The sequence below is a fragment of the Lithobates pipiens genome, unplaced genomic scaffold, assembly GCF_037356315.1.
Source record: "Lithobates pipiens isolate NorthernLeopardFrog02 unplaced genomic scaffold, aLitPip1_a1.2 Scaffold_18, whole genome shotgun sequence".
Lineage (NCBI taxonomy): Eukaryota > Metazoa > Chordata > Amphibia > Anura > Ranidae > Lithobates > Lithobates pipiens.
This window is the reverse complement of record NW_027507758.1, coordinates 258,762,524-258,906,702: the sequence shown is the minus strand read 5'-3', so window position 1 is coordinate 258,906,702 and position 144,179 is coordinate 258,762,524. Positions and strand designations below refer to the sequence as shown.

General features: G+C 43.7%; 1 long non-coding RNA gene across 1 annotated transcript; it reads right to left on the bottom strand.

Moving 5' to 3' along the window:
• Positions 1-56,932: 56,932 nt before the first annotated feature.
• LOC143987813 (uncharacterized) lies at positions 56,933-103,651 on the bottom strand. The gene is made up of 2 exons (XR_013276707.1): positions 103,372-103,651; positions 56,933-57,416 (listed from the first exon to the last, which is right to left on the bottom strand). It is a non-coding gene; the product is annotated as an uncharacterized LOC143987813 (long non-coding RNA).
• Between the last annotated feature and the right edge of the window lie 40,528 nt (positions 103,652-144,179).

The following is a 144,179-nucleotide window of genomic DNA, read 5'->3' as shown; positions in this document are numbered from 1 at the left end:
TTACATTTTTATTTTTACTGATGGCTCCATGTCAGCACAGCTGGGAACTAACTAGCCAAAACAAGGGCGGGATAATGCTACACACTCCTCAGTACTGACTAAAAAAACTGGAGCCAGGATGCCTCTGCCAAACTCAACTGTCATAAAGCCATGAATATGAATATTTTGGTGCCCATGTAGCTGCCTTGCAGATAGTTTCAGACACTCGACCTGCTACCACTCTCAAGGTCGAGAACCCTTTCAACTTGTAGGCCAAGGAGCTTTACCAACAAATAGGCAATAATCTTGCCGGAAGTCGTAAAATCATCTAGAATGACAAACAGATGCTCCAACTTCCTGATGGCAGAAGTCGCCTTGAATAAACATTTTAACCACTTAAGCCCCGGACCATTTTGCTGGCCAAAGACCAGAGCACTTTTTGCGAATCGGCACTGCTTCGCTTTAACTGACAATTGCGTGGTCATGCGACGTGGCTCCCAAACAAAATTGACGTCCTTTTTTCCCCACAGATATAGCTTTCTTTTGGTGGTATTTGATCACCCGTGTGGTTTTTATTTTTTGCGCTATAAATAAAAAAATAGCGTAAATTTTGAAACAAAAATAACACTTTTTTTTACATTTTGCTAATATAAATATCCCCCCAAAATATATAGAAAAAAACATTTTTTTTAATCAGTTTAGGCTGATACATATTTTTCTACATATTTTTGATAAAAAATCGCAATAAGCGTTTATTGGTTTGCGCAAAAGTTATAGCGTTTACAAAATAGGGGGTCGTTTTATATAGTTTTATGGCATTTTTATTAATATTTTTTTTTTTTTACTAGTAATGGCGGCGATCAGTGATTTTTATCATGACTGCGACATTATGGTGGACACATCAGACATTTTTGACACATTTTTGGGATCATTGTCATTTATACAGCAATCAATGCTATACAAATGCACTGATTCCTGTGTAAATGATACTGGCAGTGAAGGGGTTAACCACTAGGGGGCAGTGTAGGGGTTAAGTATGTCCTGGGGAGTGATTCTAACTGTGGGGGGCCTGGCTACGTGTGACATGTCACTGCTCTCTGCTCCCGATCAAAGGGAGCAGAGATCAGTGACACTGTCACTAGGCAGAACGGGGAGAAGCCTGTTTATATTAGCATCTCCCTGTTCTTCCTCTCCGTGAGACAATCGTGGGTATCCATGCGGACATCGAGTCCGCAGGACCCGCAACCCGACTTACGCAGCTTGCTACCGGCACGCGCCCACAGGATGCCTCTTGAAGGGCAATGTACAGGTAAGTTAATTTGCCTATATGAGCCCTTGTGCCGACGTATATCGGCGTGAGGCGGCCGGCAAGCGGTTAAAGCTTGGCCCACATCCAATGGGCAAATTTCTTGAGTGTTCCCCAAAAGGAACGTAGGAGAATTACCTCTTGTGTGATATGGACGCTGAAGGTCAGTTCAGGCACAAAATTTGAGCATTGGCATGAGTACCACCATGTCTGGAAGTACCCAAGTATGGGTTCTTTAAACCCTAAGGCCGCCAATGCTGACTCTTCTGTCTGATGTTATTGCCACCAGTAAAGCAGTTTTCAGTGAGAGGTACCACAGAGTGATTGAAGGCATCTGATGCAATATCATAGCAATGGGAGATCCCATTTATCACAGCAATGGGAGATCCCATTTCGGAAACAACAATTTGAGGTTTCAACCAAATTGCATCTTGAAAAACAGTATAATTAAGTGTTGGAGGCCCACTGTATGCCGGTGAAGGCAGAGATAGCCAAAATGTGTGCCTATAGCATACTTACGCATAGACCTTAATCAAGCCATGCCTGCAGGCATTTCAGAACAGACTTCTGAAGAGTCCAGCGTAAAATCTTGATAAGCAATAATACTAGGAATTTATGCCATATTCTACTATAGGCACGGTTAGCGATGTCCTTTCTTGTTTTCGTAAGAGTATATTCAATCTTCGCAGTGCATTCAAAATCCATTAGCCTCTGCCTCTCTAGACCCAGGCCATTAGCCTGAGCCTGTCATATGCTGGATGAATGGGACTTTGGAGAGGATTTGATCTTACAGAGGGAGTCAACCCTTGACATTTATCAGGATCAGCAAAGGGTACCAAGGATCCAGGATCATCACCAGAACTGCCACCTTCCCCTGCCACAGCCTCAGCTGGAAGCTGAGAATCAAAGGGAGCAGCAGAATGGCACAAGCTGTCTTGGAGATCCACTCTGCAGTCAGCACCTCCACCCCGATTGCTTGTGGATTCTGGGCCCTGGAATGGAACTTCAGCAACTTGGTGTTGACTGGGGATGTGAGCGGTCTACCTTTGGAAGAAAAGTACCAAGCTCTGTTAGTTCTCGAAAGATTTGCAGTAGTCTGAACCATTCATTGTAGTCCAGATTTGTCCTGAACAAATAGTTTGCCTAAAGTTTCTTCTGACCAGGCATATAGTCCGCAGATGGCTGCAGAAGATTGACTTGGGCAGATTCTAGAATTAGAGAAACCTCCTTCAGAAGCGAGAGACTGAGCATTGTTTCCAGATGTAGGTCATCATTGTGCTGCCAAACTTTACCAGGACAGGCTTACCCCGGAACATTGCAGACAATTTAGTTTCTTCAACCACAAGTTCAGGCCACTGGTCCAGAAACCCGACTTGAACAGGAGCGAGAGTTAAACTGAGCCTACCTGAGCTGCTGGAGCGAGGAAATTTTATGGCTCAATCTAAGACGTGAAGGAGGAAAGATCTCCAAATATGGCCTAAAATGCTTGTCTTAATGGACCAATGGACCACGTGTCAATCACCAAAGCCGTACCTATGTCAACAGAGGAGCCACATAGTGCCCCTAAGGCATGTATTTGGGAGGCACAATCCCAAAATAACAGAAAGCATCCTGACATGGAACTTTTTAATGACTTACTGCGTTAGCTTCCCTGTTTTTCCGGGACTCCAAGCCAGAAATGCAGATGCTAACCTCTCTGAAGTGAGTGTGGAAACTGACTCTTGAGTTTTTCTGTCTCCTTTAACTCAGCAGACATTCATCTTGAGGCAGAAAGCCAAACTGACAACTATTAAATTTAGGCTTGACCTTCTACAATCAAGAAAAATGCAGTGATAGCGTTTGTCCTTGAAGGCCACAACATCTTCTGATGGTAAGGACATGTATATGGCCAATCCGACAAGGGACACACACTGACCAGAGGGGTGATCCCAACCCCTGGACATCTTTAAGTTCAAAAGGGCATAACTTTCACATCCTGCTGTGACAACATACTCCAATCTTGTAGAATGAGCACTTGATCCATCCAACATAAGAGAATTGTCAAGCTGTCCTCTGGAGGTACTTCAAATACTTCCAAAGCGTCACTTCTATTTAAAGGCATTTCACCAACCTTACCAATCTGGACAAAGGTCGTCCTCATGTTCCTGTTCAGAAAAGACTGAAGAGGATTGATTGGCTTGCGAAGGCCCTGAATAGAAGACTGGACATTGCCAGAATAGATGGAGCTTGCAGAAGATGAATTCAGTCAGAGTGTGTTGACCAGATGCTTAATTTTGAGAACTTGGTCACCATCATCTTAATCACAGCCTGCCTGAACAAAGTAGGAATCACATATTCATTCACCTCTACTTGGGAAGAAGTGGACAAGGGTTAATTTACCTGAGGAGGTTCTGAGACTACTCATTGGCACCATATACGACTAATTTAGAGTGTATTGACCACATGCTTAATGAATGTGACAACCAGTTAGGTGTTGTCGTCATCTTTATTCTTGATTGCTTGAACAAGGCAACATTCTTGCAGCCATGCTTGTCTGTCTTCTCTTTGGAAGAATCTGAAGCAGATTGCTTGCCTGGGAAGGCTTGAGATTGCTCGGTAACCCTTTCACAGGGTGAGTGGAAACACTCCTTTAGAGTGTATTAACCACATGCTTAATGAATGTGACAGCCTGTTAGGTGTCATCATCCTTATTCTTGGTTGCTTGAACAAGGCAGAATTATGCAGTCATGTCCATTCGGGAATTTGTAAAATGGGCTGTTTCACCTGCTATGGCTAGGCAGATTCTCATTGCCAGAGCAGATAACCCTTTCACAGGGTGAGCAGAAACCAAACGGTAATCACCATCATACCAAAAGAAGGAAAAGGTGCCTCATTGTGTTCAAGTTATAGACCCATCTTACTGCTAAATGCGGACATGAAGTTATTTGCGAACATTTTGGCAAGGACAATGAAAACAGTAATGAACGACCTGGTACATGCAGACCAGGTGGGTTTTACACCAGGAAGAGAAGGTAGGGATAACGCTCCTGGTGGTACAGAAAATAAAAGAAAGTAGATTCCCAGGACTGCTACTGTCAATTGACGCCGAAAAAGCAATTGACAGGGTAGACTGGGGGTTTATACTGAACACATTAGAGGCAATAGGATTAGGCCCAAAAATTACCTACTAGATTAAAGCACTATAAAACCAGCCTACAGCAAGGGTGAAGGAAAATGTAACAGTCTCAGGATTCTTTGAGATGCACAATTGCATGAGAGAGGGGTACCCCCTGTCCCCCCTGTTGTTTGTTCTGTCATTAGAACCACTGTTGGTGGGGATTAGATGGAATTCAGACACCAGGGGGATTAAGATAGGGGAAGAGGAACCCAAAATTGCGGCCTACGCCAATGATATTCTGTTTTATATAACAAATCCCAAGATAACTCTCCCCAATTTAATAAAACACTTAAACGTATATGGAGAGATATCAAATTTTAAAATTAATTCATCCAAATCAGAAATCAGAGATCCTAAATATTAATGTGCAAAAACAAGAGGAGCAGATATATCAAAATTAGTTCCCATTCATCTTGAGGAAAAAAGAGCTAAAATATTTAGGAGTTAAGATAACATCTTCCATTGAGACACTATATCAAACTAATTTCATCCCAATACTAAATGATATTAAATTAGAACTTATTTAGAATTGCATCAAGACAGGTGTTTGGAGGGCCTCTCTCTTCATCTCCCATTTACTCCCTATGCCATAAGTGCACAATTTGGGGATTAAAATATCTTTACATTTCTTGTAATAAAGTGCCGTTAGTCCATCTGGGCCAGACTTTTCCCTCCTGGTGATTTTTTTTTTCATTTTTATAATCTCTTCTTCTGATATGGGGTCTTCTAGGGCGCTAAGTTTATCGTCCGAGATTTTATTTAGGCCTAACTCTTTTAGGAATGCTTTAGTTTTTTCCTTCCTCTCTTTCCTTTTTCGGGTATGTCCTTTTGAATAATCAAATATAGTTTACCATAATATTCCTGAAAAGCCCTTGCTATTTCTATTGTTGTATATGCTAATTCCCCCGGTGCTACTTTGTATTTTTTCTATATAATTTGTTGTTATTTTCTTTTTTAGTATTTTGGCCAAGTGTTTCCCTGTCTTATTTCCATATTGGTACCTTTCTTTCTTGATTCTATTAAAGGCCGTTTGAGTTTCCTGTTCAAAAAAACCTTTCAGTTCCTCCCCTTTTATAGTAGCCACCAATATTATTTCTTGTTCACCCATTTTTTTATGTTGCTGTTCTAGCTTAGAAATTTCTTTAGATATTGCTACCGTTTTCTCTCTTCGCTTATTTTTATTTTTTTCAGTATCCTTTAATCTAAAGTACTGCTCTAGTTCTTCCTTTATCCTATCCTCTTCCACTTTATCCTGTAACAAGTCTTCATTCAATCTCCATATATTACCCCAGATAAGGCACATCAATTCCAAAGGGAGGTTTCACTATTTCATTGACAGGGGTGCACGGAAATAGGTACCATGACCCACATTTGGTGGACCTGCCCAAAAACTCAAATGTATTGTAGTGGGGTACAACAAATAATTAAGGAGATAACCAAATTAGAAATACCAGATGACCTGTGGGGGAGCTTGTTTCACGATGATAGATTGTCAACTAAACTTTACATTTGATCATTGGTCCCCCAGTTATAAAACACAGCCAAAAATTTAATCCCTAGACAGTGGCAAGAATCAGAATGCCCTACAATGAAGAGTTGGTGCAATAAAGTAAATTCAATTTATAATTTAGAGTACCTAAGGTTTAGTGGAGAGGAGGGTTTTGAGGAGTTCGATGTGAAGTGGAGTGATGGGATAAAGTATAAGCAGACAACAAGATTTGCTGAAAGGATGGGAGCACAGGAAGCAGAGACGAAAAAGTGATAAGGAAAGGTTAGGTGTAAGAAAAGTTCCGCTTAGAGAGATGAGGGGAGAGGGGGAGTGGAGGGAAGGAGTTTTTTTTTTTATGTGATGCAATGTCGAGAAGTGTTTCTCGTTTTTTTTCTTTTGTAAGATATAAATAAATTTAATAAAGAAAATTGAAAAAAAAAATATATAGAAAAACATAGCTGAGGTATTTGAAATGTTTTCTTTTTTGAAAAAAATAACTTTTATCATAACTGGGTTATAAATAAATCACCAAATATACTTATTTACCTTTTCTGGAATACTTTTGAACTGATCTGTGTTAATTTCCTGTGTTTTAAATAGCAGTTCAAAGAAGTGTTTGCTGCTTATATTAGCAACTGTCCCTTGATCTGAACACTGAGGTCTCATTGACACCAAAATGCAGTATTATTGCAATGCACATGCTGCCATCATTGACACTTAAACAGCCACTTGAAAATGAATAGACTGTTTTTTTTTTTTAAATCAGCATTATCAATTAAAGAAACAGTTGTGTGTGAAGTACTAGAATTACTGACAAGCTCTATATTGCAAAGTATGGGAAGAAAGTAAGATGGAGTTTATACTTTTTCATTCAATTGGTGAGAGAAGTTCATTATCATGCAGCTTTATCATTAAGCCTAACTCCAGACTGGGTGATGACCCCTCCCTCTGTTTGTGCCTCTACATTGGAGCACCTACCTTTAAGCAGGTGAGGTTAGCTGGCTGGCCACTAGATGGCTTTGTGCTCAATATAGCTCAGTAAAGGGGTAAGTTATAAGTTATAAGCAAGTGATAGCCCCTGTATTTACAGAAGTCCCTCCTTAGTGATGTAATGGGTGTAGCCAGGGCCCATATAAAAGCCAGATTGGGAGGGGCCTTGCTGCAGTTGGGGCATGGGAGTTAGAGAGATGTCACCGAGTGACCACTTTAGTTTATTTAGAGGCAGGTTGGAAGCAGAGCTGTCAGTGCGTGGAAGTATTCATTGTGACTGATGCTGTATTTAATTTGTGGGACATTTATTTTGTTTTTTTTCTTTTTTTAATAAGTGACTTTGGGTTTATTTGCATTTGCCATTTTTTTACCATGTACCACAAAATCATTCACATGGGGGGCCTGGATCTGAGAGCCCCCTCATTAAATGGGGCTTCCAGTTTCTGATAAGTCACCCTACACACCCCAAAAACCACTAGGCCAGAGTTGCGGGGACGATGTTTACATCCACAGCATGGGGATACGTTGCTTTAGGGTCATGTGGCCTGGTATGGGGGAGCTGACTTGTTCCCTCCCCCCTTTCCTGGCTTGTAGGGTTGCATGCTAAGGATCTGGTATATGTAAATTTTTTTACATTTTGGTGTGAGGCTCCCCCCAAAATCTATACCAGACCTGAAGGACCTGCTGTGAATTGGGGGGGGGGGGGGTGCCTCATGCTGTGTTTTTTACTATTTTTTAATTCTGCCTCTTCTTCAACCAGTTTTTCATGGGCTGTTAATGATGCCGATGGGTACCAGCAATAAAATACTGCAAGTTTTCACTACTAAAATACTGCATCACTTCAAGAAATCATGCATGCGGTATTTTTGAAGCATTTTTTAGTGAATTGAAGAAAAGTTTGAAAAACGCTATGAGCTATTTTAACCGCTGATCTTAAAGTGGTAGATAACATTTTGTGAATTGAACCATCTGTGTCTTATGATGGTGAAGACTACAGCGGGTTGCAAAAGGCCTTTCAGACTAGGCAAGTGTTCTCTAACATGAGTGTATCCCCCTGGATTTAAAAATGTAAACATAGGTTTTTGTAGCTGTCTTTGATTGAATAATTTCATGGACCCTCTTCCTCCTCTGGTGGTGGCCAGGGCAATAATGGAAGTCATGTAGCGAGGATCAAAAAAAACCCCTATCAAATGGCAGAGGTGCCTCAAGAAATGGTAATAGATATGGCTTGGACAAATATTACTTGACTTGGACAGGATACATTTATTGGACACCAAATAATGCATTTTGAAGCTGACTGATATTTCTTCATTTGCAGAGTATACAATAAATGTTGCAGTTATAAAGAATAAAAATATAAATATATAGATCAAATATGAAAAGTGTAATCACCATAGGGTTGAATAAAAAAAATGAATCTGCTATGAGGTTAAATAGATGTAGGTGATAATAATGATCTTAAACTTGATAATAATAAACATCAATTTCTGGATATATACAAATATAAACATATTGGGATAGTGCTAAAAATGAAAACAATTGCATAAATATATTTTAAAAAACCTCTTTTTTTATATAGAGATTGCAAGCACAGGCCTGAAACATTCTATCTTATATGAGTGGTAATAATAGCGTAAATCCACACAGATTCTCTACATATACATTCACATACAATCTCCTTTAACCCCCTTTTGTAAACAAACAAGAGGGCTATACACAGTGTCAAGATATGATGTGTGAATTCCAAATATCCAACACATTTCAAGACCCATGCTCTTCCTTAGGGACACAGAGAGGGCCTTGATGTAAAAAATAAAGGCAAATAAACACAAACCCATACTTTATATACATGAATCAAGAAACAAAGTTAGTTATTCACAACACCCAAAGGTGTGACTGTAACAAAATTGGTCCCACGCTCAGCTTGAGTGCTTCCGTCATATACCACTTATTTCAGTCTGAAGTTAGATATCAGATATTATAGCCACCGATTGCAACCAAGAACTAGGCAGTACTCGTTTGGCTGCTAAGCTGGAACTCTTTTATTTGAAACTCAGACACATACTTTTATATCCCACAGGAGGACAATTCCCCCCCTGATCATATCACCCTAACAATACAACCTGTCACGTACCTAGTGGACGAGCCTGACCTGCAGGGAGTGACCTCTCTTGTGGCTCTGACTTGAGGGCCCTGGTAGGGTATACAGGAAGCACAATCGTACGGAGTGGCATGAGTGCCTGGCAGGATCAACAGCAGCGGATGAATCTGGAACCCAGGAAGCACTGTGTAGCGGAAACTTTGACAGGAACAGAAGACAGGCTGGGACCAAGAAGAAGCTGGATCAGCAGGCGGGTGCAGCAGGCTGGAACTGAGCAGCAGGTAGGCAACAGGAACCAGGAACCAGGACACCAGAGCAGGACCTCAGGCTGGAACTGGACCAACAACTGGAAGCAGGATGCTGAGAGCAGGGTAGTCAGACAAGCCGGTCAGCAGAGGTACCAGAGGATCAAGCAGGAGGGTAGTCGGGCAAGCCAGGTTGGTAATCAGGTGGTCAGCAGAGGTACCAGAGGATCAAGCAGGATGGTAGTCAGACAGGTCGAAGTCAGGTGCAGGTGGATGGCAGGGATGGTAGGAGACAAGCCGAGTAAGTAAGCACAGGAGACAGGTTCTCAGAGTCAATATACACACACGCTGTAGATCAGGCAGCAAGATCTCAGTGTGACCATCAGTACTAAATAGCCCGCTGGCGCCGACAGACCCATACCCGCGCGCACGCCCGCGCACTTGCACGCACGTGCACACGTGTGCGCGAACACACAGCGGAAAGCCCAGGACATCTGTCACTGGCAGGATCTTCCTGACACAACCTGTACACACGAATATAATTAAAACAATCGACATATACTATTAACATTACGTTTAACATTACTTTAAGTAGCCACCTGGATGACTCAGAGGTATTGTTCCAGGTCAGACTTGTCAGCTTCTAGCTCAGAATGTACAATACACATTATTACAAGTATAAACACAACCCTCAATAGTAGTGTTCTAGTAGACAATAGGTGAGTTAATTAGCACTTAACCATGGGACAGACAAGCTTAGCAGAAAACAAATAATATCTTAATACATAGACAATAGCAGGAGTCAGCAGTAGCAGACTGTCCGGCTCCTGTCTACAATAGTCTATGAGGGAAAGCTCATACAATGTTCCATCATTCGGATACAGTGGAATTAATGTAGCATAGATTTCTTGAGGGATACTGTTGATAAATATTACTGTCCCATTTGAAGTAATCCAAATCACTTCTTAGCATCCATTAAATAATTGTCCTTTATTTGCTCAGTCACCTGTGCCCCTAATAGATACAAGGTCACTTACACATAAGGGGGCATGGGGAGCTGAAACAAATGGTTCACAGTCCTCTCCAAAAGCCCCTGTTCCGTTTTTGGTCTTTCAAAGTGACAGAAAGTACCATTTAGAGATGTGGCCTGTGGTTACATGTTAAAATCACTTGTGATAAATTGTAAGGGTGCTCGACCAGGAGGGATCAGTCATAGAGCCAGCTAGTGGAGCAGATCAGCACAAGCAGAGACCTCAGACAGGCTGCAGCAAAAAAAAAAAAATGATAAATAAAAAATTGCAAAAAAAAACCACATAATTCAATGTTTTTAGGTGAATGTATTAACAAATGGTCGAATAAAGGAGTAGCATGCAGAGTCTAAATTTGCAGCATACTCCTTATGTTGCACCACAAAAAAGCGCACTTCTGTATGATTTGTAAAGATTTTCAAATTATGAAAATTCATTTTGCAAATTGGACTGCAAAGGTTAATTGGAAAAATGATCAGTAGATCAGAATGTAATATCTATGATTGCATAGATCTAACTAATCCTTAGACTGATTAAAACAAACTCTTGCCATAGTTGCGTGGAATTTCGAACAACAATTCTTAGAAAAAGAATGTTCTAAGAAAGTAAGTTAATTTTTCTAATCATTAGTGGGTTAAATGTTCATTTTTGATCGCAGTGACAAGAAAGTTCAAAAGAGCTACCTTCAAAACAATAGTTTCAGATTTCATGATCCCAGCACTTTGTGCCAAAAAAACCTGCCAGCATCAAACCTTAAAGAGGAGGTCTACCTAAAATGTCAGCAGCCGAAGCTGATCAATTGCTCGGCTCTCGGCAGCTGCCACCACCATCCTCAGTGAGGGAATCAGGGAGTTAAGCATTGCGGCTTCACTTCCCAGTTCCCTACTGTGCATGCGAGTCAGGCTGCGTGTCCTAACTGGTCCCCGCTATCTCCTGGGACTCGTGTGTCCCAGCAGACAATGCGGGTAACGGGAAGAGGCGTAGACTTCCGTGGGAGTCTATGCCTGGAAGTGGGTGCAAATACCTGTCTTAGACAGGTATCTGCACCCCCCTCCCCCTGAAAGGTGTCAAATGTGACACCGGAGGGTTCCGAAAAGCAGAGGTTCAATTTTTGTGTGTACCTCCGCTTTAAGTAATACAATTTTATGTAACATATTAAAAACCCCTAGTAGGCATAATGCATGTATTATAGAAGAAGGCTAAAATTAGTGATCAACACTAGCTAGCATCCTTCACTAATTATGTATAGAGAACTTGAGATTTCCTGGATCTAAGATCTACAATGCATTGCATAGGCAAATGGAAGTATTTTGTGGAGAACTACTAGTCACCTTCATGTCAATCACCTGAAATGAAAGCACAAAGAAGCTTCCATCAGCATGAAAATAAGGTATTTAGCTTAAGTTATTGCTGCTGAATTTAAGATAGCAAGTAAGGGTGTGTGATATGCCATTCCTCCCCTTCCTACTATCTACATATCCATGTTGGCCAGTGAGGTTGCCAATCATAGAGGTGGACCAATAGCAATTTGTGGGGCCAGGAGTACTTGGAAGTGTCAGAGCTTTTAGAATGGCTCAGCATTTTGCCATGACACAAAGGTGTGACAAAATGCTGGGCCATTCTAAATAGAAAAGCTAAGACACTTCAAGGTAGTCCTGGTCCCACAAATTGCTACTGGTCCATCTCTATAATTGAAGATGTGAGAGGATGCTGCAGGTATGTGCAGACACCTTTGGGGGTTATTTTATAACAGACATTCAATATCGCTATCTGCTCTCCATTATACTCTGCAGTACTACGTCATATTGCGGCTAACACATTCATAACATTCAGCCTGCAGTATTCTAATGCCGCGTACACAGGATCGGAATTCTCGTCTGAAAAAGCTCTGATGGTTTTCCCGACTGAATTTCTGACAGAATTCCGCTCAAGCTGTCTTGCCTACACATGGTCACATCAAATTCCAATCATTTAGAACGCGGTGACGTACAACACGTACGACAGGACTAGAAAAAGGAAGTTCAATAGCCAGTAGCCAATAGCTTCCTTCTCATAGTTGAATCTGAGAATGCGTGATTTTTGGCGTTTCGGAATTGCATACACACAATCTGAATTTCCAATAGAAAGTTTTTCCGTTTGGAAAATTGAGAACATGCTATGAATTTTTGGCTGGTGGAAATTCGGACAGCTAAATTCTGATGGAGCATATACACAGTCGCATTTTCCGATGAAAAGCTCTCATCGTTTTTTTTCTGGCCGGAATTCCGATCGTGTGTATGCGACATTAGGCGTTCTCTCTGCCTAAAGCAAGGGAATGAACTCCATGATCGAAAAACTGAATAGCTCCCTATTCATATATCACTCTGTAACTAGTGAATAGCAATAGACATAAAAATGCGTAAAAAACAGCGATGTGCTTTATAAATGTGCAAAGCATTTTTTGCCTCTTTTTTTGTATGTATTTGAATGTATTTATAAAATATTTGCAAAGCAATCCACCCAGTGAGAGTGTATGACAAATGTTTTTTCATGGATTTAAAGCAGAAAATACCACTTAATGGTGCTAAGTATCATATGAATTCCTTATGATATTTGGTGCCATCCAGTGGCTCAATTCAGTATTTTCATTTTTAAATCAATGAAAAACATTCAACCAGCACTGAAAACAGCCTAATAACAGTTTGCCCCAGTCACACAGAATGAATGTATATGAGCTCACTGTGTGAATTTCCATGCAATTTAAAAAAATCTAAAATACACTTCTATGTGTCTGCACTTGATTCCCACAGCAGTTTTCTCCTCTTGATAAAGTCTGTTTAGATAGGAACATATAAATACTGTCTACTATTCTCTGATATTGGATTGGCCAGCTTCTAGAACATTTATACAGCCTTTCCATTAGTCATCAGTTTGGAAAAAATAATAACATGTGGTAGTTTGTTAGGGATAAAGGTCTTATTTTAAGAAATGGTGACACACAAGCTGAGGCAACAAGTTTATGAACTTGTATAAACCTTTTCAGCTGCTGTGGTCTTCTGTTTATAATTTCTGACTTTTCTGCAGAAAGTGTCTTCTTCTGAACACCTCAACCTGAACAGCTTAACAGCTTTTAGAATTTTCCCAATTGTTCCAAATCCCTATTTCCCATTCCCATTTTTTTGTAGAAAATAAACATTTGTTAATGAATATGTCCACAAACACTTCTGAGGAGTTTATATTATTTACAGTAATATCCCTAGAAGATGAAATGGCTACAAGCAAAAAAGATATCTTTAAAGAGGGATTTCACTGTAAAAAAATATTAAAAGCCAGCAGCTACAAATACTGCAGCTGCTGACTTTTAATAAATGGACATTCACCTGTCCCAGGATCCAGCAATGTCGTCAGCTGAGGCCGATCGATCGGTCGGTTCTCGGCTGCTGCCGCTGCCATTCTAGGTGAGGGAATCAGGAAGTGAAGCATTGCGGCTTCACTTCCCAGTTCCCTACTGTGCATGCGCGAGTCGTGCAGCGCAATAGGAATGGTCCGCGCTGTCTCTGGGACCTGTGTGTGTCCCAGCAGACAGCGGGGCAGGACAGGAAACAGCATAGACTCTCGTGGGAGTGTATGCCTGGAAGTGGGTGCAAATACCTGTCTTAGACAGGTATCTGCACCCCCCCCCCCCCCCGAAAGGTGCCAACTGTGACACCGGAGGGGGGGAGGGTTCCGATGAGTGGAAGTTCCACTTTAGGGTGGAACCCCGCTTTAATACAAACATGTGATATTGAGTCATATTGGGTATATGATTATACCTTATATTACACTATTAATGTGTGAACTGAGGTTTGCCATAGATTACACCATTTTAGTATTCCCAGTGCAACTGTAGCTGGTTAGGGTATATTTCTCAGTGCTTCTCACTGTGTCACAGTGTGCATAGCTCCTGACTGTGCCTGATTTAAAGGGTAACTTTAAAAAAAAGTAGCAAATAAAGAAAGAATAATATAGCACAAAAATAATATATTGCATATAATTGGGACACAAATCATATTGTAATTGAATGTTATTAAAATTTACCTTTCCTTTTCAATCTGCTGCCGCTGTAATTTTCTGAAAATGCATTGCAATATGGCTACCTGGAGCTGTTCTGTACACAGAGTGTATACTGACCCCTCCCCAGAAACCTTAATTCCTGCTTGTGTGATTGGCTCACCAATTTTCCCAGAAGTCTGCCTAAAATACAAGTCAGATTTCAGGCATCCCCTGCAACAAAAAAATTATTTTTGGTGAAATACTTTCAATATAAGCACATCTAAAGGAATGATGGCCCAGCAGATTTCCTCATTAGTTCCCTGCAGCTGCACACCTGACAGTTAATTATGAAACCACTCCTATTAGACACACTCAGAAAAGAGGCACAGACAAACACAGAGGAATTCCTTCAGAATAACAAAAGGTAATAATCTCCAATAAAGTTTGTTATAATCCTTGCAATGTACATAGATCACCCAGAGGGGAATGTTTTTTTCTCAACAAAAGGGGAGTTACACTTTAAAGAGTCTGTCCTCTTTTGAACCTAAATCCTTTAGCCACATTTCCACCTTATTGTCTCTCTTTATAGTCTGAAGTATAGCCCTCTAAAAAATGTTTGATTTAATGACCAAAAGTATTAGAATTCACTATTTTTTTTATCTGAACTCTAAAATATTGAATTTGCCATTTTGAAAATAGCAAATCTCATAAACCAATATTTTATTCATGATATAAAATAAAAAATATATCAAATGCTTGAAATGAGAAAATTTGTAATTTTGAAATTGATGGCAGCAAAATGTCTGAAAAAACTCAAGGAAATGGCTACAAAAACCTGACAAAGTAAGTGGTATTAACAAGGAAGATCTAGAAGAACATTTTGCAACAAATAAGGTTAACTGGTAACAGGTCAGTAACATGACTGAGTATAAAAAGAGCATCTTTGAGAGTCAGAGTGTCTCAGAAGTAAAGATGGGAAGAGGTTCACCAATCTGGGAAAAGCTATGTCTAAAAAATGTTGAACAATTTCAGAATAATGTTCCTCAATGTAAAATTGAATTTTTTTTAAAATAAATTGTCATCTACACTTGATAATATTATTAAAATATTCAGAGTATCTGGGGAAATCTTTGTGTACAAGGGACAAGGCAGAAATGCAACATTGAATGTCTGTGATCTTTTCCAGCCCTCTTACGTCACTGCATTAAAAACAGGTTTGATTCTGTGATGGACATCAGTGCATGGGCTCAGGAATACTTACAAAAATCACTGTGAAGACAGATAGCCATATCATTCAAAAATGCAAGTTAAAGCTCTGTCATGCAAAGAAGAAGCCATATTTGAGCATGATCCAGAAATACTGCTGTCTTCTCTGGGTCAAAGCTCATTTAACCACTTGCTTACTGGGCACTTAAACCCCCCTCAGTCCCAGACCAATTTTCAGCTTTCAGCGCTGATGCACTTTGAGTGACAATTGCGCGGGCATACAACACTGTACCCAAATGAAATTTTTATCATTTTTTTCCCACAAATAGAGCTTTCTTTTGGTGGTATTTAGTTACAGCTCGGAGTTTTATTTTTTGCTAAACAAACAAAAAAAGATGCAAAAAAAAAAAAAAAAAAAATCATGTTTTAATAGTTTGTTATAAAATTTTGCAAACGGGTCATTTTTCTCCTTCATTGAAGTGCGCTGATTAGGCGGCACTGATAGGCTGCATTGGTGGGCACTGATGGGCTGCATTGGTGGGCACTGATGGGCTGCATTGGTGGGCACTGATAGGTTGCACTGGTGGGCACTGATAGGCATAGTTAAGGCGGCACTAATAGGCACAGATAAGGCGGCACCGATGGGCACAGATAAGGCGGCACTGATGGGCAAAGATGGGCACAGATAAGATGGCACGGATGGGTGGCACGGATAAGTGGCACGGATGGGTGGCACGGATGGGCACTGATAGGTACCACAGATAGATGGGACTGATGGGCACTGATAGGTGGCACTGATAGGTGGCTCTGATAGGTGGCACTGCTGGGCACTGATGGGCGGCACTGCTGGGCACTGATGGGCGGCACTGCTGGGCACTGATGGGCGGCACTGGGGTGCAGCACCTTTGAGGCAGATTGGGTGGCACTGTGGGGTGGCACTGTGGGGTGGCACTGTGGGGTGGCACTGTGGGTGGCACTGTGGGTGGCACTGTGGGCACTATGGGCACTGACAGGGGGCACTGACGGGGGGCACTTACTTTTTCTTTTATTTTACTTCAGGGTGGCACTGTGGGAGGCAGGTGGGCACAGGCAGGTGGCAGGTGGTCCCTTGTATTGATGGCCGTTATCGGGACTGATGTCCCGATCACGGCCGCCGGTGATCGGCTTTTTTTTTCTCTCCTCGCGCTGTCAGCGCGAGGAGGAATAATAGCCGATTACCGGCTCCGTTCTATCACATGATCAGCTGTCATTGGCTGACAGCTGATCACGTGATAAGGGGTCGGGATCGACCCCTTACACGGATCGGTGATCAGGCGAGTCTCACGGACTCGCCGATCACAGAGCGCGCCGCGCGCGCCCCTCAGGGGGCGCGCAGGCCGCTCGTAACCAGGACTACGTCAATAGACGTAGTCCCGGAAATGTAGGTCCGCGCTAATGCCGTCATTTGGCAATAGCGCGGATCTGAAGTGGTTAAAATGGTCTGTTGTAAAGTGGAAAACTGTTTTGTGGTCAGAAAAATTTAAATTTGACATTCTTTTCAGTAACTGTGGGCGCAGTGTCCTTCATACTAAAGAGAAGAGGGATCTCTCAGCTTATCAACGCTCAGTTCAAAAGCCTGCATCTCTGATGGTATGGGGCTACATTAATGCATATGGAATGGGCAGCTTGCACATTTGGAGTGACAACATCAGTGCTGAAAGACATATCAGGCCGAACTTTGGTTGTTCGGATGTTCTGCAAACACTGATTTGGGGCAAATTCGAAAGCCAGAACACTGTTAAAGTCTATAGGACACTAACATGAAAAATCAAAAGAGCTCATTTTAAAGGCTTATATGCAAGTTATTGTCATAAAAAGTGTTGGGGACCTGGGACATGTATCAATGCAAGCATTTTTTTTAAAACGGCCGTTTTTTTGGGATCAGTGATTTTTAATGCTTAGGCTCCATGCACACTGAAGCTGATAAACTGCAGTTTATTGGCGTTTGGGCGTTTTTTGTAAAAGCCCATAAACTCCACTCTATGTTAGCCTATGTGTCCATGCACACATGGACGTTTTTCAGCTTTAATGAGCAGTGGAGTTTATGGGCTTTTTTCTGAACGCCAGAAATTCGCGTTCAAAGTGCCGTTTTTCAGCGGCAAAAAGCGACAAACGCTCATTAACGCTCATTAACGCTCGTTCATTAGTGTTCGGCATTCTATTTTTCAATGCATTGTGGGATTTTTGGAGTGTCCTCTGTGTATTTTTATAAAAAACGCCCATTAACGCTAACGCTGTAAAACGCTCATTAACGCTCATTAACGCTAGTATAAAACGCTGTTAAAAGCAGGTTTTTCAACCAGCGTTTTCTGCCAGCAATCTGGCGTCCAGAAATAGCTTTTTTGAGCTTCAGTGTGCATGGAGCCTTTAAGTGAAACAATAAAAATGAGACCACCTCAATACGGTGCACTTAACTGTCACTGTTTAAATGACAATTGCACAGGCATGCTGCACTGTACACAAACAGAATTTTTATCATTTTGTTCCCACAAGTAGAGCTTTCTTTTGGTGATATTTGATCACCTCTGCGGTTTTTATTTTTACTAAACAAATAAAAAAAGTCCTAACATTTAAAAAAAAAAAAAGGTTTTCATTTTTTTGAAAAAAAATGGGAAAACAAAAGGGACTTTCTAGGCAACAGGGGGGAGAAACATAAACAGAAAATTCTACAAAATAGATTTTATTATGAAAAATATAAAATTAAGGTGCACATATCACCAAAATGATTAGTAAAAACAGTAGATTACAATCATCAATCATTAGTGCATGATAATTGTAGACATTCAACCCGACACATTTCAGGACACTTGTATAGTCCTTTCATTAGGGGCATTCAGAGCCAGAAGATACTACCACAGCACATTCTAAAAGTAAAAAACAGCAATAATAACAAAAAACAAAAGACAAATAGAACAAAAACATACATTGTTATTATTGCTGTTGTTATTATTGACTACATAAGTGTCCTGAAAAGCTTTGGGCTGAATGTCTACAATTATCATGCACTAACGATTCATGATTGTAATCTACTGTTTTTACTAATCATTTTGGTGATGTTTGCACCTTAATTTGATATTTTTCATGATAAAAACTATTTTGTAGAATTTTCTGTTTATGTTTCTCTCCTCTGTTGCCTAGATGGGCACGCCTGGGTGCCACTGGTGGTCACTGATGGGCACTGAAAGGCTGCACTGATGGGTACTTATAGGTGGCACTTATAGGCAGCACTGCTATGCACTGATGGGCACTGATAGTCGGCACTGCTGGGCACTACTGGGTCCTGTTAGGTGCCACTATGGGGCACTGATAGGCACTGGTATGCGGCACTGATATATGGAATTGATAGACATCACTGATGGCACTAGCACGCATTGGGGGTTGGGCACTGATTGGCAACTGCTTGGGCACTGATAGGCAGCTGCTTGGTCACTTCTTGGCATATCCTTGGTGAACCTGGTGGCATCCTGGTGGTCCTGGGCGGGCATCCGAGGGAGGGGGGCTGCACTGATAAAAAATCAGCACACACCCCCCCTGTCAGGAGAGAAGCCGATCGGCTCTCCTCTACTCACCTCTGTAAGACGAGAATGTGGAAAAGCCAATCAACGGCTCTTCCTGTTTACATCGTGATCAGCCGTGATTGGACACGGCTGATCATGTGGTAAAGAGCCTCCGTCGAGGGTCTTTACCAAGATCGGTGTAGCGGTGTGTCTGACTGACACACCACACCACCGATCGTCGCAATGCGTGCTTCCAGTGGCATGCGAGAGTGGTCGTTCTAGGAGGACGTCATATGACGCCCACCCAGAACGAGAGCTGTGCTGCCTGGCCATCATTTGACAGTATATCGTGCCTGGGGGATGTCTATAGTATGCCTGTAAAGTGGTGCATTTTTTCCATGTTTAGAACAGTACCGCAGCAAAATGACATTTATAAAGGAAAAATTGTCATTTAAATCTGACCGCGGCTGTAATGAATTGTCAGGTCTCGGCAATGTAGATAAAACTAATTGAAAAAAAGTGCATGGTTTCCCCCCCTTCAGGTCTGGTATGGATTTTATGGAGAACCCTGCGCCAAAATTTTTAAAAAATTGCGCAGGGGTCCCCCAAAATCCATACCAGACCCTTATCCGAGCATGCAACCTGGAAGGCCGCAGGAAAAGAGGGGACAAGTCTTTTATTTAAAAAAAAAAAGTCCAGCGATGTAAATTCACGGTGCCCGATGGACTGAAAAAGAAAAAAAAAGCAGCAACCATTCTGCCTCCATGGGAGGCCTAACGCCGGGTGGCGCTTCCCGCTGAGTGATGCTTCTTCTGGGTGATAGTTCTTATATAGCTGAGGATGGGGCCACTCAGTGACATAAATGGGTGACCCCACCCCCTCTTATGCCACGGGGCAGCCACGCATCATGGGGGGGCGGGGTCACCCATTTACATCACTATGTGGCCCCACCCTCAGCCATATAAGAACTGTCACCTAGAAGAAGCAGCACTTGGCGGGAGCCTCCCAAGGAGGTGGAATGGTTGCAGCTTTTTTTTTTGCTTTTTCGGTCCATTGGGCGCCGTGAATTTACATCGCTGGACATTTTAATTTTTTTATTTTTTAATAAAGGAATTGTCCCAAGCTGTCTCTTGTTTTTTTTTTTACCATTTTTGACACGTTTTAATGAAATTGTAGGGGTACAGTGTACCCCGTTACCAATTCACATGGGGGTGGGATCTGGGGGTCCCCTTGTTAAAGGGGGATTCCAGATTCCGATAAGGCCCCGCCCGCATACCCCCACAACCACTGGGCAAGGGTTGTGGGGATGAGGCCCTTGTCCCCATCAACATGGGAACAAGGTGCTTTGGGGGGCTAGTCCAAAGCACCCTCACCACGTTGAGGGCGCGTGGCCTGGTACGGTTCAGGAGGGGGGCCGCTCTCTCATCTCCCCTATTTTCTTGCGGCCTGCCAGGTTGCGTACCCAGATAAGGATATGGATACTGGGGGGACCCCTATGCCATTTTTTTTTTTGGCGCAGGGTTACCCTTAATTTTGATATCAGACCTGAAGGGCCTGGTATGGATTTTAGGGGGACCCCTACACAATTTTGTTTTTATTTTGATTCAGGGTTCCCCTTAATATTCATGCCAGACCCAAAGGGCCTGGTAATGGACTGGGGGGGACTCATGCCCCTTTTTCAATGAGTTTTATCAATATTGCCGAGAACCAACAATTCATTACAGCCTTGATCAGTTTTAAATGACAATTTTGCTGCGGTACTGTTCTAAATAAGACCCCTTTCACACTGGGTGCTTTTAACCCTTTATTTGGCCACTAGCAAGGGTTAAAAGCTCTTGAAAAATGCTGGTAAAGCACCGCTAGTTTAAGCAGCGCTTTATGTGCATTTTTCGGGCGCTGGCAGTGTGAAAGGGCTCTTAAAGCACTTGGGCTTTCACATTGGGATTGCAGATGAGGCTTCTTTCAAGCGCTTTACAGGCGCTTTTTTTAAGTCTAAAGCGCCTGAAAAAACGTCTGAAAAATGCCCCAGTGTGAAAGGGGTCTAAGGGAAAAATGTACCACTTTACAGGCATACCATAGACACCCCCCAGGCACGATATTTAAAGGAATATTTGATTTTATTGTTTCACGTTAAGCATTAAAAAAATCACTGCTCCCGAAAAAAATGCAGTTTTTAAAAATAATGTTTGCATTGATAAATATCCCCTGGGGCAGGACCCAAGTCACCAAACACTTTTTAGGACAATAACTTGCATATAAGCCTTTAAAATGAGCACTTTTGATTGTTTATGATCATGTCCCATAGACTTTAATGGTGTTCATGTGTTCTTCCGAAATTTTTACCTGTTCGTTATGTTCTGATGTGAACCTAATCGGGAGTTCAGCTAATCCCTACAGATAACATATTTTTCAGGGAAGGCCTTGCATCTTTCAGCAGGACAATGCCAAACTGCATACTGCATCTATGACAATGTGGCTTTGTAGTAGAAGAGTCCAAGTGCTATGGCCTATAGTATAGACCTTTCACCAATTAAAATAAAAAATACAATAAAGAAGACCCAGGACTGTTGAGCAGTTAGCCCTTGTACACACGGTCAGAGATTCCGACAACCAAATCCGTCGGAGTAATTCTGACGGATTAATTCCCGAAGAGGTCTGGAAGTGATGTTGCATACACACGGTCAGACTAAGTTGTCGGAAAATCCGATTGTACATAACGTGATGACGTTATTTTGTTACGATGGGACTACGTTCAGGCTAGTAGCCAATAGCTTTGGTCTAGGAATTTGATCTGAGCATGCATGACACTGTGTCCGTCGGAGTAGACTACACATGATCGGAGTATGTCCGATCGGAGCCTTTTGTCGGAAAATTTTACCGGCAAGTTGGAAAAATTGGTCCGTCGGATATTCCGATGGAAATAGTCTGATGCAGACCACACATATCTGACAAAACGGTACGATAGGAAACATTCCGAAGGAATCTACGACCGCGTGTACAAGGGCTAAGAGTCCTAGATCAGGCAAAAATGGGACAACATTGCTCTTCCAAAACTTCAGCAACTGATCTCCTCAGTTCCCAGACATTTACAGAGTGTTGTTAAAAGAAGAGGGGATGCTACACTACGGTAAGCATGGCCCTGTTCCAACTTTTTTGAGACATGTTGCTGCCATTAATTTCAAAATTACCAGATTTTTACCTTAAACTTGTATATTTTCCCAATGTTAACATTTGATGTTTTTAATTGTCAATAAAATAAGGATTTATGAGATCTGTAAAGCATTGCATTCTGTTTTTATGTAAATTTTACATAGTGTCCCAACTTTTCTGGAGTAATTGTTCTTAAAATGCATAAATATACTATATAATATTTCACTATGGGTATATCTGATAGAACAGTAATATGGAGTGTTGTGAATTCATGAAGAAATACATTTAATATTCACTGGCAGAGATCAGAGATTTCAGTAGGCCTCAAAAAGTGGATGCACTATAATTTTGATATTATTGAACTGTTACCCTCTTGGAGACCTTTAAAGCAAAATACATGATCTCACATGTTTTTCCAAATGTTCAGGGGATTAGCTATATGTAACTTTTACAAACCCTGTGTTGAAACAAGAGACTGGAACAATGATAACTCGTGTCACCAAACAAAAATATGTGTACTTATCTTTGTTGGTTAGATTGAGAAGACCAAACCTGCATAGGGAATGACTAAGTATTTATCACATGGAAATAATCCTTAACTAGAAAAAACCATTGTGCTCAAGTAAAGACTGTTTGGACAATATACAACCATGAAGACAAAATGAAATAGCTAACACATTGTCCAACAAAACCTATTGTGTGAATTTTTAGGGACTTGTGGACACAGCTAAGCTATCTAAACATTTATTGGACTGCTCAAAGTCCATCTCAACGCATGGTGTTAGAGAGATGCGAATGGTTATGCAAGGCAGAAATATTTAAAAGTACCTATGATTGTGATTATAAGTCATTTAGATTATCTATGATATTTGTAGGTCACAAAAGAGATATTATAATTTTAGTATCTGATGATTTAAAGAACTTTGTCATAAAGAAAATATATATGAAAGTGTGATCATAAGTAGAAGGGTTTTACCAACGAATAAGCATTATGAAAAACATATAATCGTGATTATAACTTTATAATAATTTAACCTATGTTTAGATAAACAAATATTAATTGGATATATCAGAATTATCCATATAAATAATTGTATGTGATATTTATTGATATCTATAACCTGTGTCCTTTCTAAATGGACTACATTTTTATAGATATACATTGATATACATATATATATATAACCATTTTATATAATAATTATGTTAAGCATATTTTCTATTATGTCAGTTACTAGCATCAATTAACACTAGAGATATATTCGTTAGAACATATAAAAAAAAAAAATACACATTATAAATATAAAATATATTAACTTAAAGAGATAAACACCAAACACATGTGAGACACCTGGTGGTTGAAGGTGCTATTACCTTTAAAATCACACTCCTGAGAAAGGTTAATTATTAAGTTTTGCCTGCCAATGGGGAGGGAACACATACCTTTTGGGCAGAACTTAGTATAATTTTATGATCTTATTGTTTAAGAGGATATTTAAAAAACAAGAAAGATGCCATGGAGGAGGAAGCTCAGGGACCCACCCTGAGAAGGGACACTGGGAGATAAACATACTCCCAGACAGACTGACACTCATGCACCATGCATGAATACATATTTTAACATTCATGAAGATTCCTGAACCCGGCAGCCATCTTAAAAATACTGGTAGCCAGCAATCCAGACTAATAGCCATTTTGGAATGGGTAAATATGCCATGTTGATTATATCTCGTATGTTCTTTCAAATATTGATTTATTGAATATTCTACTATTGATAATCGTTCTTCCGAATCAATAACCACCTTTTAGATTTTTTTCTAAATTCAATTTTTAATTATTTATTTCTTTTTGCATAGTTGCCACTTTTATTGACAAACGTATGTCTAATTTATTTCACATTGTTAACCACTTACTTACCTGCAGTATAGTAACGGTTGGATGTGTGAAATACAGACGTTCTGTTTAATTGTCAATTATCTTAAGGCTATTGATTCTACTGAGAAGTTATCATGGTAATATTACGTCCAAAGTACTACACTCCCATTTTGTGGGTGTTTCCATTAATTGCCAAGGTGTTCATGTGACGCAATTGATATTTGAATTTCATGTAAACATTTGTTTTTTGTCAACCAATAAATGTAACTATTTTGTATAATCACTTGTCTCCGTGAATAAGCTTCACATGTAAGAAATGTGTCATATAGATTGATTTTGTATCTTAAAAATATCTTCGTTAAAAATGACTTAATAAATACTGTGAGGGAAACTGTCCTTAAAAACCACAAAAGGAGTAAGAGTATCCAACTAAGAATGTTAGCACCCGTACACACGGTCGGACATTCTGCCAAACAAATCCGTCTGATTTTGTCTGTCGGATTTTGTCCGTCGGATTGTGTCCGAAACTGTTGCATACACACGGTCGGACAAAGTTGTCGAAAAATCCGATCTTTCAGAACGTGATGACGTAATTTCATTACGATGGGACTACGTTCAGGCTAGTAGCCAATAGCTTTGATGTAGGAATTTGATCTGAGCATGCCTGGCACTTTGTCCGATCGGAATTCTCTACACATGATCGGAGTATGTCCTATCGGACCAGTTTGTCGGAAAATATTTCCAACAAGTTGGAAAATTTGGTCCGACGGATATTCCGACGGAAACAGTCCGATGCATAACACACACAGTCGGATTATCCGACAACGCAGTCCGATAGGACATATTCCAATGGATTCTTCGACCGTGTGTACGGGGCTTTACAGGTGTCCATGGTACAGCCTATAACTACAACAAAAGTTACAAATGAATAAAAAGATCTAGTTATTTTTATTTAAAATGTTTTTTTTTTACGTTTTTACAGAGTATATTTCCTTAATTGCCTTTTTAAATATTAGTGCTATTTGATCTAAATCAGGAATTAGGTTTTAGAAATATTAATGGTTACTATTATTTAGCACTATACTATGACTGACAAGCCAGACTGAAACATCTAAAGATCATCAAGCTCAGCTTGTCTAGCCATGCTAAACAATAGAGAATGGTGGATAACAATATTATTACTGACTCAGAATAACTAAAGTGCCATCAACATGCCAATAATATGCTGTAAGTATCTTGGTGATAAAAGTGTATGCTGTAAAGAAAATATTAATACTGCTAATGGAAAGAGACAGGTTAATCCTATAATTATCTTTAAGTGAAACTCTCAAAACAAAAAGCTTGAGGAAAAAAAAGACACACAACAGCCCAAATCTCATGTTTATTTCTAATTTAAGTTGGTAATATAACTGGATTAATATACTGTAATGCTGTGATAAACATGCCCCTGATCCATATCGCTGGTAATTAGATTAACACTCAATGTTTTTCTGGGAGACTTTGAAAATGAAAACAGACATCTGATTGGCCATCTGATTGGTGACAAACATGCACAGGCTTTAAAATTAGTCGCTTAACCACTTGTTTACTGGGCACTTACTGCCCAGACCAATTTTCGGCTTTCAGCGCTCTCACACTTTAAATGACAATTACTCAGTCATGCAACACTGTACCCAAATTATTTTTTTGTCTTTTCTTTTCATACAAATAGAGTTGTTTTGGTGGTATTGGATCACCTCTGGGTTTTTTATTTTTTTGTGCAATAAATTAAAAAAGACTGAACATTTTGAAAAAACAACATTTTATTCGCTTCTGTGATTTTTTTTTTTTTGCAAATTAATTATTTTTCTTCATACATTTTGGCCACAATTTATACTGCTACATATCTTTGGTAAAAATAACCCAAATTAGTGGATATTATGTGGTCTGTGTGAAAGTTGTAGAGTCTACAAGCTATGGTGCAAATCATAAAAAATTGATCACACCTGATGTACTGGCGGCCACCGGCCTATATCAATTCTTGAGACCCTAACAAGCCAGGAAAGTATGAATGCCCCCCAAATGACCAATTTTTGGAAATTAGACATTCCAAGGTACTTAGTAAAAGGCATGGTAATTTCTTTGAAGTTGTAATTTTTTCCTACAAATCTTTGCAAAATTAAGCTTTTTTTTAAAAAAAAATTCTTTCACAAAATTGTCATTGTAACGGCTTATTACTCTCACGTGGCATATGCATACCACATAATGAGTCTTTTCAACAGTTCATTTTTTCCCGAAGTTTTTTGAAAATGTGGAAACATACAGAGGCCTAACATATAGGGAGCGCCATCAGGTATTCTAAGAGCATAAATTACACATCTAACTTGTTGACTACCTATTACCCTTTTGAAGGCCCTGGAGCATGAGGACAATGGAAATGCCCACAAAATGACCCCATTTTGGAAAGCTAACACCCCAACGTATAATCTATGAGGCATAATGAGTCCAAAATACATTCTGCTACTCCTCCTGAGTACAACAATACCACATGTGTGAGACTTTTACACAGCCTGGCCACATACAGAGAACATTTAAGTAGCACCTTTAGGCGTTCTAAGATCATAAATTACACATCTCATTTCTCAACGACCTATTACAATTTTGAAGGCAGAAGTAGGGTCTTGTTCAGGACAGAATGTGGACAGGGGTAGAAGCTTCTCCCACCCAAATCTCTTTGGAGCCTCTAAGGCCGCGTACACACGCGGGGACTGTTCGGCCAACTTTGTCCGCTGAACAGTGTTTCGGCGGACAGTCCGCCCGTGTGTGGGCTTTCCGCGGACAGTTTCAGCGAACAGTCCGCTGAACAAGGTTTTTCGGAAATTCTGAAAAACTGTCCGCTGAAACTTTGTTTCAGCGAACAGTCCCCTCGTGTGTAGGCTTGTTCGTCAAACTAAGTTCCGCGCATGCTCAGAAAGGATTTACACGCCGAAAGTTATAATGCAGTGTATATGACGTCGTATTTTTCGTCCCGTCGTACGTGCCGTTCACGTCATCGCGCACGGTTTCAGCAAACTGTTCGTTCGTCGTGTGTGGCCATGTCCGTCCATGCTAATTTTGAGCGGACTGTTTGCTGAAACTGTTTGACGGACAAAGTTGGGCGAACAGTCCCCGCATGTGTACGCGGCCTAAGTCTTCAGACCTTAATCTAGGAACGAGAAAACAAAAAAATTGTTTTCTTCATTCAGAAAAACTATTCTGGAGCTCCTCACATATGTGAGACCCCTGTGTTAAATCACACTAGTCCAGTAGCAGGGTACAAAATCAGTCCAAGAGGCAGGCAAAAAACATGGTCTAACAGTCCAAGGTCAGTTCCAGATCATGTACAGAAATGTTAGGCAGAAGCATGGTCGAATAACAAGCCAGAGTCAGTTACAAAGCAGGCAGGGGCATAAGGGGTGTCAAGGTAAATGGCAGGAACTGAGGATTACGTTTGCCATACTTCACTAATAATTTACTGAAGTATGGCAACAGCAGTCACCTATGCAGAGGCCTGGTTGGGAAGGACACTAGGGACATTAATAAGATGTGTCTCTTCTGACTCCTCCACTGGTACACACCATTTTTTTAATGTCGTTGGCCTGTTGGATTGGGAGGGATTTTATCGGGAAAGTGGCACTCGGAGAGTTGACTAAGAACATCTGTCAGAGACGTTACCTGGGTGGTCGTGGTGCTGCCCGCGCTGGTGTGCGCCGATGTGCGGCGGTGCGCGCTGGTGTGCGTGTCCCTGTGTGCACTGTGGTGCGCGCTCCTGCGGGCGCTGGTGCGCGCCGGTGTGCGCCCGTGCGTGCTCCTGCCGGTGCGCTGCTGTAGTGTGTGCTTCGTGGGGCCGCTGGTGTGTGTACCAGCGCTCGGGTGCACGCGTGCGGGTGCGCGCGCCTATGCGCGCACCCGTGCGTGTCGGCGCGCGCACGTGCGCGACGCTTGCCGCCAATCGGCCTATTTAGGTCTGCTGCTTAGTTCACTCAGGTGCTGCCTGATCAACAGCTTCCCGGTTCCCGTTCCGTTGCCTGTATCCTGCATCTTGCTTCCTGATCTCCTGACGACTCGGCTTTCTCTGGACACCCATGACTTCTGCCTCCATCTGACCCCGGATTGTTCTGACCTCGTTCCTGCCCGCTCCTACTGTACTTCTGCTGCCCGCCTGTTGCCGAACCCTGCCTGTACCCGGACCTGCCTTTTCAGTTTCTGCTCTGCACCCGGTTTCGCCTGTGCCCTGCCTAAAGACCTGCTGCCTATAGTTCCCTGTGGGTTCCTGCTCCTGGATCCATACCACAGGCTCTCTTACCACTCCGCACTCTCAGCCACCTGTCTGCTCTATCAGGGGTTGTAAGTCGGACACGTACGGGAGACCACCCTCTGCCCAAGCGGACTCACCGGTCTGGTAAGTGCTTGTCTGACAACATCTGATCAGATGTTTTCTGCTGGGCCATTCGGGAATACAATGGCAGTGAAAATTTCCTCCTGGTAGCCAAGGAAGTGTTGTGGATTTTGGTTGGGGTTGCGGTAAATGACATAAGAGTTGTCCATGGCCAAGTTAAAAAAATTAATTGATACTTTTTAATACCAATGGTATGTCTGTCTTGTGGCAAGGTCAGGTTAGAGCATTTAGTCATTGAAGTCGACTCCCTCCATGTACAAATTGCATTCATGGATGCATGTTGGCTTTCTGATTGGGCCATTCCTTCTGGAGATTTCCACAAAGGTATTATTGTGGATTGAAGACAGCATGTAGACATCCCTTCTGTCCCTCCACTTCACTGCCAGAATTGGTGTTGCGCTGTTCTAGTTTAGAGTATTATTCCAAAGAGGGTAAATCCCTAGCTTCCTAACTCAAAGGGGGGGGGGGGGGTAATGTAGAACTGGGAGATTTACTAAATATTTAGAGAGGTATTTGGGATATTTTTTATCCGCTAAAAATATAGATCTCTTCCCCTATGGTTTTGAGTGGATTAGATGTAGTTATATAAAATGCCAAGAGTACAAAAAATGTAAATCAGTAAACACACTACAGGGGTATCTTCTCCTAAACTCTAGACAAAGACAATAGTGCTTATTTCAAGAGAAGTGGACTTAGTGTGATCGTGATGGATGAATAAAATCAATATAAAATCAATATAATAAAAAAAATGTAAAAGTAAACGCACTGCAGAGCCAACTGTGGCCTGCAGTATAAACATAAACATAGAAGTAAACAGGTTCGGCACCATCACTTTCAGCGGTCAAAACAACCAAAAATGTGCTATGTGCTTCTAAAAGTAGTATAAATAAGTAATAGTGGCAAAAAAATGTATACATTATATAAAATGAATTTAAAGTAGGTGTGCAATCAAGTGACTACATCAAATTACCACTTCAATACCGGGCACTTAAACACCTTCCTGCCCAGACCAATTTTGAGCTTTCAGCGCTGTCGCACTTTGAATGACAATTGCGCGGTCATGCTACACTGCACCCAAATGAAATTTTTATCATTTTTTTCCCACAAATAGAGCTTTCTTTTGGTGGTATTTGATCACCTCTATGGTTTTTATTTTTTGTGCTACAAATAAAAAAATACCGAAAATTTTGAAAAAAAAAATGTTTTTTTTTGTTTCAGTTTCAAAACTTTGTAAATAAGTACATTTTCTCCTTCACTGATGGGCACTGATGGGGCTACACTGATGGGCACTGATAAGGCGTCACTGATGGGCACCAATGTGGCACCAATGAAGTGGCACTGATAGGCGGCACTGATAGGCGGCACTGATGGGCGACACGGATGGGTGACACGGATGGGCGACACGGATGGGCGACACGGACGGACACTGATAGGTGGCACAAATTGGCACTGATAGTTGGCACGGATGGGCGGCACGGATGGGCGGCACGGATGGGCGGCAAATCAGTGATGCCCATTGTGGGCACTGATTGGCATCCATTATGGGCACTGATTGGCACCCATTGTGCTGACTGGCATCCCTGGTGGTCTAGGGAGGATCACCTTTTCCCTGGTGGTCTGGTGGCGTCCCTGGTGGTCCAGTGTGGGCATCCTCGGGGGGGGCTGTGCTGATAATCGATCAGCACAGACCCCCCCTGTCAGAGGAGCAGCCGATCGGCTCTCCTCTACTCGCGTCTGACAGACGCGAGTGAGGGAAAGCCGATCACCGGCTCTTCCCATTTACACTGTGATCAGCCGTGATTGGACACGGCTGATCACGTGGTAAAGAGTCTCCGTCGGAGACTCTTTACCGAGATCGTAGTTGCCGGGTGTCAAACTGACACCCCGCAACAACGATCGCCGCGATGCGCGCCCCCCCGGTCCGGTCAGGATTATGCAACCACTTTGCAGCCGTCAATTGCCTATAGGGCGGGCGGCAAGTGGTTAATAAACGTGAATTTCATGAAAGAGCAAAAAACAATTGGTAGAGTATGGTGTGGAAAATAGTAAATATAAATGCCCTACAGAGCCTTTTCATCAGGTGTGTGAGGTTTAGCTCGTTAAAAAATACAATTAAGAAAAGTGCCGAGTGCAATATAAATTAGATAACAATAAACTAAAACAAAACTCTAGAGCAATATATGTGAAAACATACGAAAGTGCATACATTCAGATTTTTCTGTAGAATAAATAAACGCCCTGCAGGGCCAAGTTCATAAGTGCAATAAACCACAAGTAGATCAGTTAGGTACTTCATCCGCTTAGGTGAATTAGTCCAAAACACAGGAGGTGAAAGGAAAAAATGTGGGGAAACTTCAAAATATATAGTCCCTTAAAGTGCTCGTGCTTTTTCTTTTTGCTATAAATGTGCAATCCAATTGAAAACACCGCTTCCCAGTGTGTTCCTCCTTTGTGACCATACACTCAGGTGGGCAATGGCTCCTTACCTTATGGTAAGGAGAAAAACGCCTTAAGCTGGAGGTCTCTTTAAGGTTCTTCTCACCAGGTTAAAACTTCTCCTTTCAAGTGTCTTTACCCCCCAGTAGGGTGTATATGAGGTCCCAAAAAACCTTTCCCACTTGATCCAGTAGTCTGGGCAATTAGGGGGATGCCGCTGGGTGCCCTTCCCTTCGTACACTATGAAGGCATATGTGTACCCTGTGGCTTGGTCTCATAATTTGTACACCTTCACCCCATAGCGGACCCTTTTACTTGGGATAAATTGCTTGATTTTAAGCCTTTTAAATTTGACAAGAGACTCATCCACACATATGTATTGTCTGGGGTAAACAACTGGGGCAATATTTCTGAAAAATAATTTAGTAGTTCTGTAAAAATTAAATCAAAGAAATTGGGGAAAAATTCTCGGTGTCCTCATGGACTCCTGGCTGGGCAGTGAAAGGGGGGTGTTTGCTTCTCCTGAATTAGGAGGAAGCCACAATGGGTTATGAAGGGCATAGGGAAGGCTGACATGCGTCCTAACCCTTTGGGGCTAAGATGACACCCCACTGGTACTTGACCTTGCTTGCTGAGGTACTGCGGTGCTGGTGGTTGCCACTGCGGTGCTGGTGGATGCCACTGCCTCCTCCCCAGAACGTCTTCGTTTGGCGGGCAGAATTTCTTAAACTTCTGAGTTTGTCAGTGTTCTGCTACTGAGGACTGGCTCATAATTTATGTCAGACTCAGAATCAAAATTTGAAAGGGAATCTGAAAAAGAGAGCTCCCCGTTGCTCTCATCAGCCGTGGAAAATATTTGGTACGCCTCCTCGGCGGAAAAGCATCTTTTGGACATGGTTGCTGGTGGTGATGAGACTGCACAGGTGTGTGCTAAGCCTGCACTGATGGGCACTGATGAGATGGCACTGATGAGCCTGCACAGATGTGTGCTAATAAGCTTGCACTAATGAGGTGGCACAGATGTGTGCTAAGCCTGCACTGAAGGGCACTGATTGAGCGGCACTGATGAGCACAGATGTGCACTGATGAGGTGGCACTGTTGTGCACTGATTGATGGCACAGATATGCACTGATGAGGAAGCACAGATGGTCACTGATTAATCACACATATGTGCACTGATGAGGCGGCACAGATGGGCACTGATTAATGGCACAGATATGCACTGATGAGGTGGCACAGATGTGCACCGATGAGGTGGCACAGATGGGCACTGATGAGATGGCATAGATATGCACTGATGAAGTGGCACAGATGGGCACTGATGGAGTGGTGCAGATGTGCACTGATTGATTGCACGGATGTGCACTGATGAGGCGGCACAGATGGGCACTGATTAATGGCACAGATATGCACTGATGAGGTGGCAAAGATGGGCGCTGATGAGGTGGTACAGATGGACATCGATGAGGTGGCACAGATGTGCACTGATGAGGTAGCACATATGGGCACTGTTGAGGTTGCACAGATATGCACTGATGAGGTAGCACAGATGGGCACTGATGAGATGGCACAGATGGGCACTCATGAGGCGGCACAGATGGGCACTCATGAGGCAACACAGATTGATTGCACTGATGAGGTGGCACAGATGGGCACTCATGAGGTGGCACAGATGGGCACTCATGAGGCAGCACAGATTGATTGCACAGATGTGCATTGATGAGGCAGTACAGATCGGCACTGATTGGCACAGCTATGCACTGGTGAGGTGGCACAGATGGGCACTGATGAAGTGGCACAGATATGCACTGATGAGGTGGCACATATGGGCACTGGTGAGGTGGCACAGATGAGCACTGATAAGGTAGCACAGATGGGTACTGATGAGGTGGCACAGATGTGCACTAATCACTAATGGCACTGATCACTGATGCCACAAATGGGCACTGATGGCACAGATGGGCAGTGATTATTGATGGCACAGACTGTGACACTGATCCTAATTGGGACTGTGGCACTGTGGAACTGATTGGCACTGTTTGAGCAATGTATACACTGGTGTAACAGTAGAATAACTCACGATTCAGCACAGAAGCTTTTCCTCCTCGCACGTGGTCTCTGTGCGAGGAGGGAGGGCTGTCAATGAGAGATGATCTCATATGTTTACATTTGACATAATCTCTCATTGGCCATGCTGATCGCATAGTAAATGGCCACTGTGACTGGCCATTTACAGCGATCTGTGATTGACTGTGTCCAAGGGACAGGGAGGAAAGGGAAGGATGTCTCTTGACGGCCTCCCAGCAATGTAGGTCCGCGTTGTAGCCATCATTTGGCTATAGCGTGGATGGGAACTGGTTAATTAAATAAATACTACAAATTATCAACTGATATTGAATTTATTTGGAATGAGGGAACAGCTATTTAGCAGCCCAATGCTCATTTGTCTGTTCTCTACTCAGTATCAAACTGACTGACAGCATAAGTGGCCAAACACTGTATGAAGGGACCCCTAGGCAAAATAATGTGTGGTAATCCCAAGCCCCAACTCTGTTTAATGGACAAGAATAGTTCATAGAAAAGAATAGAATGAAAGACCACTCAGGGCTGACCTGGTGATTAATAATTGTTGGCAGAGAATATATTTTTTTTTTTCATTTTAGTGGCATGGCTGGTATTGCTGATGCATGGTAACATATTAACATACATATTTATAAATAGGATTAAAAAAAAACATTCTGTTTGTTGTCATGATTCTGGGTCTTCTGGTCAACTTGACAGAAGAGTTTATATAAGAACATCTCTGTTCTAGTTGCTGAGTAACTTTAGGTCTAGAGATTGGGCACAGAAAGTGACCACCAAAAGCAGTTGTTATTTTTCAAATACTGAGATAGAATGACATATATCCTCAGATCCCAGTCTGTGCAAACAGCATGGCAACCTGGTGATTTGGCAGAATTCACAGACAGCTTAATTCTTCAATAAGATACAGAAGTTGAATCCAGCATAGTTTTATGACAAATAAGTTCAGTACAGAGGATATTTTATTAGTCTTTTTTTTTTGTAATTGTATTTTTATTACAATTTAAAAAAGCATAACAAAGAAGAAAATGGGTCTAGTACATAAAAAAGACATGCGAGATATGTTTATCACAACATTCAAAGGATCTACTGTTATTAGGATGTGACAAATAAAGTCAAAAACAACAAAATAAACTCACATATAATAAACAAGTTTGTGGATGAGGGTGGTTCTACCCTGAACCCCGCAACACCCAGAGAACAGTCATAAACAGATATAAACATGAAAGGAAAGAATTATTGCTAACATACTAGTGGATAACAGACAGAGCAATATAAATGTCATTAAGACCAAAGAAATATTGCTGGAAAGGTGTAGGGATGGAAAAGGTATCCTATATACAATGGTCCCATAGAGCCAGCCCAAGGTGTCGTTAACTTTAGCCATGAGATGTTCCATCCTTCTAATGTCAGCAATGTTCAGAAGCTTGGAATGTGATCGTGGGTTGGTAGATAACCAGTGTAGAGGAATAGCTCTCCTGGCTGCAGTTAGAAAATGAGTTGGCATTTTTTTTAAAAATGCTTGGAAATGCCAGTGAAAGGCATATCCAACAGAAAATAAGTAGAGTCTTATGGAAATAACACATTTAAAAGTTGTTGCAAAAGTGATAATACTTGAGTCCAGAAGGGTTTGTTTTAAGAACAATGCCAAAATATGTGAAAGAGTGAGCCCTTCCTTTTACCACATCTCCAAAAAAACCTTTGGATTGTTGGATTACAAGCATCCAACATCTTAGGTGTTTTGTAACAGAGCATCAAGATTGTTGAGTGCCATTACTCATATTGAATGTGTGTGATAAGGCAAAAAGATAAATAGATTTGAGAACATGGGGGAGAGTTTAGGTCCTGTATGGCTTTAAGGAAAGGGCTTTAAAACCAAAACATGATAAGGTGGAAAATATATATGGCCATAGTAATCGATCAAAGGTCTTTTGAGTGTCTAAGCTAACAGTAAGGCAGGGATCTTGGTTCTGCTGAGCACCTTGACTGAGTCTATAGCCCACTGGTGTTATCACCATTCTGTCTAGTAGGTACAAAACCATCCTGTTTAATGAAGGGTCTTCTGTTGTGATACGGGCATTTAAAAGCTGCAAGTCAGGGGCAGATAGCTTAGGTATCTGAAAAGTATGAAGTATACAATCCCTCCAGTTTAAAAGGAGGGTGGTTATTGGGCTTTTGACAGTTGTAAAATTTGTTGTAGAAGTCCCCAAAGGTTTTTGTTATGGCTTAAGGACAGTAAGTTGGGCGGCCAACTGACTTAAACAAATAATCAAGTATAGATTGAAATGAGCATGCTCTGAGCTTGTTCACCAGCATCTGTAAGGTTTATTAGAATATTTCGTTTTTTTTTTGTTTTGTTTGTAATTTTTGTTTGGCCCAAATACTGTAAATGATTTAGCTACTTTTCAATCCCTAAGTAAAGTAATTTACCACAGATGGGTCACTGAGGGGGCACAGAGAAGCTGCTAAAGAGAAGCTTTAGCCTGGTTCATATCCTTTTTAGACAGGTGCCATCAGATATGCATTGACCCCTATTGTAAGCTTTATGTGCTTCCCATAATGTAGAGGGACTTTGCACAGAGCCCTTATTAATCTGAAAGAATTCTATTACACCCTGGAAAAGTTCCTCATGGACAATGTCAGCTTGTAGGAGATGCTCATTCAAATGCCAATGGGATATTTTAGGATGGGGACTAGCAATCACCAAATCTCAAAAGGTGGATGTGTGGTCTGACCATGTAATAGAATTTATTTAAGAGCCAACGGTGTTATAAATTACGGGTGTTGGAAAAAAAAATGTAACCTGGAGTACGTCTTATGCAGAACAAACCAGAAGGTATACTATTTAGGAAGTGGATGTTTAATTCTCCAGACATCAAAGAAACAGTGTTATCTAATTAACATATGAAAATATATGGATAGTTTATTAACCTATTCAGAGGGAACATTCTGAAACAACATCTTTTCTGTCCCAACATGAGTAAGCTGGAGTCTCCGCCCACACCCATGTAACAAGATACCTATCTTGCCTGAGTTAGGGGCCTAGACATTCGAGAGAAAGAGTGGTATTTCTGCATATTTACAGTCTAACAATTCAAATTGCCCATGGGGTCAGAGAAGGAGTATTGTACTTTTAAAGGGCAATTATGTAACACAGGCCTTCCCAAAATAGTTGATGAGCTAAGTACAATACAGGGAAGTGTTTCTGTGCAAATTGGAAAGAGACTTTTTTTGTGTCTTTATCATGAACACTGATGTAAACTCCTTCAATACCAACCATCTTTTTCTAATATAATTAAGTTCATTGACAATATAAGACATAGTTTGCAGAGACATAATTATAAGAGAACAATAACACTGTGTTGCAATTAAGAAAAAGGTTTAAACCCATAGATATGAAGAAAAGGGGTAAACAAAAAAGGACGGAACCAACATGTGTACAGGGATCAACATTCTCATAACTACAAACAAGAGTTTTGTTTATACAAGACCTAGAATAAAACAGAAACTATATCAGTAGCCCTTAGTGAAAAAAAACTACTCAGGATACTGTGGTCATGGTGAGACTGAGGAAGCATGGTGACAACCATCATATGAAGTTGTCCTTATCTTTCTATATTATAGTCAAGACAAGTTCTTGAAAAAAGGATACAAGTACTGTATGTACCACAGGGGTATACAAAGGTATCCCTAAAATGGATCAGGTTATGTAAGCAAGGTAAAGAAGTGTGGCAAAATGCAGGGAGCATAAGTTACTGGATTAGTTCAAGTAGGAGGTTTGGAAGAGGCAGATTGGAGTGGTGTCTGGGATGTCTTCTTCAGCTTAGACTTGCTGGGAGTTACTGAAGGTTGGGGTACTGGGAACAGCAGGATTGGTGCATCTTCAAGTGGTGGTAAACCTAGATTTGTAAGGAGGGTCTCTCCTTTTTGTAGATTCCTTATGCTGTATTGAGAGCCATTCTTAAGTGTGATAAGCAGGAATAGAAAACCACAATGGTATGGCACTTGGTGCTGCTGTAGATGAGAGGGGATGGGCCTCAGATTGCGTCATTTGGCCAGCATGATAGGGGATAGATCACTGAAGATTTGGATGTTTTCACCCTAGAATCAAACACAGATTAATTGCAAGTAGAGGAGAGAGGCGTTTCTTTACTAACATAGTAGTGGAAATGGACAATAATGTCCCAAGGCTAGGTTCCCACAAGTTGTTTAGGGCCCAAAGATCTGTTTGCTGAATCTAGGTGCCATTCTATGTTAGACACATTTGGAGCCAGATTGTTAAGTAAACCCAACAAATACACCCAATGGTGTGTGTCCTCAAAAGATCCCGTCACACCTCTTACACGCAGTTTTTTGCAATGTTGTCTGTTTTCTAGATCTTACAGATGAAATTGGGGTTGGGAGACAATATGCTGAAGTAATAAATTGTCCTTCTCAAGAACATTCACATATTGAACTAGATCATCAAATTTGGACACCAAGTGATTTATATGTTCCCCAGTATGGTTATCTCCCCTCTTAGCTTTTGAGCTAGTTTACCTACTTCCAAGTATTTATGGTGAGTAATTTCTCACAAAAGTACATGCAATTTTTCATCCAGTAATCCACTGTTAAGTATGGAGCAGCTGAGTGTGGATGATTTGCCTATGTGGTGCTATTTTCACTTTCCATGGCTGTGACCAGGTCTGGAGGATCTGGCGGGCAACTCTGTGTATTCCAGGCCAGGGATGCAGGTTGAGTAAGGAAACACTGCAGTGTGGGTGGCCACTGTTCTGGGAGGAGAGGGAGAGGGCTTCTGCCAGCCTATCTTGCCCATGTGTTTCTCAGGGTAGCGGATTATCAGGAAGGGGTGCCCTCTTGCTAGTGTTAGTAGTGGAATCGGAGTGGGGACCCAATAAGTTGGAAAGCAGCAGAGCTCTAGAATTACACATCCACCATCACCAGAGTCTGCACATGCAACCCTGTTTTTTTTCCAGTCTTTTAAAGGGTAAGATTACAATTACTTCCTGTCTTTGTGGCAGAAAGAGACCATAACCTGTACAGCAAGGAAAATCAGAGAGTGTCTAGCTGGCGACTGCAATACCTAGATACAGGAGGGAAGAACAGAGGAACATTCCAAATACTGTATAATAAACAAGACAAAAATTGCAGCACAGGAATAGAGGCTGGCTTAGGGGGCAGATGCCTCCATTACCCAATCTTCTGTTGGCTTAGGCTCTATAATAGTGGAAATATATAAAATGAGAAATCAACCAGCGCTAAATACAATAATTAAAGTAAAAATAAAAAAGTGAAAAAAATGCAGCTAGAATACTATAGGTCAAATTACCAAATCCCACATTACAAAATCAAAAAGTGACAGTACAGCGCAAATAAATAATAAATAATCAATACAAAGTCCATATAGTGAAAAATGATATATGCAGTAATCAAGAAGAATCCGCTTGTGCAGTGTGTCTTCAATCAATATATCAAGTGACGATGTGATCCCTTCACCATTGAACAAGTTGGACTCTCACCTCAACTAGTGGACCCCTGATATATCAGACAGGTCAAAAACACATGTTCCCATCAAGGGTAGATCATAAGTTTGCAGCAGACCAAACGGAAGTACTCCCAGGTAAGGTTCTCCTCCGTATCATCAGATCAATGTGATAACATATGAAAAAAGAACAAGCAAATCTAGTGCTCTCCGTTGGTACCAATTTATTAAAAGCAAGTAAAAGAGAAAATTACACTCACATTTGTGTGCACTGATCTCCAGTGCTGAGTGCTAGGCAAAGAATACCATGTGTGGATCAGTGTGTCAGCTTGCGGATGACGTCACGGCGCGAGTCACGTAGTCGTACGCGTTGCGTCCCAAAAAGTAGGCGGGACTTCATCAGCGGTGACGGAATGACGTCGGACGGCCGCTTTTAAACCAACACACTAATATTGAGCCAATAGAAAGCAGAGTTGTGCGCCAGACAAGTGCCAGGGGAAGCACGTATCAAACGTGACACCGGAACACAGATCTGCGCTCAATCACAGTACAAGAAAGAGAGAAAAGATATATTTAAAAACAATACTAATAAAAAGCAAGAACAAAGCCAGAGGAAAGCGCAAATATTGTCTACTAATTAGCGACACATAGCAATCCTCTAGTTATTTCCACATAAACTATGTGAAAAAAAGTGATATTGCCTAAAGAAGCAATGCAATATTATAGCACTGAAAAAGGACCACATATGTGTGTATCTCCTAATCAGTCCAACATTACTGGCAATGAGAACCTAAAATGTAAACCCACAATGCCGCTGATGTCATCAGAAAGCTACACTGATCCACACATGGGTTGATGAAAAATAAATATACATATACAAAAAATATATATATATATATGTACCAAATTTATGTATACTAATCGAAAAAATAAATAAATAAATAAAAATAAAAGTAAATATAAAAATATATAAATAAAAAACAAACAAAAAACAAATTAAAAAAATGGAAATATATAAAAGGGAAAAAACAATTATCTGTCCGAAATGAAACAATTTAAATCAAAATCCACGTTTAAGCCTCTCGGGGCGAGAACCATTGTTTCATGGATCCAATAAGACTCACGTTTGCTTAATTGGCGTATGAAGTTACCTCCACGCCAATGTTTGGTTACCTTCTCAATCCCCCAAAAACTCAAACTCCTGGGGTTCTGAGAATGCACCAATTTGAAATGGCGAGACACATTATGAGTCTTGAGACCTTTTTTAATATTATTCACATGTTCGCCCAACCTCACATGTAGGGGTCTGGAAGTTCTACCAATATATTGGAGACCGCATCCACATTGTAACATGTATACCACCCCTGCAGTAGAACAGGTAATAAGTTTATCAATCTTATATTCCTTGTTATTACTCGTGGCAATAAAAGATTTTCTCCTTTTCACATTGCATTTGGAATGTCTGCATGCCGTACACCTACCACACGCGTAGAAGCCGGATAAAAAAGAGAAAAGTCTACTTTCGGTATGCACAGGAGGATCGATAACACTAGGTGCTATCTGGTCACGTAATGAGGGAGCTTTCTTGTATATGAAAGAGGGCCGTGTAGGTAAAAGAGGACCCAACACACGATCCTGTTTCAATATAAACCAGTTTTTGGCAACAACTTTTTCAAATTTTTTATACTGTACATTATAATCCAGAACCATTCTGAAATTAACCCCTTCCGTTTCTGATTTTTTTACTTTGTCTCCAACCAAGAGAGATCTATCCATCTGTTGGACCAAAGATATTTCATGTTCAAGAGCAGATCTATTATATCCTTTTTCTTGAAATTTGGAGGATAAGGTTTGGGCCTGAAGCACAAAATCATCCATACGAGAACAGTTCCGCCTTAATCTTACATACTGTCCTCTGGGGATATTGCATAACCAAGACTTATGGTGGCAGCTCCCCAGAGGAATGTACGAATTCCGATCGGTTGGCTTGAAATTATTTTTTAATACTAGCCCATCATTCACTTTGATGATCTCCAGGTCCAGAAACGCCATCCGCTCTTGACTAATATTCCATGATAACTGGATGTTTTTATCATTAGCGTTCATGGTGCTGATAAATCTATCCAAACCAAGCCGGTCACCATCCCATATAAAGATTAGATCATCTATGAATCTATTGTAGCAAATTAATTCCTTGGGGCGGTTCCGAAAGACAGCATCCTCCTCCCAGTGGGCCATAAATATATTGGCCACACTGGGAGCAAACCTAGCCCCCATGGCAACCCCCCTTACTTGTAGGTAAAACTGATGGTTAAACCAAAAATAATTCCTAGAAAGACAAAAATCTAAACATTTGAGAATAAACTTTTTATGGCACTCAGACAGATCAGAATAAGTGGACATAGCCCACTGAACTGAAATTCGCGCATCATTGTGTCCTATAATAGTATACAATGAACCAACGTCAGCGGTTACAAGAAAACAAGAGGCCGTAATCTCTAATGATTCAAGAATTTGAATGATGTGTTTAGTGTCTTTAAGGAATGCCTTAGTTTTCAACACCAGGGGTTGTAAAAAGGTGTCAATGTACTGACCCACTCTCGAGGAGATAGAGTCAATACCGTTGACAATAGGCCTGCCAGGCGGGTTGACACAATCCTTATGTATTTTTGGCAGGCTATAAATAATGGGGGTTCTGCAGAACAATGGATCAAGATATGATCCCTCCTTTTTGTTAAGAATGTTTTTATTTTTCCCTTCTTCTATTAACCAATGCAATTCATCCTTGTACTGCAACATAGGATCTTTGTTCAAAATTTGGTAAGTGTCAGTATCACTGACAAGTTTATTCATTTCGGACATATAATTAATCTTATTTAAAATAACCAACCCCCCCCCTTTATCTGCGGGGCGTATGATAATGTCATCCCTGCTCCTAAGGGATTCCATTCCCAATTTGATATACTGGGGGTCCTTTACTTTACGTACTTTGAGATTGTCTAGATCGTTTATGACAACATTTTTGAAAACCTCCAAAAACGTATTATCGGTATTTAAAGGATTAAACGTAGATTTGTTACGGAGATTAGAGTGTTGATTTTCAAATGTTTTCACTTGTCTAACCGGGTTGGATAAGAAATATTTCTTCATATTCAAATTCCTGATAAACTTTTGGATATTAACATATGTATGGAATTTACTTAAATTCCTAACCGGAGCAAATTTTAAACCCCTATCCAAAACTTTTAACTCATTGTCACTTAATGGGCACCCACTTAAGTTATAAATACCTGCTCCTACTGGGGTTTTGGCTTTTTGAACTCTCCTGCCCCCTCTCCTTCCTCTCTCTCTTTTCTTTTTCGAACCTGATTGCCCGACCGGGGGGTTCCGTAGGGTTGCTGTCTCCACCACTCCTGATGGATAGGTGGGGGTGCAAATGGTGGATTGATAGGTTGGTGGACAGGGGGTTGCATATAAGGGCCCCTCCCGGGTCCACTCTGTGCACCCGAAAAATCCCCTCCCTCTACAGCTCCTCCATACTGTAATGGTGCATACCTATTAGACACAGGCAAGGAGTACCTAGGTTGACCACCATAAGAAGCCCTCTGATGGGAACCATAATCAGACTGGTATCCACCCTGTCTGCTAGGAGAATGATAACCATAATAGTACTGGGATTCATTAACAGGGACATCCCTGGAATCCAAATTCCTATCATGATTACCATTACCTCTACCTCTTTATCTTCCATAATTGTTACGGGATCCCTTACTATATGCACCACCCCTAGGAGCACCACTCCTAGTGTTAATGGGCCCAGGCACAGAATATTCCAAGATAGGGGTGCCTTGGGAACCAGGTGGGGGTACAGGGGCCATAACATCAACCTCAATAGGAACATTGTGGGGGATATCTCCCTCAGTTTGGTTCATTTTCTGCCATTTGAAGACATTCCCCCCATTGAAATCATCAGAGTCTCTCATGAATTTTTTCTTTTTCTTATTTAGTCCCACTTTGCTATCTTGTCCTTTAATTCAACAGAGAGTCTAATGAAATCAGGGGTATCCTTAAATGATTCAATGGAGTTCCTAATCTCATTAATCTGATTTTCTAAAATGGTCATTTTTCTTTGCTTTCGTTTCAACAGAAATTCCATTAATTCCAAACCTTTATTTAGGAAAAAACCTTCCCATTCCAACATGGAATCTCTATCAAGGAGTCCATCGTTAGGGGGAACATCCCATGGTCATGTTTTCGAGAAAAAGGTTAAAGCTTGGTGGGACATTGTTTCCTTTCAGCAATATATTTCAGCCAGATTAATACCACGTCGTTTGAGATGGGATGTTCCCCCTAACGATGGACTCCTTGATAGAGATTCCATGTATTTTTTATCCGGCTTCTACGCGTGTGGTAGGTGTACGGCATGCAGACATTCCAAATGCAATGTAAAAAGGAGAAAATCTTTTATTGCCACGAGTAATAACAAGGAATATAAGATTGATAAACTTATTACCTGTTCTACTGCAGGGGTGGTATACATGTTACAATGTGGATGCGGTCTCCAATATATTGGTAGAACTTCCAGACCCCTACATGTGAGGTTGGGCGAACATGTGAATAATATTAAAAAAGGTCTCAAGACTCATAATGTGTCTCGCCATTTCAAATTGGTGCATTCTCAGAACCCCAGGAGTTTGAGTTTTTGGGGGATTGAGAAGGTAACCAAACATTGGCGTGGAGGTAACTTCATACGCCAATTAAGCAAACGTGAGTCTTATTGGATCCATGAAACAATGGTTCTCGCCCCGAGAGGCTTAAACGTGGATTTTGATTTAAATTGTTTCATTTCGGACAGATAATTGTTTTTTCCCTTTTATATATTTCCATTTTTTTAATTTGTTTTTTGTTTGTTTTTTATTTATATATTTTTATATTTACTTTTATTTTTATTTATTTATTTTTTCGATTAGCAGGGCTCGACAAAACCCGGGCGCCAGGTCACATTGGCGACTAGAAATAGCGACCTCGCGCCTGGGGCAGCACAGCTGGGGGTATCCTGTCTCTGTGGACCCCCCAGCGTGATCGCGCGGCTTTGAGGCCTTCTGCGGTCCTATGATTCCTTATGGAATCTGGCGCCCTCTTGTGGTCGCCGTTGGTATGACAAACCAGCAATGTTAATGAAGTTTCCTCTGCCTGTTTTATATCACCTGCCTTTTCTTCCCTTTATTTAGAACCCCCTAAACATTATATATATTTTTTATTCTAACACCCTAGAGAATAAAATGGTGGTTGTTGCAATACTGTCTGTCACACCGTATTTGTGCAGCGGACTTACAAGCGCACTTTTGTTGGGAAAAATTATTTAGTTAATAAAAAAATAAGACAACAGTAAAGTTAGCCCAATTATTTTTTATATTGTGAAAGATAATGTTACGCCGAGTAAATTGATACCCAACATGTCACGCTTCAAAATTGCACCCGCTCATGGAATGGCGACAAACTTTTACCCTTTAAAATCTCCATAGGCGACGTTTAAAAAAAATTCTACAGGTTGCACATTTTGAGTTACAGAGGAGGTCTGGGGCTAGAATTATTGCTCTCGCTCTACCGATCACGGCGCTACCTCCTATGTGTGGTTCGAACAACGATTTTATATGCGGGCAGGACAGGGCGCGTTTAAAAATTATTCTTTTTTCTGCTTATTTTAACTTTTTTTTTTTTCCACTGTTCTTTTAAAAAAAATGTTGTGTCACTTTTATTCTTATTACAAGGAATGTAAAAATCCCTTGTAATAGAAAAAGCATGACAGGTCCTCTTAAATATGAGATCTGGGGTCAGAGAGACCTCGGATCTCATATTTACACAAAAATGCAATTGAAAAAAAATTGTCATTTGAAAAAAATAAATAAAATGTCCCTCTAAGAGCTATGGGCAATGACTTGGAGACGGGGACGGGGGGGGGGGGGGGGGGGCTACTATCTTCCCCTCACTCGTCTCCATGTCAGGCCAGGGACAGGTCTGGATCGCCGTCACGGACCTGGCTCCTAACTTTTTAAGCTGGCTCCTAGATTCCAAGCAAATTTGTCAACCCCTGTCGATTAGTATACATAAATTTGGTACATATATATATATATTTTTTTTGTATATGTATATTTATTTTTCATCAACCCATGCGTAGATCAGTGTAGCTTTCTGATGACATCAGCGGCATTGTGGGTTTACATTTTAGGTTCTCATTGCCAGTAATGTTGGACTGATTAGGAGATACACACATATGTGGTCCTTTTTCAGTGCTATAATATTGCATTGCTTCTTTAGGCAATATCACTTTTTTTCACATAGTTTATGTGGAAATAACTAGAGGATTGCTATGTGTCGCTAATTAGTAGACAATATTTGCGCTTTCCTCTGGCTTTGTTCTTGCTTTTTATTAGTATTGTTTTTAAATATATCTTTTCTCTCTTTCTTGTACTGTGATTGAGCGCAGATCTGTGTTCCGGTGTCACGTTTGATACGTGCTTCCCCTGGCACTTGTCTGGCGCACAACTCTGCTTTCTATTGGCTCAATATTAGTGTGTTGGTTTAAAAGCGGCCGTCCGACGTCATTCCGTCACCGCTGAGGAAGTCCCGCCTACTTTTTGGGACGCAACGCGTACGGACCACGTGACTCGCGCCGTGACGTCATCTGCAAGCTGACACACTGATCCACGCATGGTATTCTTTGCCTAGCACTCAGCACTGGAGATCAGTGCACACAAATGTGAGTGTAATTTTCTCTTTTACTTGCTTTTAATAAATTGGTACCAACGGAGAGCACTAGATTTGCTTGTTCTTTTTTCATATGTTATCACATTGATCTGATGATACGGAGGAGAACCTTACCTGGGAGTACTTCCGTTTGGTCTGCTGCAAACTTATGATCTACCCTTGATGGGAACATGTGTTTTTGACCTGTCTGATATATCAGGGGTCCACTAGTTGAGGTGAGAGTCCAACTTGTTCAATGGTGAAGGGATCACATCGTCACTTGATATATTGATTGAAGACACACTGCACAAGCGGATTCTTCTTGATTACTGCATATATCATTTTTCACTATATGGACTTTGTATTGATTATTTATTATTTATTTGCACTGTACTGTCACTATAATAGTGGAAGCCTAGGCCTGCAAAGAATAGTGAAGTCTTTCATTAAAGACATAGGAAAGGCAATAGGGAAGTGATCTATATTGAAGTTCTAACTTGTTATTCAAATTTGTTAAGCTTGCAAGTTGCTTCTTCTGTTAAAGGTTAAAGAAGATGTTTCCATAATTTCCAGATACAGTAAAACAGAAGTCTGATTAGTTGAGGAGACAAAACTCCCCTAATTCACCACTAAGATTAATTTTATCATAGTTTGATTGAAGATTCATTGCTCTTGCAGTTAGAAATCCAGACTTGGTTATTACCGAATTCTGATATCATTATAAAGTATGGAGAGGAATAGGGATGAGCTTTGAGTTCGAGTCGAACTCATGTTCGGCTCGAACATTGCCTGTTCGCCTGTTTGGCGAACAGTGAACAATTTGGGGTGTTCGCGGCAAATTCGAAAAAGCCGTGGAACACCCTGTACAAGTCTATGGGAGAAATCTAAAGTGCTAATTTTAAAGGCTAATATGCAAGTTATTGTCCTAAAAAGTGTTTGGGGGCCTGGGTCTTGCCCCAGGGGACATGTATCAATGCAAAAAAAAGTTTTAAAACTGAAGTTTTTTTGGGAGCAGTGATTTTAATAATGCTTAAAGTGAAACAATAAAAGTGTAATATTCCTTTAAATTTCGTACCTGGGGGATATCTATAGTATGCCTGTAAAGGGGCGCATGTTTCCCGTGCTTAGAATTGTCCCTGCACAAAGTGTCATTTCTGCAGGAACAATTCCACTAGTAGTAGATGCAGTTATAGTAGCAGTAATAAAAATAAATAGGGCTCTCTGATTAATTTTGTAAAGGTTGCACAAACTGTGGGTGTGATATAAATTTTGAAATATACTTTTTATTTAATATATCTGCATTTACAATCATTAACAATATCACATTTCATCATTATCAATTCCTTTGTTTCTTTCATATTAATAAATGCACACCACCAAAAACAAAGACTAAATCACTATACTTTTCATTTCACCCTGAAAAACAACACTAAAAACTAACAATATTTTTTTTTTTTTTAAAGAGGATGGAGACTGGAGGGAACAAAAGGAAAGAAAAGAAGAAAAAAACATCCTCCTCCACTCCCCCCTCAAGGAACAAGAGTTAAGATACCCAATTACCCTGGCTGTAGCCTCCACTTCCTACACTTTTCCTAGGTTCCATAAATCAAGGAAACTCTCTGTCTATCTATGCCCCTCTTTTACATTATACATTATCACTAAGAGTTAATAATGAGTTTAACCATCCATGCCAGATTCTATAATACTTCTGAGGTGTTCTATGCTCGTACATTCATTTCTCTTATGGGAGTATTTGATTTATCGCTTTAAGCCATTGATCCCTGGAGGGGGATATTTGTTGCATCCACCTAAGGATGATTTGCTTGCGTGCCATAAATAACGTTTCTTGTAGACAGGTCTTGGCATATCCAGTCACCCTCTGGCTTTCCATCATTCCCAACAGGCAGACCTCTGGAGAAAATGGGATACATTATACCAGCACTTTTGACAATATATCCAAGACCTGTCTCCAATATCTACTAATGTCTGGGCAGGATCACATTGAATGCACAAAGTCGGTCTCTGGTAAACAACACCTTGCACATTCCACATTCTTTGTTTGCCCCATTAAACTTAAGATAAGCTTGATGTATTATATATACCTGTATCAATCTATTATTGCTGGCAGGCAACACTACCAAGTGTGATTTACATTCCTCCTTCCAAGTCTCATCTGTCATAGATGTACAAATCTTTTGTCACTTATTCTTAATCTGGAGCTGGACATCCCGTGTCTTAACCTGCATTAACTACTTTCTGACAGCCGGCAGTCAAATGACGGCCAGGCGGCGCACCTATTGTGGCGGGAGGCCGTCATATGACAGCCTCCCGTTTAAACAGGGAACGCACGCATCCCTGTTTCTTCGGTGGTGGCATGTCACGGAGACACCGCTCGCCACCGAAGGGGGTGAACAGCCATTGGTTATGGCTGTTTACCACGTGATCGGCCGTGATTAAGTCACGGCTGATCACAGATGGTCACATCCCCACTGTGCATGGCGCATGCAAGCGATCGCGAGCGCACTGCGCGTGCATGTCGATGGCGGCGTGTTCCCCGGGAACACTGCTCATTACCGATGCTGGTAAACAACCATTGGCCGGCTGTTCACCCACGTGATCAGCTCTGATCCTTTCACAGCCGATCACTAAAATGTAAACAAACTGCGGTAATGAGATGTTACCGGGTTCTCCTCCTCACAGACCGATCGTGTGTGAGGAGGAGATTGCGGTAACCTCTCGTTACCGCCTACAGTGTACACCAATCACACTGATTGCCCCCCCAATAAAGGGGACCTGTCACTACCCCTCATAGTACCTGTCACTCACAGTCCATCAGAGTACCTGTCACAGTCCATCAGAGTACTTGAGTACCTGTCACAGTCCATCAGAGTACTTGAGTACCTGTCACAGTCCATCAGAAGACCCGAGTACCTGCCACAGTCCATCAGAGTACCCGAGTATTTTTTTACAGCCTATCAGAGTACCCGAGTACCTGTCACGGCACATCAGAGTACCCGAGTATCTGTCACGGTCCATCAGAGTACCCGAGTACCTGTCACGGTCCATCAGAGTACCCGAGTACCTGTCACGGTCCATCAGAGTACCCGAGTACCTGTCACGTCCATCAGAGTACCCAAGTACTTGTTACGGTCCATCAGGGTACCCAAGTATCTGTCACGGTCCATCAGAGTACCCGAGTACCTGTCACGGTCCATCAGAGTACCCGAGTACCTGTCACGGTCCATCAGAGTACCCGAGTACCTGTCACGGTCCATCAGAGTACCCGAGTACCTGTCACGGTCCATCAGAGTACCCGAGTACTTGTCACGGTCCAACAGGGTACCCGAGTATCTGTCACGGTCCATCAGAGTACCCGAGTACCTGTCACGGTCCATCAGAGTACCCGAGTACCTGTCACGGTCCATCAGAGTACCCGAGTACTTGTCACGATCCAACAGGGTACCCGAGTATCTGTCACGGTCCATCAGAGTACCCGAGTACCTGTCACGGTCCATCAGAGTACCCGAGTACCTGTCACAGTCCATCAGAGTACCCGAGTACTTGTCACGGTCCAACAGGGTACCCGAGTATCTGTCATGGTCCATCAGAGTACCCGAGTACCTGTCACGGTCCATCAGAGTACCCGAGTACCTGTCACAGTTCATCTGAGTACCCGAGTACCTGTCACAGCCCATCAAAGTACTCGAGTACCTATCACAGCCCATCAAAGTACCCAAGTACTTGTTATAGCCCATCTGAATACCCGAGTACCTGTCACAGTTCATCTGAGTACCTGAGTACCTGTCACAGTTCATCTGAGTACCCGAGTACCTGTCACAGTCCATCTGAGTACCTGAGTACCTGTCACCGCCCTTCAGAGTACCCAAATACCAGTCACCAAGCCATCAGAGAACCTGTCACCAGGCCATCAGAGTACCCGAGTACCTGTCACCAGGCCATCAGAGTACTCGAGTACCTGTCACCAGGCCATCAGAGTAGTTAATACCTGTCACCAGGCCATCAGAGTACCCGAGTACCTATTTGCAGCCCATGCCTCGTAGAATATATTGGGGTGTTTGCTTTCCAAAATGGGGTCATTTTGTGGGTAATTTCCCTGTCTTGGTGCCCCAGGACCTTCAAAAGTGTGATAGGTAGGAGTGAAATGAGATGTGTTATTTATGCTCCTAGAACGCCTGAACGTACTACTTCAATGTTCGGCCTCTCTATGTGACCAGGCTGTGTAAAAGTCCTACACATGTGGTATCGCCATACTCGGGAGGAGTAGCAGAATGTGTTTTGGGGTGTAATTTTTGCTATATACATGCTATGTGTTAGAAATATCTTATAAATTGACAACTTTGTGTAAAAAAAAATGCATTTTTTCCACATATTCCAAAAACTTCTGGAAAAAAATGAACCGTTCAAAAGACTCATTATGCCTCACAGATTATCGTCGGGGTGTTTGCTTTCCAAAATGGGGTCATTTTATGGGAAATTCCATTGTCCTGGTACTCCAGGGCCCTCAAAAGTGTAATAGGTGGTTGAGAAATGAGATGCGTCATTTTTGCTCGTAGAACGTCTGAACTACTTCAATGTTGGTGCTCTGTATGTAGCCAGGCTGTGTAAAAGTCTCACACATGTGGTATCGCCGTACTCGGGAAGAGTAGCAGAATGTATTTTGGAGTGTAATTTGTTGTAAGCATATGCTGTGTGTGAGAAATAACCTGTTAATATCACAATTTTGTAAAAAAAAATAATAATAATAAAAAAAAAATCTTAAATCAGCATCGATAAATATTCTTAGAATAGTGACACAACTAGTGGCACAAATGAGGGAATATATTCCAGAGTCAGGGGCTATGGCATCTCTTGATACAGCCAAAGCCTTTGACTCTGAAGAATGGAGATTTTTGCAGGCAACACTGGGGAAGTTTGGGTTTGGCAATGGATTTAAACAATGGGTTAAAATATTATATGCAAACCCAAGATCAAAATGATTGATTAATGCAATATTGACCCCAGTGCACTAAACTGAGGAAAAAAAATGTTTTTTTTAATATGTTTTTTTGGGGATATTTAGTATATCAAACCCACAGAGGTGATCAAATACCACCAAAAAAAAGCTCTATTTGTGGGAAAAAAAAGATGTCAATTTTGTTTGGGAGCCACGTTGCATGACCGCACAATTGTAAGTTAAAGTGACGTAGTGCCGAATTGCAAAAAGTGCTCTGGTCAGGAAGGGTAAATTCTTCCAGGGCTGAAGTGGTTAACAAGATATTGGCCTGTAAGAGGTGCATTCATGTGGGTCCTTGTCTGGTATTAAGATTAATATTACCATTGCCTCATACATTGAATATGGGAGTTCCCCCCTAACAAGGGCCTCTCTATATACCCTAGTTAAAATTGGGGCTATCTGCCCTATATATCTACTGTACACTTCCAGGGGTATCCCATCTACTCCTGGGGATTTATCAGTAGCTAAAGATGAAATCACCTCCCTTACTTCTTCCTCCATGGTCTCCCCGTCAATATATTTTGCATTTTCTCTTGTAATTTCTGGGTACACTACCTCCTCCAGATACCCCTCTATATCCTTCTTAGTGCATGTTAATGAAGTAGCGTACATCTTAACATAAAACTCATAAAAGCTTTGCATGATTTTTTCTATTGTATAGGCCAGTATCCCGTGTTTAGAGATAGCCGAGGTAGTTGTTTGCTGTTTGGCAATAAATGCCAATAATCTGCTAGACAGGATCCCTTGTTCAAAACATTTTTGCCTCATAAAAAATTGTTTCCGTTTAGCCTTAATTTCTATTTGTCCCTTATATACCCTAAGGAGACTTTGCCACCTTGCCTGATATTTACTTGAGGGATTAGAAACAAATTAATCTTCTGCTTGTACACATTATTTAGCTATTTCCTCCTCTCCTTGCCTACTGAATCGAACCCTGTCTCATTCATCATTATTAATTTTAATTTTTGCTCTTGGGTTAGTATAAAGTAATTTTACCCAATTAGTAAACTTTGGACCAAACCTAAATCTTGCGAGCACTTCAAACAGATAATCCCATTCAAGGCTATGGCCCTGGAACCGCTATTGTCTGCTGGAATCTGGATATTCAAGTAAGTTCTTTGTATATTAATACTAGTGGACCTATTCAGGATAAATCCCAACTGATCTGAATGAATGAGTTTATGGATAAATCTGTTTAAACGTGCAGCAAGTATTTTTGGCAGGATTTTTATGTCCGTGCATAACAGCGAAATCAGGCGGTATGAGGAAGGATCCATAGGATCCTTTCCCTCTTTAGGGATAACTACTATATATGCTTCCGATATCGAGAAGGGCAAAGTCCCTACAGACAAAGCCTGATTCAGTGTCTTCAACAATTCTGGTAGTAGAATCTCACCATATCGTTTATATATTTCAATCGGTAACCCATCAGGGCCTGGTGACTTTAAATTCCACATCCCAGCCACAGCACTATGCATCTTTTCAAGGGTAATTGGGGCCTCCATAAGTAAGCATTCATCTACGGGTAGAGTTGGTATCTTTATATTTTCAAGTAAAGCCACACTTTTTCCCCTCTGCACCCCCTTCCGAGATTTATATAGAGAACTATAATATTGCCTAAATATGTTTATTATCTTGATAGGGTCAGAGGAGAGCTATCCCTGCAGGGTCCTAACCGCCAGAACCTTTGATGTGGGAGTATTTTCTCTCACCAACAAAGACAACATACGGCCCACTTTCTCTCCTTCACCAAAACTAGATTGGCACTGGAATATATTCCTGTTTTCCATTCTTCTCCTCGTGGACTCCCTATAGACTTGTTGTCATTCTAGCCACTCTTTCTGTGTGATGCTGGCAGAACAACAGTACATTATCAATCCAAATCTGGCCTTTGGATTGATAATGTACTGTTGTTCTGCCAGCATCACTGCCTTCTTAACTCCCTCCTCCCATTCCTTTGTTTTGGCCCTAGTTCTTGCAATTTGCTGTATGAGGAGCCCCCTAAGAAAGGCTTTTAAAGAGTCCCAGATCACTCCCACCAATGCCGTGTCAGTGTTAATTCTTATAGACTCTTTTAATTCCATCTTTAGTCCCTCAGTGTTGTCTATAATCTCCAGCCATGAGGGATCGATCGTCCATTCTCTTGGATAGAGATTTTTCCCAATAATAACTGTCAGCATTAAGGGGGTGTGGTCAGATAACCCCCTGGGACCATATTCTATATTACCTATCAAAGCTGAGGCCTCGCTATTAACCAGTGCCATATCAAGTCTAGATAATGTAAGATAGAAGGCTGAAAGACAGGAATACACTTTTGCAGATGGATATCGGGCCCATCCACAAGTCGCATAACCCCACTTCATGTAAAAAATGAGCCAATCTACTCTCCTCCCCAACCCCTGGGCTCTTTACTGGCGGAAATCAATCAAAGGGCCTATCCAAAACCTCGTTAAAATCCCCTATTACTATCACTGAGATTCTGGGTTTATCTATTAAAAATGTTGTTAATTCATATAGGATCTCCAGTTTAAATGGAGGTGGAAGATATACATTTACTATCACGTATGGTTTATTTTCAATTAAACAGTATAGGAAAATATAACGACCCTTAGAATCTATACAACTCTTATAGCAGGAAAACAAGACTTTTCTATCTATCAGAATGCTCACCCCTCTTGAATAAGATGAGAATACCGAAATTGAATTGGGTCGGAAATTTCCGGTTACGGAGTAGCGGGACCGTTTCACCAGTTAGGTGTGTCTCCTGGAGACACAACAGCCTGGGTCCTTTTCCCTCCAAAGATGACAGCACCGCGGCTCTCTTAACCCGGTCTCCCAGACCTCTAACATTCCATGATATTACACTAAGTTCCTTTACCTGCATCCGGTCCAGTATAAGTATAATTGGGCATAATACAGGAAAAAAAACGACACAAAAGCATATATAGTCCTTCTTAAATATTTAACCCCATATAAGTGCTTTCCCCTCACATCTCCTCGCAAAAAGTGAAAATGTATTCTCGTACATATTAGTGCCTGTTCATTATCTTCCCCCCCCCCCACTCACCCTACCCTTCCTAACCCCTAGGCCTACAACATCCCACCCTTCCCTCTCCCTCTCCTCCTGCCCCTCAGGGCTTCCCCATAGGGGTATACACGTGACCTTCTCCAATTCTTCCCACATCTTCCTTACACCTATAATTTTTAATAGGGTAAACATAAATTGAACAAAAAAATAAATAAAGAGTTTAGCTGCCCTCTTACACCCATAACAACATACATTTCTCACCCATTGCTATTCAACCCCCCTACTCCTATTGTATGTGAGATAATAGTATAAATCTATAAAATATTTCTTATTCAGTGCCTCTAACCTTCATATACACCCCACAGAATATTGTTAATAACATATTTATCACAACAAATGTCCCGATTATATAGGTTTAAATAGATTTACAGATCCTTCTTATTTTCCTCTAACCATTGTGCTGCCTCCATTGAAGTATTGAAGAAAAAAGTCCTACCACCAGCCGAAACCCTTAAACGAGCCGGATACAAAAGGGCATAATTTACCTTATACTTGATCATACTACGCTTAACTGGAATAAATTCCTCCCTATGTTTCTGGAGATCCGGGGAAAAATCAGGATAAAGGTAGACCCTAGCCCCTTCAAATCTAATATCGCCCGCCTCCCTGGCCCTTCGCAGCAAAGTCACTTTGTCGTTGTAGTTGAGAATTCTCATTACTATCGGCCTGGGGCGTTCCCTTACATGGTGGACTTTTAAGGGAGTTCGATGCGTTCGTTCTATCGCAAATAAGGGGCTAAAGGAGGTACCCCCAAAAATCTCCCGGAACCATCCTTCCAAGAAAGTTATTAAGTCGGGGGCCCTCACTACGTTCGGGGAGGCCTATCACCCTAATATTATTCTTACGATTCCAGTTTTCCATCTCGTCCAACTTAGCGACTTGAGTATTTATTGTATCTTTCAACAGCTCAATTTCGCGCTTCACTGGACTCAACTCATCCTCCACTAGGCTTACTCGTTCTTCAAGCTCGGAAGTCCTTTTGCTCTAATCTTGTGTCATAGAGAATAACTCATCCTTAATAGATTTTAGCTGGCTATCAAAACTAGAAATTGAGTCTTTGCACTCCTTAATCGCATTTAATATCTCTCGTAGCATGGGTTCCCCCTCTAACTCAATGGATGGAGGCATGTAGGTAGTAGCTGGTATATGGGTTGCTTCTGGGTTTACGGAGGCGGTTAATACTTTACTATCCCCTTACTAAGCCCTTACTACCAACATTTTTAACCACTGAGGGGGTAGAGGGATTAGAAGTGTGCCTTTGGCTCTTTCTGTTCACAGAAGGATTTTTCTGCTCTTTATTTTGTGGTACTTGCTGTGAGCCCAGTTTGGAGAGTGAGACCGATGCTGAGTGAGTGTATCTTTCCAATTTTGTGGCTGCAGCAGAGGCCATCTGGTTGGTTTTATCTTTTGAAGAGCGAGTCACTTGTGACCCCTCATGGGGTAAATGTTCCTCAGGAGGCCTTTTCCTAGACATGGCTATCTTATGTTTTTAGATGTATCTCTTACTGAAAAAAAAAAAAGGTTTTAACAGTCCGCCTTTGTTTTACTGTTTTGCACTGTACTGTTTTGTGGCAGTTCAACTGGTTCAACAGAGGCGAAGCAATGTAGCTGTAAGCATAGGCATAAGAAGAAATATACGTCCAATCCGAGCCAGTCCAGGTAGCAATAGCACTAAAATCTCATGTATCCAAAGTAGCACAGTCAGTACATAGTGGAGCCCCCCCTTTAAGAAAAAAAGTTAGGAGTCAGACAAATAAAAAATGGTTACCTCGTTCTTTCGTTTTCCCCATGGGGGGGGGGGAGACGCTCTTAGCTCATCCCAGATTCATCCCAGATTCGCCCCAAGTGCAGAGTTATAAACAGGGCAGGCAGAGAACTCAACAAGGGGACCAGGGATTAGGGATCAAATTCTCCACTCAAAGCAGAAACGGCAGCAGCAGAAGATCGTTTCTCATCCACGGCAGAAAAATGCAGCCCAGCGTCTACACTCACCCCCCTCCAAGTCAGGGCGTCCTTCAGATCTGTACAGATCTCGCGAGAACCACGACTCCTCTTGCTTCCTTCATATCCAGCAACCCAGCAGCTCCCCCACCGATGTCCCTCCGCACACCCGCAGGAGGGGGAGACCAGTAAGAGAGCGAAGAACCACCGTGCCCAGCACTGCGCCCAGAAGGTACAGGGGCTCTGCAGGTATACTACTCGCCAGATACTTCAGGCAATAGAGACCAGGGAATAACGAGGGAGCGAGCTTAGCACAGCATATAGCAGCCTTACGGTAGACGGAGCAGGGTAGGAGAGCAGCATCACACGCTCACTCCCAAACCTCACACATCCTCACTCACGTCCGCTCCTGGTCACGCCCCCAAGCATACATATCCCTAGTACCTTTGTTTTTTAAAAATGATGTGGTGCAATACCTTATGGAAGACCTCTGGTGAGCGTACACGTGACCCCCCAAGGCTCTCCTCTTCTCCTCCAGGTGACGTCAAAGGGAACCAACCTCAGCCCTTCCCTCTGTAATCCTCAGAGCAGGGCAAGAGTCCGCCGGTAAATCAGCTGACTGACAGCTGCAAAATAAGGTATTTCACTGCATCAATTTAAAAGAAAACAAAGGCACTGAGTGATTTAACCTGATATAACAGAGGGGATTCTAGTTAGAACTGACCTTACAACTATTTTAACTCCTTTTTTCTCCTTCTCCATTTAATTATTATTTTCCTGTTGAATTTCTTTTTTTGTTTACTTCTATTTTATAAACAATTAATAATTAAAACGTTTTTTGGTTGCTTTGTTCATTAATAATTTTACCCTTTTAACATATTTACACATTTCATGTTTAAAAAAGTGCAAAATGTAAAAAGAATACATTTATTTAATTTGTAAATAACTTTGAACTGCTATACACCATTGCTAACAACTAGTCAGCAAGTATAAACAAAACAATTGCAGTTGGTATTGGTATCGACAAGTACTAAAAAAAAGTATCGGTACTCGTACTTGTAAAAAAAAAAATGGTATTGGTCCCTAATAATAACAGCACATGGTTATTTAATAAAGTAACACCAAATGGAAGTTTTCCATCCCACGATCACTAAAATTTGTGAATATGTTTACAGCTTACTTACAAGAAAATCTACATTTGATTAAGCAACATTATTGGTGAAATATGCACACCTGTCATAAAAGTTAGTAAAATGTTATACCAGGGAAACATCTGGTATTTAACAGATGATCTTAAACAAAACAAACTGGAGGGGAATCTCCCTATGTGTTCCAGGTAAAAATAGCTCTATTCAAACAAACAGCGTCTGACAAGGAAGGCATAGCATGAAGGCACAGATGCAAGTACCACACACATGGTGAAAGGAAACATCTATAAGTTATTTTTATAGCTTTTTGGCAGAGCGATATTAGGGTCAGATGGACAGCCAATTAGGACGTCATTAATGTTCTTCCTATGTTCCTGCCAGCAAATCCATTAGTGATACCTCTAAACTGCTTATACAGATCTTGATTTTTGGTGGTTTAACGATCAGAATACAATTTTCCGCTATCAAGCTTGCATATGGATATATTATGAATAATACACAAATGTAGTTTTGTATTTATTAAAGAAGAAAAACATAGCCTCTCAAACCAATCCATCATAGCAGAATTCATCCATTTTGACAGGTAAAGCTTTGGCACTTCAAGAGAAAGCAAAACAAAAGCTTGTCTAAACATTCCCACCTCCTGCACATTTTATTTGGCCAGTGTGGCCATAGTGATGGGCCATATCCTCATTGGCATTTTTTAGTTCTTCAATGCTGATTTCAATTGTTATACACATAATAATAATAAAGTAGATCAGTGCACAATGCACTAACTTCAAACCTACTCTACTAAACATAGATCTCAAAATGTTTACAAAAATATTGGTCACTAGACTCTTCCCTTTTATACAAACAATTATCCACTGGGACCACAGGATCAAGTGGGTTTTAAAAAGTGGGGGACAACACAGCATAGTCCTTAAATGTCATCCTTTGCAAACGATGCAAAGAAATCCCTTCTTCTGCTTCTTTTAGCGACAGATGCTGAAAATAAAAAAATAAATAAATTAAATAACATGGATAGATGCCATATATTCACAGCCTTCAGTAAATATCAAAATCTGCAATACATTATCAGATTTTCAATTTTTCATCATACTTTGAATGGAAACTAGACAGGGCTGCCAGTTCCCCCTTTTATTGATCCTTGAGCCACTATTATGCTAGATTTGAAATAATTCCAACATTAGTGGAATTGCAACTGATCTTGGAGAACATAAATTGGCAGGATAGTTGGACAACCCACTGTTCTTCATAGCCCAACTGCTAGTCTCCTTTCTTAAACTTCTCATAGAATTTCATTGTTATAGTGTTCTTTTAAATTTCAAAATAAACCTTCAGAAGTCAGAGGCTTTGAACATCAATGTTAATTGGGTGGCTATGCAAAGCCCACTGTCGATTGAAATGGGCTCAGACACATCTAAACTACTTAGATATTTATCTCACTCCCTAGGTGGAAGACATTTTCTCAGCTAAATCTCCCCCATTCCAAACCATAATTTTACAAGACTTAACTAAGTGGTCCTCTATCCTTCTTTCATGGGTTGGGTGGAGAAATTTACTTATAATGAATATACTTCTATGATTCCTATATCCTTTCCAGACTTTACCAGACTGAATTCCAAAGTCTTTTCTCCATCAGGTTAAAAGGGATTTTGCAAAGTCCTTATGGGCCAATAAATCATATAGACTCAGCCAATACCTACTAACTCAACCCAAGGACAGAGGAGGGTTAGGTCTCCCAGATGTGTTTAAATATAATAGGGCCACACATATAAATGAAATACTGGATTGGCGCAATATTAGCTCTGGAAAATGTTGGGTCCAATTAGAATACTCATTGTTTATGAGTGACAGAAGGTCCATCTTATCTTCACAGATGCTCTCTAACATGACCCCTTGATAGGCCACCTGCAATTCCAACCAGAACTACAGAAAGAGTTGTTTCATTCCCTACTCCATGTAGATCAATATTGTATACATCACTTTCTTACAGGTGGTAAATTGAAATCACTGGCGGAGGCTCTAAATAATGTTTGATTCTCCCCTTATGGAAAGCAATGCAACTGTGTCACTTTCTATCTCAACTATGAAACAAATCTCAGTCGTCCCCCCCCACTGACATAGTTTGAGGCAATGTGTTTAGAAACAGAACCCCCCCCACATGGTCTATACAAATGTTACGGAATACTTTCCCATCCACTAGATATTATCTATCCAATCCAATAGATAGAACAATGGGAAAAAGTCTGGGGCATCACATTTACAGATCAGTAAAAGGATAGGTTTATGCAAATGACCCATAAAGGGTATATTGCCTGTGCTATACAGGAAATGGGTTATAAGATACTTGCATGGTAGTATAGGGTTCCCAAGATTGCACAACATTTTTCCCTAATGTTCCCCGCTGTGTTGGAGATGTCAAAAAGAGGTAGGAAACATGCTTCGTGTCTTTTGATCCTGCCCAGGCATCACAAACTTTTGGAAACGAGTTTTGCAAAAATCCATGCTATGGTATTACGCAATAAAATCTGTCCGTTCCAAAGTTTACCTTGTATTTCCATAATGGCTTCATTTTTTTAATAAAATGTTAAAACAATTTTGTGTCAAAATAACATCTGCAAATTAAACTTTCAGTCGATGGTTATAACATTTTGTTGGATTCCCCAGAATCTTTCACTGTCTTGAGGAATCAACAAGCCATAACGAAAGAGACTTCTGAGTGTTGGAAGCATGCCATAAGTGAACTTTGCATTGTGGTTCCTATGTTCCCCTCATGCTATAAAAGGAAGTACATTCTAATTGTCAAGCTAGTTTAGGAAGGAGGGGTCAGGAATTGGGCTACCTATACATGGGAGCAGCTGAAGGTCACATGCACAGAATCTTCAGCCAGCCCTAGATGTGTCTTCTTCTTCCAGATGCCTTCCTATCATTCCTGATTGTTCTGGTAACCATCATGGCTTTATTTATTGCCTTGCCATTGGTCAAATTACCAATGATTTAGTCCTTCATTGGGTCTTGGTTAGTTGGATAGCTGTCCTAAACTGGTGATTAGGACAGACCTTTAAGCCATTTTACGTTGGATGTCCACAGTTAATCTGGGGCTGGCAATGTTAAAGTGGACCTTGTCTCCCCTTTCACTAAAATCACATATGAGCTGTGCACGAAGTTAAAGGGTAAAAGGTGATTGATTCATCTACTTCTAGTGAAAAAGACTACAGTGAGCAGAATGAGGAGGAAAAGAAAGATAAGGTATGAAAAGAACAAAAATCGCACAGTTATCTATAAGTTCCTGTTTATAGCTTGCTATTACTAAACATTTCTAAAGACACCTTTGTTGTAATTTTTAAGATAAGGGTGCATTGCCTCTTTGATTGCTGTGAAATTAATTTTATTATTTGTGCAGACTTTATTTTTTAACAAGTCTGTTCTGTATATAATAAAGCTGTGACCCAATTATAACATTGTCATGTTTCTTTTGGTGTTTGGACAAGGTATAACTATTGGTATGATATGCTTATACTTCTTAAAGTGTAAACCTTTGTTTTTTCCTTAAAACAACAAATGTGTATATACTTACCTGCTCTGTGCAATGGTCTATTGACACAGACAGTGGGACTTGGCACTGCCCTTGCTCCCATGCCACATCATTTGATTGACGGCAGCAGAAGTCAAAAGGCTCCTGTTGCTATCAAGCTGCCTAATAAGGAGGGAGACAGCAGCAGGAGCCACTGATGTTGTGCACATCGCTGGATCACATTGGGCCCAGCAAAGGAAAAGGGGGCAGGGAAGCTGGAGCACAGAAGGTTTTGCACCTTAATGCATAAAATGCATTAAGATGAAAAACCTTAGACCCCTTTCACACTGGGGCCCTTTTTAGGCGTTTAGCACAAAAAATAGCACCTGTAAAGCACCTGAAAAGCGCCTCCCAAGCTACCCCAGTGTGAAAGCCAATGACTGGGGTGGTGCGTTTGCAGGATGGGAAAAAAGTAGCAAGCAGCATCTTTGGGGCGGTGTGGGAGCAGTGTATACAGTGCCCAAAAAGTCCTGTCCATTTAAATGAACTGGCAGCACCGCTGAAGTGCCTGCGAAGTGTTATTAACCCTTTCTTTGGCCGCTAGCGGGGGTTAAAAGCACCCCACTACACTACAGCTAATTGTTTGTATAAAAGCACCCCCTACTCGCAGCTACAACAAGCTTTACCCCTAACGCCTGCGCTGCCCCAGTGTGAAAGGGGCCTTTTATAAGGAAATCTTGAAGTGCATTACAAATACAGTTAACAGTTTTTGCAATGCTGCATAAGGTCACTTGGTCGTACTTTTCCTCTTGCTTTTTTTTTTTTTCTGGATAAAATATTTCATGTACATCTCTTTTCACTGACTGAAGGTTAACCATTTTGAACAAAAACAGTAAGTAAAAGCTCTTTTGGGATTTTGGACCACTACATGTAAACTACTTATTATTAGATCATTCTTTGCTGGCTACAATCCAATAAACACACTTACAATATTAAAAAAGTTCATGATAGGTGATTGCCAGACAGAGTGAGTTTAAAGATATGGAATGTTAGGTATTCCAAGTTGAAAGAGAATATCCTTTTTTTCATCGCTACCCATGTGCTTCATTTTTTGCATAAACTATTTAATGTCATAGACATCAAACACAAGTGGAGAATTTACATTACTTTATGACAAGGGTGCATAAACACTTTTTAGGATCTACTAGAGGTATTCTGTATGCCTAAAGTTTGAAACAAAAGTGTCAGTTTGCCAATTTTAAGAGAAAATTGACTATTGTTCTCAGATGTCAATCGGGTGTAAATCTGAAAAGAATTACATATATACGAATGACATCCAATTATGAGACCCAACTCTTCACATCTCCTTAATTTAAAATCCTGACTTGTAGCTCATGCACCTATTTTTTTGAACCTAATGTCAGTAACTTAATTATGGATCCCTATAGCTGTCACTCTCATTGTGACCAATTGCCTAAAATATAGAATTTGTGTTGTGAAAATCTAACAGAGTAACTGACCTAAACAAATTATATATAGCTTCAATTATAGAGCTTTTGAGCACTCCAAGGAGGTCCATTTGCCAACTTGCATATTTAAGTCTGCATTTTACCATCACATAGAACACAAAACAATGCAATACTTTCAGCCTCCTGGCTTTTTTAGTCCACTCAGAACCACAGTCTGTTACCATACAAACAATATTTCAGCCTCCTGGCTATTGAGCTGCCCAGTTTTAGCTGTAAAGACTCTCTGCCTGTTGGAGCACTGTCTTTCTCACTGCACATATATCCCTCTCATCAGATGACTATTCACACAAAACGTTTATCTTTAGGGTCTGAACACATTCCTCCACATGTCTGTCCACAAACACCGATATAGATGGAAAATGTGCAGCTCTAAGCAAATAATGATCAATATCAAAAATAAAATTGACATATGAAAAAATGCAATATAAATAGTGACATGTGTCCCATGTGAAATTAATGTCCAAGGTGTAAACAAAAACAAAAAAAGAGACGCAGACAAGTCCCAAATGTATTCCAAAGAAGTGAAGTTCAAAACATAAATGGGTAACAGTCACAAAAATCCTGAGTGAACATCCAAAATGTGACAGAGGTAACATAGAAGATCCAACTCCAAAAGCACCAGTCGCATAACAGGCTTTAGAGGATGACCAGGGAATTCAGGTTCACTATATGGATATGGTCTTCAGGCAAACACTCCAAAACAATGGATAAGGCAGATAAAACAAATGGGCAAATAAGCCCAACCATAAAGGGAAAAGAGAGGAAGAACAGGGCACATAGCGTAATTCCGTAAGGAATATTTGTTGTTGTAAACATAAGAATTGCACTTACATTTCCCAGAGTAAAAACAAGCGCTTCAAATTAGACAGTAAGCAGGGGATCAGCGTAACAACCCAATGCGTTTCGCCTAAATAGGCATCATCTGGCATCATCAGCATTTTTGTCCACAAACTCCCACTGCCTCCTGCAGTCCAACTTTTCTGGGGAAGAAGGGTCCTGGCTGGCTAGCCTAATGCCCTTTTGTGGATAAACACCTAATCTAGCATCTTTTCAATGGCCTTGTGAATGTAGCCAATAACTTTGTATACTGTATGCAGTAACTCCATCACCTTGGAGAAAATTTAACCACTGGTCTACCCAATGGGCATTTATCGTTCCTATGTAGAGGGGTCAACTATGAAAGCATACAAATAAATAGGGATTGCAGCATCAGATTCTAAAATGCTGTACTAGTCTCTTAAAATACAAACAGCTCACCTCTCTGAATCCTCCTAATAAAAAGAAGCTTAGTGTTTATCAAGATGGAGATCTTAGTTGTGGGTGAATTTAGTCCATAAAATACAAAACAAACAATACATTTGGCTCAATGAATTTTATTTAAATATGACAATCTTGTAATGTGAATGTTACAGGCTCTAGGGTGTAAGTGATATGTTTATAACTGCCTGAAATACCACAATGAGCAAAATGATTCACTGACATTTAAACATTTTGTATAATATTTTGATACCCTTTTAAAGTGAGTCATGCAACACAAGAGTAAAAAGTAAAGATATGTGAGCACAAATGGTGCTGGCCTTTGGTAAATTGTACAATTTAGAAATTAAAATATATGAACCCCTAACTATGTTTTTTTTTTGTAGAAAGCTAGAAACATAATCTTTTAGTATTAAATGACTTGTGTTCTTCTCTAATGCAGACACAAATAATTACATTTTGGCATAAAAAACATTTGTTAGATTACCTTTATGAAAACTGTAAGCATTTTTCAATATTAAATAATGGATCAAGTACACTTAAAGTGGAGTTGCCCCCCAAAAAATAAAACTACTTAAAATTCTTAAAAAAAATTAAAAAAAAATAATTGGCAAAAAAAAAAATTTTTACTCACCTCTAAATACCGGTTGCTAGGGGGTCCCTCGTAGTCTGCCTTCTTCATTGCCCGGGCTGGTGACATCACTTCCCCTCGCGCCGCACATTCACCTGGGACCTGTCACGTGTCCCAGGTGACTGTACGGCGTATCACGGCGCCCTGCGCCGCTCGCGCATGCGCAGTGGGTGCCCGGCTGTGAAGCCACAGCCGGGTGCCCACAGTATGCATGACGGCGCCGCGAGCGGAGCGGGGAGCGAGGGGGGGGCTTCGTTCCCCCGCATCGCTGGAACCCGGGACAGGTAAGTGTCCGATTATTAAAAGCCAGCAGCTGCAGTATTTGTAGCTGCTGACTTTAAATTTTTTTTTTTTAGGGGGTACCCCACTTTAAGCTACAGTTCTTTCAGCTCATCCAAACTTGACACCCCTTTGATTTTTTACCAGGCTGTGAACAAAAGATTTATGTCAGTACTGGAAAAGCTGAACAATCCTAACAGAATGTTCAGCAAAGTCCAACTGAGTCACGGAAATAAATATTTACTCTGATAAACACTGTACCAACAACCTCTAGTGTCATAGTCTTACTCTAATTGTCCCATTATAGCAGTTGTTCAGGGTGTCCAAATATATCTGTGCAGTCCAATAGGCTTCCAGTGCTATCGGTAATCAACAAACCCACTGTCTTTTTCTGCAATCTAAGTCTGTGTGAGGACAGTTGTGCTGAGAGGTGAGCCTGCTAATCAGCTATGCCGTTTCCAAGGAAAATTAGTTAGAAATCATAAAATGTGAGTGTAAGTGTAATGCTCTATACGTGGTAGAACAATTTCAGAAATGGTATATTTTCACATAGTTACATTTGTCCAACTATGTATATACCATACCTGACCAATGTCCATGAAAGTTGGGAATCACTGAAGCAGGCACCACTACTTCAGTGATCTCCACTTGCTTCTGGGTCTCATGCTGATGCATTGTGAACACATGAAGTCGGACACTCAGCATGAGTGCCATTTAGAGAATGCTTGCATTCTCTAAATGAATGCAAAGCATTCTCAAATTGGACAAAGTGGGAAGGCGGGCAGGTGATGCATATTCTCAACTGGACTTGCATCACTCCTTACTTAAAAACCACCGTTAGAGCCCGAAAGCTTCTATCCAGCCAGTGTTACCAGCTTCTTCATTATTTAACCTTTTTGCTACTTGACCCTCATTCTAACCTAGTCGCGTGGTCCCCATGTTGAATTGATTCCTCTCCTTTTGCTTTGGGCCTGTCTTGACCAAGGTAGTTAAGATGTAACAAGCTATCAGCACAAACTGCTCGACCCATCCCCAACTCAAACCCTTTCCTAAGAAAACAGATCAAACCCGAATGGGTTTAAATGCCCATGCGAGTCTTTATTCTTTTTTTTTTTTCATAAAACACGTATAGACAATGTATAAACACGTTTACATAACCATACAATAGTCAAAACTGAGGACACTACGGGAACGGAAAACAATGCCTGTATTTTGTAGAACCAGCTACATATGTTAAGCCCCCAGCTGCCTCACACCACCTTGAGGGCAATATTAAAATAATAACTGTAACTACATGGTCACTACAAATGTTTACTATACTATATTGCAGATGCTATACTGATGATGGGTCCCTGACCATTTTACATCAGAACAAGCAGGACCACCATCAAAGACCCTAAACCACCAGAGCAACACAGGCATGACCCTTACACTTGCACACCCCTCCAAACCCTCTCTGAATACTGTTCTGCAGCTTTAGAAACAACATGTCAGTCACAAAGGCATTGGGATGCGCACTGTCACCGCCAAGTTGTAAACCTCCAATTCTCTATGCCCATAGACCAAGCCACAATTCCTAACAACAAATCTACCAACTAAGCTGGAGCGAAAGTCCACTGTCAGTTGATATCACAGAGCTGCTCTAGGCTCTGGAAGTATCCAGAAAATAATGTCAGGATCTACCCAGATACCTGATTGGCAGCTGGCTCAGCCTCTCAGTGCAGCCAGCTGCCCTCACTCCCTCCCCAGCATGGTGCTCCAGTGACAGTCTTCGCTCTCTACTCCACAGCTCTCTAGTGAACCGAGAACTTAGCAATCAGCAGTCAATTGATCGCTCAGTTTTCAGGCATAGAGCTGGTGGGAACAGCTGCAGCATCAGGCCAGTGCTGCAGCAGGAAGGTGAGTATAGATATTTGTTTCTTTTTTTGTGTTCCAACACTTCTCCTTTAAACAAAAAATGGTTGACATTTTTGTTTTAGGTTGGTTGCCACCTGAAAAATTACTGCTTAGAAAACCTGTTATTGAAACCATTCAAGGGTTAGATAGAGGGGTTTATATCCTGTGACAATTCTACTGGCATTCTTTTTTATGTTAGCCTTTTCTGAAGTAAATTACTTTCAATTGCAGCATTAACCAAATGTCCCAGATGTAACAAATGATTTAATCAATGTAGCTAGGTTTCAAAAATGAACCGTTGAGCATTCGATTTGGTCTTTGGTAACTATTAGCATTCATAAACCGATTTTTGGCCTAACTTATAACATTATTTTATTTAAATCCAGGACATGATTGTGATATTTGGGGAAATTAGGATCAACAGCCAGCTGTGTTGGTAAAGGGAGTCTTTATTTTTCAAAAGGTAAATGAAAAACAGTTTACGTTCAGCATGAAAACAAATGGAACAGTCCACCAATCACAGGTATAAACAGGTATAAAGCAAGACTTTGGCTCACCACCATAAAAAGTTATCACATGACCAGGTTTAAAGCCATTGCCTGCTCCAGAGGTCCAAACAGAGGTCATGACAGCTCAGAAATAGTAGCCCAAACAGTACACAGCTTGTTCTCACAACTGGGTCCAGATCCACACCACACCACCTCATGGACACCTGCAGACTGCTCCTTGCCCTTTTTAGATCTCTTTTTCAGGTGGGTTTCAGGACCACAATACCTGTAGTCAATGTTGGAGGTTCTTTCTTACCCAAATATCTCTCCAAGCTTTTAGATTCTGGGTCGCATATCATAATTTAATAATTCTGGGGAACTGGAGATCTGTTTTTCCGTTGCTCTCAGATCACCCCAAAACCCCTCAACCTGCACGGGCGAGAATCCCTGAGTACTTCAACTGCTCTTGTTGTTCCTCTTAAAAGGAATCACAATGCAAACAATGGGGATCTCTCAACCAGGACCCATTCCTGGTGTACTGTACAATATGTTTTCCAAGCAGTACAGGAGAACAGCATACAATTAGTTTGACTGATCACCAGTGGAACCAAATCTGGTACGCAATGCTATTGGCTTGATCCACAATTTAGGATCACCAATATTGTTCTAGAGACCTTTTTTATGCCCTTGATCCTGAGCACAGACCTGTTCAGTTCAAACAGAAGACTGTGAAAAAAATACAGCATATTTTAAGATTGCAAAGAAGATTTTCACATGAGCTAGAGACTGTGTGACATCACTAATCACCAAATTAAGAACATGAGCATAGCACAATGTATATACAGAATTTTATGACATTGTTTTGATGTAGGCCTGTACTGCATTATAGCTCCCACTTATATTTTCAACACTATCACATCAGAAGCCAATAATGTTAACAACACTCAGTAAGATCTGTTCCAACTGTTCTTTCAGAATACAAAACAGATTTTTTCCAGTAGTGCTACGAACATTAATTAAAGCAGATTTTTGTAAAAAGTACCCATGCAGTGGGCCCCTCGCACTGCTAGGTTTAGCTGCTGGTTAATTATATAGTTAGTACTTACCTTATTCCCCACTCTGGAAGGCTTCCAATGCTTTATTTCTTATTTTCTCTTCTCTCTATGCTCTGGGTTTGGGTGTGGCCTCTTGCCAACATCACATACAATGCGGGAATGCAGGCCATGCATTGTGCAACCACTGGCCAGGATACCAACGAGAAGAAGCTTTGGAAGTCTGGTTGCACAGCATATTGGAAACCTGCCAAAGTGCAATAGGTATTACAGTTATTACAGTATTACAACTTATTTCTCTACCCCCAGACTTAATGAGTAGGTAACCATTGCAGTGTGAAGGGGCCCCACTTCAAGTGTATTCTTTTACAAAAATCCTGGAGTTCAGCTTTAAAGAGACAAGCCTCTACTGCATCATTCTCTCTTTGTCATATCACAAAATGATGCTGCATTGCTCTTTTACTGAAACATCCTGGCTCGAGAGTGAGGCCTCAGGGTCGCCCCCATAGGAAGCAGGATTCCTATGGTGTCGCACCAAGAAGAGGAGTATAAAGTACCAGAAGAAGAGGAGGCTCAGAGCCACTCTGTGCAATATCAATTCACAGACCAGGTAAGTATAACATAGACCATGTACACCAAAAAGGAAAAAAGAACAGAGTGCGCACCAGCCTTACGCATTACCTTCACAACACTTTAATCTGTAAAAAATAATAAAAATGCATACTCACAAACAAGTAACATATTTAAGCATAGAATATAAAGTCCATAGTTAGTATCATCCAGCAAGATCAGCTGGCAAGTAACAGTGGTGGGATGTATAGCCCAAAAGCAACTGACATGTTTCAAGGGGTTCCCCTCTTCTTCAGAGCTTTTCTCGGGGGGTTCCCCCTGACCTGTTGTGAGTGGCAGTACAGCTGATGTGGTGGTTCGATTAGTGAAGATACTTCCATCTCTTTTATAATCAACTGCACAGCAATATCACAAGCGCAGGAGTTTTTGGTCTTTTTTTTATAGACCATTTGCACAATAACTGTCCTCCAATTAACCTTTCAGGTCCCCATGTAAATGTACATCTTCGCACTGTAATTTGTAAATAGGAGGGGCATGCTGAGCCTTGTCCACAGCCACCTTTCCAGCTTTTATCACGACCATTCCCAGCTGGGAAGTGGACCCTGCCATCCACCTGCATGGGGTCAAATGTGCACTTGACTTTAATTTGTGAGCTTTCATGCCTCTGTACAGGATGGGGACCTCTGCTGTGCAAGTCAGCTCCCGTTGCTATGGGAGACACAACACAGTGTAAGGAGTGCCAACAACCTCTATGCTAAAGGTTGTTCTACCTATAACAGGTACACGCTATCGATAGACTGTTTTTCTGATTGTAGACTTCTGTTACTCTTTAATTCAATTGTTTTTTATTGAAATGTTTTCACAGGCAAGTACAATTAACAATATAAACATTGTACTTCATGCAATGACTTTGTTGAACTTGAAGTAAGAACATGAGAAACTCATCAACAGCTAACAGATTGCTTGAAAGTCATACCAAATGCGGATAATGGTACCAACAGTCTCCTGACCTGCCATAACACCCCAAATGTGAGCACTTTTGTGTCACAGGAGGAGAGAAGATCCAATGCATATATGCTTGGAAAGGGTATTGCCTCTTGTATCTTGTGTGTATAACTACTTATATAAACAAACAAAACTTGTGTGAGTCATACATATTGCTCGGTCAAGAAAGGTGTAAGGATGAGGTAAGAGTATTATATGGCAATTGCAGCATTGCACCAGTCTGCCCAGGGTTGCCATGCATCACAAATCTTTGCGGCCTGACCATTACTGGCAGCCATGATTGTCTCATAACTGAAGTGTAAGGCTACTAAGTCAATAGTTTGTGCAACTGTTGGGGCCTTGTCGGACTTCCATAATCCTGTTATATTTAGTCTGGAGGATGACTTCTGTTACTCTTGACAACCACTTGCTGTACTGCTAAAGGATGAATCTTAAGTGCTGTCTCTTTATATTCCAATATGCCAGTGACCCAAAACTTTAGAAGTGTGCTGTTTACTTGCATTGCACCCCTTCAAATAACCTCAGACCAGGCAGAAGGTGAAATTCATAAATTTACGGGATGAAAGTGCAAAATATTACAGAGTCCAAAAAGCAGTCTCTACCTAAATCACTAATACCTACTCCTATTCAGGCTATGTGCTGCCCCTGCATATCTGCAAAGGTAGACTCCATGTATAATGTAGGATACATCCGTAGCAGTCTCCAGCAACTGGTGCCTTCAGGGTGAACCCCAAGTTGGTGGGTTTCACATCGCTCAATCTAGCTGTACTCCTCACAGGGTAAGATAGATGGACCAACGGTGAGACTCTCAAACTCCGTCAGGAGAACTCTCTTGTGCCTTCTTTTTCTCTTCCCCTTCTCCCCCCCCCCCCCCTCTCTCTCTCTCTTTCTCCCTCTCTTTCTGTTCCGGGATTCAGACCACTGTCCATTTTTATAGAGACAGGACCACTGTGTTGGACCCAAAAAGCCCACCAAGCAAAGAACCTGAGAACTAAGTTAACCCTACACCTCCTGTGTGAAGCCGCACCTACCTAGCTAATTTTAACCCGCTATTAGATAGTGAAGTAAAATGTGTAAATATTTTCCTGTACAATCACAAATCCCTAAAAAAAGCTATTCCATAATGTGTATCCCCAATAGCTGCTGCAAATACTTATTGAGAAGATGCTCCACACACACCTCTCAATAATATTTAAAAAACTTAGTGCAGCACTGCTTTTCTCAAATCAGCCTATGTGCTACAAAAGTTAAACTAATTTAAAGTACCATATACATACAGTATTTCACAAAAGTGAGTACACCCCTCACATTTTTGTAAATATTTTATGTTATCTTTTCATCTGACAACACTGAACAAATTATACTTTTGCTACAAAGTAGAGAGTGTACAGCTTATGTAAATTTCCTGTACCCTCAAAATAACTCAACATACAGCCATTAATGTCTAAACCGCTGGCAACAAAATGTCCAGATTGGGCCCAAAGCTTCACACGTTGCCACTGGATTCCTCTTCCACTCCTCCATGATGACATCACGGAGCTGGTGGATGTTAGAGACCTTCCGCAACTTCACCTTCCGTTTGAGGATGCCCCACAGATGCTCAATATCGTTTAAGTCTGGAAACCTGCTTAGCCAGTCCATTACCTTTACTCTCAGCTTCTTTAGCAAGGCAGTGGTTGTCTTGGAGGTGTGTTTGGGGTCGTTATCATGTTGGAATACTGCTCTGCGGCCCAGTCTCCAAAGGGAGGGGATCATGCTCTGCTTCAGTATATCGCAGTACATTTTGGCTCATGGTTCCCTCAATGAAACGGTAGCTCCCCAGTGCCGGCAGCACTCATGCATCCCTGGACCAAGACACTCTCACCACCATGCTTGACTGTAGGCAAGACACACTTGTTTTTGTACTCCTCACCTGATTGCCGCCACGCATGCTTGACACCATCTGATTCAAATACGTTTATATTAGTCTCATCAGACCACAGGATATGGTTCCAGTAATCCATGTCCTTCGTCTGCTAGTCTTCAGCAAACTGTTTGCAGGCTTTCTTGTGCATAAACTTTAGAAGAGGCGTCCTTCTGGGATGACAGCCATGCAGATCAATTTGATGCAGCGTGCGGTGTATGGTCTGAGCACTGACAGGCTGACACCTTCAACTGCTGCAGTAATGCTGGCATCACTCATACATTTATTTCCCAAAGACAACCTCTGGATATGATGCTGAGCATGTGCACTCAACTTCTTTGGTTAACCATGGCAAGACCTGTTCTGAGTACAACCTGTTCTGTTAAATCTCAGTACGATCCTGGCCACCATGCTGCAGCTCAGTTTCAGGGCCTTGGCAATCTTCTTATAGCCTAGGCCATCTTAATGTAGAGCAACAATTCTTTTTTTCAGATCCTCAGATTTCTTTGCCATTAAGTGCCATGTTGAGCTTCCAGTGACCAGTATGAGAGAGTGACATTAAGAAAAAAAGATTTTGAGAGAGAAGGAATCTTAAAAGGCTAAGGATACCACGTCCCAGTATAGATGAAAACAAACAAAGAAAAAGGAGGGGCCAAGAAGGGGCTGGGGAATCACCAACCCCAGGGACTTTATCAGTATCCAATCAAACAAATTTTGCAAAAAAAGTTAATGTATAAAATATTATAATTTTATTCATACTATACACAATTATAAATTAAACATTCATAAAAAAAAGGGGATGATTTGACATCAATTTACAAGACAAGATGTATTGATATTTAATCCCATTTATCACCACACAGAAGTGAAGAGATGGCAAGTTGCAATTGTTCTCAACATGTTTCGCCCGAAATGGGCTTCTTCAGGAAAAACTGATTGAACAGCCACACAACTAGGATAATAAACAACAAAGAATAGAAGAAAATGAATGTTACTGTCAATTGATGCATAAGGTGATAATCAGTTGAAAGAGTCAATGATCAATTACTAAGGATAAAATTTGCATATATTGGATTGCTACAACAGATACACAGTATATTTTAAACTGAAATACAGAGCTTAATTACAATGAATATGTATCTCACCAATCTTGCCAATGCTCCAGAAACTTCAAGATATCAGACAATAATCAATATAAAATAATATTGACGAATCTGTAATCATTTAAGCGAAAAAAGTCGTAAAGCGCAAAGAGGTTTGTCGCCTAATTGGGAATCTGCAGAGAGACATAAAACAATAGAGGAGTATGAAGAAAAACGGGATCCGATAGACCCTCTAAAAATGAAAAGGGTCAGTTAACATTGGAATAAATGTATCATAATAGTTACCCAAATAATAATGTTGAATCAATAAAAAGTTGCTGGACAGAAGATTTTGTGGGCTTCAAAAATAGGTCAAAATCAGAATCCATATAGGGTATTGGCAGCAGGCATAGTAAACGCTAAAATAGAGAAAAAAGGAAATTCCTCTTTAAGCAGGGGGATCTCTTCAAATAAGAAAATGAATGTATGAATCACAGGAAAAAGACATTCAGTGAGACCCAATTGAAAAGGGTCATCCACAGAGTCCAAAATACAATATTTGAGTAGTGACTAAGATGATCAGCTTACCCGGAGTTAGCTGCCTGGAGGTTTGTAGACATGCGTCTTATTCCATCAATTGCCAAGAGGCAACTGATTGAAATGAGGGGTTTTAAGCCTCTCCAGCTCGGCGGCGTCTGACGTCACCGCCGAGCTGCGGGCGTAAACAAAACAAAGGGAAGAGGAGGCTGGTATCAGTTCCTATTGCATTGGTACGCACCGGTTCCTATAGCAATAGTGCGCATGCGCGGGCGTCACAACATGGCTCCGCGCATAGGACACGGTGCGTGCCGAAGTCTCGGTGGCCATTTTGGAAAGTCCAGGAACAGGATAAACGATACGTGCGGTTAACCCGAAGTATTCTGCATGGCGTCAGAGGCCCAAACGGCCATTTTAAAAGAGGTGCAGAACTTATTCAAAAAGGCAAATTAAATAGAAAAAGATATAACCAAATCGGCACAACGTATATCACCGATGGAATAGTTATGTCATAAGCCTATTACTAGGCTGCTGACGAAAATCCATAAATAACCTGCATTAGTTATACAGATTAATGGAAAGTAGTACGGCCAAAACATGAGAGGTTACTGTCACCAATGATGTATTATATCATATACCCATTCCCGGAGCACAGTCAAAATGGTCAAACACTCATGGAATTTTATTCCCAGGGAACAAAGTTCCGAGGGAAATGAAAGGAAAAAATGGAAAAAATAAAACATAAATTGGATTGGGAAATAATTCATAATTTATAGTTCGTAACAGACACGCCAATAGCTATCCTCATCGTGTCGGGGCATGATGATGGACAGGATATGAATAAGGAACTCATAAAGAAAATAACAGATAAAAATTATTAGACAGAAATATGAATATAGGTAACAACAGAAAAAGGAACGAGAGCAGCCAAAAAATCCCATTGAAATGGGGAACATAAAGGGTTGAGACGCTGATTGATTGACAGGTCACGACAGAGATATTTCTAGTTCCCCGGGGCGCCCGTACAGAGACCCAGTTCAAAATATAGGCGACAAATCTCCAATTAAAAAAGTCAAATAAGTAAAGTAGTTTGTTCAAAGTTTTAAGCTGGTTGGAACATTGGCAAATTAGGAGAGATTTACAAAAAACCAAAACCAAAAACAAAAATAAAAACAAAAACAAACACAAAACAAAAACAAAAAACAGAAACCACAGCCTATAAAAAGGGTTTAAAGCTGAAAAGAGGCCCATATGGCGACTGATGGGGGTCTCCATTTTCTTTCCTCGCACCAGGGAGACATGGTCCCTGATGCGGTGAAAGAAAGGCCTCTTTGTCTTGCCTATATAGTAGGCACCGCACTCGCATATCATGATGTATACAATGCCTATCGAAGTACACGTGACAGAGAATTTAGGTTTATACAGTCGACTATTCGGCAGCAAAATTGAGTCTGAGGCAAAAATGTACCGGCAAAAGCTACATTTATGGCACGGTCTAGATCCCAAAGTCGATTTGGAAGGTATAGAAGTTGGAGGAACATAATGGCTCCTGACCAAAGTATCCTTAATTGATCGCGATTTCCTAAAGGTTATCTCAGGATAGGCTCTCAGGAATTTAGAGATCTTTGGGTCACCCAATAACAGATGCCAGTGCTTACTTAAGATATCTCGTATCTGGAGATGTTGAGCGCAATAACGAGTGATCAATCTCACTCCTTCATTTGATTGAATAAGTTTGTTATCATGTAGGAGAGAAGATCTAACATGTTTGTTGGCTCTAGCATATGCTCTTTTCAGGCATTTATTGCTATAGCCCCGTTGCTGTAAACGCTTTTTTAGTTGTTTAGCCTCATATTCAAAATCGGTTACGCTGCTGCAATTGCGTTTAAGACGGAGATATTGTCCATAGGGAATGCTCCTCACCAATGGCTTTGGATGCGAGCTAGAAGCATGCAGGACGGTATTCGCAGCTGAGGGTTTCCTAAAAAGAGTAGAACCATTTTCACCTTTGTCATTGGCATAAATTTGTATGTCCAAAAAGGTGATGGACGACTTGCTTTTTTCCATGATGAATTTCAAATTATAGGTATTAACCTTAAGCACCTCCATAAACATGGATAGTTCAGCTTCAGTTCCTGTCCAAATTAGGAAAATATCATCTATATATCTGCGCCAGACCGGAATCTGACACAGATATTCAGCTAAATCCTCACGATGGAAAATGTGGCGCTCCCACCCCCCCAGGTACAGGTTAGCATAAGAGGGGGCACACTTGGTCCCCATAGCCACCCCCTGCACCTGGAGGTAGTGAGAGCGCCCAAAAATGAAAATGTTATTATTCAGAATGAAAGAAAGCAATTTTAAAACCAATTGATTATAATTGGTTTGTACCTCACCAGTCTCGGAAAGGAAACCCTCCACAACTCTCAAACCAATTAGGCGACAAACCTCTTTGCGCTTTGCGACTTTTTTCGCTTAAATGATTACAGATTCGTCAATATTATTTTATATTGATTATCGTCTGATATCTTGAAGTTTCTGGAGCATTGGCAAGATTGGTGAGATACATATTCATTGTAATTAAGCTCTGTATTTCAGTTTAAAATATACTGTGTATCTGTTGTAGCAATCCAATATATGCGAATTTTATCCTTAGTAATTGATCATTGACTCTTTCAACTGATTATCACCTTATGCATCAATTGACAGTAACATTCATTTTCTTCTATTCTTTGTTGTTTATTATCCTAGTTGTGTGGCTGTTCAATCAGTTTTTCCTGAAGAAGCCCATTTCGGGCGAAACATGTTGAGAACGATTGCAACTTGCCGTCTCTTCACTTCTTCTGTGTGGTGATAAATGGGATTAAATATCAATACATCTTGTCTCGTAAATTGATGTCAAATCATCCCCTTTTTTTTATGAATGTTTAATTTATAATTGTGTATAGTATGAATAAAATTATAATATTTTATACATTAACTTTTTTTGCAAAATTTGTTTGATTCGATACCGATAAAGTCCCTGGGGTTGGTGATTCACCAGCCCCTTCTTGGCCCCCTCCTTTTTCTTTGTTTGTTTTCAGTATGAGAGAGTGAGAGAAGGAAAAATGGCTACTTAGACCCAATTTGGACATTTTCACTTAGGGGTGTACTCACTTTTGTTGCCAGAGGTTTAGACATTAATGGTTGTGTGTTAAGTTATTTAGAGGGAACAGCACATTTACACTGTTATACAATTTGCACACTCACTACATTTACATTGTAGAAAAGTGTAATTTCTTCAGTGTTGTCACATGAAAAAATATAATAAAATACTTACATAAATGTGAGGGGTGTACTCACTTTTGTGAGATACTGTATATATGTAACAGGTACCTCTCCAGGCTGACTGAATCCACAAGGGAACTGCCTGCTAGCAGCTGCGTGGGCTTTTCACCCCCTTCCTCTCCTCTCTCAAACACACAGACAAGCAGAACTGTTACTTTGTAGCCTCCCTATTGGAAGAGACTGAGAGCCAATCATTCGGGAGCAGCAGCAAAGAACTGTGGATTATGAAGTCCCAGTACAAGGCAGCCTGACTGGCTGTACGGCAGAGAGTCGCTCTGTAGAGATGAATTGAGGGTCCGATTGGGTAGGGCCAATCATGTGAAAAGGGCCTAAATTGCTTTCACACTGATGATTACCCACACTGCGGGTGCAGGGTAGTGCACCTGTGTCTATCCCATGGGTTAACTGAACTTTGCCATAGACTCTGCCAGTGACAAAAGCCGGTGCTGTACAGGAAGCATCAAGTTATGGTCTCTGCTCTGCAGCCGTTTTCTTCCCCTACCACCAGCTTCATTCACAACACCGATGCTGTGGTATGACGGGTCGGCAACCTGCGATCTGGGCTTGCTAACCCACCATTCCAGAGCAGGAGGTCGCGGGCCACATCAAATGGCTCCGCGGGCCACATGTGGCCCCCGGGCCACTGGTTGGCCACCCCTGACATAGAGGAATGCTATATCCCAGCACCAGCTATTTTAGATTGCTCCCCATCACTCTGTTACATTGAGGGATCCTTGTCCACAGAGCTCCAACATGCCAGTGAAGAAAACAAATGCAAGGTCTTGCTCTTAGAATAATATGTATTGTTGCTCTTAAAGGGGACACGTCACTGGTGTTTATATTACTTCATTGTGTGTTAGTATTGAAGGTGCTATAGGCCGGCCTGGGGTTCCCCTTTAGCCATAGTATTCCACATCAATCAATAGCTTTTTTGGGGAGTCCATTTAAACTGTGTACATTGTTATTATTCTTTTATTGTTGCAAAGTGTTATTCACTGTTTTGAGAACTGTTTCAACCAAGTCCTGGCTACATATACATGACTTGAAAGTTGTGGATGGCCTCTACAAACAATAATAATGGATAAGCATAATCAAAACTCCTTTCACCTTCCTTCCTCCTTCCTTCCCCTCCCCCCTTTTTCCCCAATCCTGTAATGCCCCGTACACACGATCGCATTTTCCGACAAAAAAAATGTGGATTTTTTCCAAAGGATGTTGGCTCAAACTTGTCTTGCATATACATGTTCACACAAATGTCAAAAATTCCAAATGTTAAGAACACGGTGATGTACAACACGTACGACGAGGCGAGAAAAAGGAAGTTCAATTGCCAGTGCGGCTCCCTCTCCTTGATTCAGAGCAGGTGTGAACTTTTGTGCGACGAACTTGTGTACACACAATCAGACTTTCCGACAACAAGTTTTCTTGTCTGACAATTTGAGAGCCTGCTCTCAAACATTTGTGTGCAGAAATTCCGACAGCAAATGTTCGATGGAGCATACACATGGTCAGACTTTCCCACAACAAGCTCACATCAAACATTTCCCATTGGAAATTCCGATCGTGTGTACGCAACGTAAGGGTCCAGAGCTTACTACGCATGCACCAATGATGTGTTGCCACAAGAGGAAATCCGTGCCAACTGAGCATGCGCCAAACATACCTCAGGGGGCAAACCAGACCTCCGCATAAGACTTGATGGAAAAGGGAAGGAAAATGCCCAGGAGGTGCACAGTAAGTGACATAAACCTGATGGAAAAAGGCGGGAAAATTCCCAGGAGGAGGCACACAGGAAGTGACCTCAAACTTCCCTCTATAAGCCCAGCCCCGACACTGCTAAATTTCTGGATTATCTTCAGTCCCCCCTTGTTCCTGTGCTAGTGTGTGATCTGTCTGAACCAGTTGTGACCTGGAAACCTGTTTGACTACTCTTGACACTCGTGACAGTTCCCTTCCCCTCTTTTATCCTTCCTTCTCCACCCCTACTTTCTCTCCCATCCCCTCCTCCCCATCCCTTTCCTCTTCCCTCTTCTGCACACAATTTCCCCTGCCCCCCCCCCCCCCCCCCCAATCAGCCTACTATAATTTCCTTGCCATTTCAGCTCTAGCTTTATCTTTCACAGTGTTGCACATGTTTTTCTCTGTTTATTAATATCAATATGGTGTTTAGTTTCACGGCTTTTATCCCCACAAGTTATCCACACTTACAAACACCATCCTCCCTTCACCTGGTAACTTTCCACCATTTCGCACTACTTTGGTCTTATTTGGTCCGCATACCACTATGCTTTCCCTCCTTCCCCTTGCTCCCCTTTTCATGCATTTTTTATCTAGTTCATGGTTTACCCATTCCATGCACCTTATTTCACCCAGACTCCAGCCCTCTGAATTGCTAGTCTCCCCTAGTCGCCGTGGAAGACCCCTCTTACTGGTGACGTCTTGTGCCTTGTGTACACCGGGATTTGGGTAAGCAGCTTTGCATCTCCCCCCTTTGTAACATTTGTATATTGTTAAACTGTATTGACATACCTTTTTCAATATTGTCTTGCTGTATGTGATTGATTACATTGTCAACCACATGCCGATTAAATTACTGATGTTTTTCTGATGAAGCGGCCCAGTCCGCAAAATTAGTTGAAATGCTGTCCATGATCAAGTCACCTATGTTTTTAATTCATTATCAATATCCTTTGTCATGCATTATGCATCAATAAACTTTTCTATATTTCTCCTTTTGGTGAGGCCTGGTTGGGGACCAGGCATCCAACCCCTTATTTCATTATACAGGACATGGCTCACTAATATTGCTTTAACTGACAAAATCCAAAGGATGTTGGCACAAATTTTTTTCCCACAAATATATATATTTTTTTTCTGGTATTTGGTGGTATTTGATTGCTATAAACAAAAAAGGGCGACAATTTTGTAAAAAAACACAACATTTTTTAGTTTTTGCTATAAGAAATATCCCCCAAAAATAAATTAAAAAAAACTATTTTTTTCCTCAGTTTAGGCCGATATATATTCTTCTACATATCCCGATCCCACGAGCCGATGTATAGCTACGACGACTCGCGGGATGGTGCCAACCTGCCGCAGCAAAATGACAGCGCCTGGTCGGCAAGCGGTTAAACTCTTCTCTGGTCCAAGTACATTTGAGAGAGCAGAACTGTGTGTGTGTGTTATTCCGTTAATCACATTGCTAGGTGTGCCAGAGAGGCTGGGACTGTTCTTTTGGGTTGAGAGGCAGATTAACGGATTGAACAAATGAAAGCAGTTCCTTCGGGGGTATCACTATATATATATATATATATATATATATATATATATATATATATATATATATATATATATATATATATATATATATACCTGTATATATACATTTCTTTTACTCATGGTTAGTATTTGGCTGAAGCCATTTATTATCAATCAACTGTGTTTGCCCTTTTTAAATCATAATGAGCACAGAAACTACCCAAATAACCCTGATCAAAAGTTTACATACCCTGGTGCTTTTAGCCTGATAACATGCACACAAGTTGATACACAGGGGTTTGAATGGCTATTGAAGGTAACCACCCTCACCTGTGATCTGTTTGCTTGTAATTAGTGTGTATAAAAAGTGAATGAGTTTCTGGACTCCTTACAGACCCTTGCATCTTTCATCCAGTGCTGCACTGACGTTTCTGGATTCTGAGACATGGGGAAAGCAAAAGAATTGTCAAAGGATCTGCGTGAAAAGGTAGTTAAAAAAGACAATCTAAAGAATTGAGAATGTCAATCAGCACATGTTCAAACTCTAATCAAGAAGTGGAAAATAAGGGGTTCTGTTGAAACCAAACCACGGTCAGGTAGACCAACTAAATTTTTAGCCACAACTGCCAGGGAAATTGTTCTGGATGCAAAGAAAAACACAAATAACTTCAGGTGAAATACAGGACTCTTTGAAATCATGTGATATGGCTGTTTCAAGAATCCCAATAAGGAGACACTTGAAGAAAGATGGGCTGCATGGTCGAGTTGCCAGAAGAAAGCCATTACTATGCAAATGCCACAAAGTGTCCCGCTTACAATACATCAAACACCACAGAGACAAGCCTCAAACCTTCTGGCAAAGTCTTTTGGAGTGATGAGACCAAAATTTAGCTTTTTGGCCACAACTATAAATATATATTTGTAGAGGTGTCAACAAGGCCTATAATGAAAGTTACACCATTCCTACTGTGATACATTGTTGGGTGCAGGAACGGGCCCTGCTGGGAAATATTAGATCAAAAATTGTAATTACATGCCCCTGTTAAACAGGGGCAGAAAAATTGGGTCTTGGGTGGTGGTGGTGGTGCCACAACACTGTAACCCCTCACAGTTATTCTTGTTGGGGCGCAGGAATGGGCCCTACTGTGAAATATTAGATCAAAAATTGTAATTACATGCCCATGTTAAACAGGAGCAGAAAAATTGGGCTTTGGGTGGTGGTGGTGGTGCCCTAAACCAAACCACATACTCACGGCTGTAATGTATTATCGCGTCCCGGCAATATAGCTGAAAATCATTTAAAAAAAATGCATGGCCCAAGTTTTTAAAAAAATGACACGGGGGGCCCCCAGACACTATATACTCTGAACAGCAGTTTATATACACTATATGACTTGCAGAAAAGTTGGGAGTTGAAATATTATATCAAAAATTGTAATTACATGCCCCTTTTAAAAAAGGGCAGAAAAATAGGGCCTTGGGTGGTGGTGGTGCCCCAACACTCCTCACAGATACTGTTAATGGGCGCAGGTATAGGCCCTGCTGTGAACTATTATATCAGAAATTTTAATTACATGCCCCTATTAAACAGGGGCAGAAAAATTGGGCCTTGGGTGGTGGTGGTGGTGGGGCTGCAAGACTGTAACCCCTCACAGAGACTCTTGTTGGGCACAGAAACAGGCCTTACTGTGAAATATCAGATCAACAATTGTAATTACATGCCCCTGTTAAACGTGTGGTGTTCTGTAAGAAAAAGGGGAGAGGGCTCTGCACACAGAAAGCTGCTGCATGGGAAGAAGACAGAGCCAAACGTAAAGGACCAGAGGGCAGCCAGAACATGGGAGATGCCAGCTATGGACTATCACCTGTAAAGGTATGCCTGGGCAGCTAAATAGTTGTAGACAGGGGCAGTATATGGACATTGTTTATATCGGACTATACTAAGAAGCTCTTCAGTAGCAACCAGAGCCAAACCCACGTCATGGAGAGCTATGGCCTGGTCACATGGTACAGAAAGGAAGAGGTTACAAGTGCACCCATGAGGTCCAGGTATGTGCACGGTGGAACCCCATTCTGTTACTGGGAGTGTGATAACAGAGGTACGCTGGACTTGTGGAGTGGGCACAGACACAGCATTTCCCTCCTAATGCAACATCTGCTAAAGTTACAGTGTGTAGTGACAAGGGACAGTACATTGTCAGACGAATTTTGCACTTTTACTGCACACAGTTTCATGGCTCATCTCTAAGTCGGGGAACTGCCTTAAAGTGGTTGTAAACCCTTACAAACCACTTTGACCTACAGGTAAGCCTAGATTAAGGCTTACCTGTAGGTCCAAGAAATATCTCCTAAACCTATACGGTTTAGGAGATATTTGCCTAAAGACAGGCACCGCTGTCTACGGCGCATGCGCCGTAGACAGCGGCGCGCAGGCGCACTGAGCGCGGCATTTCCAACAACGGAGCTGCCGCGCGTGTCGGCTCCCGTGCGCATGCGCGGGAGTGACGTCATCGTGGCCCCCGCCGAATGACAGTGGCGGAGCTGCGAGCCCCCACCGAAAAGATGGATGCGCCGGACTACAGGGGACAGCGGTGACATCGCTGGCTCCTGTGTCAGGTAAGTGACACATAATGGGCTACTATGCGATGCATAGTAGTCCATTATGCTTTGCCTTTGCAGGGAATGAAAGAGGAAGTAAACTCATCAGGGTTTACTTCCTCTTTAACCACTTCAATACAGGGCACTTTCGCCCCCTTCCTTCCCAGCCCAATTTTCAGCTTTCAGCGCTCTAGCGCTTTCAGTGACAATTGCGCAGTCATGCTACTCTGTACCCAAATGAAATTTTTATCATTTTGTTTGCACAAATAGAGCTTTATTTTGGTGGTATTTATTCACGACTCCGTTTTTTATTTTTTGCGATATAAGCGCAAAAAAGCGTAAATTTGGAAAAAAAAACAATATATTCTTTTTTCTATTTTAAAAGAAATCCAATAAAATCAAATTTTGTCATAAATTTAAGCCAAAATGTATTCTGCTACATGTTTTTGGTAAAAAAAATTCCGTTAAGTGTATAATAATTGGTTTGTGTGATCACGGACATATGTACGCAAATGATCATGTACATATGTGTGCAGGTGATCACGTACATATGTGTGCAGATAATTAGTGATGGCCGAACGGTTCGCCCGGCGGTCGTTTCGCGGCGAATTTCCGACTTTCGCCGTCCGCGGGTTCGAACGCCTTTTTCCGTCGTTCGCCCCGGCGGACTTACGTGTTTAATGTATACAAGAACTTTAACCTTTCGTGACACGTTTATCATGTGTTACAGGACAACCAATTGAGACATGACAGCTCATGGACACTTGGACATTCCCCCTAACCTATAAATACACCCGATCCGGTGGCCATTTTACATTCTTTCTTCTGTCACTGTAGGGAAAGGATCCTGTGTGGAGTAGGGACAGAGAAAACGCTAGCTATTTGGTACACAAAAGTTCTTTTCAGGACTGGTATAGGTGTTAGGTCAGCAGCCTGAGTTTCTTTTGTCAGTTTAGATAAAGGGACAGAGCGCTGTATGCTGCTATTTTAGGGACAGCTCAGCCAGATTAGTCTTTCTTCATCATCATCATCATCATCATCATTAGCTGTTACTATCAGGTCCACAAAAGAGCTATTCCAGCTAATCGTTCCAGCCTACTCTTTTTTGCCAATTTGTATAGGGACAGGCAGGAAGCAGTGTGTCAGGCAGTGAGGATAATTTTAAAGACTTGCTGTTACTATTAGTTCCACAAAGGTTCTTTTCAGGACTGGTATCAGTGGTACGGTAATAGGCTTGTACACGTATAATATTCTTTCTTCCAAATATAGAAAGAATATTATACTTGACTGCTGCCCTTCTGCTGCAGTCTGCTAATCATTCACAACTCACTTGTTCCACAAAGCTCTTTATCAGGACTGGTAACTTGGTCTGTCTAGGGTGCTACGGTACATAGGCTTGGGTGCGGTACAGTCTGCTGTTCTGTAAGGACCGCTATCGGTCCACAATACATAGGGTTGCCGTGCACTACTGCTGACCGCTGCCCTATACTGCAGCAGTCCTTCAGCGGTATAGGGACTGACGCACAGTCTGCTAAACACTAATACACAACCTGCTTGGTCCACAAAAGTTCTTATAAGGACTGGTAACTTGGTATAGGGTGCTACGGTACATAGGCCTGAGTGCGTTACAGTCTGCTGTTCTGTAAGGACCGCTATCGGTCCACAATACATAGGGTTGACGTGCACTACTGCTGACCGCTGCCCTATACTGCAGCAGTCCTTCAGCGGTATAGGGACTGACGCACAGTCTGCTAAACACTAACACACAACCTGCTTGGTCCACAAAAGTTTTTATAAGGACTGGTAACTTGGTATAGGGTGCTACGGTACATAGGCCTGAGTGCAGTACAGTCTGCTGTTCTGTAAGGACCGCTATCGGTCCACAATACATAGGGTTGCCGTGCACTACTGCTGACCGCTGCCCTATACTGCAGCAGTCCTTCAGCGGTATAGGGACTGACGCACAGTCTGCTAAACACTAATACACAACCTGCTTGGTCCACAAAAGTTCTTATAAGGACTGGTAACTTGGTATAGGGTGCTACGGTACATAGGCCTGAGTGCGTTACAGTCTGCTGTTCTGTAAGGACCGCTATCGGTCCACAATACATAGGGTTGACGTGCACTACTGCTGACCGCTGCCCTATACTGCAGCAGTCCTTCAGCGGTATAGGGACTGACGCACAGTCTGCTAAACACTAATACACAACCTGCTTGGTCCACAAAAGTTCTTATAAGGACTGGTAACTTGGTATAGGGTGCTACGGTACATAGGCCTGAGTGCGTTACAGTCTGCTGTTCTGTAAGGACCGCTATCGGTCCACAATACATAGGGTTGACGTGCACTACTGCTGACCGCTGCCCTATACTGCAGCAGTCCTTCAGCGGTATAGGGACTGACGCACAGTCTGCTAAACACTAATACACAACCTGCTTGGTCCACAAAAGTTCTTATAAGGACTGGTAACTTGGTATAGGGTGCTACGGTACATAGGCCTGAGTGCGTTACAGTCTGCTGTTCTGTAAGGACCGCTATCGGTCCACAATACATAGGGTTGACGTGCACTACTGCTGACCGCTGCCCTATACTGCAGCAGTCCTTCAGCGGTATAGGGACTGACGCACAGTCTGCTAAACACTAATACACAACCTGCTTGGTCCACAAAAGTTCTTATAAGGACTGGTAACTTGGTATAGGGTGCTACGGTACATAGGCCTGAGTGCGTTACAGTCTGCTGTTCTGTAAGGACCGCTATCGGTCCACAATACATAGGGTTGACGTGCACTACTGCTGACCGCTGCCCTATACTGCAGCAGTCCTTCAGCGGTATAGGGACTGACGCACAGTCTGCTAAACACTAACACACAACCTGCTTGGTCCACAAAAGTTTTTATAAGGACTGGTAACTTGGTATAGGGTGCTACGGTACATAGGCCTGAGTGCGTTACAGTCTGCTGTTCTGTAAGGACCGCTATCGGTCCACAATACATAGGGTTGACGTGCACTACTGCTGACCGCTGCCCTATACTGCAGCAGTCCTTCAGCGGTATAGGGACTGACGCACAGTCTGCTAAACACTAATACACAACCTGCTTGGTCCACAAAAGTTCTTATAAGGACTGGTAACTTGGTATAGGGTGCTACGGTACATAGGCCTGAGTGCGTTACAGTCTGCTGTTCTGTAAGGACCGCTATCGGTCCACAATACATAGGGTTGACGTGCACTACTGCTGACCGCTGCCCTATACTGCAGCAGTCCTTCAGCGGTATAGGGACTGACGTACAGTCTGCTAATCACTAACACACAACCTGCTTGTTCCACAAAAGTTCTTATAAGGACTGGTAACTTGGTATAGGGTGCTACGGTACATAGGCTTGAGTGCGGTACAGTCTGCTGTTCTGTAAGGACCGCTATCGGTCCACAATAGATAGGGTTGACGTGCACCACTGCTGACCGCTGCCCTATACTGCAGCAGTCCTTCAGCGGTATAGGGACTGACGTACAGTCTGCTAAACACTAATACACAACCTGCTTGGTCCACAAAAGTTCTTATAAGGACTGGTAACTTGGTATAGGGTGCTACGGTACATAGGCTTGAGTGCGGTACAGTCTGCTGTTCTGTAAGGACCGCTATCGGTCCACAATAGATAGGGTTGACGTGCACCACTGCTGACCGCTGCCCTATACTGCAGCAGTCCTTCAGCGGTATAGGGACTGACGTACAGTCTGCTAAACACTAATACACAACCTGCTTGGTCCACAAAAGTTCTTATAAGGACTGGTAACTTGGTATAGGGTGCTACGGTACATAGGCTTGAGTGCGATACAGTCTGCTGTTCTGTAAGGACCGCTATCGGTCCACAATAGATAGGGTTGACGTGCACCACTGCTGACCGCTGCCCTATACTGCAGCAGTCCTTCAGCGGTATAGGGACTGACGTACAGTCTGCTAAACACTAATACACAACCTGCTTGGTCCACAAAAGTTCTTATAAGGACTGGTAACTTGGTATAGGGTGCTACGGTACATAGGCTTGAGTGCGGTACAGTCTGCTGTTCTGTAAGGACCGCTATCGGTCCACAATAGATAGGGTTGACGTGCACCACTGCTGACCGCTGCCCTATACTGCAGCAGTCCTTCAGCGGTATAGGGACTGACGTACAGTCTGCTAAACACTAATACACAACCTGCTTGGTCCACAAAAGTTCTTATAAGGACTGGTAACTTGGTATAGGGTGCTACGGTACATAGGCTTGAGTGCGGTACAGTCTGCTGTTCTGTAAGGACCGCTATAGGTCCACAATAGATAGGGTTGACGTGCACCACTGCTGACCGCTCACCTATACTGCAGCAGTCCTTCAGCGGTATAGGGACTAAGAGTTTTGTCACAGGGTCATTTAAAAAATGACATGCAGAGGAAGAGGCAGGCCCTTCCGCAGGGGTGGTAGGGGTAGGGCAGGAGCAACAGGCTTGAGCCAAAGTGGGAAGTTGCAGAAGGTGCGTTCAATTACTTTAAAGGATGCACCAGACTTGGTTGAGTGGCTCGCTCAGCCTTACTCTTCTGCACCCTCCTCATCCTCTCGATCTGCACCCTCTTCTTCACTCTCTGCTATGTGCACCCCCAAAGACACTACCACCAACAACACGACCACCACCACCACCACCACATACCTTCCGCTTGAGTCACTGGAATTATTTTCCGATCCATATCAAGAGGACATTTCTGATGCGCAGCCACTCTTGGTATTGGATCAGGAAGAGGAGGTAGCAACAAGCGCTACTCAGCAGTCTGACGCCAGTACCCAGATCAGCCCAAGGAGGAGGTTGGTCCCCGGTGTTGCTGCCTACTCTACTTATAGCGGTGGGGAAGGTGACGTTGATGATGACGTGTCTAGTGATGTCACGTGGGTGCCCACAAGAGAGGAAGAGGAGGGGAGTTCAGAGGGAGATATGGACCAGCAGATAGGGAGGAGAAGCAGCAATGACTTACATTGCACAGCAGGGACAAAGCAGACTGCAAATGTATCAGGAGCGAGTCATCGACCATGTACGGTCACATCTGGCGCTCCCAGGACACCGGCACATGGCTCCGCAGTGTGGGCTTTTTTTAACGTGTCCGCTGCTGACAATAGCGTTGCCATCTGCAATCTTTGCAGTCAACGCGTTAGTCGCGGTAAGCCCAATACTCACCTAGGGACGACCGCCTTAAGAAGGCACATGAGCAGCCATCACCGAGCCCAGTGGGAGCAACGGAACACACAAAGCCACACTGCAGGCTCTCACCGTCCAGCCTCGTCTTCTACTTCTCCTTCTCCTCTCTCCTCACAATTGTCCTCCACTCCACCTTCCATCACGCCAAGCTCACATTTTTCTGCAAAAAGGCAGGCTTCCGTGGGCCTAATGTTTGAGCGTAAAAAAATGATGACGCCGGATAACCCTCTTGCCCAACGGTTGGCGGCTGGCTTGTCAGAACTCATAGCCCGCCAACTACTGCCATATAAACTGGTGGACTCGGAGGCCTTTCGCAAATTTGTGGCCATTGGAACACCACAATGGAAGGTCCCAGGAAGGAAGTATTTCTCAGAGAAGGGCATCCCAGAGCTATATGGCCATGTTCAGCGGCAAGTGAATGTATCTCTGGCACACAGTGTCGGTGCCAAGATACATCTGACCACAGACACGTGGTCTAGCAAACACGGGCAGGGAAGGTATATCAGTTTTACTGCCCACTGGGTGAACCTTCTGACGGCCGTCAAGCATGTAACCCGTGGCACCCGTGTAGATTTGGTTTTACCGCCACGGATTGCATGCAGGCCTGACTCTTCTTCTCCTCCTCCTACTCCATCCTCCTCCCTCTCCTCCTCAGCTGCCTCCTCCTTTTCCGCTGCTAGCGTCTCTTCCACTGCACCGCCCAAGCTCCCCAGAACCTATTCCACATGCCAGGTGAGACGTTGCCATGCCGTGCTGCGTCTGTTGTGCCTGGAAGCAAAGAGCCACACTGGCCCGGCACTCCTTTCAGCTTTGCGTTCACAGGCAGATGAGTGGCTAACACCGCTCAATTTGACAGTTGGTAAAGTGGTGTGTGACAACGGTGCCAATCTGCTTAGCGCATTGAAACAGGGCAAAATCACGCACGTGCCGTGCATGGCACACGTCTTAAACTTGGTCGTGCAGCGATTCCTTGTCAAATACCCTGGGGTCCAGGACATCTTGCGGCAGGCAAGGAAAATCTCGGCCCATTTCAGAAGATCTTACACGGCCATGGCTCGCCTTGCTGACATTCAGCGGCGACACCATCTGCCGGTCAGACGTCTTATTTGCGATTGCCCGACGCGATGGAACTCAACCTTCTATATGCTTGATAGGCTGCTCCAGCAGAAACGTGCAGTTAACGTCTACCTGTATGAACTCTGCGAAAGAAACGGTTCTGGGGAGCTGGGTTTTTTTTCACCGCGCCAGTGGCTGCTCATGCGCGACACATGCAGACTTCTGCGGCCATTTGAGGAGATCACCAAACTGGTCAGTCGCAGCCATGGCGCCATCAGTGACATGGTACCTTATGCCTTCTTTCTGGAGCATGCATTGCGTCGTGTCATTGATCAGGCTGTGGAGGAGCAGGAGCGGGAAGATGAGGAAGTCGCAATGCTGGATGAATTCCCAGGGGGGGCTACTCTATCTGAGACAAGTCAACAACAGGAGTCTGATGAGGAGTCAGAGGAGGATGGTGCCGGGGCGGATGAGCAGGAGCAAGAAGAGCATGCTTTAAACCTTTCTGGGATCCCTGTTGTGCGAGGATGGGGAGAGGAGAATGAAGAGGACGACATTATCCTGGATGATGAGCAGGAGCCAGGCCACCACACCGCTTCCACTTTAGTGCAAATGGGGGCCTTCATGCTCCAGTGTTTTAATAGGGACCCCCGTATAAAAAGCATGAGGGTCAAGGACCAGTACTGGGTGGCAACGTACTTAGACCCCCGGTACAAACACAAAATGGCGGAAATGTTACCGCCGTCGCAGAGGGCTGTCAGAATGCAGCACTTCCAGGCCTTGCTTCGAGAAATGCTGCATTCTGCTTTTGCGTGCGCTGGCAGAGGAGCAATTCCCACTCCCAGAGAAGGATTTGCGGGTACCAATCCAACAGCGCCTGCAAGAAGAGGCCGGTTTGAAGATGTGTTGGTGACTTCGGATATGAGGTCATTCTTTCAGCCGACCCATCGACAGGTGTCATCCGGATCCAGCATCAGGGAACGCCTAGACCGTCAGGTGTCCGACTACATTGGGTTAACGGCCGATGTGGACGCTCTGAGGAGTGATGAACCCCTAGACTACTGGGTGGGCAGGCTTGACCTCTGGCCAGAGCTTGCCCAATTTGCAATCGAACTGTTGGCTTGCCCCTCATCCAGTGTCCTGTCCGAAAGGACGTTCAGCGCAGCAGGGGGGATTGTGACCGATAAGCGTACTCGCCTAGCTCACCACAGTGTTAACTACCTCACATTTCTAAAAATGAATGAGGCATGGATCTCGGAGGAATTCAACACATGTGATCAGTAGACCATGTATATGTCTATAAACAATTTTTGGAATCAAGCACACAGACCTTCTTAATTCATTTGGCTCACTTCCCTGACCCAAAAAAGCACACCGTACTATATGCCCCTACCCTCCTCTTTGAAGAGGTTGAGCGGTGTCATATTTCTACTGGGGCTGCTTATTATGAGGGGTTCCCACCATCCCTGTGCTGTGCTGACTTCCTCCTGGGTGTTCTTATTATGAGGGGCTCCCACCATCCCTGTGCTGTGCTGACTTCCTCCTGGGGGTTCTTATTATGAGGGGATCACACCATCCCTGTGCTGTGCTGACTTCCTCCTGGGGCTGCTTACGGTGCTGCTGTCAGCGCTGTATGTCACGGAGCTGCTGTCAGCGCTGTATGTCACGGAGCTGCTGTCAGCGCTGTATGTCACGGAGCTGCTGTCAGCGCTGTATGTCACGGAGCTGCTGTCAGCGCTGTATGTCACGGAGCTGCTGTCAGCGCTGTATGTCACGGAGCTGCTGTCAGCGCTGTATGTCACGGAGCTGCTGTCAGCGCTGTATGTCACGGAGCTGCTGTCAGCGCTGTATGTCACGGAGCTGCTGTCAGCGCTGTATGTCACGGAGCTGCTGTCAGCGCTGTATGTCACGGAGCTGCTGTCAGCGCTGTATGTCACGGAGCTGCTGTCAGCGCTGTATGTCACGGAGCTGCTGTCAGCGCTGTATGTCACGGTGCTGCTGTCAGCGCTGTATGTCACGGAGCTGCTGTCAGCGCTGTATGTCACGGAGCTGCTGTCAGCGCTGTATGTCACGGAGCTGCTGTCAGCGCTGTATGTCACGGTGCTGCTGTCAGCGCTGTATGTCACGGAGCTGCTGTCAGCGCTGTATGTCACGGAGCTGCTGTCAGCGCTGTATGTCACGGAGCTGCTGTCAGCGCTGTATGTCACGGAGCTGCTGTCAGCGCTGTATGTCACGGAGCTGCTGTCAGCGCTGTATGTCACGGTGCTGATGTCAGTGCTCTGTATTACGGTGCTGCTGTCAGTGCTCTGTATCTCCTGCACCCTCTTGTTTGCCTACCCTGGTCCCTGACCTTCCCTCTCCTCCATTGCCTTCATTAGCTCCATAGTCCTGAATTGTCAGAACAATTTCCCAAATAAAAAAAAAATGCTTGTAGTTATCGATCCCAAATTCACCTCATACATGTATTATGCTATTGTCCAGGTGGTGGGACTACGTGCTACCCCCTAATAATTACCCCGTGGCCGCAAATTCGACCTAAAGGTTTGCGAAATTCGCCTCCCATTGAAGTCAATGGAGCCCGCGGCGAACGGTCGTTTTCGCGAACGTTTGTGTCCGTTCGCGTTTCGCGTTCGCGAAACGTCCCGTCGGAAGTTCGTCCATCACTACAGATAATCATTGGGATTTTAGTGGGACATATGTGGGGGACATGTTTTTATTATTAGGGACATGTGTTTTTATTATTTGGGGACATGTATGTTTTGGGGACATGTGTGGGGACATTGTGTTTATACTGTGTGGTGATTTGTGTGTACACTAGACTGGTGATCAGTGAGTAAAAAGCTGTAAAAAACAGCTCATACTCACTGATCATCAGCCGGCTGCAGCGATCAGCTCTCCTCTCCTCAGCGATGACTTCTGTGTGAGGAGAGGAGGAGCCGATTGCCTAGCAACCGGCTGTTTGTTTACATCACATGACGGCCGTGATTGGACACGACCGTCATGTGATCAGGAGGGCCAATCACAGAGCCCTCCTGCCGATCTGAGATGCGCCGTGTCCGGGTGACACGGGCGCATCGGGATCGCGCCGCTGCACGGACACACGGGCGTGCGATCACGCTCCTTCTGATGGACGTTCCTGAACGTCCTATCAGGAGTAGACGGCTCCCACCCGGCCGTATATGTGCATTGGCCGGGTGGGAAGTGGTTGTTAAGAAAGGTGCTCCTCCGTGGAGGGCGAGTTGACCCCCTCCACTGCCTGGCTTAGCCCAAGAACCCCTGTGGGCCTACATTTGGAGTAACTGGCAAGGATATGCTGCCACCTGCTCCACGCCCACAATAAGAGAAGTGAATAGTTGCCAATAGTTTTCAATAAAAATAAATAAATACAGGGACATTTTTTTTCTAAGCATTCAGCAAGCCAATGTAGGTAAGCAATTAGAGGCAGTGCATTCATTTGAAATGGATTTGGTTCTACAAGAGGCATATCATTAACATATTATACAATGTATTTTGAAATCTTCTTACATACAGGAAGATTTATCATAATAAGGGCAGAAACACAGCCAATAAGGCATGTTCATTAGTACAATAATGTATGTATGTATTTACTTAGCTACAGCATTTAGTCTGCACAGTTTATTTAAAGAGTGACAACCCAACAGCTCTTGCAGAGAATACAGTGATAAACACCAATCACATTGCCAACACATTTGGCAAACAATATTTAGAAGGCAACAGAAGTGTACTCACTTTTGTACTCACTTTTGTTGCCAGCGGTTTAGATATTAATAGCTGTGTGTTGAGTTATATTGAGGGGACAGCAAATCTAGACTGTTATACAAGCTGTACTCTCACTACTGTACATTGTAGCAAAGTGTCATTTCTTCAGTGTTGTCACATGAAAAGATATAATAAAATATTTACAAAGATGTGAGGGGTGTACTCACTTTTGTGAGATACTGTATATACTATCTGAACGTTGTTTCATGCAAGAGATACTGTGGGTGCTTGCTCGCACCCGCTGCGTCCGGCAGACGCAATGTCCGCAGGCCAACTGCGATCGCTCCACAGAGTAAAGCAAGGCTCCCCGTAAACAAGGCAAATCCCTGTTGTGACAGTGAGGTAACACAGAGATTGTCTATTCCTAGTAATCAGGAACAGCGGTGTCTGTGTTCTTATGGTCAGTCCCCCCCCACACTCAGTTAGGAAGCACAATTAAGGAACACATTTAACCCTTTGTTCACCCCTGATGTTAACCCCTTCCCTGCCAGTGTCATTTATGCAGTGACAGCATTTTTTTAGCACTTGTCGACCTGGGCCAAAACACAGCACTGGCGGGACCACGGGTGTGGCCACCTGCTTCCCACTGCACAGGTTCCAGCCACTTGAAATGGAGTAAAGAGATAGCAAACTTGGAAATCTTCAATCTCCAGCCCTGTGGGAAGTGGATGATAGGGACACTGTATTGGTGTCACTGGTCCCCAAAAAGTGCCACTTATGGTCTGATTTGTCCACTGCAATCCCGCTAAAAATCACAGATCGCCACCATTACCAGTAAAAACAATTAAAAGTCCCTGACTGCTCTGTCACTACATATTGCTAACTGACTTCCATTACATACTGCTCACTGACTGCCCTGTCACTACATACTGCTAACTGACTTCCTCTATACGCTTCTCACTAGGGATGAGCCGAACACCCCCCGGTTCGGTTCGCAACCAGAACTTTCGAACGGACCCCACGTTCGTTACGAACGTTACAACCCCATTGAAGTCTATGGGACTCGAACGTTTGAAATGGAAAGTGCTAATTTTAATGGCTAATATGCAAGATATTGCCCTAAAAAGGGTTTGGGGACCTGACTCCTGCCTCAGGGGAGCACTGATTTTAATGACGATTAAAGTGAAAAAAAAAGTGAAATATTCCTTTAAATATGGTGCCTGGGGGGTGTCTGTAGTATGCCTGTGAAGTGCCACGTGTTTCCCGTGTTTAGAACAGTCCCTGCACAAAATGACATTAAACGGAAATAACACCATTTAAAACTGCTTGCGGTTTTAATGTTATATCTGGTTCCTGCAATATGGTTGAAAATCATTGAGAAAAATGGCATGGGTAGCCCTCCCTGCCCATTACCAGCCTATTTGGGTCTTGTACGCATATTAAGGGGAACCCTGTACCCATATTAAAAAAAGGAAATGCGTGTGGCCCCCAGGCCCTATATACTCAGAACAGCAGTATACAGGCGGTGCAAACAAGACAGGGACTGTGTAGGTTTGTTGTGTTAAGTTGAATCTGTTTGTAATTTTCAACTGGTACATTTTTAAAGTGTAGCTCCAGTCAAAAAAACTATTTTTAAGCTTTTTGGAAAACATAGGGAAGGGTTATCACCCCTGTATAATTTGTTTTGTCGTCCATCTTTTTTCATCTCACTTGCTGCTGTCTCCTTGCGTTTGCAAGTAGGAGATGTTTGTAAGTTGGATGTTTGAAAGTAGGGGCCTGCCCTATATGCTCTGCAGAAATGGCGGAACAAGGTGTTGGTTTTGCCACAACATTGTAAGCCCTCAAAGTGACTCTTGGTGGGCGCTGGAGCGCCCTGCTGTGAACGATTATATCAAGAATTTTAATTACATGCCATTGTTGAACAGTGGTAGAAAAATTGACCTTTGGTGGTTGTGGTGCTGGTGCCACAACACTATAAGTCCTCACCGTTGCTCTGGGTGGGCACAGGAAGGGGCCCTCCTGTGAAATATTATATCAAGAATTGTAATTACATGTCCCTGTTAAACAGGGGCAGAAAAATTTGGCCTTAGGCACTGCTGCTGGTGCCACCACACTGCAACCTCTCCCATATACTCTAGTTTTTTTGCTGGAATTAGCCCTGCTGCAAAGCATTGCATCAAAAATTGTACTTAAACGCCCCTGTTAAACAGGGGCAGAAAAATTGGGCCTTAGGCACTGGTGCTGGTGCCATCACACTGCAACCTCTGCCATATACTCTAGTTTTATTGCAGGAATTAGCCCTGCTGCAAAGCATTGCATCAAAAATTGTACTTAAACGCCCCTGTTAAACAGGGGCAGAAAAATTGGGCCTTAGGCACTGGTGCTGGTGCCATCACACTGCAACCTCTGCCATATACTCTAGTTTTATTGCAGGAATTAGCCCTGCTGCAAAGCATTGCATCAAAAATTGTACTTAAACGCCCCTGTTAAACAGGGGCAGAAAAATTGGGCCTTAGGCACTGGTGCTGGTGCCACCACACTCCAACCTCTGCCATATACTCTAGTTTTATTGCAGGAATTAGCCCTGCTGCAAAGCATTGCATCAAAAATTGTAATTAAACGCCCCTGTTAAACAGGGGCAGAAAAATTGGGCTGCTGGCATCACCCAGAACCAAAAATGTTCTTCCAACATATCAGCGGAGGAGGAAGAGGATAGACGATCAACATAACAGGACAGTCACTCAGCATCAGCATAGGCAGTCTTGAAGGGATGTGGTATTTCGAAAAAAATTATTCGGTTACATCAGCTTCAGGTGCTTGGTAGCTGTGGGTGATCCAAGACTGATTCATCTTGATGAAGGTCAGTCGATCAACTGATTCGGTGGACAGGCGCACCCTGTGATCGGTAACAAAGCCACCAGCAGCACTGAAGCTGCGTTCCGAAAGAACACTGGATGCAGGACAGGCCAGTAGCTCAATTGCATACTGTGCAAGCTCTGGCCAGTGATCCATCCTCAAGACCCAGTAAGCCAGAGGATTTTCTGTGGGAAAGGTGTCCAAGTCTGACCTTGCCCCTAGGTATTCCTGCACCATGTAAATTAGACGCTGGCGATGGGTGCTGGAACCAATCATACCTTGGGGCTGCGGACTAAAAAATTGTCTGAAAGCATCAGTCAGACGGCCACCTTCTCCACCGCTCCTTCTGACCGATGCCTCAGCAACACGTTGTCCAGGACCAGGAGTTTGTAACCTCCCAGTCTCTGGGAACGCGTTGCACAGAGCTTTCTGCAAGGCCTCCCGGAGATGTCTCATCCTCTGCTCCCTCTGCGATGGCAAGATAAGGTCGGCAACCTTACCCTTGTACCGTGGATCAAGGAGAGTGGCCAGCCAGTAATGGTCCCTCTCCTTGATCCGAAGAATACGAGGATCCTTCCGCAGGCTTTGCAGGATCAGGGAGGCCATGCAGCGTAGGTTAGCTGAGGCATTCGGTCCGGAGTCCTCTGGGTCACTAAGGACAACATGATCCGCAGCTACCTCCTCCCAGCCACGTACAAGTCCACGTGTTTCTTGGGACTGTAAATCATCCCTATAAGACTGCTGCTGCTGATGCTGATGCTGAGTGCCAGCCTCCACCTCCATGCTGACACAATCATCCTCCTCCTCCTCTTCCTCCTCCTCACCCTCTTCCTGTGTGATGGGTGGCACAGCAGGAACACTGTCTGGATAAAGGGGGCCTTGAGAGGCAAGGAAGTCCTCCTCTTCCTGCCTCTGTTCTGCCTCAAGTGCCCTGTCCATTATTCCACGCAGCGTATGCTCCAAGAGGTGGACAAGAGGTACAGTGTCACTGATGCATGCACTGTCACTGCTCACCATCCTTGTGGCCTCCTCAAACGGTGACAGGACAGTGCATGCATCCCTGATCATGCCCCACTGGCGTGGTGAGAAAAAAACAAGCTCCCCTGACCCTGTCCTGGTGCCGTAGTCGCACAGGTACTCATTGATGGCCCTCTGCTGTGTGTGCAGCCGCTGCAGCATGGCCAATGTTGAGTTCCATCTGGTGGGCATGTCACATATAAGGCGGTTCTTGGGCAGGTTCAACTCCTTTTGGAGCTCAGCCAGCCGAGCACAGGCATTAAATGATCGGCGGAAATGCACACAGACTTTCCTGGCCTGCTTCAGGACATCATGTAAGCCAGGGTACCTGCCCAAGAACCGCTGCACCACCAGGTTAAGGACGTGAGCTACACAGGGCACATGGGTCAGTTGTCCCTGTCGGAGGGCGGAGAGGAGGTTGGTGCCATTGTCGCAAACCACCATTCCTGGCTTAAGCTGGTGTGGCGTCAACCACCTCTCTGCCTGCCCCTGCAGAGCTGACAAAACATCCGCCCCAGTGTGGCTCCTGTCCCCCAAACAAACCAGCGCAAGCACGGCATGGCATTGTTTTGCCTGCGTACTTGCGTAGCCCCTGGAACGCCTACGGAGCACCGCTGGTTCTGAGGACAGAGCACTGGAAGAGGCCATGGAGGAAGAAGAAGAGGAGGGGGTGGAGGAGAGAGGTGTGTCACAACCAATAGTAGCATTTTGGAGGCGTGGTGGCGGAACAACCTCCAACACTACTGCACCTTGTCCTGCATCCTTCCCAGCAGCCAGAAGAGTGACCCAATGGGCCGTGAAAGACAGGTAACGTCCCTGTCCATGCCTGCTGGACCATGAGTCAGCGGTAATATGCACCTTACCGCTGACCGCCCTGTCCAGCGAGGCAAGGACATTGCCTTCCACATGCCGGTAGAGAGCCGGAATCGCCTTCCGTGAGAAAAAGTGGCGTTTGGGGACCTGCCACTGAGGAACCGCACATTGTACAAACTCACGGAAGGGGGCCGAGTCTACCAACTGAAAAGGCAGCAGTTGAAGTGCTAGCAATTTAGCCAAGCTAGCATTCAACCGCTGGGCATGTGGATGGCTGGGAGTAAACTTCTTCCGCCGGTCCAGCAGCTGGGGCAGGGACATTTGCCTGCTATAATCGGACGTGGGTGTACCGCTAGCAGAGTTCCCGGAAGCACTTGGCTGTGACACACCTAATTCTACACCTTCATTCCTCTCAGAGCAGGTTTCAGAGAGGACTGAAGGTCTAGTGGGGTTGGAGATGCCAGCTGATGAGGAGCAAGGAGAGGTCCGCTTTGTTCTTTGGTGTGGGTCTTTGAGGTACACTTGCCAACGAGCTGCATGGCAGGTCAACATATGTCTGGTCAAGCATGTGGTGCCCAAGCGGCTGATGTTTTGGCCACGTGAGATACGCTTGAGACATATGTTGCAAATAGCAGCGGTGCGATCTGATGCACTCGTCTCAAAAAAGGCCCACACCAAAGAACTTTTAGAATAACGCGCAGAGGAAGCGCTCTGCGCAGGCGGAGCTCTGCGGTGTGATTCAGTCGGTGTGCTGCCCCTAAGCTGGCCCCCGGAGGGCATCCTGCCTCGTTGGACATGTGTCTCTTCCTCCTCCTCCTCCTCCTCCTCCTCCCTCCTTCCAGGCACCCACGTGGAGTCAGTGCCCTCATCATCCCCTCCCTCTTCATCGCTTTAGCAAACCTGGCAGTATGCTGCAGCTTGTGGAACATGACTGCCAGATTGCTGTCCTTCTTGAGCACCCCCTCTCTCTGCGCTCACGCTACTGCCTTCCTCTAGCTGAGTGTCATCATCAGAGCCCACCAAACACTGGGCATCCTCCTGGAGCATGTACCCAACACTGTGCTCAAAGAGTTCAGGAGACTCCTCAGGAGGACGTGGTGGGTCTAGGGAAGGAGTCACTGATGATGACATTGAGAGGAGGGAAGACGATGCGTTGGCAGCTGCTTTGCTACTACCCTGAGACTGGGTGAGAGAGGATGAGGAGGATGAAGAGGGCTTGGTCATCCACTCTACCAAGTCGTTGGCATGTTGCGGTTCAACATGTCCAGCTGCAGAAAAGAAGGACAAGCATGTCCCATGGCCACGTGCTGATGACAATGCACCGCGTCCACGACCAGCACTGTTGTCTCTAGACACAGAGCCTGCTTGCCCTCTTTTATCGGCTCGCACCTGTCTGCCTCTCCTTGCTGGCCTTCCAGACATGGTAATGGCCTGAAGGGAGTTGGGTAAAACAGTAGTTGGGTAGTTTATATTGTGCTGGAGGCACACAACACCCACTAACTCCTGCAGATGCCTTTTTTATAGAACAGCAGAGATAAAGGGGTATATACAGATGTATACTGTGCTGTGCTGGAAGCACACACAACTTCCAATAACTCCTGCAGATGGCAATTGGGCTCAAATAGAGAACAGCTATGTAGGTGGATTATAGCGGTATGTACTGGGTACAGAGCACACAGACAGCACGCACTATCTCCTAACACTACTGACTGCAAGCTCTATTATTAAAGCTAGATCACTAGCTATATAGGTGAGGTGAATATAGTGGTGTATACTGCGGTCAGGGCACAGACAATAACCACTACACAAGAGCAAGATAGGAAATCAGCCAAAAACAATTGGTGTGTAACTGTGTTGAAGGTACACAGAACACCCACTGCTTCAGATGCCAACACACTACACGAGGCCGCCTCAAAGGCGGCCTTATATAGTGTGGGGCGTGCACTACACAGCCTGAGCTATGATTGGCCACAGGCATCCTGCCTGTGGCCAATTATGGCTCTCCTCGCTGCTGGCGCTGCGATTGGCCAAGCATGCGGGGTCACAGTGCATGCTTGGCTAATCATGAGCCAGCAATGCACTGCGCCATCGCAGTGCATTGTGGGCCGTGCGGGCCACACGAATTTTGACGCGAACGGACCAAGAGTTCGGATTTCGCCGAACGGACGAACAGCCAATGTTCGAGTCGAACGTACGTTCGACTCGAACACGAAGCTCATCCCTACTTCTCACTGACTGCCCTGCCACTACATACTGCTAACTGACTGCCCTACCACTACATACTGCTAACTGACTTCCTCTATACGCTTCTCACTGACTGCCCTGCCACTACATACTGCTAACTGACTTCCGTTACATACTGCTAACTGACTGCCCTACCACTATGTTCTGTTTACCACTACAAGCTGCTCACTGATTTCAATATTGTACAAGGCAATTCCATGTCACAAATTACTGACCACTGAACCCTGTCGTAGTCCCCATTCACAGGGGCAGTGGCATAACTATAACCTCCAGGGCCCCGGTGCAAGAAACGATGGAGGGCCCCCCGACCTCCAGCCAGGACTCTTCCCACTGATCCCGGGGGCAGTAGGAGGGGGAACAATTTTCCTCCTGCAGCCACTTAATGCCTATCAGTGGGAGAAGCAGACATTTAGTGGCTGCAGGAGATTTTTTCCTCTAAATGACCCCCCCATCCAGGTGTTCAGGGGCAACATGTGCACTATTGCAATTGTTACCCCTGTAGTTAAGCCCCTGGGATAAGTGGCAGCGGTGGTGGTGGGGGATGGGATTAGTGGCAGCAGTGGTGGTTGGGGAGGTATAGGATCAGTGGCATCGGTGGTGGGGGATGGGATTAGTGGCAGTGGTGAGGGAGAGATGGGATGAGTGGCAGCGGTGGGGGGGATGGAATCAGTGGAAGCAGTGGTGGTTGGGTGGGGATGGGATGGGATCAGTAGTAGCGGTGGTGGTGGGGGATGGGATGAGTGGCAGCGGTGAGGGGGGGATGGGATCAGTGGCAAGGGCTGTGGTTGGGGGATGGGATCAATGGTAGGGGGGTTGAAGGGGATGAGTGGCAGAGGTGGTGGGGGGAATGGGACCAGTAACAGGGGGGGTGGTTGGAGGGGGGAAGGGATGGTATGAGTGGCAGCGGTGGGGGACATTGGATTAAATGAGTGGCAGTGGTGGTGGGAGGATGGGATCCGTGGCGAGGGTGGTGGTTGGGGGGTGGGATGGGATGAGTGGTCAGGAGGGGAATGATATCAGTGGCAAGGATTGTGGTTGCGGGATGGGGTCAGTGGCAGTAGTGGTCATGGTGGGGTGGATCAGTGGCATTAGTGGTTGTGGTGGTGGGGGTATCAGTGGTGGTGGTGTGGGGGGAGGGGGGAATCAGTGGCAGTAGTGGTGGTGTGGGGGGTATCAGTGGCAGTAGTGGTGGTGTGTGGGGGTATCAGTGGCAGTAGGGGTGGTGTGTGGGGGTATCAGTGACAGTAGTGGTGGTGTGGGGGTATCAGTGGAAGTAGTAGTGGTGGTGTGGGGGGATATCAGTGGCAGTAGTGGTGGTGTGGGGGGTATCAGTGGCAGTAGTGGTGGTGTGTGGGGGTATCAGTGGCAGTAGTGGTGGTGTGGGGGTATCAGGGGCAGTAGTAGTGGTGGTGTGGGGGGATATCAGTGGCAGTAGTGGTGGTGTGGGGGGTATCAGTGGCAGTAGTGGTGGTGTGGGGGGGTATCAGTGGAAGTAGTGGTGGCGTGGGGGTATCAGTGACAGCAGTGGTGGTGTGGGGGGATGAGTGGCAACAGTGGTGTGGGGTCAGTGGCAGCAGTGGTTATGGGGGGATCAGTGTTGATATTGATGGGTGTCACTCACTTGCAGATTGCTTGGTTCCCCCTCCTTGCTCTGTCTTGCTTGGACGAGCAGAGATAATGGGCGGGTCCTGTGAGTGAAGGCGGAGCTGGAGAAGATGGGCAGAGCAGGCGGGGACTGTGCCCGTGAGTGCAGGCGTGAGTGACGGAGAAGATGGACGGAGAGGGTGGGGACAGAGAAGATGGGTGGGACTGTGCGGGCAGAGAGGATTGGCAGAGAGGATGGGCGGGGAGGATGGGCGGAGTGGACCGGGACTCCGCGTGAATGACTATCTCCCAGGCGACGGCGGGACCCCCTACAGTGGCGGAACTCAAGGGCCCAGTCGCAATCGCGACTAGTGCGACCCTGATAATTCCACTACTGCACAGGGGCATACTTAAAAATAAGTTTGCCTGTATGCGGGTGTCCTATATGTCTGTGTGCAGGCAGTCCTTTTCATGTCAATTGGTATGTAGTGGTTGCATGTACACAGTTACTGCTTCCAATTTGATATCCATGTGAGTACAGGCACAGATACATGCCTCTGAATGCAGACAGTGTGATTTCGGAGACACGTACCAACATGGATGTCAAATTGGGAGCAGCAGCTATGTCTGTGAAGCCGCTGCTTTCCAAATGACATTAATAGGATTGCCTGCAAGTACATGCATAGGGACAAAGCCCTTGCACAGGTGTAAACCTGTACGAATGAGGCCTTATGCCCTGTACACATAGTCAGACTTTGCAACGGAAAATGTAAACCAAACCTTCAGAGGACATGATGTCATAGGCTGCATGCACTCTGAATAGCTCCTAAGCTGTGCAAGTTTAGGGAGTATTCACAGTACCTACAGGTAAGCCTTATTATAGGCTTACCTGTAGGTACAAGTAAAAAATAAGACTTTACTTCCACTTTAACACACATGAGTTAAAGTTCAGTGGAGGAGATTTACTAAAACTGGAGCACTTAGAATCTGGTGCCAATCATCTTTTAACTGTAGCTTGTTCAATTAAGCTTTGACAATAAAACCTGGAAGCTGATTGGTTTCTATATAGTGCTGCATGAGACTTTGCACGCTTCCGTTTTAGTAAATCTCCCCCATAGTGTCAGTGGCGGCACTTGATCCTGTGACAACTGCCTTAGAGACTATTTCCCTCACTTTAAATTGATCTCCTCTCATTTCTTTTTGTATCATGAAGTCAAGAAGTGAACGAAAATTTCCCTTATAAAACACGGATCACAAAAAAAACCTGACAGGGGTTTTAACCCTTCCCCTATGCTTAAAAATAAATAAATAAGGTTTCAGTTTTATATCCATTTTAAACAACTAATTATGGAAATAAGACTCCGGGCTTGTTCACCCTTTGAAGGGTAATCCAGAGGGCATTTCAAAAGGCAATTATGTTTTAACCTTGTAAATGCCACACTAATGCATCAGTTGTGGTCTAGTCCTGTAGGTATGCATGGGTTGCATTCAGCAGTGGCAATGTGCAAAGCTCTAAGCGGCTGCATGTAAGTGTTCAGGCAAAAAAATAGGGGGCGGAAGAACCTTGAATCAACTGCCTGGTTTTACTGCCCCCTGGTGGCTCGTGTGAATGAGCCCTCAAGCACATGAGACGTGTTTTATTTCTTACTGTACTAATGCCATGGTGTTGCACTGATCTGCATGAAAATAACTGACTTTACTGTTCTAGTAGATTCTGAGTACTTGTATGTAGATTGGAAACCAGCTGTCTCTCATTGCCTTTTTTTTTTTTTTTTTTACATTCCCAGACCGTATTTTTCAAGCATAGTTTCCAGGTGATTTAGAAATAGACATTCCATTCCCAGTGCTAATGTGGCTCTAATCATGGAGCTCTGACACACAGCACTGATTATTCTGGCGGGGAAACCCACTGTGATAGCACATGAGATTCTATTCCAAAGTGAGTATAGAGAATCCTTTTTACATAATCATTTTCAAATACTTTCACTACTAAATGTTTCCTTCCTTTGCAGACCACATCTCTGTCATTTTCACGGACTGAAATTCCACTATATAATGCAATATACAGTTTCCATACATTAAACAATGTCTACAGAGCCTGTGTCTATGCTTCATGTATACAGTAGACAGACTTGTCTGCACGCTGATGGGCAGGCTGTCAAAGATTTTTTGTTTTTTTGCACCAAAATAGAAGTTACGAAACAAAATGTAAAGTTACATTTTAAGAGGAGCACAAGGCCATGCACGTGCAAGTTTGAAGAATGTTTATTTAAGACCAGCATAGGTAAAACACTACAGTGATGTTGATTTATTGAAGGAGTGTAGCACTCTCTAGCATAGGTAGGTGCTAGAGCGAGGATTTTTGGTAGGTTCTGTCAGTACAGGTACATTTAGGCAGGCCTATGCTGCAAGCTGGGCCTTTTTGTTTTTGATCTGGGGACAGGGAGTGGTTAGTGTAGCAGTGGGTGTGACCACCTGTACTTTAGTTCTGAGGCGCCTCCCCTGCTTCCAGCGAGAATGTTCTGGAAGAGGGGCAGGGCCTAGAACTGGAGTGGAAGGCAGCTCATGTGAGGAGCCCTGACCAATCCCCAACTGGATTTGGCAGGGGGCAGGCCTTTCATATAAGCTGAGGGAACAGGCCACTGGGAGGAGTTGTCAGCCGGGAGAAGTGGAGAATGGAGTACTAGACAGCAGCAGGAGGGCACCCCCATCTGGGAGGGGGTGCGCCGATCATGGGAGGAGGCCTGGGAAAACTGTGAGGGAACTTCACCCTTGCACGGTCAAGGGTGAAGTCCTCATCTTTACATGGTCATTGATGAGGAGCTCCTGGAGCAGAGGGGTAGGAGAAGCTGTCGGAAGGTACGGTCCAGGTAAGTTCTCCATCATGGACTTGGGGCAGAGAAAGGTCAGTGAGTGTACCACAGTGGAGAGGGCTGGATGTGGAGACATGCCAGGAAGTCTGGGAGGGACATTTGTCTTTAAATGGTCATGGGTGAAGTCCTCATCTTTACATGGTCATTGATGAGGAGTTCCTGGAGCAGAGGGGCAGGAGAAGCTGTCGGAAGGTAAGGTCCAGTTAAGTTCTCCTTCAAGGATTCGGGGCAGAGAAAAGTCAGTGAGTATACCACAGTGGAGGGCTGGATGTGGAGACATGCCAGGAAGTCTGGGAGGGAACTTCATCCTTACACGGCCATGGATGAAGTCCTCATCTTTACATGGTCATTGATGAGTCCTGGACAGGGGCGGACTGACAACTCATGGGGCCCCCGGCAATAGGAGATTATGGGGCCCCCAGGCAATCTGATTATGGGGCCACACAGTATACACAAACACACACACAGTATACAATCACACAGGTTACACATACATGTACACACAGTATACACAGATATGTTTATATTGGCTGAGAAGGTACTGGAGAGGTGGGGCAGCTATAATCTCAAAAGGATGTCGGTAAGGGACATTTCAGAGGAAGATGTAAAATTAAAACACTGATTTTTACTTACCGTCCCTGGTTTTACTGAGGCTGGCAACCCTGATGGGGCCCCCTAGTGACCTGGGGCCCTCGGCAGTGCTCGAGTGGCTGAATGGTCAGTCCGCCCCTGGTCCTGGAACAGAGGAGAGACTATGGGGAATAGTGTCAAATCGATGCTGCCTAAGGGCACAGGATTTGCAGCCTGGACTAGCTGGGAACAGTAGTCCACCGTTCAGCACATGCTACTAAACTACTAGGCCTCCGGGGAGAGGTACTGCAGACCTCTGGTCTAGTAGCAGCAACTAATCAGAGTCAGCATTAGAGACTATTCAGAGTAGGTTCTTTTGCATATAGAAGAGGATGTGACAAGAAACATAATGTGCTACAGAATACGTTTGTGCAGGGGGGAAGGATTCCTGGGAGCAATAGTCTGCAGGAATTACACAGAGGAGGAGAAATAATCTGGATGGGGATGCAGGGAAGAGACTGTAGATGTTATACATGTGCATCATTTCTTCAAGGCTCAAATGCAGTTATAATTTATAAATATGATGGCAAAGTAATTTGATCTATGGACATCACATATATCCTTGCCCCCAACCAAGTTATACCCCCCCCCCCCCCCCATAAGCAAAAACAAAACAAAGCAAATTACTTTTCATTGTCTACAAGCATTACAAGCATGACGTATGGATGTGTGGCAGCAGGGTGAATTTGCATGGGTGTCAGTAACTAGTGGCAACATACCGCTACAGGAGTATAGACTGCTTACTTAAAGTGATTGCAAAACCAATAGCTATCTTCACTTTTTTTTAAGTTAGGACAAGGTACTAAATATCAATATAGTGATCACAAGTTGAAAGAAAAGTCTCAGGAATACTTTTATTTTATGACTATTATGCAGGTCATGTGACCACTGCTCTTCATATTTGGACTGTGTGGTTGGTGGGCAAGGACTAAGCTGCAGAACATTAAGGTCCTCCTCCCTAGGCTGTTCTGGTCTTCACAGGAAAGAGTTAACAGTGGACAATGCAGTATTCAGTCATTCTGTAAACCTGGAGAAGGAAGAGGGGGAGGAGCAGAGGAGTGCTTTGCCACCCTAGGCCAGTAATGGCGCACCTTGGCAATCCAGATGTGTTGGAACTACATTTCCCATGATGCTCATGCACTTCAGTGTAGTTAAGCATCAAGGAAAATGTAGTTTCAAAACATCTGGAGTGCCAAGGTTCCCCATCACTGCCCTGGGCTATGGTGCTGTGTGATTCTATTAACACACACAGTGTGGGTACACATAACGTTAGCCCATGCACGCAAAGGTGTCTCTATAGTTTGCTGCAATGGAAAGGAGCCAACCTGATACAGGAAACCTGTGGTAGCTGTCATGGTGTCAACAAAGGCAAGGCAGGGAACATAGGCAAGGATTAAAAGATAAAGAAGTTGCATATTTAGTGATTCAATCAGCTGCAGAAAGAACTTAATCATGATGGTTTAATATCACTTTAATACATTTTTATTGGGAGAGATTAACAATTACACCTTACAAACATTGATAATAGCCAAGGATGGAGCTCTGTAGATGTGTGAGGTGAACTAGCTCAGTTTAATTCCATCTTGAAATTGCAAATGCTTTTTCCTATTACCCCCATAACTGTTCTCCGGAAAATGACTAGATGGTGCCAAGGATAGCATCAAATGAATCAGAAAGTCTACATCTATCCAATGTACCCAGAGCCTCTGTTAGAAATGATGGGGCCCTGTACAACCTTCCTGATGGGCTCCCTCCAACCCTACCTACCCACCCCCCTAGGGTGCAACAAAACAGCAGCACTGCTCCCAGGCACTCTGTTGGCCTGATGGGTCCCAGGGAAATGTAATTTTAGTCCTGGTAAGCAAATAGGAGCCAATTTGTTGTCTAGTAAAATCCATGTATTCATTTAGCCAGAAATTAACAATAAAGCTGCCCTGGACCCCCTGTTTAGCTGATGAGGCCTGGGTCCAGTACAACAGGACCATTTGTACTGCCTTAATTTCAGATATATGTGTGCCAAGGTAACAAATATATATATGTAAACAGTTGCTGTTCTGATACAAAACACTAACACTAATTAAAACAAGTAGTGCAGCGCTATAGTGTTATTGAAATACAAAAAAATATTGAAATACAGATATGTATATCCCAATAGGTAAATAAAATATTAGTTGTATATATCTGATCAAACAAAAAGTCTCAATAAAATACATTTCTTTTAGATGCAATAGTCCCACAGCTGTGATGATAGTAAGGATCCTTAAGCTCCATATGACACATTTAGTCACATCTGATGTCATCAGGGGCGTCATATGTGACAAAACACGCTGGGCGGAGCTACGTACACACACTCACAGCTGTGAGTTGGCCATCTTTGCTACTGGAAAATCTGTTGGCGTTTGTCACACCAGATTGTGCGATTTAATATTTACAAGAAATGTGACTGCATCTCCTCTTGTTTTAATAAAAGCATATGGTTTTTACAACATTACACTATTGCAGTGCTTTTATTTACAAGTGATCTGGGCCTGCTAACCTCCATCTGGGTGCTGGATTGGTCCATGACCTGCCTGTCTAAAAGTGATTCTCTTGTCTGTCATGAATGTTGGATCATTTTTTATAATAAAGCGCTTATTGACCACTGTAACGAAGGTTGTCACATGCTGTCTGGTAAGCAGAGCATGTGTGAAGTCTCACCTAGCTTATCCAAAGGATCCTTCCTATTATTACAGCTGTGGGACTATTGCATCTACAGTTTTTGTTTGATCACATATATACAACTAATATTTTGTTCACCTATTGGGATATACCTATCTGTATTTCAATAACACTATAGCACTGCACTATTTGTTTATTTAGTTGTACTGCCTTATCAGCGGCCCTGCCTCTACTACCTGGCAGCTGAAAAAGTTAAGAAAACATATACTAAATCTAAATGGGTATCATTGCCAATGTAAAACAGATCCCAACCCCTTGTGTCAGGAGCAGATTAATCATTACACCCTAGGGACAACTTAACTTTTCTGTGTGCATGCATCATTGTTTTGGTGGTTAACTATTTTAAAGTGGAACTTCAACTTTAATTAATCCTGACCCCCTAACATGTTACATTTGGTATGTCATTTTCTTTGGGGGGGGGGGTACCTAGTTTTGACAGGTACCCAGCTCCCCACTTCCACTCGGGCCGCCTAGATGGCCCCTCCCTCCTGGCAATCTTCTGGGACACATCACTGGTCCAGGAAGATTTCCCAGATATTCAGGACGCACAGCGTGACTTGCGCATGCGCAGTGCACACCCAGCTGTGAAGTCGCAAGCTGTGACAGCCGGGTGACCACAGTAGTGATGCAAGTGCCATGGAGAGGAGAGGCTTCGGGCGGCCACATCACTGGACTGCGTAACAGATAAATGTGTATTTATTAAAAGTCAGCAGCTACACTTTTTGTAGCTGCTGACTTTTAAGAAACACAGAAATGGCTGGAACTCTGCTTTGAATAGCCTCAAATGAATAAAGAAAAAACATAAATATTGGTAGAAAATAAAATTGCCGGAAATTCATAAAGAGTATGGTAGACACTCATAAGAAAGCTGTCAAACATCAGTGCAACAATGCATGTACCTGTCAGTACAGTACAATCATTTGTTTCATGGAGGCATTTGGGAAAAAAAGGGGGGCTGAATCCACAGTGTCTATACTGGAAACTCCATCCTTAGTGCATGTTCAGCCTCAGGCCGCACAGTATCCTTGTTTGTTAGAAGGCTGTCAGCTGCATAGTGTCACTAGTTGCTAGGATGCTGTTGGCTGTTCAGTCTATAGCATCCTAAAATTCAATGACTCTGTGCTCCTGACAGCATCCCATCAACCAGTAATTGGGGGTGGCACATGTTAACACGTCCTGTTCTTTACTACACAGCAGCTCCACACGAAGAACTCTGGCCTGTCTCTATACACCAACTTAAAGTCAGTTCTAATTACCTACACTTTTCTTATCTACTACTTGTCAGTAATTTTTTTTTAACTGGTTCCTGCCCACACTATAGCTGAAACATGGCTACAGCAAGGCTCTCCAGTTCTTGGAGGATGTCCATAGATGTGCATCAGGTGTGCTCTGTGACCACTGTCTTTTGGACACAGCCGATTACAGATTGCGGTAAAGGGCCAATCATAGCAGCCCTTTACCATGTGATTAGCTGTGTCCAATCATAGCTGGTCACATGTAATCAGACTTTTGGGTAATCAGCATTTCTTTTCTCACACGTTGTCTCTGTGCGAGGAAAGGAGAGCCGATAACCAGCAGGTCTGGCAGGGAATAGTGAGTACATTGTTTACACCAGTGGCGGTGTGTCCATAAGGGCGCACGGGTGCCCTCTTCCTCTCTCCTGCCAACCCCTCTAACACCAATAGCTAGATTGTTTTCAGGTGCTGGGCGCCTGAATTACAGTGGCAGTTTTTTTTTTTTTTAAACACCTGATTAGAGCCATAGGCTCTAATATGTGTCAAAAAAGGTGACTTGCGAGCACCATGCTGGCACTCAGCTGTTTTACAAAAGCAAATAAATATTCACCTTCCTAACACTAAATCACCTCACCGCCAATCAGGTGCTCGGATCTGTTACCTGTCACCTCATTGGCTGAAACCACAGCGCTGTGATTGGGTGCCTATTAGGTGTCCAATCATAGGAGAGGACAGGAGGAGAGGACGAGACATGGTAAGTGCAGACGGCGGGCCGGCGGGGGGCACACTGGCAGCATTTGATATGGCACAGTGGTTGCATTTGATGGGGCACAGTGAGAGCATTCGATGGGGCACAGTGGGAGCATTCGATGGGGCACAGTGGCAGCATTTCATGGGGCACAGTGGCAGCATTTGATGGCACAGTGACAGCATTTGATATGGCACAGTGTCTGCGTTTGATGGGCACAGTGGCTGCGTTTGATGGGCACAGTGGTGGCAATTGATGGGCATAGTGGCTGCAATTGATGGGCACAGTGGCTGCAATTGATGGTACAGTGTGGCTACAATTGATGGTTTTTTTTTTTAGAATTTTTGTTTGCGCCCCCCCAACAATTTTGAGCACCAGCCACCACTGGTTTACACTGATAATCAGGGCACTGATCATCACTGACATGATTATCGGTGCAGTCCCATCAATGCCAATCAGTGCTCATGGGTGCAGCTTTTCAGTGTGCACCAGTGCAGCTTATCAGTGCCCATTAGTACCACCTATCAGTACAAATCTGTGCCACCTCATCAGTGCAGCCTTGCCAGTGCTTCCTCATCAGTGCCCATCAGTGCAGCTTATCAGTGCAGTCTCATCAACGCTGCCTCATCAATGCCCGTCAGTGCAGCCTCATTAGCATAGATCACTGAAGAAGAAAAACTACCTATTTGCAAAATGGCCACAACTAGAAATGCCAAGGGGGTGGGGAGTTCAAAGCAATTTCCCAGCAAAATAAGGCATGGAGACATGAATGTATGGAGGAGTTTGCTTTGAATACTAAAAATGGATTAAATAGCGTTTTTGGTTTGTGGTACTAAGATGTAGTATAATTCTGCTTTAAGCTGGTCATACATTATTCAATTTTCATGTTCAGTTTCCTTACCTACAACTAGGGACTGTCTGATTGCATACAAATTGAAAGTGTTTAGGTTTGACCTCATATTATATGGTTTTGGTAAATCTAAAGGAAAATTGTACAAGAACATTGTATGATGTATGGCTAGTCTTACAGTACAATAATAAATCTTGTGTTTGATTTACTTGTCCTTTTATTTTTAATACAGCCTGCATTTTTAAAATAATTATACATAGGATTTTTAACTAGGGGCATTCAGTCTTGATAATATTTTAAAATCAAAACATGCCCGAAGAAACCACGGGAGATTGTTTTTTTAGGAGTGTCTTGTTTTTTTCATTAAAGTTACATATTTATGCCAGTGAAAACACTTTCAACCATTTCATTGACTATTTTAATTGGCCTGACTTGCCTGCTAGATTGGCCTCTAATCTGTGCAAGAATGTTGTTTGGAAAAGCTGAAGCATGCCCAACATTTAGGCAGCATTCATCACTCCGGCACTTTCTGGTCACTTTAAACCTACATTGCGCCAAAGTTGGCAGCTGTAGAGGGAGCTCACTCTATATATCACATAAAAGGCTAATTCACTCTCATCTTAGTCTGAAATTTTAGGTGTGGCCTCCAGTTAAGGATGAATGTTAGGGTACTGGATTAAAACTCGGAATGCAAATTGCATTACATAGACAGTTTCATTTGATGATGTTGTCGGTTTAAATGTAAACTCAGAACTAAGAGATAATGGTACAAATATGCAGCAGTGGTTTAATGAAAGGCTGTCTGTTTGAGGTTTTTTTTTTTTTTTTTATGGGGAATGTTATTCCATCGCTGCATATGGCAAATTAAAGAAGGCTTTGTTTATTTTGGCCAGGATAGTAGTAAATTTTGTGAAGCTGTGCCTTCTGTGGCAAATTCAGTTGCTCTCTTGAATGTGGTTTTATAAATAGCTGGTAACTTAACTTCCTATGTAATATTACATTTACATTTTTGAAATACAAAAGAGCTATTCCAGACATATTCTGAAATTATGCATAGCATGTCTACTGCCAAATATCTCAGTACTAACAGGATGACATTTAATGAAAAGGCATCCATATTTCTTTTTTTTTTCATGATTCCTAACACCTGACAATAACTGCAGCGCAACCCTACAAGGGACCAGTCTGAATGCACGGGTTCTTGTCCCAAAATAGTGCAGAGGCAGCCAGGCACACAGCAACAGTTCATTCACTCCGGCTCATTGAACAGTCTAGGACAGTGATATGTAATTAGCGGACCTCCAGCTGTTGAAAAACTACAAGTCCCATCATGCCTCTGCCTCTGGGTGTTATGATTGTGGCTGTCAGAGTCTTGCTATGCCTCATGAGACTTGTAGTTCTGCAACAGCTGGAGGTCCGCTAATTGCATATCCCTGGTCTAGGAGATGTATTTTAAAGTTTATTTGCTAGTAGAAACTTGTGAGGAGATTCTAGGTGATGTTGAATATTCCAAAACAGAAGACAATGTTAGTAAAGGACACTTCTCCCTCAGTGACAATAGCACAAGTACAGGTAGACTGGAACAGTCTATGGGTTTACAGAAGGATACCATGAAGTAAGTTTTTATACAGGTATAAATAGTTTGGAACAGATAGGTTCACCACCGGGGACCATGGGGAAACTTTGAGAACATGTAAAGGCAGACTGGAACAGTCCACAGGTTCACAGCTCGGGACCATAAAGTACATAACATAACACAGAACATAAGACTCATATTTTGTATCCATGTATCCTCACAGCAGTTACTGATGCTGCCAGCCATGCTAAACTGCATTCTGCAAGCTGATTCTTCTCTACGTCTAGCTTTAGCCCAGTGGCACTTAGTGAATTTTTTTAGTTGCTATGGTGTACTATATCAAACTGAAAAAAAAAATACCTTCATAAGCCAAAAAAAGTTGTCTCTATGTAGAGTATCTTACAAAAGTGAGTACACCCCTCACATTTTTGTAAATATTTTTGACACAATTTTTTACTGACAAATTTTACTAACAGAGCACATTTTTTGCTGGCAACCTGAAATATGAAAGAAACTGCTATTAAAAGCCAAGAGAAGCGATATTTAAACAGTATAAATACTATGTAAACATTAACAAAACCCATAACAAGTAATATACCTAAATTTAAAAGTCAAAACAGCGTGACAAAATGTGAGCATGACTAGAATAATGAACGATCCGTGACACTCTGGGAAACAGCAGGAAGCCAAGTTCTGTGACATAGATAGTGTGCTATAGTGAACAATGGGACTGGACAGATTTTGGCTCAGAGTGGGGTGGGCTTAAAGGTGGCTGATTAAACATAACCTGTGCCTTGTCTCTGTATACACTCCACACATATAGCACAGTCCATGTACCCACACAATACTGCCAACTACTGTGCCACAAGTGACAGTATTACAGGCACACATAAACCTCAGATTGAAGGATTACTAAATAAATAAACAATTTCATTACATATGCTTTTCTGCTCACAGAAATTGATAATGTTGTCTGTCTTAGCCTACCTTAGAGAAGAACTTAATGAAAAAAAGAAACTGGGGGGGGGATGTGGCTGGCCATGGAGTAAGATGGCCACTTCATCTACCAGCTCAGCTGAGTCGCCGGACATCCAGCAACCTCACGCCTGCTAAAGCTGCTTCTATCCCCTCTCTCCTACACCAGAGGGGAGCAAACACATATGGAACATGGACGGTATGTCCAGAAAGAGGAACAGCCAGCCACACAACTCACGCCGCCTCGCGGTTTATTTCTCTCAGCCTGCCATGCAGAGCTCTCCCCTCCTTCCTCTTCACTGACAGACGTTGACACACAGAATTTCACTAATAATCAGGAGGACATGGACAGCTTCGAGCCCAAAGCAGATCCCCCTCACGGCTCACCCACAGATAGAGGTAATGTAAGAGGGCGCATCAATCCCCGTGCTCTCTTCCTCCAAAGCCCCTTCATATAAAAAACAGCACTAGGATAGACCTGATGTCCCACCTCATGGGGAGCATGATGCTGACTTCCTTGCTGCACACCCTGCCAGTGACCCTGCCTACCTCAGAGTATACACTGAAGCTCATGCTACTTTCCCTACAGAAAAATCTGCACAATGAACTCCGTGCCTCCATTTCTTCTGTACACTCCAAGGTAGACCACATGGAGGAACACACAGATGAACTCGAAAAAATTGTTACTGAGCACACAGTGGCTTACCAAGAGGTTGCAGCGACCCAAGACCACAACACTGAAGAAATTCGCTACCTGCAAGCGAATGTGGCTGACCTGGAAGACCGTTCCAGAAGGAACAATATTACATTTAGTGGCATCCCAGAAACCATCAGACCCCCTGATCTGATTCCCTATCTACAACAACTTTTCCTCAAACTCCTGCCTCGGTTATCACAAGCTGATATTATCATACAGCGTGCTCACAGGGTCATCAAGCCTAATTACATCCCTGTGTCTATCCCACGAGATGTGCTTGTGTGTATTAATTTTTTTCACATAAAAGAACACATTATGGCCGCAGCCCGCTCTGCCTCCACACTACCAGACTCCTATTCCTCTATCTCCCTCTTCACTCATATATCCACAGCTCAAAAGCGAAGGTCACTGTGGTTCTCAGAGATAAGCATGTAACCTAAAAATTGGGCTTCCCCACCAAATTGGTAGTGACTTACTAAAACCAATCAAACACCATCTCAATACAGAAGGAGGGCATCAAAAGGCTGCTAAACTGGGGCCTTCCCACCTTTCCCCCACCTGACCCTAAGCCACAGCACCCCAGCACACAAAACCAAGAGCGCAAATTCACAAAATCTCACTCCTCTCACTAATCAAAACAATCACCTTTGCTCCTGACTGTGCCTCTGGTTGCTCATGTGCTAGCATAGCATTATGACTACCTTTCACTATCAAAATGATGTCCCAGGCAACCGCGCTTACAGGTTTTGTTAAGCCTCATACACACGATAGGACTTTGTACAAACTTTCCCAAGGATTTTTGTACAAAGGGCGTCGGCCCTGAACTTGTATTGCATACACACAGCAGGACTTTTTCAGCCAACTTTCACCAAATCACGTGTTTTTTCAGCTCTTTACCGCCACCTTTGGTCAACTTCTGTATTGTTGTCTGATCTTTTGCATTGGTTCTGGGCATGCCTTTTTGTACCTTGTACAAAAGTCCTATGGTTTTCTGTACACACGATCAGACTTTGCTCCATCGGACTTTTGTTGCCAGAAAGTTTGTCCGTTCGCACAGCCAACAAAAGTCAGATGAAAACCAAAAAAGTTTGTCCGATGGAGCGTACACACGGTCGGATGTTGCTCCAAAACAGCTAATTTGCATGTTTGTTGTCAAAAAGTCTGATCGTGTGTATGTGCCTTTACTTTCTTCTTAACCCCCGAAGAAGAAAATAGGGTTCCAAGCATCCTAACTTATGTCCAATTCTTATTGGTCTTGTACTCTGTTGTACCTGTTATTGGCTTCTAAAAAAAAAAATAATGTTGAGTGTTATATTGCTAGTTCCACTGCATTGAGCATAAAGCATCTATTATTGACATTTGCGCTTATTTTATCGCTGCCTGATTGTACAGCTATAGAAGGTGTTGTCTATTCCCCGATTGTTCTGCTCTCATCCCAAAATGTTGATTGTCATTACATCTTTAAAAGCAAAGGGCTTAAACTCCCCTTTCAAAAGAAATGTATTATGGAAAGAAGCCCTCAAACATAATACAGACCGAATCTGTGTTCAAGAAATTCATTTTCCTTCCCACAAGCCTCTCAGCTGTTCACATAAGCAGTTCCCACACTGCTTTGTTGCCAACTCCCCTGAAAAGAAAGCTGGGGTATTGATTGCCGTATCATCTTCTTTATCTTTCAAATATGTTTACTCTGAGGTTGACCCCAATGGCAGATACCTCATCTTAAATGCATTAATAAACAATCGGATAATGGCTTGTTAACATATATGCCCCAAACACTAACGAACAGCAATTTTACAAAACGGTAATGAAGAAATTAGAACCCTTCTGACAGTCCACGCTAGTTATATGTGGGGACTTCAACCAAATAGAAGATCCAGTATTGGATTCTTACAACCCCACCGATAAAGATTCCACTGATTGATGTATCTTGCCTGTTTTGTTCGGAAGACCTCTACGACCCCTGGAGGTGTCTCCATGACACGGAACGAGACTACACCTTCTATTCCCACACGCAGAAAAAATATTCTCGGATAGATCTATTCCTGGTCGATAAACACACACTCCAGTCAGTTCAGGAAGCTAAGATTGTTGTTATCTAATGGTCTAACCATGCTCCCATTTCTTTAAAATTATTTTCCTCTCAAAATGTTGAGAAAAGGAATATGTGGTGGCTCAACACCCCTCTTCTCTCTCACCCCCCCATCACCAGAAGCAGATCGCATCCGAGATTGAGAATTATTTTGCTGTGAATACTTACACTGTGAATGACCCAAGAATTTTGTGGAACGCTCACAAGGCTTGCCTGAGAGGCCTTCTTGTCCAGCTAGGGGTCCACAAGAAGAAAATAGCCTATTAGACCACATATGCACTCTAGAAATAGCCAACAAAGCCCAACCCTCACCACATCTAGATGAAGAACTATGCTTGACAAGATGCACACTTAGTGAATACCTTCACAATAATTTTGACCTATCCCTCAAAAGACTTTGTCTACATTTCTACACACACAACAACAAACCAGGGGCTTGCCTCACTAGACAGCTCAAATGACGCCTAACCCAATCTAAAATCTCGTACCCTGCCTCCTCCTCTGGTACCCATCTCACCAACCTAAGGCCCCTTTCACACGGGACGGATCAGTAATGATCCGCCCCGTGATGATCCGCTTGCTCAGCAGGGATCTCTCAGTTGTCCCCGCCGCTGAGCCAGCGGATAACAGGGCGGTCCCGGTACACTGTGCAGGGACCGCCCTGTCAGCTCTCCGCTCTCCTCTATGGGGGATTGGATGAGCACGGTCCATCTGTCCGTGTTCATCCAATCCGCTCTGCAGACGGATAGAAAAATAGGATTTTCCTCCGTCTGCAGAATCGGACAACAGCGGAGGTGGACGATATCGGGTGTCTGCGGATGTTCATCCATAGACACCCGCTATCCCATAGGGATGCATGTACAGTGGTGTGAAAAAGTGTTTGCCCCCTTCCTCATTTCCTGTTCCTTTGCATGTTTGTTACACTTAAGTGTTTCGGAACATCAAACCAATTTAAACAATAGTCAAGGACAACACAAGTAAACACAAAATGCAATTTGTAAATGAAGGTGTTTATTATTAAAGGTGAAAAAAAATCCAAACCATCATGGCCCTGTGTGAAAAAGTGATTACCCCCCTTGTTAAAACATACTATAACTGTGGTTGTCCACACCTGAGTTCAATTTCTCTAGCCACACCCAGGCCTGATTATTTCCACACCTGTTCACAATCAAGGCATCACTTAAATAGGAGCTGCTTGACACAGTAAGGTCCACCAGAAGATCCTTAAAAGCTACACATCATGCCGAGACCCAAAGAAATTCAGGAACAATTGAGAAAGAAAGTAATTGAGATCTATCAGTCTGGAAAGGGTTATAAAGCCATTTCCAAAGCTTTGGGAATCCAGCGAACCACAGTGAGAGCCATTATCCACAAATGGCGAAGACATGGAACAGTGGTGAACCTTCCCAGGAGTGGCCGGCCGCCCAAAATTACCCCAAGAGCGCAGCGACGACTCATCCAAGAGGTCACAAAAGACCCCACAACAACGTCCAAGGAACTGCAGTCCTCACTTGCCTCAGTTAAGGTCAGCGTTCATGCCTCCACCATCAGGAAAAGACTGGGCAAAAATGGCCTGCATGGCAGAGTTCCAAGGAGAAAACCACTGCTGAGCAAAAAGAACATCAAAGCTCGTCTCAATTTCTCCACAACACATCTTGATGATCCCCAAGACTTTTGGGACAACATTCTGTGGACCGATGAGACAAAAGTGGAACTCTTTGGAAGGTGTGTGTCCAAGTATATCTGGCGTAGAAGGAACACTGCATTTCATAAAAAGAACATTATACCAACAGTAAAATATGGTGGTGGTAGTGTGATGGTCTGGGGCTGTTTTGCTGCTTCAGGACCTGGAAGACTTGCCGTGATAAAGGGAACTATGAATTCTGCTGTCTACCAAGAGATCCTGAAGGAGAATGTCCGACCATCTGTTCGTGTACTCAAGCTGAAACGAACTTGGGTTCTGCAGCAGGACAATGATCCTAAACACACCAGCAAGTCCACCACCGAATGGCTGAAGAAAAACAAAATGAAGACTTTGAAGTGGCCTAGCCAAAGTCCTGACCTGAATCCTATTGAGATGTTGTGGTATGACCTTAAAAAGGCCGTTCATGCTCGAAAACCCTCTAATGTAACTGAATTAGGACAATTCTGCAAAGATGAGTGGGCCAAAATTCCTCCAGGACGCTGTAAAAGCCTCATTGCACGTTATCGCAAATGCTTGGTTGCAGTTGTTGCTGCTAAGGGTGGCCCAACCAGTTATTAGGTTTAGGGGGCAATCACTTTTTCACACAGGGCCATGATGGTTTGGATTTTTTTTCACCTTTAATAATAAACACCTTCATTTACAAATTGCATTTTGTGTTTACTTGTGTTGTCCTTGACTATTGTTTAAATTGGTTTGATGTTCCGAAACACTTAAGTGTGACAAACATGCAAAGGAACAGGAAATGAGGAAGGGGGCAAACACTTTTTCACACCACTGTATGTCCGTATTTCATCCGCAAACGGATGGATGAAATACGGACATACAGTCCGCATGTGTGAAAGGGGCCTCAAGGATATAGCTAATCAATTTAGCTCCTTTTATGCCAATCTGTACAATCTCTCTACTTTAGGCATGTCCCAGCCACGTCCCAAGAAGATATAGCACATTTTCTAAACCAGATACAACTACCCTCAGTCTCGAAAAACTCCAAACTCTCTCAGCCCCTTTCTTCCCTTTCTCCTCCTTTCTCGAACAAGCAATTGCCTCCCTTCCACTGCACAAAGACCCTGGGTTCAGCAAAGAATACTATAAACAATTTGCTGACCAACTCACCTCACACCTCTGCCATTCCTTTAATCACATTGCCTCTACAGGCTCTATCCCTCCAGAATCCTTAGAGGCCAACATCACTACAATTCCAAAACCTGGTAAACCTTCTGACAACCCTGCCAGCTACAGATCCATGTCTTTACTTTATACAGACACTAAACTTTATGCTAAATTGCTAGCCACCCACCTGTCCAGTATCATTCCACATTTAATCCATCCTGATCAGGTGGGGTTTGTGGCTGGCAGACAAGCATCGGACGGTATTCGCCGTTACACAGACCTGTTACAATGGGTCGACCATCATCAGGTGCCTTCACTGTTCGTCTCACTTGATGCGGAGAAGGCATTTGATAGGGTGATTGGTACTTTCTTAAGACAGTTTTGATCAAATTTGGCTTTTTGGGCCTCATATTTAAAGTGCTAGAGTTATCACCTCAGCAGTGGCGGCTGGTGCTCAAATTTTTTTTGGGGGAGCATGCAAACAAACTGAAAAAATTCTGGAAAAAAAAAACATCAATTGCAGCCACTGTGCCATCAAACGCAGCCACTGTGCCCATCACACGCTGCCACTGTGCCGTCAAACACAGCCACTGTGCCCATTAAACACTACCACTGTGCCATAAAACACTGCCACTGTGCCATCAAACGCTGCCACTGTGCCATCAAACGCAGCCACTGTGCCGTCAAATGCAGCCACTGTGCCATCAAATGTACCTACTATGCCAAATTCTGCCACTGTGTCATCAAATACAGCCACTGTGCCATCAAATGCTACCACTGTGCTATCAAATGCTGCTACTGTGTCCATCAAACGCTGCCACTGTGCCCATCAAACACTGCCACTGTGCCAACAAATGCAGCCACTGTGCTGTCAAACACAGCCACTGTGCTGTCAAATGCAGTCACTGTGCCATCAAATGTAGCTACTGTGCCAAATATTGCCACTGTGCTCATCAAACGCTGCCACTGTGCCATCAAACACAGCCACTGTGCCATCAAATGCTGCCACTGTGCCCATCAAACACTACCAGTGTGCCAATCATATGCTGCCAGTGTGCCCATCAAATGCTGCCAGTGTGCCCAACTGCCCATCATATGCTGTCAGTGTACCCATCAAATACTGCCAGTGTGCTGACTAGGAAAATCTGTGAGGTCAACATCTAGTAAGTAACCAAGAATAATTTGACATATGGTTACCAGGATGAGAGCAGCAGTCATTGTCCCTACTATGGCAAAAATCGTGATGAGTCAGTATAACCATGCAGTGCCTGTTTTTCAATTTCATTCAGTCTGATTCCACTAAAAGAAATTTATGTTGGTACTACATACAAGAAGTCTTTCATTTTACAACAGAGGACTATCAAGAGAAAGGGAACATTCTATATAGCATTTTATGCCTGCTCTTTTATAGAAGGAACTGTCTCTTTTCCAGATTTGGCCTCCCGTTGGAGAGGATAGGACCGCAGTGGCGGCTTCTTGGAGGATATGATAGCTGCATAAATAAGGGAAATCATACCCGAGGCATGGGGCCAGGATCTACAAAAACTCTCAAAAGGGGTCAAAGTGTAAGGAGCAGTTCGGGACCTAATCAGTTGGTGGAGGAAGTGCTTGAGTTGGAGATAGGTATAATGTTCCCTAAGGGGGATATCATGGGAGGAACGAAGAGCTGCAAAAGTGATAATTTTAGTCGGAGTGAGCATAGAGTGTACATCTACAAAACCATGATTGGTCCACCATGCAAACTGTCTGGGGTTATCACAGCCTGGCGGGAACAGCGGGCAATGTAGGAGACAGAGCAATGGCAGATGAGGGGACTGTAGACCTGCGGAATACTTTACTGCATCCCAGAGGTGAAGGGAATGGGCTAGGCAGGGGCCTATGTTCGGTGGCCGTTGTGCTCTTGGGAGCCAGGGGAGAGAGGCTAGTGGGATCGGGTGTGAGTCCACCATGTCGATGACTGCCCAAAGTGGCATTTGATGTTGTTCGTGTAGGCGGGAAAGTGGGGCGATGCCCGCTGCTGTATAATATGCTTGTAGGTTAGGGACCGAGAAGCCGCCATTAACTTTATGAGCGTAAATGACCTGTTTTTTAATCCTGGGTTTCGACGAACCCCAGATAAACTGCATAATTTTGCGTTGGTGAATTCTAAGTACATGGGAGGGTACCTAAACCGGTAGGACTCGAAAATAATATAACAGTTTTGGAAGGTAAGTCATACGCACCGTTGCTATCCTACCAAACCAGGAGATTGGGAGGGTTGACCAAGAGTCAAGCAAGCCCGTCAATTTCCGAAATAAGGAAGGGTAATTTGCCTGGTATAGCCCCGAGTACTTTGGGGAAAGCTTGATCCCCAAGTACGGTAACGATGTTGTCCACTGGAAATAAAATGCAGCTTGCAGAGACTTCAATTCCGAAGGTTGAAGGTTAATAGACATCGCTCTAGATTTTGCTGGATTAACTGCCAGGCCCGAGAGCTCAGCAAAGGAATCCAAAAGGGTGAACAAGTTAGGGAGGGAAAGTCTAGGTTTTGTAAGGGTTAACAGAATGTCATCCGCGAACAGTGACAATTTATGCATAGTGCCCGCTACTTCCACCCCGGAGATGTCCGCATGAGTAGGAATCGCTTCCGCCAAGTGTTCCAATGCTAGAATAAATAGCAAAGGGAAAAGTGGGCAACCTTGGCGGGTTCCCCTACGTATGGGGAAGACCGGCGAGTCATAGCCATAATATCGCACCTTGGCCTGTGGGGAGTCGTAGATAGCTGAGATCCAACCCATAAAAGAAGTGCCAAAACCGTAACTGGTGGTGAGTACCTGCCTCAGATACGGCCAGGATAGGGTATCAAAGGCTTTGGTAACGTCTAGGGAGAGAAACATCGTCCCCAAAGATCTAGTGTGTGCTATGTGTTGGACTTGTAATAGTCATCTAATAGCATCCCCAGCCTGCCTCCAGGGAACAAAACCCACTTGATCTTTTTTGATCAGCTGCGGAAGAAAGGAGTTCAAGCGGGTGGCCAAAATTTTTGTCAAGATTTTCATGTCAATGTTGATCAGGGAAATTGGTGGGAAGTTGGCCCAAGAAGAGTGGTCCTTATCCAGTTTGGGGATCATCACAACATTAGCCGTCAACAGAAGCGGAGTGAATGAGTGGAATTCTTTTACTGCATTGTACATAGCCGCCAGGCGAGGGGCTAATACGTCGGCCAATTTGCGATAGTATAAAGCCGTAAAGCCATCTGGGCCCGGACGCTTCCCCACTTTCAGCTCTTTAATGCATTGGAGGACTTCCCAGATCTGTATGTCTTGGTCCATAAGCGACACTTGGGTGTCGGATAAAGATGGCAAGGATAAGTCCCTGAGGAAAGCGTTCAGGTCCAGGGCAGAGGCTTGAGTTGGGTGGAATAAAGCTTGGCGAGACGGTGGCGAAATTCATCCAAAATCAGTCGGGGATTACCCATGTTATGGCGAGTGCGCAGAGTGATGGGCTGAAATTTTGGAGTGAAGGTTCGCAGCCTATTGGCCAGCATAGCGTTGGGCTTATTCACCCTAATATACCACTTCTGATGGGCCCAACGGAGGGAGCGTTCTGCTTCGTCCGTTAGGCATAAATCCAAATCCGATCGTGCCCTATCAAGGAGCTTACGGTTTGCCGCAGTGGTGGTTTGCTTAAAGACCGTGGGGAGCGGGGAAGGACAAGAGGACAAAAGAGGAAAGATTAAGAGTATGCAGAGTCTAAAAAGAGCAACAAACTCGAAAAGGCACAGGTATCGAGCTCAGAGATGTGTAACAGTGTGGGCTGAATGGCCCACTTAGGGGTGCGACCATAGCTGAGAAGCCAGTCTCAGCCAGGTAAACACATATCAGGGGGAGCAGTGGTCCGTCAGAACCACCGGCCTGTAATAAACACATTAGAACAATGTAATTAAAGAGGAGGGCCGGTTTAAAAAAAAAAATAATTAAAAGTCAGCAGCTGCAAACACTGAGCTGCTGACTTTTAATAAGCACACTTACCTGTCCAGGGCGCCCGCGATGTCGGCTGCCCGAGGCTGACCCGTCCCTCGATCTCGGGACCCGGTGCCGCCATTTTGGCTAAGGGAAACAGGCAGTGGAGCCTTGCGGCTTCACTGCCCGTTTCCTACTGCGCATGCGTGAGTCGACTGGCGGGATGGTCTGGGGGGCCCCGACCTGGAGGGACCGGGTCTGGAAGATGCAAGTGGAGCCTCAGGGGGGGGGGGGCGAAGGGATCTCCAGTTGAAGGTCCGAGAAGTGACGTTTCATATCCGAGGGGGATGTAGCATAGAATTGATGACCATGATGAGAAAAGGTGAGTTTAAATGGGAACCCCCTCCTGTACTTGATGCCTTGGGATTGGAGGACCTGGAGGTAGGGCTTAAAGCCTCGGCGTCTGGCAATGGTGGCCGGAGCGAGGTCTGGAAATAACTGGAGGGAGTTACCTTGGAAGGAGAGAGTCTGCTGATCTCTCGCTGCCTGCAGTAGTCTCTCTTTGGTGCGATAGTAATGGAATTTGATAATTACGTCTCTCGGGGGGGGGGGGCCCTCAGAGGGTTTAGGGGCCAGAGACCTGTGAATTCAGTCAAACTCAAGCCTCTCCAGGGGGATCTCCGGAGCCAGCTCTTGAAAGAATGCTGTGGCTGTTCCCTGGAGGTCAGGAATGCCCCTTATGCGGAGGTTATCCCTCCAGGCCCAATTTTCAGCGTCCTCCAGCTTGTCCCGCAAGACATCCAACTCTGCGGACATCTTATCCACCTCTTCCTTGTGGCCCTCAAGCACCGTGGTAGCCAAATCCATGAGATGCTCTAGCTGGTTAGTGCGGTGGGGTAATTTAACTCTTTTTTGTTTTTTTCTTATGGTTTTTCTTATGAGTATATATGGTTTTGATTATACCCCCCGCTATATAGTTGGTGAGAATTACCTTATTAAATGAAGACAAGACTCCCTAGGTGCTTTTGTTTAGTCTTTAAACTCATCATAAATCTCCTGGTCCCACTCTTTTGTCTCCAGGAGAAACTTTGACCAGATATGTGTCTCTTCTGCAGCTGATGGAGCAGAAGAAAAAAATGTCCCCCTAACCACTCCAGGTGGAAAAACTGTTCACTTTACTGCTGAAGTCAGACCCCTTTTACAAGTTTATGGACTTTACCACACCACAGTGGCAGGTATCTAGCCAACATTTTTTGCCCAAAAGGCCATCCCTACCCTCCACCCGCATGTGGAATGTAATGTGTCCATGTCATTGGCTCATTCTCTTGGTGTCCACATGACAAGAGACCAGTCCAGCAAACATGTGTAAGGACAACACTTCTTTCATGGTACACTTCTCACTGAATAAATTTACTAGCACCTTGAAAGAATGTAGGTGGGGCACATTGCTAGACCTAGTGGTGTTGTTATAGAAAAAGAAGGGTGAGTGTCACCCAGCAGTTGAGAGGTTAGAATGTCTAGTGGTGTTGTTCCGTTTTGTGAATAGGTGTGGGTGACAGCTCAGTCAGCTCTATCCCTCCTCCTCAATAGCCCCTCCTTAGTCTCTTTAGAACAACTAATGCCGCATACCCACGTAGCGGACTATCCGACGGACTTAGTCTGGTGAATCATGGGGGGCGTGGCTTGGACGCAGAAGGGAATGGACGCTGCGTGCTGAGCTGAGCTGAGCTCCGCTCCGTCGGACCGTGATACCAGCTTCCCCTCCAGCCATATCGAATCGTGCGACGGACGCCATACCGAATTGTGCGATGGACGCCGCTTGCTGAGCTTTCCCTCCAGCTTTCCCTCCAGCTATAACGAATTGTGCGATGGACACCGCTTGCTGAACCCCCCCTCCAGCTATATCGAATTGTGCGATGGACACCGTTTGCTGAGCTCCCCCTTCAGTTATATCGAATTGTGCGATGGACACCGCTTGCTGAGTTGAGCTGAGCTCCGTCGGATTGTGATACCAGCTTCCTCACCAGCTATATCGAATAGTGCGATGGGCAGACGAGATAGACTGCCTGAGAGTCCTGAACCACAGAGCTCCTATCCCACCTCTGGAGTACGCCGTATAGCGGACATTTTCGACCCTCAAGCACAGAGGATACAGAGGAGTAGGGGCCGCCCTGCTAGTAAGATGGCGCTGAGAAGCCACGAGGTAGAACACAGCGAGGACTCCAGGTCGGCTTCAGAGGATAGGGTAAGGGAGCAGGATTGCTCAGATCACCCTCTTAAGCTCTCAGAAATGACAAAAATAGCGGCTGATATTAAAGGCACTTTGTTTTCTGCTATTAATGACCTAAAGGCTGACTTTATAGCTCTGTCGGATCGACTGTCCCAGAATGAAAGAGCAGAGGCAAAAAGGGATAGAGCGGTGGAGAGGCTGTGCTCCACTGTCTCATCCCATACCATTCATCTTATTCAGATGAACAAGCACCTCGAGGAACTTGACAATCGGGGGCGCAGACAGAACATTAGAGTGAGGGGGATCCCCGAGAAGATTGAGCCTGCGCAGATAAAACAAGCTTTGCAGTCAGTGTTTAACGGAGTGTTGGAGAGACCTAAGGATACTGATATTGAGTTTGTAAGAGTGCATAGAACGTTAGCATCAAAGCCAAGTGACACAGCCCCCCCAAGGGATATTATATGCTGCCTACAAAGCTACCTACTGAAGGAAGAGATACTGGGGAAAGCAAGGAGGAATGATCAGATCTTTTTTAATGATCATGCTGTGGCACTATACCAGGATCTTTCTTACATCACACTACAGAATAGGCGAGCTTTGCGCCCATTGACTAACGTTCTAAGGGAGAGGGGTATCCCTTATCGATGGCGCTTTCCTTTTGCGTTGAACGCCACGTTTTCGGGAAAACAATATTATCTGCGCATGCCTGAGGATATTTCAAGCTTCTGTGCACAGCTACAAATTCCATTGACTGAAGTGCCGGAATGGTATAGGGAGTTTCATTGCCCCCCGCTGGAGACCTCTCCACCGCATACCCCACAGCCATCTCCGTCGAAGCTAGCAGCCAAAAAAACCTCGCCCGGATAAACCTCAGAGCTTGAATAGGGGCAGACCTTCACAACTTGGGACAGAGCATTGGCTACAGCCACATGGATAAGCTTAGAGTGGGAGCTTGTCTTCCTTCCTTTTTTTTCCTTTTTTTTTGGCTTTTCTCCATACGGACATTTTTTGTAGTTGAACTGAATATGTGTATAAGGGGAATGGTCCGAGTGTTATAAGGATATGATTATTTCTTTTTTCAGATATAGTAAGCTAGGGAAGGAATCACACACCGCTATAGGGGGAATGTGGGGGTGATAAGAGTGGCAGTTGGGGGTATAGTGAGCACTAAGATCAGTCAGAGTATTATGGGTGGTATGGTAGTCGGTGACTATTGCAGTTCTCATTATAGTTTTTATTATAGTTGTTGTTTATTAAAGGCGCCTATAGCGCAATATTAAAATAAATCTCATGTACTTAATTTTGTTCATGATCTTATCCTTCTGGCTGGAAGGGTATATATGTGGCCTTAATATGTGCTTAATTTTTGAATCACGGAAGGACTGGAGTGGTTTTTTCTTATATTTAAACAGATAATTAATAGTTTTTGTATTTTGGGTTTTATTTTATTACCATTTTCTGAAGGAAAGTCCTCCCATTGCTTCCACATGTGAATCGCTGTCTGGTTTATCCAGACGGGGATTCACAACGTTTTTTCTTTCTTCTCCTCTCCTACAGTTGATAGGAGGAGACATTTTTCCTAGTCACTCCATTTGGGTGTCTATCCACCTGAGTGTTTTTTTTTTTTTTTTTTCCCTTCTTGTATTTATTTAGTTATTGTATTTAATATGGCGTACTCTATGCTAGATGAACATGCTTTTGTGATCTCCCATAACGTTAGGGGTCTAAATACACCGGAGAAGCGATTGGCGGTGCTTAGGGAATTCCACAAGCAGAAACCGATAGTGGTGTTTCTTCAGGAGACCCACTTCCGGTCCGGCAAGATTCCTAGATTGCATGATAGACATTATCCATATGTTTTCCATGCAACAAATCCCGAGGCCAAATCTAAGGGGGTGACAATTCTGCTACATAAAAATGCTGATTTCATTGTACATCAGCAGATGGCGGACATTGCCGGAAGGTATTTATTTTTGAAGGGGATCTGGGCGGGAACTCCGGTTACCTTGGCTAACGTTTACTTCCCCAACACTGCACAGGTTACTTTTTGTCAACATGTGGTAGATGAATTGAAGGGCTTTGCATCTGGATGTGTGGTGCTGGGGGGAGATTTCAACTTAGCGCTAAATCCCCTTCAGGATACATCAGATGGCAGGTCCAGCATTCCGTATAAAAAGTTGCGTAAAATCAAGACACTTCTAGCTTCCCTTACTTTAGTAGATACTTGGCGCTTGGCAAACCCCTCAGGCAGGGACTACACATATTTTTCACCCTTGCATAATAAATTTACACGCATAGACTACATTTTTGTTACCCAAAGGGATATACCCCGTATAAAATCTGCTAAAATAGGTGCGCAGACCCTATCTGACCACGCCCCTATATCGTTGCAATTTCACAAAATAAACATACATCGCGGCCCCCACTCGTGGAGATTAAACCCCTCCCTGCTCACGGATAAGGACAACACTGACAAAATAGCAGATATAATTAAATTATATTTTACAGAAAATGTCTCTGAAGAATTGTCGCCGTTTACAATTTGGGCGGCCCATAAATGCGTGGTTCGGGGGGAGCTCATACGGCTGGGGGCCACGAGAAAAAGGGTTGCTGAGAGGGAGATTAATGATTTGATACAGACCATTAGAGACCTAGAGGGGAAGCATAAACAATCCTTAGCAACTGATACAGCAGTAACTTTATTAGAATTGAGGAAAAAATTACAAGCCCATTTGAACCTTAAAGCACAAAAGATCCTTTTCTTGAAGAAGGGGTTCTTCTATGAACACAATGATAAAACAGGCAAACTTTTAGCAAAGGCCCTTAAAGAAACATTATTATCGACGAATATTGCTGCAATTAAAACCAGTGACGGTCAGACAACACAGGATGCTGCGAAAATCGCGCAAAGATTTCAGGAATATTATTCCAATTTGTATAATCTACCGCAGTTACATAAACCTAGCGACCTAAGGGGGATGACAGCAGAGATTACTAATAAATTCCTGGCTGACAGCGGACTCCCCAAACTTACTGAGGAGGAAGCGCTGTCGCTGGAAGAACCGATAACTGAAGGTGAACTCACCGCAGCTATTAAGGAACTAAAAAAGGGGAAAAGCCCTGGACCGGACGGTTTAACAGCCCACTATTATAAAATCTTTATGGAATTATTGATTCCATACATGATTAATACATTTAACCACTTCCGAGACCCACAAACGTTACCAGAAGATTTTCTGAGAGCGCACGTTACAGTATTGCCTAAACCTAATAAAGACCCTCTAGATTGTGCTAGCTATAGGCCGATTTCTTTATTGAATGTGGACCTAAAAATTTATACGAAAATACTAGCGAACAGACTGCGCCCATTGTTGCACAAACTTATAGGTCCCGAGCAGGTAGGTTTTATGCCTGGTAGGGAGGCGAAAGATAACGTGATTAAAGCCCTTAATCTTATACACAGGGCCCAAACAGAACAATTTGAAGGCATGCTCTTATCTACAGATGCAGAGAAAGCCTTCGACCGTGTGTCGTGGGACTTCCTGTATGCGACTTGCTCTCATATAGGTCTGAGAGCACATATGCTATCCTGGATTAAAACTATTTATTATAATCCTACGGCGCAAATTAAGGTGAATGGGACACTGTCAGACAAGGTGCAGATACGGAATGGGACTAGGCAAGGGTGTCCTCTTTCGCCCTTGCTGTTTATACTCACCTTGGAACCATTAATCCGCACAGTTAATTTATCATCCTCTATACATGGCTTCCACGTAGGCGATAAGGAATACAAATGTGCTGCGTATGCGGATGATCTATTGTTTTTTATAACTCAGCCGCATGTTACTATGCCCAATCTGTGCACTATATTTAAGCATTACAGCTATATGGCGAATTTCAAAATTAATTATAAAAAATCTGAGGCCCTCAATCTTACGCTACAAGAGACCACACGGGAGGCTGTTTTACGTAACTGTAAATTTAAGTGGGAATCCCGCTCCCTTAAATATTTAGGAGTTCATTTGACTCCCAGTCTAACTGAGATATATAGCCAAAATTTTTTGCCATTGTTACAAAACGTGAAAAAAGACCTGGAGAGATGGACACTCAAACATTTCTCCTGGTTTGGTAGGGCAGCGATCGTCAAAATGACAATCCTGCCCAGATTTTTGTATTTTTTCCAGACTTTGCCAATATGGCTACCTGCAAAATTTTTTCAGTCATTGAATGCTATTTTTAGACACTTCTTATGGGCATCTAAAAAGCCACGCATAAGCCCTGCAATACTCACTAGAGATAAAGGCAGTGGGGGAATGGGATTCCCCAATTTCAAAAATTATTATAAGGCCACTCATCTTACCAGAATGATTGACTGGACCTGCCATGCGGATAATAAAGATTGGGTGAAACTTGAAAACGATGTAGGTCCTATTCCAGTGACATATTCCCCTTGGATTCCGTGGGACTTGTGCCCTAAACAGCTTAAGCAACATCCCCTTATAGGGACCACTTTAAGATTATTACAAACAGTGGCTCAAACAACGGGTTTGACTACTTCACCTGGCCCATTAACACCGCTAGTAGATAATCCTGACTTTACACCAGGCATGCATAAACCTATCCGGCACTTTATATGTGGGAATCTGCCCTTATTAGCCACTCATTGTCTTGAGGGTAATAAGATTAAATCAATGTTGGACTTACAACATACTTTGGGTTTAACCGTTTTGGGGCAATGGACGTATAGACAAATACATGATTATATTTTGAGCCCGCGGAGGATCAAACATTTTATACGACCATTAACGCCTTTTGAGGCGGTTTGCCTTCGTGCCAAGGCTTCTACGAAAAATATCTCTCTCACGTATGCGTGGTTACAATCCGCAGCACGTCTGGAACCTAATAAACATAAGCTTTTCTGGGAAGCAGCATTAAATGCATCATTTACAAACGACCAATGGCTACAGGCATGTGTATTTGCTCATAAATGTGCAATTAGCACTAGATTACAGGAAACTTCTTTTAAACTTCTGACGAATTGGTATAACACGCCAGTTAAATTGCATAAGTGGTTCCCCGATGTTCCAGACCTATGTTGGCGTTGTAATCAAGCTAAGGGCACTTTACAACATATATGGTGGGAGTGTGACCTAATTAGACCATTTTGGGGCCAAGTGATTAGTATTATACAACAAATAACTGATACACAGATCCCCCTTGACGCTAAATGTTGTCTACTACATATTACTGACCTTTCTATGAGTAAATATAAAAAATCGCTGATTAGATTTCTTCTAACTGCCGCCAAGACAGTGATACCGAGATATTGGAGGAACACTACGACTCCCTCAATTATGGAATGGCTGGGGGAGATAGGATATTTGCATAAAATGGAAGAAATTAGGGCTATAGCCCATGAAAGCATGGGCAAGTATATAGTTATATGGCGACCTTGGGTAGTGTTTAGCAATTCCTCTGTAAACGCCTTTTTGATACAAACATGAGGTGGAGGGGGCGCTGTGTGTTCGGGCTAGCAATGCCCGCTTGATTATTTAGGGACAATTGTATTGTCCTTTTTTTTTTTTTTTTTTGTTTTTGTTTTTATATCTATTAGTCACATTTGGCCTTTGTATGATAGGCAATAGGGTGTATTTAGAGTGGTATAAAGTTATAAGGCAGATACGCCGGGACAGGCTTTTACAACCCATTGATATATATGTTTAGATCCTATTGACGCTTTGGGAATGGTAGGGTACCTACCCTTTTACTAATGGGCCTTTCCATTTTTTTTTTTTTTAGGGATCTTCTGTCAATCTGTTTATATGCAAACAAGAGGACTAAAAGTATGAGTTTGAGTCTGTAACGCTATTGTTACCCTATGGTACACACAGGCAATTGTATTTGCGCTTGTTATGTATTGCTATATTTGTATTGTAACTGGCTATTTCTTTAATAAAATCTAATTGTTAAAAAAAAAAAAAAAAAAAGACTTAGTCTGGTGAACTTCCCGCCAGACTGTCCATCCGACTTTCTGAACGGGCTACTTGCCCACACACGGCACTTTTTCAGCGGACTAATACGGCATACTAAGTCCGCCGTACTATCCGCCCTACTTTTGAAATGAACGGACTCGCCCACACACGCGGAGGAAAGTCCGCTCATTTCGAGCGGGTCTTCAGGTAGGTGGGGCCCGCGAAGGAGACGTCGCTGGCCCCGCCACCTGGTATTGACTTAAAGGGGAACCCCAACGCCGAAAAAATCGGCGTGGGGGTTCCCCCCAGGTCCACATCAGACCCTTGTCCGAGCACGCTTCCCGGCTGGCCAGGAAAGGGGGGGACGAGCGAGCGCCCCCCCCCTCCTGAGCCGTACCAGGCCGCGTGCCCTCAACATGGGGGGTGCCTTGGGGAAGGTGGGGGCGCCACCCCAAAGCACCTTGTTCTCATGTTGATGAGGACAAGGGCCTCTTCCCGACAACCCTGGCCGTTGGTTGTCAGGGTCTGCGGGCGGGGGGCTTATCGGAATCTGGGAGCCCCCTTTAATAAGGGGGCCCCCGGATACCGGCCCCCCACCCTATGTGAATGAGTATGGGGTACAATGTACCGCTACCAATTCACCTGTGAAAAAAAGTACAAAAAAAACACAACACAGGGTAAAAATAGTTTATTGCACAGCTCCGGGGGTCTTCCGCCTTCGGGGGTCTTCTCGCCGGACTCCTCCGCTATCTTCTGCTAGCTCTTTTGCTAGCGAAGGAGCATGGCTTTCTTCCTCATCGCCGGCCTCTTCTTCCAACTTCGGGGGTCTTGTCCCCCTCTTCTGGGGTCTTGTCCCCCTCTTCGGTTCTTCTGCCGGGCCACCGCGCCTTCTTATAGCTCTTTTACAGGTGGTGGCCCGGTCTTCTGTCGCTGCTGTCGCCGCCGCCTTCTGGCCTTCTGTTCTTCTCTTCTGATGTTGACTCGTTGCATGCTTCGCTTACAATTTTTACCCTGTGTTGTGGTTTTTTTTGGACTTTTTTTCACAGGTGAATGGGTAGGTGTACATTGTACCCCATAATCATTCACATAGGGTGGGGGGCTGGTATCCGGGGGCCCCCTTATTAAAGGGGGCTCCCGGATTCCGATAAGCAGACCCCGACAACCAACGGCCAGGGTTGTCGGGAAGAGGCCCTTGTCCTCATCAACATGGGGACAAGGTGCTTTGGGGTGGGGGGGCCGCACAGCCCCCCTTCCCCAAGGCACCCCCCATGTTGAGGGCACGCGGCCTGGTACGGCTCAGGAGGGGGGGGGGGGCGCTCGCTCATCTCCCCCTTTCCTGGCCGGCCGGGTAGCGTGCTCGGACAAGGGTCTGATGTGGACCTGGGGGGAACCCCCACGCCGTTTTTTTCAGCGTGGGGGTTCCCCTTTAAGTCCATACCAGGTGGCGGGGCCAGCGACGTCTCCTTCGTGGGCTCCGCCTACCTGGAGACCCGCTCGAAATGAGCGGACTATTCTCCGGGCGGGAAAAGTCCGTTCATTTCAAAAGTACGGCGGACTGGCATACGCACGGCCGGATTGTCCGCCGAAATGCGAGTCCGGCGGGAAGATTGGAGTGCAAAACTACTTTCTAAGTCCGTCGTACTTTCGGGTCAAAAAAGTATGCTGGAGGCTAAACACGGGGGGATTGTCCGGCGGACTTGAGTTTGCCGGACTTTTCCACCCGATTGTTTGATCGTGTGTACGCGGCATAAGTGTTCCTGATAATTTTCAATTGCCCATGCAAACCACTACAACACTGTTTTGCAGCTGCCAAGCTTGGGGGAAAGAAGCAACAATGGGCCAGAGATTTTGTCAGCTCTTCAGGAGCAGACCAGGAGGTGGCTGACCCCATGCTATCTTGGGCCAGGCCAGGCAAGGTTACATGTGACAGTGACATCAGCCTGCTGTCCCCTCTTTGGCAGGAAAAAATCACACACGTGCCTTGCCTTGTATATATACTAAACCTGGTGGTACTTTTTTTTTTAATAAAGTACCCTGCCATCCAGAATTTCCTCTGGCCAGCAAGGCACGAATAGTGTATGGCCAAAATAGGTAATCATACCTTGCAAGTAGTGATGGACGAACTTCCGACGGGACGTTTCGCGAACGCGAAACGCGAACGGGCACAAACGTTCGCGAAAACGACCGTTCGCCGCGGGCTCCATTGACTTCAATGGGAGGCGAATTTCGCAAACCTTTAGGTCGAATTTGCGGCCACGGGGTAATTATTAGGGGGTAGCACGTAGTCCCACCACCTGGACAATAGCATAATACATGTATGAGGTGAATTTGGGATCGATAACTACAAGCATTTTTTTTTTATTTGGGAAATTGTTCTGACAATTCAGGACTATGGAGCTAATGAAGGCAATGGAGGAGAGGGAAGGTCAGGGACCAGGGTAGGCAAACAAGAGGGTGCAGGAGATACAGAGCACTGACAGCAGCACCGTAATACAGAGCACTGACATCAGCACCGTGACATACAGCGCTGACAGCAGCTCCGTGACATACAGCGCTGACAGCAGCTCCGTGACATACAGCGCTGACAGCAGCTCCGTGACATACAGCGCTGACAGCAGCTCCGTGACATACAGCGCTGACAGCAGCTCCGTGACATACAGCGCTGACAGCAGCACCGTGACATACAGCGCTGACAGCAGCTCCGTGACATACAGCGCTGACAGCAGCTCCGTGACATACAGCGCTGACAGCAGCTCCGTGACATACAGCACTGACAGCAGCTCCGTGACATACAGCGCTGACAGCAGCTCCGTGACATACAGCGCTGACAGCAGCACCGTGACATACAGCGCTGACAGCAGCTCCGTGACATACAGCGCTGACAGCAGCTCCGTGACATACAGCGCTGACAGCAGCTCCGTGACATACAGCACTGACAGCAGCTCCGTGACATACAGCGCTGACAGCAGCTCCGTGACATACAGCGCTGACAGCAGCACCGTGACATACAGCGCTGACAGCAGCTCCGTGACATACAGCGCTGACAGCAGCTCCGTGACATACAGCGCTGACAGCAGCTCCGTGACATACAGCGCTGACAGCAGCTCCGTGACATACAGCGCTGACAGCAGCTCCGTGACATACAGCGCTGACAGCAGCTCCGTGACATACAGCGCTGACAGCAGCTCCGTGACATACAGCGCTGACAGCAGCTCCGTGACATACAGCGCTGACAGCAGCACCGTAAGCAGCCCCAGGAGGAAGTCAGCACAGCACAGGGATGGTGTGATCCCCTCATAATAAGAACCCCCAGGAGGAAGTCAGCACAGCACAGGGATGGTGGGAGCCCCTCATAATAAGAACCCCCAGGAGGAAGTCAGCACAGCACAGGGATGGTGGGAGCCCCTCATAATAAGAACACCCAGGAGGAAGTCAGCACAGCACAGGGATGGTGGGAACCCCTCATAATAAGCAGCCCCAGTAGAAATATGACACCGCTCAACCTCTTCAAAGAGGAGGGTAGGGGCATATAGTACGGTGTGCTTTTTTGGGTCAGGGAAGTGAGCCAAATGAATTAAGAAGGTCTGTGTGCTTGATTCCAAAAATTGTTTATAGACATATACATGGTCTACTGATCACATGTGTTGAATTCCTCCGAGATCCATGCCTCATTCATTTTTAGAAATGTGAGGTAGTTAACACTGTCGTGAGCTAGGCGAGTACGCTTATCGGTCACAATCCCCCCTGCTGCGCTGAACGTCCTTTCGGACAGGACACTGGATGAGGGGCAAGCCAACAGTTCGATTGCAAATTGGGCAAGCTCTGGCCAGAGGTCAAGCCTGCCCACCCAGTAGTCTAGGGGTTCATCACTCCTCAGAGCGTCCACATCGGCCGTTAACCCAATGTAGTCGGACACCTGACGGTCTAGGCGTTCCCTGATGCTGGATCCGGATGACACCTGTCGATGGGTCGGCTGAAAGAATGACCTCATATCCGAAGTCACCAACACATCTTCAAACCGGCCTCTTCTTGCAGGCGCTGTTGGATTGGTACCCGCAAATCCTTCTCTGGGAGTGGGAATTGCTCCTCTGCCAGCGCACGCAAAAGCAGAATGCAGCATTTCTCGAAGCAAGGCCTGGAAGTGCTGCATTCTGACAGCCCTCTGCGACGGCGGTAACATTTCCGCCATTTTGTGTTTGTACCGGGGATCTAAGTACGTTGCCACCCAGTACTGGTCCTTGACCCTCATGCTTTTTATACGGGGGTCCCTATTAAAACACTGGAGCATGAAGGCCCCCATTTGCACTCAAGCGGAAGGTATGTGGTGGTGGTGGTGTTGTTGGTGGTAGTGTCTTTGGGGGTGCACATAGCAGAGAGTGAAGAAGAGGGTGCAGATCGAGAGGATGAGGAGGGTGCAGAAGAATAAGGCTGAGTGAGCCACTCAACCAAGTCTGGTGCGTCCTTTAAAGTAATTGAACGCACCTTCTGCAACTTCCCACTTTGGCTCAAGGCTGTTGCTCCTGCCCTACCCCTACCACCCCTGCGGAAGGGCCTGCCTCTTCCTCTGCCTGTCATTTTTTAAATCACCCTGTGACAAAACTCTTAGTCCCTATACCGCTGAAGGACTGCTGCAGTATAGGGCAGCGGTCAGCAGTAGTGCACGTCAACCCTATGTATTGTGGACCGATAGCGGTCCTTACAGAACAGCAGACTGTACTGCACTCAGGCCTATGTACCGTAGCACCCTATACCAAGTTACCAGTCCTTATAAAAACTTTTGTGGACCAAGCAGGTTGTGTGTTAGTGATTAGCAGACTGTACGTCAGTCCCTATACCAATGAAGGACTGCTGCAGTATAGGGCAGCGGTCAGCAGTAGTGCACGTCAACCCTATGTATTGTGGACCGATAGCGGTCCTTACAGAACAGCAGACTGTACTGCACTCAGGCCTATGTACCGTAGCACCCTATACCAAGTTACCAGTCCTTATAAAAACTTTTGTGGACCAAGCAGGTTGTGTGTTAGTGATTAGCAGACTGTACGTCAGTCCCTATACCAATGAAGGACTGCTGCAGTATAGGGCAGCGGTCAGCAGTAGTGCACGGCAACCCTATGTATTGTGGACCGATAGCGGTCCTTACAGAACAGCAGACTGTAACGCACTCAGGCCTATGTACCGTAGCACCCTATACCAAGTTACCAGTCCTTATAAGAACTTTTGTGGACCAAGCAGGTTGTGTGTTAGTGATTAGCAGACTGTACGTCAGTCCCTATACCAATGAAGGACTGCTGCAGTATAGGGCAGCGGTCAGCAGTAGTGCACGGCAACCCTATGTATTGTGGACCGATAGCGGTCCTTACAGAACAGCAGACTGTACTGCACTCAGGCCTATGTACCGTAGCACCCTATACCAAGTTACCAGTCCTTATAAGAACTTTTGTGGACCAAGCAGGTTGTGTGTTAGTGTTTAGCAGACTGTGCGTCAGTCCCTATACCGCTGAAGGACTGCTGCAGTATAGGGCAGCGGTCAGCAGTAGTGCACGGCAACCCTATGTATTGTGGACCGATAGCGGTCCTTACAGAACAGCAGACTGTAACGCACTCAGGCCTATGTACCGTAGCACCCTATACCAAGTTACCAGTCCTTATAAGAACTTTTGTGGACCAAGCAGGTTGTGTGTTAGTGATTAGCAGACTGTACGTCAGTCCCTATACCAATGAAGGACTGCTGCAGTATAGGGCAGCGGTCAGCAGTAGTGCACGGCAACCCTATGTATTGTGGACCGATAGCGGTCCTTACAGAACAGCAGACTGTACTGCACTCAGGCCTATGTACCGTAGCACCCTATACCAAGTTACCAGTCCTTATAAGAACTTTTGTGGACCAAGCAGGTTGTGTGTTAGTGTTTAGCAGACTGTGCGTCAGTCCCTATACCGCTGAAGGACTGCTGCAGTATAGGGCAGCGGTCAGCAGTAGTGCACGGCAACCCTATGTATTGTGGACCGATAGCGGTCCTTACAGAACAGCAGACTGTAACGCACTCAGGCCTATGTACCGTAGCACCCTATACCAAGTTACCAGTCCTTATAAGAACTTTTGTGGACCAAGCAGGTTGTGTGTTAGTGATTAGCAGACTGTACGTCAGTCCCTATACCAATGAAGGACTGCTGCAGTATAGGGCAGCGGTCAGCAGTAGTGCACGGCAACCCTATGTATTGTGGACCGATAGCGGTCCTTACAGAACAGCAGACTGTAACGCACTCAGGCCTATGTACCGTAGCACCCTATACCAAGTTACCAGTCCTTATAAGAACTTTTGTGGACCAAGCAGGTTGTGTGTTAGTGATTAGCAGACTGTACGTCAGTCCCTATACCAATGAAGGACTGCTGCAGTATAGGGCAGCGGTCAGCAGTAGTGCACGGCAACCCTATGTATTGTGGACCGATAGCGGTCCTTACAGAACAGCAGACTGTAACGCACTCAGGCCTATGTACCGTAGCACCCTATACCAAGTTACCAGTCCTTATAAGAACTTTTGTGGACCAAGCAGGTTGTGTGTTAGTGTTTAGCAGACTGTGCGTCAGTCCCTATACCGCTGAAGGACTGCTGCAGTATAGGGCAGCGGTCAGCAGTAGTGCACGGCAACCCTATGTATTGTGGACCGATAGCGGTCCTTACAGAACAGCAGACTGTAACGCACTCAGGCCTATGTACCGTAGCACCCTATACCAAGTTACCAGTCCTTATAAAAACTTTTGTGGACCAAGCAGGTTGTGTGTTAGTGATTAGCAGACTGTACGTCAGTCCCTATACCAATGAAGGACTGCTGCAGTATAGGGCAGCGGTCAGCAGTAGTGCACGTCAACCCTATGTATTGTGGACCGATAGCGGTCCTTACAGAACAGCAGACTGTACTGCACTCAGGCCTATGTACCGTAGCACCCTATACCAAGTTACCAGTCCTTATAAAAACTTTTGTGGACCAAGCAGGTTGTGTGTTAGTGATTAGCAGACTGTACGTCAGTCCCTATACCAATGAAGGACTGCTGCAGTATAGGGCAGCGGTCAGCAGTAGTGCACGGCAACCCTATGTATTGTGGACCGATAGCGGTCCTTACAGAACAGCAGACTGTAACGCACTCAGGCCTATGTACCGTAGCACCCTATACCAAGTTACCAGTCCTTATAAGAACTTTTGTGGACCAAGCAGGTTGTGTGTTAGTGATTAGCAGACTGTACGTCAGTCCCTATACCAATGAAGGACTGCTGCAGTATAGGGCAGCGGTCAGCAGTAGTGCACGGCAACCCTATGTATTGTGGACCGATAGCGGTCCTTACAGAACAGCAGACTGTAACGCACTCAGGCCTATGTACCGTAGCACCCTATACCAAGTTACCAGTCCTTATAAGAACTTTTGTGGACCAAGCAGGTTGTGTGTTAGTGTTTAGCAGACTGTGCGTCAGTCCCTATACCGCTGAAGGACTGCTGCAGTATAGGGCAGCGGTCAGCAGTAGTGCACGGCAACCCTATGTATTGTGGACCGATAGCGGTCCTTACAGAACAGCAGACTGTAACGCACTCAGGCCTATGTACCGTAGCACCCTATACCAAGTTACCAGTCCTTATAAGAACTTTTGTGGACCAAGCAGGTTGTGTGTTAGTGATTAGCAGACTGTACGTCAGTCCCTATACCAATGAAGGACTGCTGCAGTATAGGGCAGCGGTCAGCAGTAGTGCACGGCAACCCTATGTATTGTGGACCGATAGCGGTCCTTACAGAACAGCAGACTGTAACGCACTCAGGCCTATGTACCGTAGCACCCTATACCAAGTTACCAGTCCTTATAAGAACTTTTGTGGACCAAGCAGGTTGTGTGTTAGTGATTAGCAGACTGTACGTCAGTCCCTATACCAATGAAGGACTGCTGCAGTATAGGGCAGCGGTCAGCAGTAGTGCACGGCAACCCTATGTATTGTGGACCGATAGCGGTCCTTACAGAACAGCAGACTGTAACGCACTCAGGCCTATGTACCGTAGCACCCTATACCAAGTTACCAGTCCTTATAAGAACTTTTGTGGACCAAGCAGGTTGTGTGTTAGTGATTAGCAGACTGTACGTCAGTCCCTATACCAATGAAGGACTGCTGCAGTATAGGGCAGCGGTCAGCAGTAGTGCACGGCAACCCTATGTATTGTGGACCGATAGCGGTCCTTACAGAACAGCAGACTGTAACGCACTCAGGCCTATGTACCGTAGCACCCTATACCAAGTTACCAGTCCTTATAAGAACTTTTGTGGACCAAGCAGGTTGTGTGTTAGTGATTAGCAGACTGTACGTCAGTCCCTATACCAATGAAGGACTGCTGCAGTATAGGGCAGCGGTCAGCAGTAGTGCACGGCAACCCTATGTATTGTGGACCGATAGCGGTCCTTACAGAACAGCAGACTGTAACGCACTCAGGCCTATGTACCGTAGCACCCTATACCAAGTTACCAGTCCTTATAAGAACTTTTGTGGACCAAGCAGGTTGTGTGTTAGTGATTAGCAGACTGTACGTCAGTCCCTATACCAATGAAGGACTGCTGCAGTATAGGGCAGCGGTCAGCAGTAGTGCACGGCAACCCTATGTATTGTGGACCGATAGCGGTCCTTACAGAACAGCAGACTGTACTGCACTCAGGCCTATGTACCGTAGCACCCTATACCAAGTTACCAGTCCTTATAAGAACTTTTGTGGACCAAGCAGGTTGTGTGTTAGTGTTTAGCAGACTGTGCGTCAGTCCCTATACCGCTGAAGGACTGCTGCAGTATAGGGCAGCGGTCAGCAGTAGTGCACGTCAACCCTATGTATTGTGGACCGATAGCGGTCCTTACAGAACAGCAGACTGTAACGCACTCAGGCCTATGTACCGTAGCACCCTATACCAAGTTACCAGTCCTTATAAGAACTTTTGTGGACCAAGCAGGTTGTGTATTAGTGTTTAGCAGACTGTGCGTCAGTCCCTATACCGCTGAAGGACTGCTGCAGTATAGGGCAGCGGTCAGCAGTAGTGCACGGCAACCCTATCTATTGTGGACCGATAGCGGTCCTTACAGAACAGCAGACTGTACCGCACCCAAGCCTATGTACCGTAGCACCCTAGACAGACCAAGTTACCAGTCCTGATAAAGAGCTTTGTGGAACAAGTGAGTTGTGAATGATTAGCAGACTGCAGCAGAAGGGCAGCAGTCAAGTATAATATTCTTTCTATATTTGGAAGAAAGAATATTATACGTGTACAAGCCTATTACCGTACCACTGATACCAGTCCTGAAAAGAACCTTTGTGGAACTAATAGTAACAGCAAGTCTTTAAAATTATCCTCACTGCCTGACACACTGCTTCCTGCCTGTCCCTATACAAATTGGCAAAAAAGAGTAGGCTGGAACGATTAGCTGGAACAGCTCTTTTGTGGACCTGATAGTAACAGCTAATGATGATGATGATGATGATGATGAAGAAAGACTAATCTGGCTGAGCTGTCCCTAAAATAGCAGCATACAGCGCTCTGTCCCTTTATCTAAACTGACAAAAGAAACTCAGGCTGCTGACCTAACACCTATACCAGTCCTGAAAAGAACTTTTGTGTACCAAATAGCTAGCGTTTTCTCTGTCCCTACTCCACACAGGATCCTTTCCCTACAGTGACAGAAGAAAGAATGTAAAATGGCCACCGGATCGGGTGTATTTATAGGTTAGGGGGAATGTCCAAGTGTCCATGAGCTGTCATGTCTCAATTGGTTGTCCTGTAACACATGATAAACGTGTCACGAAAGGTTAAAGTTCTTGTATACATTAAACACGTAAGTCCGCCGGGGCGAACGACGGAAAAAGGCGTTCGAACCCGCGGACGGCGAAAGTCGGAAATTCGCCGCGAAACGACCGCCGGGCGAACCGTTCGGCCATCACTACTTGCAAGTGTTTGCCTGGTTCAAATGCAGTGGCAACACAAACTGCTGCCAGTCACCTGATATGCAGTACTGTAATGTAAATGGCTTCTCAAACAGAATGTTTGCAGCAATAAGGCATTAGCGACATTCACTCTGGTATTCCCATTGGCAGCTCCTGTCACCTCTCCTAGCATGCCACTGCCACCATTGCCAGCTCCTGTCCTTTTAACTATTACAATCTCACTCCATCTCCCTGGCTTGATACTGCGACCGTTACCAGCTCCTGTCCCCCACCCTCCCCCCCATCTCACTGGCCTCCCACGATTACCAGCTCCTGCCATCTCTCCTAGTGTGTCACTGCAACCTCTATATGATCCTGCTCCCTCTGCTGGCCTTCCACCATTTCCAGCCTCTGTCCCTTTTGGCCTGCTGCTGTCACCATTACAAACTCCTGCCTTTTCTGTCCTGCCACTGTCACCATTACCAATTCCTGTGCCCTCTTCTGGGCTACCACCATTACCAACTCCTACCATCTTTCCTTACTCCATTACCAGCTCCTGCCACCATTATTTATGCTTGCAACCTTTCCTGGTATAGTGCTCTGACACAGTAAAGGTGCTTCACTTCATGCTTCTGCAGCTGGGCCTCAGTTGCAAAATGTATAATGTTTGCTGCAATAAAAATCCAGTATTCAAAGTTTGATGCAGGGTAAATCATTCTTCAAATATTGCGACCTAGTCCATCATAGTCATCATTAGAAGCTCCTTCCCTACCCTTCTGGCATATTCTGGTGCTTTTGCACTGTTAAGCCTCGTACACACGATCAGATTTTCGAACAAATGTTTGTCTGTTTTTTGTTGCATGATAGTGTCAAGCCAAAAGTGAAGAGGTTACTCACCATACGAAAATTCTCATACGACAGAATACAACTTCAGAAGTGACGTAATGTGTTGACTAGTTTTGTATGTATTCTTTCATTTCAGAGCATGCGTAGTCTTGCTCTTATGATTTTTTTTCATATGAAAACCCTACTAATTAAACAAAAAATGAACATCGAGTTCACGTACGACAAAAACTTTATAGTCTGCACATCCAGCTTTTGTCTGACGAAAAATGGAATCGGCTGTCAAAAGCACCATACTAAAGATCCAAAAATCGTCAGATCGTTCATTAGACTAAATTTTACTTCCGATTTTCGTATTGTGTGTTTGGGCTTCAATTTTTCTCCTGCGAAGGTGAATAACATTTGTGACACTACTAGAAGAGAACACAGGACAAAATAATAAGCACATACATGACCTTGATTTATTGTTGCGGGTCAATGGAATGTTACGAGCGCATGATAGGAGCACTATGTGGATAAATGCATTGCATTGATTGTTTTTGTAAGAAGGAGAAAAGAACACTAATCTCACGGCATGATGCTGGAGGACTTTCTATTTATTTGCATCGTATGAACACTTTATTTGTTGACTTTTTTGTGTTAGCAATATGTTCTATTTTTAATTTTATTGTTAAGAATACACATTGGGTTGGAGATTTTGCTACATTAAGTTATATAATTGATGTCATTTGGAGTGTAGCGGAAAACACTTGTAGATGTTCTAGCTACAATCATTGGTTTGTGGTACACTTAAATTATTTTATTTTATATGCTATATCTTACTGCGCTGTTTTTACACAAATTTATACACAAAGTGTTAGGATATAGTTTAGTGGTTGTGGGGGCAGTAAAAATCCTGATTAACAATTGGTTTTTACTGCCACATTGCCACCTGTGTGTCAGTGGTAGGACAAGGTCATCCAGCGCCCAGGGAAAAGATTTCAAACAGTGCCGCCCCCCCGCGCACTCATGATTGATGTGCAAGCTTAGAGGATCCTACACCCGGCAGTCACTTGCTTGTGAAAATCACTGCCGCTGTCACTACTCTTGTCAGCTTTGCAACAGAAGAAAGCTCCCCCAGTAAACCATTGCGCCCAGGACAGCCGTCCCTCCTCCTACATTGCAAATATACAACTATGAGGCTGTAGAAACAGAAGCATCTAGGCACCCTCACACTATACTTCAGACATAAGTCCAGTACAAAATTGTACACTTTTCAGAATACTGCTTAGGCACAATTAATATTTTAACTGTGAGATCACAGATTTTCACTGCAGTAAAGGCGGAGGGGGGGGGGGGGGGGTTCCTGACCTGACAGACATAGCTGTGCTGTATGTTGGGGCCATATAATCCCAGGACTGGATGAACAGAAATACAAATAATTTGGCCAATAAGAAAACTTCCATATATGTATTCTATTTGTTCATTTGATGTTTATATGGAGTTCAGCTTGAAACCCTTTGGTTTGACAACACATTCTCGTGCTACTTTTGTTACCTCCTAAATTCATTATATATGTCCAATAACATCTTAGTTCATTTTGGCAGTTGTCACAGAAAGACTCCAGTAATGTTGAAAACATTAGGTTTCATAACAATGAATACATTTAGTTACATAACATGATTGATTCAGTATGTTCAGTAGCTCGTACTATATACAGTATGGATAATTAACAGTCAGAAGAAAGGAAAAAAAGGCTGGATATTTCATAAAAAATTAAATAAATAAGAACAAACAAAAAAAAAAAATAGTATTGTTATTGGATACTCTGTTCTGTAACAGGCCCAAAATGATGAAAACTGAAGAAGGAATCAAAAAGAAAAAAACTCCTCTATGTTAAACAAAAATCGTTAACTAATCCAGAGTTATGCCCAATTTCTCAGGAATCTTTATTGAGCCAATTTATTCAATTTAGCTGCTAATGAAACCTGTATTATCCTATTATCCTAATGCTTTCTTATCAAACATTTAAATTACAATACTTCAAACTCTTTATGATTTGGTATTTTAGTGAAAATGTAAAAAGCCAGTATGAGCCAATGAGAATTTATTCTCTAATGCTGCGTACACACGATCAAATTGTTCGGCGTACTTAGTCCGCCGAAACGCATTTCACCGGACAATTTGATCGTGTGTTGGCTTCAGCTGACTTTTCCAGCGTAAAGTATGCTAGTCTGGCAGACTAAGAATGACGCATGCTCAGAAGCAAGTACGAAAAGGAAGCTATTGGCTACTAGCTATTGAACTTCCTTTTTCTAGTCCCGTCATACGTGCTGCACGTCATCGCGCTAGCAAACGCCAGACTTTCTGTGTGTCCGTGTGTGGCCAAGTCCGTACGGTAGAAAGTCCGCCGGACTATCCGCCGGATTGTTTGCCGGACTAAGTACGCCAGACAATTCGCTCGTGTGTACGCGGCATAAGGTTAACAGCTTGCCAGAAACATCCCAGTCTAGGTTGGTTAGTTTGCTAGTATTATTTCCATAAATACCTGCTTGCTCAACTCAACAGCATCATCAAAAGCAACCTTGAAAGTAGTCATGCCATTGTGCCTTTCTGACCAGTCCAGTTGATGCACCATAATATTTCAATGTTATATAAAAAAAAGTGAATCACTGTATCAGTATAACAATCCAATCAGAATGATTGTTGGAAGCTTAAGTAGTATATCATATGCAAAGCTTAGACTCTGCAGTGACTTGTCGTATGTGATGCACTGCAGACTGCTTGTTCCAATGAATTTCTGCAATTTGATTCTAATTCTGCTCCCAGTGAAGCTTGTTAAAGAGCTGGGCACTGGACTATATTTACTAAATGCTCCAAAATACAACTTCTAAAATTACCACAGAACGAACTCTTTGCCGCTGTGACCCAGTCTTGACCAAAAATGCATCTAGTTATCTTTATAATTTATAGCAGGCCTGCCATTTGTAAACCACTTGTGCTCAAGGCCAGAACACAAAGACCCATAAATGACGTAAAGAGAACAAACCCTGGAACCCTTAGAGGAATAGAAAAAGTGATATAGTCATATAAGGTAGCTTTTATTTTATTTCCTACATGCAAACAATTTACATTTTAGGGATACCTTAAAGGGCAGTCCTTTTATTTGAGACATTGGGGTTTATTTGCTAAAAGCAAATCCTCTGTTCAATTTGTAAGGGAATTTTCACTTTGCAAGACAATTTTCTCTTAGCTTAGTGAATAAGTATACTATTTTTTTCCTAGGCGTTAGGTATTTTTTGCAAAGTGAATTTTCACCACATTTTTCTAATCTCTGGGTAAAATATCCTTGCAAACTGATAATTTTCTTGCAAAGCAAAACAACCTATTAGCCTTTATTAAATAATCCCTAATAAATCTAATAAATATTTTGTACCAGATGTACCTTATGGTACAACAAATGCTCCTTCATAATGTTCCCATTTTCTGGGATAATGATAATACACCACTTCTTTTTTTTTTTTTTCCATAATATTTTATTGAGAAATAAAAAAAAAAAAAAAAAAAAAACATGGAACAAGGTTTACAACATCTTAGTTATATAGGCAAAAGCAATACAAAGATATCACAGAAGCGATGAGTGGAAATGATCAGCAATATCAGGCGTAGGATATTATCTATTTCATGTTATTATTAGTCGAACACGTCAAAGGCCTGAGGTGTAATTGTCGATGGTCTAGTAAACTTTTAGGTCTATCTGTTGCATAGAACTGCTTGTGGATAGTCAGCGTGTTCGTTACGAGGATCTGATTGGGCAATTGCTGGATCTGAGAATATTAGCCAACTTTGACTAGGTAGCTTTGTCTAGGGGCTAAGCCATCAAAGTCGGTTACATGACGTTGCTTGGGAGCAGGGAGTTTTGTCAGATGGGGGAGATAGATGGTGGTGTAAACCCAGAAGGGGAAGAAGTACAGAAGGGGGAAGAGAAGGAGAGAGGGGGAAGAGTAAAGATAGCGAGAGAGAGAGGAAAAAAAAAAAAAAGGGGGTGGGGGGATGATCGGGGGGGGGGGGGGTTGATTGAGGTTGGGGGTACCTCACAGTCTCCGCCACCAGTCCCGGGGGATTGAAAGGACGTATGTAGAGGAATCTAGTCTAAAGATACTTGGATGTTCTTGAGGATAATTTGACAAGGGTCCTCCCTCT